General features: G+C 39.2%; 1 protein-coding gene across 5 annotated transcripts; it reads right to left on the minus strand.

Annotated features, from left to right (window-relative positions):
• Nucleotides 1-17,716: 17,716 nt before the first annotated feature.
• Nucleotides 17,717-100,590, minus strand: PIK3C3 (phosphatidylinositol 3-kinase catalytic subunit type 3). Of its 5 annotated transcripts, XM_014286412.3 has the most exons (26): nt 100,413-100,589; nt 98,439-98,627; nt 97,798-97,941; nt 95,478-95,610; nt 88,158-88,244; nt 85,968-86,063; nt 79,525-79,596; nt 79,009-79,098; nt 78,332-78,436; nt 77,925-78,017; nt 77,096-77,281; nt 75,610-75,764; nt 74,270-74,357; nt 72,988-73,055; nt 69,805-69,910; nt 68,860-68,976; nt 67,158-67,289; nt 65,406-65,534; nt 65,010-65,079; nt 64,274-64,338; nt 61,146-61,230; nt 59,975-60,049; nt 48,171-48,339; nt 42,500-42,590; nt 25,395-25,520; nt 17,717-18,490 (listed from the first exon to the last, which is right to left on the minus strand). In XM_014286412.3, the coding sequence occupies exons 1-26, from the start codon at nt 100,478-100,480 to the stop codon at nt 18,476-18,478; spliced, it is 2,754 nt and encodes a 917-aa protein (XP_014141887.1). In that variant the 5' UTR covers nt 100,481-100,589; the 3' UTR covers nt 17,717-18,475. The 5 variants fall into 5 exon arrangements, 4 of the variants coding, with proteins under 4 accessions (XP_014141887.1, XP_027672028.1, XP_014141888.1 ...); XM_027816227.2 differs by lacking the exon at nt 65,406-65,534 and having other exon boundaries at nt 100,413-100,590; XM_014286413.3 differs by lacking the exon at nt 79,009-79,098 and having other exon boundaries at nt 100,413-100,588.
• Nucleotides 100,591-144,179: the final 43,589 nt, after the last annotated feature.

Below are 144,179 nucleotides of genomic sequence, written 5' to 3' on the forward strand. Positions count from 1 at the left end.
CCTCAGTGAGTTGCCGCCCTTCCTGCATATCCTGGTGGGGTCTCCATCACCTCCTGCTGACAGCCCCGAAGCGCTGCACTGAGCCACGTGCTGTGCATTTTGTTCAGTGCTATTCCCCCTCCATGCTGCACCAAACTCCTTAATTTAATTATTCCTTTCTTTCATTTTTCTTCCTCCCAGGCCTCCTGCCTCCCCTGTCAAAGCCTCATCTCGCCTTCACTCCCTGATCTAATTAGCTCCCACAGAACACCTGGGTTCTGCGTGCCGGACTGACATATTCTGCGATCCACCAATCTTTTGCTCGATTGCCTCAATTATTTTCCATTGTACACCTGGGTACGGCATTAATGTGACATCTGTACAGTTCGGGAAATGTCTGCTCCATTATGGAGCTTTTCCATCACTTCTCAGAGAGAAAGAGATTATTGTGCCCTTAACTGTACCTGCCTCAGCCGGAGGGATCATTCTCTGCCTCCTCGTCTTGCCTACAATGCCTCAACCTCTCTGCAGATGACAGAACCATAGAATCTTTTAGGTTAGAAAAGACTTTTACAATCATCACATCCAACTGTTAAGCCAGCGTTGCCAAGCCCATCACTGAACCATGTCCCTAAGCGCCACATCCACATGCCTTTTATATCCCTTCAGAGATGGTGAAGCTTGGAAAAAATGGGTCCTCTGTGAGAGAAGTGAAATCACAAACCATCAAGGCTTTGGAAACAGTAATTTATCACAGAAGCAGGAAATCATTTCAGTTGGAAAAGACCTTTGAGATCATCAGATCCAATCGTTAACCCAGCACTGCCAAGCCCACCACCAAGCCGTGTCCCTAAGTCCAACGTCTACATGTATTTTAAATACCTCCAGGGATGGTGACTCAACCACCGTTATGGGCAGCCTGTTCCAGTGCTTGACCACCCTTTCGTTGAAGAATTTTTTCCTAATATCCAATCTAAATTACCTGTGGTGCAACTTGAAGCCATTTTGTCTTGTCCTATCCCTTGTCACTTGGGAGAAGAGACCGACCCCACCTGCCTACAAGCTCCTTTCAGGGAGCTGTAGAGAGCAATAAGGTTCCCTCGTGACCTTCTCCTCTCCAGACTAAACACCCCATGTTCCCTCAGCTGCTTCTTATAAGACTTGTTCTCTAGACCCTTCACCAGCTTCATTGCCCTGTTTATTGGAACAATTGGAGCCAGAATTGCAAAGCTGGGTGGAGGCTTTCTAACTGTTGCACCTTGATTGAACTCTGTGTAAACCCAGCAATGTGTAGCTCTTTGCCCTGTTTGGGCTGGTTATGTGTTTGAGGGGCTCCTTCAAGCTGCATAGCAGGATTTTTAAATCTTCATTACGCTCGACTGCTCAAGTTGTTTGCAATAAATTGCAGATAAGGATGTTCAGGGGATAGGTCAAGACTGTATCACAGATATTTTAAATTTGTATCCATGGAACCACTGCACAAATTTGCCCCATGGTCTTCAAAAGGACAGTGGAAAGGGCATCCTCAGAAGATGAAACTGCAGAAATTGTTGAGTGTTTTAAATTTAATATTAGCCATAAGAAAAGGTATAACAAAATAATTTGTTCAGTGCAGGTGAGAAGAAGTGAGGCTTAATGTTTCCTAGCAAAGATGAAGGCTGCCTCTCTGGATTCAAAATGATAAAATAGTATTTTTCAGCAACTCAACATGTTGGGTTCATAAATTCATTTTTTATAAAGTCCAACCCCCTAATAATCCTTATTTTGGGTATTGGTAGGGAAAAAAAATTAGTTGCTGTAATTCTGTTTGACAGACATGAAATCTAAGAACAACATTTTTAGTGATGTTATGGTGAAGCTGGAAAGTTTATGTTATCACTTTTCATCCATCTGTCCTTCCCTAGCAGTGTAACTGCTGAAGCTGTTCACCAGTTTCAGCTAAATCTGGTAGATCAGGGAGGTCTTAAAGACCTGTTTGGTGATTCCAAGCCTCTTCTTCCACAAAACAGAAACTGAGCTGTAGCGTAGCTGCCTACAAACAACAGGACTCCTGAGGCCAGAAGTTAACCCGAGACCTCTTTGGGGTCTTTCGGTTGCTCTTATCTTTTGTCTCCTTTTGTAACTGATTCTGGTGTATTTTGCTTAGCTTTCTTCACATGTGCATGTCTCCTGGAAAACAGCCTTAGTTCAACCCATTGAAACTCTAGAGCAGTCTCCCATAATTTTGCTGGCATGCCTGAGGCAAATAAGGAAGCCTAATGGCTTCTAACAGCTGTTAAACCCCTTGTTTTCAAGAAGTTTAACCCATCTCATTAAAGGACTCTATGCCTTTGAGTCATCCCACTGGATTATTTGATTGTTAAAATTAAATGCATCAAGATGAATGGGCGCAAATCTCTTAAACCATCTTCAGTCCACGATGAAATTTTTGCAAAGTATTTCAGCCACTGCCAGAAAGCCCTTAGAAGGTGGCAGGATGATGGAGAAAGGACTGGACTTGTTTGGAAAGGGACATCTCAGGCACTTCTAGAGGAGGGAAGCACGACATTGTTGCATTCAGTTTCACTTGCCCTAGCAGGGAGAACTCTAGCAGTGGTGCTCTTCGAGGACTGGGTGAGATGGACAGCAGATGCATGCAGGCTTCTGGATGGCAAGGTCAGGCATCCTTATTATCGCTGAGAAGTAATGTGTGATCAGGAACAGCTACACGTTTCCAAAGTGGAGAGACATTCTCCAAGGGCTGGGGAAGGAGAAGCTCTGGGGTCGCCCCGTCCTCCCATAGCACTGCTCCGTGGCTACCTGCATTCCTTGTCACACAGGGAGCCATCTCCACTCGTATGACAGCTTTTCTGGGGAGCCCTAAGCAGTGCACAGAAACTTGTTTATGTCCATTTAAGTGCTAACAATGCATATCTTCCTTTTGACTACTGGCACTTTAACTCCATTCCTCACGTCTCAGAGTTAAATTCTCTCAGAAGACTCCTGGATTTTTTACTGCATTTTGTGTTAATTCAGGTGATTTAATCACACACAAGCATACAATATCACACAGAGGCAAGCATGAGCCCTTGGGACAGTGGAAAGAAAAGGCGATCCTAAACTGCTTTGCTGCTAGAGAAAATCTCACATGGAAAGTCTTTCTGAGTAAGATCTGAAATAGTATTCTAAGCCACAGCACAGGTGTCCTCTTCTCATCCTTTCGGAAGAAACAGAATTAAATAAGTCCTTTTTCTTTGGCCCCTGTGCTGAACCAGTAAATCATTGCCCCTGGAAGCAGAGCACCATTTTTCAGGTCTCTCAGACCATGTGATCCACAGACAGTAATTTCCTTGTGATAGGGGTCTCTTTTACATGCTGAGAGACCACATCACATGGTTATACTGTGGAATCCTGGAATGAGCTCTACTGCCTTTGGGGGAAATCCGTTCCTCCCACAGCAGCCTCTCATGTACCACTGTGTCACTATGGGTATTTTTCCTGTAGCAAATATTATTTCCATACACTATAGTTAAGCTGCTGAACAGAACGGCTCCATCAGTCAAAAACATTGCACCAAAACCAAACTTGAACTAAATATACATGAAACAAATATAGCTACAGCTTTGACTCCTTTCAGGAAAAGGAGAAACCCCCAGCACCCTCCGTTCCATTTGTCAGCATGGCGAGGGTTTGCTTTCATAGCAAGTCCCTCCATGGAAGAATGATTAAAGAGAACAAAATCACTTTATGCTGAGTTTTAGAAAAGACTGTCCAAACTGTATGAGTGGCAATTGACTCACTGGAGTGTAGGCTTGACTTGACTGTTCGAGACTAAAAGTGTTTTTTCAAAGCTCTTTGTGTTCATAAATGCTATCTATAACATCTTTTATGGTGCCTTTTCTGCAACGTACGATAATGTGAGCTCACACACAGTGAATAATTAGCAGCCAATGGGCTAAGAATAATGGATATGGAAACAATTTCCAAGAGGGAATTTTCCCTCTTTTTCTTGCTTGACTTTTCAGGCGAGTATTTGAATAGTCAGAGACAGGAGGGATTATATCCTAAAGGTAATTAATATCAATCAGTCATCAAAACTCACTGCTTTTGTGAGTTCTAATTACCGAGGAGTCCAACAGCTTGGCGGATCATACCGCAGGGAGGGGTTCTGGCCACGTCCTTGCTGTAGCCCCGGGGCTAATGGTGGGTTTGCGCTTAGTCATCCAGTAGAGGGGCGTCCGAGGGAAATCGCAGGACAGCCTACAGAAACAAGCAGCGCTCACAAAGGGACATCAGCTCCTGGTGTGCAGCCTGGAGCCCAGAAAGGGAACACGTTTTGACCTTCCTTCCTCTGGAGAAGTTTTATCAGTAGCAGAGGACGGGTGTGATGGGGCTGGTGTGACTCTGTATGATGTCCAGTTTTCCTGAAGGCCATTTCTTTGTACTTCCTTGGAGCAAACCCATCCGATTAAGCCTGTCACAAACCGGGAGGGTCACCAGCTCTGAGAGTCCTGCTTTAGTTTTAGTGTTGTTTAAACCTAGCAATACAGGCATAATATTGTGCTCATCCTGAGGCACAAACTTCAAGGTCAAAGAGAGCAACTGAGAGATCTGTCAGAGTCCTGCCTGACTCAGTGGGTGGTGTCAGCACCACAGACACTCAAATTCTGCCTAAAAGCCATTTTAAGCAGACATGTTCCTCCTCTTCCTTTCCCTAAGTTCTCAATATTTAAATAAAAACAAATTTTATCCTGCTTCTAGCACTGCTTCATGTTTCCTTTGTGTCTGATGCTTTAAATGTTCTTTAATTGTCATTACACATGATGCAAGAATATTATCAAAGCAATCAAACTACAGACAAAGGGACTTAGAATATTTACAGCTGCGTTCTGCTCTCCAGATGAAGCTCATGACAGATTGAAGGCACAGTGTGTATCAGGCTCAGTTGCTGGCCACAGCAGGTCAGTACCCACCCAGGGCAGGTGGGGGTGGGGGCGGAAAGAGGGGAAAAAAAAAAAAAAAAAGCACTGAACTATGCTAAATGAACTTAGAGAAAGAAATAGATGTGATATTCCATGGGGCTTTTCCTGCTCAAACAAAACTAACAGCCTTTCCAGGTTAGTAACCTGGTGTTCCTCCCTTTTACCAGCTCATTCCAAGGGCTGGCGATGCAGGCAACAGCAGGAAAAAAGCAATCTTAAACCAATACTGACATATAATTGATCTGGATTCCTAATCACTGCTCCACAGGGACCGGCAGCACTTTAAAAACAAGATGTATTTAATCACAGGGTCCCACTGACATCAGTTCAAAGGCAGCTTCAGCTGCTCTCATCTTCAAGGGAGAACTTTCTTGCCCAGACTTCAATTAATCCCCATGCTGTCTAATTTTTCAACATTTTCAATCTCATAGAGATTCTTTGCACAAAATCCTGTCACTTCCGCTTGTTCTCTCTTCTCAGTTCGCACATACAGGTCTTCAGCCAAAAAGAAAATTAAAAAAACTTTATTTTCCAGACTTTTCCTTCCCTGTGCTGTTAATGAAGACTGTAGCTGCTTTTTGATTTGCTTTATTTGTCATAATCAAAACAAAAAAATAACCCCCATGGCTCAGTCTCCTCAATTTTAGCCTGTTACAGAGACTGCCAGTTTTCTGGCTTGTGCAAATCAAGTTCTTCACTATTTTGCCTAAGAATTAATTACGATGAAACATTTCTTCAGCATATGCTCCAGATTTCCCGAAAACTGTAAGATTTGCCTTCTAAAACAGGAAACTCTTCAGTTTCCTAATGTACAGCTATACTCCTGTGTTTTGCAAAAGGAACAGATTTCCTAATTCCCATTTGATTCTAAGTCATTTAAGTAATTTTATTTATACTTATAATCTTCAGAATTACAGCGAGCTTCTGAAAAAGCATATTAAACTTTCACTTGTGCTTGAATAGTTTTCAGTATGGAATTTCCTGTATTATATATTAAATCTTAATTTTTAAAAAAAGTCTTAAAATATAGGATTCATCAAGAGCAGGCATGAGAGTGGACTTTTCTTGCTCAACAAATCTGCCCTCTGCAAATAATTTCTTTCTGTGTTCAAGGAGTATTTTCTTCTTCTAAGATAAGACACCCATTTCTCCCTTATGCTTTTGTATGTGCAATGAAATGGATCACAAAGCACACATGCGTTATCCAGCTAAACATACGACCAGCTATGCAAGGTCAGCTGTATCATGTCATGTCTTCAACTGTGACCACTAACAACAGTCAAAAGAAGAGTGACGGGAAGGGTAAGAATATATTAATATTTCTCTGTTTTAGTATCTCAGCTTTCAATGACTTGTAGGTTCAGGAAATTCAGGTACTGTGGGTAATGTCAAGTTTAACTAACCTTGATGAATGTTTCTTCCATGCATTTATCTAATTGCTATTTAGCATCCATAAAACAGGATGATAAAGAGCTTCATAGTTTAATTACGCACTGTGTAAAAAAACACCTCCTTTTATTTGTCCAACCTTTCTCTTGCTAATTTCCTTTTGACACCATCTGTTCATTAAGAAAGAGAGAAAACAATCATTCTTGTTCACTTTTTCCCCATATTACTCAGGATTTTCACAGAACAGCTTAGGATAGAAGGAGGTTCTTGAGACCACCTAGCCCAACCATCCTGCTCAAGCATGGTCACCTGGAGCAGGTTGTCCAGTTGGGTTTTGTGCATCTCCCCTAACAGAGACTTCAAAGCTTCTCTGGGCAACCAAACCCAAATTTAACTACCTTACAGTAAAAAAAAAAAAAACCAAACCCAAAAAAACCCCAGCCCAACGACAAAACCAAAACCAAACAACCATGTTTTCCTGTGTTCACATTGATTTACCTGTTCTTTGAATTTGTAACCTTTGCCTCTTGTTCCATTACCAGGTGCTACTGAGAAGACCCTGACACCCTCCTCTTCATTCCCTCCCACCAGGTATTTATACATGTTGATAAGATCCCCCAGAGCCTTCTCTTCTGCAGGCTGAACAGCCCCAGCTCTCTCAGCCTGTCCTTACTGGAAAGAGGGGACCGCATCATTGTGACCCTTTGGTGGACTTGCTTCAGTAAGTCTGTATCTTTCCTGGACCAGGGAGCCCAGAACTGGACACAGGAACACAGATTTCAAAGAGCTCTGTCATATTGTTCCTCAGCCATCTCTTTTCCAGACTGAAGCTTCCTGGTTCACCTATTGCATCTGTGTTGGGAGTAATTTTCTTCCCTTGCTTAACATTTTTACTCATCCTTATGTTGTCTAGATCCAATATACCCACTCTGGGATGGGACCGTAGCTTTGCCTGCGTTGTGTGTGGATGCACATGCACACACACAATGGCATGAGGATGTTGTCTGTACCTTCTCGATTTCTTTTCTAACAAATCTAATATTCACTTTTCTTTGACTGCTACTGAGCATAAAAAGATGTTTTCCTAAAACTGTGTCAGAACTCTGCGATCTCTTTCCTGAATAAGCCTTTTAACAGATGGGGTTGTATAATGCAAGTTTTTCCTTATGGTATTATTATTATTATTAGAATCACTTTCAGATGCTCCCTCCTACTCTTCCTTCAGGTTTTGCTTTGCTTTTTTAAACAAAAACTGAAAAAGGAATTGATTTTGCATTAGCATTTTTGCCCCCTTTCGATTATTTTCCTATGGCAAAACAGAAAAGTGAATGTGGGGTGGGAAGAGAAGGAAAAAAATGGTAGAAACTATGGGTAAAGATGGAATATTGAAGTAAAGCATTGATCCTACAAGTGATTTTCTTTTAAAGATAGTTACAGCATAGCTTATGGGAATGCTTGCTACACTGACACGCTAGTCTATGCAATGACAGAAGAATTCAGACACATTATCAACATTGTGGGCACAAATTTTAGATATAAATAAAGCAAGTAGTCCAAGGGCTGACAACTTTTGGCTTGTAAAACAGAGAAGGGAGCTGAACAGCCCTGTCTTCCCTACCTGCTCTACCTACTTCTGCTATGTAACTTGCTTTTCAAAGCCAAGTTGGCTACTATGACCTCTGAACAGATGCCTGGAGGGGTCTGAAGTATGTTGGATCTCCTAGCACAAGACAGACATGCATAGAGACTGCTTTATTGTAACTCCCTGCAGTTTTCCTTCTTTTCACATTTCTACACAAGCCTTGTTTAAATCCTGACATGAAGATCAGTGGATACAAACCCCCTTGGGATTTGATCAGAAGTGGCTGTTTGTTAAGAGGCAGAGGAGGCGCGTCACGCTACGAATGAGGTAGGACTTGGAGTAGTTGAGGATTTCATTCCAAAAGGGCAAGAAGCACTCAAAATGCACTCAAGGCCAAGGGCCCAACTGTTTTGTGATCAGAGGCTGGAGCATCTCACCTATGAAGACAGGATGAGAGAGATGGGGTTGTTCAGCCTGGAGAAGAGAAGGCTCCAGGGAGACCTTACAGCAGCCTCCCAGCACCTAAAGGGGGCTTATAAGAAAGATGGGGACAAACTTTTTAATAAAGCCCTTAGCGACAGGACAAGGGGTGACGGTTTTAAACCAGAAGAGCGTAGATTTAGACTAGATATAAGGAAGACATTTTTATGATGAGGGTGGTGGAACACTGGCAGAGGTTGCCCAGATGGGTGGTCAATGGCCCATCCTGGTGATTCAAGGTCAGGCTGGACGGGGCTCTGAGCAACCTGATCCAGTTGAAGATGTCCCTGCTCATGGCAGGGGGGGTGGGCTAGGTGACTTTTGAAGGTCCCTTCCAACCCAAACCGTTCTGTGACTCTACGATTTTGTTACCGACAAAACTTGGCTATCCGTGAGTCAGAAGCTGACAGGGATGCGTTACTGCCGCCTTAACACTAACGTTTTTCTGACTGAAGTTTTAGACAGGACATTTCTGTCCAGCTCTACCCTACACAATGATAATGAATGCATTAACTGCTTTGGTCTCCACCAGAAGTTATCTGGCACAGCCTAGCAGGCTGACTTGAAGGATTTCACTGGGTGCTTATAGAGTTTGGTTTAACAAAAATAGTTGACAGTTGTTACCACTTGGATTTAGAAAACAAACCTCTCATTTCTTTTCTGATATTTTCAGGTTGACCAAAGTGAAAATGTGTGAGTTGAATTATTTCTAGTAGAAGATACAGGTTTTCTTCAGAGGGCTTCTCCTGCCTTCTGTGCAGCTGTCCAGTGTCCCTTCTCATTTTACAGGTAATTTAACTATAAAGATCCAGCTGTATTATTTACATGTGTCTTCTAATTTGGGCTTGGATTGCTGGTTTCTTCCGGAAGTATTTGCATTATAGGAATACTCAGAGATTCTAGACCTTTGCTGAAAATTACAAATATAATGGTATGATCCTTGCTCAGAAAAGCTTACAAGCTTAAAAGGTCAAGAGAAGCAAACACAGATGGATGCAACAGATGAAATAAGAACCATGTGAATCTCTGATGCTAGATATACAGGATTTAAAGGAGACTGGATAAACTTCATGCACACCAAATGGCAAACAGCTGGCATGATATCTGTGTAGCACTGGGATCAAGTCTGTCCTTTATTGTGCCAGCAGAAATTCACTGTAATGATTTCAAATTCACGTAAAGCCCAATTCTTAAATTATTTAGATTGAAAATAATAAATAAATAAATGCTTAAATAAATTAATGAAAGCCTCCTTCTCACCCTCAATCATGCTGGATTTTATGGAATTAAACAAAATAGAAGGGGAATAATCAATAAAATCCTCAAGAGGCACTCAAAAACTGCAGCATCAGTACAAAATCCAGTTCAACTTCAGATAATTCATGCAAATCTATACAATCTATACCTAACAAAAATTAACATATTTATGCCTCATTTGGCATCTTTCCACTACCAGGACCTGAATATGTTTGTTATTTTAAGCTTCTCAAACCACCTGAAAGCAGGTGAAGTAGGGACCAGAGCAAGCACAACTGAAGCCTAGCTACCATGGCAATTGGATGCTGCACGAAGATTTAGAGCCCGAAGCCGGCCATAACAGAGCAGCTAGCTGATTTCCTAGAGCAATGTAATTATCTACTCTGTGATTTAAGCTTGGTTGATGTGCCTAGTTTTGTAAAATGCGTTTGACTCTTCTCCAGCTTCTGAGAAGATGGCATTTCTAAAAGGTGGTACCCCCTGCTGCAACATCATCCACTTGTAAATTTAGGTACAAGCAGTCTGTCTTCTCGGGACAGTCCCGTCTCCTGCGGTGGTGGGGGGAGACCTCCCAGGCTAATTAAGTTCATAGGCATTTGAATGTGGGGAAAGGACCTCAGCGTTCAGTGATGGAGCTGTGCTCCTAACACTTCCCTATACGTGAAGCTCTGAACTCCTGCAGAGGTTGGACTTAGGGAAACCGTGATCTTTTCAAGGGAACCAGCTGGATGAAAATGTGACAGGTTAACCCTTCCTCTGAACATTCCTGTACCTATATGACTCCTCTCAAAAAACAACTCTGTGATCATGCAGTCAAATTAAAGCCTAAATGTGATTTGGAGACACACTTAACCCACATCTCACGGTGAATTCCACTGCTCAGGGAGTAACATAACATCTGCATGCCAATGACCGCGACCTCCTCTTAGATAAGGAAGCAGCCTAGTACCTTGAACTTCTCCCCCGAAGACTAGTAGGGCCTCAGACTCCCTTAAAATTATCCGAACTTCCCACAACTGGGAGATCCAGTCAGGGATGCCCTCTGTTTGGTCCTTGCAAAGGAACATGGCAGTGCTGGAAAACAGAACTGCCATGTGTATATTTCAGCTTCATATAAATACCTGCATCTGCAAAGTCCGTGGAAATCTACTCAGTACAGTCTGCTCATCCTAAACCTCATAAACCTTGATTCAGTTCGGCTAAAACTGAGCTCACAGTGCCATTTGAAACAGCCTGGGGTAGCTAGGACCTCTGTGGCAGACTGGCACATATAACATGGAAAATATGGGTAAACTATGCTCTTCTAGAGCAATCGCTAGAGTCCCAGAGGGATACTGGTTAGATCTGGGAACCACCTTAAATTTACTTTAGAAATCCTAATCTGTGATTCAAATATCACACTATAAAGCTAAGGGCTGATGATCCTTACCTGCTTGCTTGGCAAGACAAACGGGAAGGAATAGATTCATCAGTAGTTACCCAAGGGCAGCGAAGAACTGAACAGGATCCTGCAGATACTGCAATCTACAGGATCAGAACCTGCGTATACCTGGCAGCTTTAATCTAGTAGGATTAATTGCTCCAAAACATGTCACCGGTGCTTGCTTGCCTTTGCCCTAGTACCAACACCATGGCTGAAAAATGGCAAGCTACAATAGTAATGAACTAGAACTCAACATACAGAAAACTGAGTTACAAAAAGAACAATCTTTATGACTGAACAAAAGGCTCAACACTAAAATTGCTATTGAGAACCATTAGTAGGTACATGACCAGGAATATTAACATGGGCAATAAAATAATGAACTAGTGAAAAAACATATGCTAAGTAACCTTTTGTATACATACATAATGGAGATGTAAGACTGAACAGTGGGTGTCCCGATTTATGCTGATTTACAAGGCTTAAATGAGTTGGTTTTCTTGTTTATTATACAGCTCAAACTGTAAATGAGAAAACAATCCTTAGGACTCATAATTCTCGGTTGTTCCTGTACACACCCATTTACAATCCGTACGTTGTTAAACTAGAAAAAAAATGTACAGCTTTTAGCTATCCTCCTGGCTATCTCTCTTCATTGAATACAAGAATTTATGTGTTGCAGTGTGTTAAATCAGGATCAGGTACCCATTACGCTGGATGATGCAGATGCAGAAAACACGGACCCTGATAAAACGGGCCTGACAACGTGTCTTGAGGCTATGGCTTGCTTCGGTTGAAAAACCGATCATCTTATTTTGCTGTACTTCAGTTAAGCTTTCTTTTTGCATGTACCAAACTTCCTGATTAGTTAATGAAAGCAAAGAAACATTTTCCTTCTCCCTATTTTTATCCCAGCTTTCTAAGACAGAAGGATGGAAAGAACTGCCAGAACAGTGCTTGACAGGAACAGGAGTTCCAGCAAGTACATTTCTTCAGGCATCTTTCAGCTCTAAGGTATGGAACAAATACAAGGCAACAAACCAAGGCTGAATGCAAAATGCAATCAAAACACATTGCTCTTTGGCAGAATATAATGGCACTTTCCAGATCTATCTGAAATTAAAGCCCCAAGCTATGGTATTTCTTGTGTGAGACAAGTTACAAATGGGTCCTGCACCACTGAGTTTAGACAGGTGTGAGGGAAATAGAAGTTCAAAAAGAGAAACATTTTCAAGGCCAGTGGACAACAACAGCCCCAGCCAGGGCTGTAACACAGTCTCAGCTCTTGTTTCAACAGTAGCATCTGTCAAGTTAGCAGAATGGGAGCTAAGACTTGTCATCTCTTCATTTGCAGGGTAAGATGCCACTCAGCACCTCGTTACGGGCACATTGTTTGCAACTTGGGGAAGATAAATGCAATACGGCCCAATATCCTTGAAAAGATCCCACCTACAGGTTGTAGTAAATGGTGGGGACTAACCACACAAAACACCCCTCTGAACTATATAACCACATTTCTTCCCCCACGTAGGATTTAGTACAGTTCTTACGGCAGCCAGCTCTCTGCCACGTACCTCAATTTTAAGAAGAACTCATCATTATCTCAAGGTATTTTGCTGTGCTTTCCCTTGGAAAAGGAATTGAATTAGCTTACAGTATAACGCCTCCTTGGCAGCGTCTGGTCAGAGACCTCAGCCGAACCACTTCTTCAAAGCAAGAGCTTCCTGCCTGCAAGCTGCCGTCCTCGCTCCTGAGGCTGGTGAATGAATCAGGCAATCATTACAGCACCAGCCCTCTCCCCTTCACCTCTGCTGGGTCCCAGAACTTAGTATCCAAGTTAGTCACTGCACGATCAGACCTGAGCGTCAGAAGCCAGTTATCTTAATTATTATAATATCTTAATTATTATAATAAACAAGAATTGCTCCCAGCTGGGACGACTTAAGGGAAAAAAAAAATAATAATCCCAAGTTTAAGCTAAAAGGGAAGCTGCCTGCTTCAGGGAACAGACACTGCTACCAGACCAGTTGTGCTTTTGTCAGAAATTCTCCCTCGTATGCCAGCTGATGATGACCATAGAATAGAATCACAGAATCCTTTAGGTTGGAAAGACTTTTAAGATCATCAAGTCCAACAATTAACTCAGGACTGGCAAAGCATTAGAAAGGTGACAGATGACTGGCTGGAGTGTATGAGTACATTTGACATCACAAATATGGGGAAAAAGAACAATTCAGTGTTTACTGGAAGAGGAAAAAAAAGCTCTGTCCCTGTCCTGTTGCTACAGTGGCCCTGTCACAGGGTGCTGTGCCACCAGCCAGGCAAGATGAATAGGCACCTCTCCATACCGCTCCCAAGCAGCCATGCAGCTTGTTACTGCACCTGAAGGTCAAAGGGACGCAGTTTGTGAATGGTTTGTTAAAAGCAGAGATTTTCTCTCATTACATCCCATCTTCTCAGCTAGAAAACTGTTGATATACGACTCTGCCAGAAAAGAAAACTATTAAGAACAACAAAAAGCCCTCTTTATTTTGCAATATGGGTGATTCAGCCTCTAATCAGCGAGAGATGTTGCATTAAAGAGACATGGGAGAGAAAAGCCTTTGGTTACAATTAACTTCACAATCTGATTCCCAGTGAAAAAACCCCACACTAAAAAAAGGACTGTGCAAAAACTCTTCCCATTTTATAGATCAAGGACAGACGAACCAGTTTGTTTGATACTGTGGCATGTGTATCTGTATGATTTACCCATTACATATCCCAATTAACGCCCGAGCACCTAGCAAGGTGAGGCAAGTGCCATTATTTGTCACTATGAGGACTACAGGCTGGAGCAAACCGAACGGCTCACCTGTGGAAGAACCGATCCCAGAGCCCCCCAGTGTCCCCACATTGGCTCAGCCCTCCCTTCACATCGCTTTGTGGTTGCAGTTGATGAATTGAACACCTTCCCTTGAGTGAGTCTATGAGGCCACCTTCTGATCCCTCACCATTGATGAAGAGGGTGGGGTGGGGAAAAAATATCAGGACAAACATGTTTCTATTAGGGGAAGGAATTTTTCTATCAAGGGAAGGAATTCAAAGCGGCTCTGTTAAATTTTGCACAGCTTCTAATTGTGGAGAGGTTTTATTTGGAATTTAAGTACCTCCCTGCAGTACAGCTTAATCCACTTTGGAAAGGGCCGTGCCACACACAGCTTAACTGATTAACGCCGGGGTGTAGGTGAGCTACGAATTCCTCTCCAAGCAGTGCTCTTGCTGTCTCAGGTTTGAACCCATGCAGGCGACCCTTCACTGCTCAATACCCTATAAGCAACTGGGGTTACGTATTTTACCCTCCAAAGAGAATTTTTCCCCCCCCGGCAGAGTCTGATCTAAATCACGGATGCTTGGAGGGACAGGAGGACACCAGTATTGCACTTCAAGTAGCTTCAGTATTACAAGGCACCATCACATCAGCTGAAGAGGTTACAAAAATGTATTTTAACACAACCCACCTGCAATCTGTTTTCAATGACTCCCTTAAGACTCCTTAAACGTACGCCTTCAGATACTTCCTAACAACCACGGTACTTTACCATCCATTGATGATACTGGGTCTTGTGAGTAAAACCTCTGCTGACTACAAAAGGCAGGAGGCCATTTAGCCATACGACCTCTCTGCTGCTACCCCCACTCTGTGAGGTGGTGTTAAGATTCCCATGCTTTGTTCCTTCTTCCCTTTTCCTAAGCCATTAATCCTCCAAAGCCTTGCAAAAGTGCTTGTTATTTTAGATTGCACACAAGAACAACAAAGCCAGGAAACTGTTTATCAGAATGGGGACATTTCTTCCTGAAAGAATATATGACTTTTGCTTGAAAGCAAAGTGCTCAACCCCTCTCTTCCACCCCAAAACACATTGGCAATTACTGCTTCTTCCCCCTGAAAAAGAAAAAAAGACAACTATGCCACTTTCTGCTCCTGATGCACTGGCAGTCGAAAACAAGCAGTGACAGTGTATAGACAGACGAGGGGAAAACAAATAAAAAAACCCAATAAAAAAGGAACAACTTACTTTGCTTCCCTCACCCTCAGTCCCAACAGAAAGACCACCAGATTCCAGAAGAAAATAAAATCAGGATGAAACCAAGATGGATGCTGAAAGGCAAATAAAGCACCCACAAGCTGGCATTACCTCTAAAAGGTTTTTATGTTTTAATTTTTATCTCTAGTTATAAAAAAAATACAACTGCTGGGTAAAACAAGCCTACGGCAAAATTATTTTTTGACTGTTCCATTTCGTTTTCGCTGTAATGTTTCCTGGAGAGACTTAACAGGAGGAATTTTGACAAGTTATTCTGTGACACAACTGGTAAAGCCTGGTTTCCTACCAGCTACTGCATCATGCTCTGATGCACATGATGGAGCTCACAGCTTCAGACTCTATATGGAATTTTGTGTGCGCGCGCGCATCCCCTGCATATGCATATAAACAGATATATGTGCAGGGTGAAACTGTTGTCTGACATTGCCCTGGGGATCTGCGCCTGACTGGAGTTCTACCTTTGTGAAACATAGAAGGATTTCACCTTTAAGACTTGTAGTCCTCAAGACAAAACTGGTACTAGTTATTCAAGTGATTCAGCAGTTATTAGAGACAGGCACATAATACACTCACAGTACTAGATCACACAGAGACATCAAGCCACAACAACCTATCACTCATTCGTACTCCAGTAAGTCAAAGCTTTAGACTAACATATCAAAAACCCCTTCATTTAAAACAAAATAGCTTATTCTCCCAGTTTCGCTTTTTGCTGTTTTTCTTTGTTTTGTTCTATTTTAAATAGATGCTGTTGCATGAAGTGCTAAGAGCCATCAGATTTTACAAAATAAAGTCAGAACTTACTTTTTATATGAGGATTAAAAAAAATATCTATAGATGTGTTGCTTTCTAACAATTTTCAACAATATTTGGTATTTAGAAGCCTTAAAGTAATAAATTTACTTACATCTAGTATGTTGTAGCAGTCCCAGTTCTTCATGCTATGTAAGGGTTCATAAGAGCAGGGAACAGAATACGCAGATCAGCCCCCCAAAAGTCACCAGTTGGTTCAGAGACATCCAGTTTGGCAGTGCTCAGCTGGTACGTGTTCTACAACATTCTTTGGAAAACACACTGAAAATATATGCTGGGTCACTCAACAAGCAGAAACAACGATGAACACAGTGGCTGGACTATGTTCCACTGACTCAGGCAAGCTTCTCCATTTTTGTGTCTGATGTTCTCCATTTATAAAGTGCTCAGTGATTCACAGTGAAGTCAGGGTCTTCCTAAGCCTGACCTATCATACTGCGATTCCATTTGGATTCACATGTTAACATTTATAAATGACTTAGTGTAGAGTTTTAATAGGCTGTTGAATAGTCCAGCATATGAACAGGTTATTATACTAATTTTAAATCACAAGACATGGTGAACAACCATGTATTAATTCATAGCATGCTTACAAAACTTTTATTTAACACTTTACAAGCTCTCTGCAAGGTGGAATGTGCTGTAGGATCAGGCTGATGACACCTTTTGGGTTTTAACTGGGAGTCATCCTTGGCCTGTCTGGTCAACTGGTACGGAGTGGCTCATGCCCATATGCTTCCTAGTTAAGTCTTGGGCAGGGGGAAGTTTTCTTCAAAGTAAGTAAGAGGAAAAATCCTAGACTACATAGTAGAAATGTCTGGGGGTCAGGAGTCAAGAACTCCATCCAATAAAGGGGGGCTACACCGTACAAAACAAAGTTGTGTGAGCACATAGGATGCTCCTTCAAAACAAATTAAAGAAAAAAAGACCTTTTTTTTTTTTTTTTTTTGCAGAATTTTCTCTGAATGTCTGCAAAGTCCATGCTTTCAGAAATATCCTTGGAAGACACCACACAGTACTGTATGTAGAATGAGTTCATGAGAAATGCAGGCAATAGAAATATATATTTCTGCCAGATAAAGCAAGGCCCCAAAATACCCACAAGAAAATGATAACTGCCACTTCTCCAAAGAAGAGTCATCTAAACATAAGAGGTACTACTGTGGCTCCTCCGTGGCATCACCTTTTGCCAGCTAAAACAAGCACTAAGTAACGAGGGTAATACAGTTCCTGTAAGCCACGCATACAGGGGAAAAGAGGGGCTGAACCAGTCTTGTGCTTAACTGGCAAATCTGGGTAATACGCTGAAATAATGAAGGGCCCATCACAGCCCTACTGGATTTTCCTCCATCACAGCCCTTCCAGTGTTTGCTAGCAGAAGCAGCACAAAGCAAGGCCAACTCAAATACCAGGCAGATTCAGATTCAAACCAGTCCTTTTTATTTTTGTAATTGGGAGGGATTTCTTCCTGACTTAAATTGTTACTAAAAAAACATACAGGAGTATAAGAGCACTCTTTGAAGAGACCCACACATTTATGACGAGCTAATTACATTGTTGATCATTCAAAACAGACTCGTTATGAACTCAACATGTGGCATAAAGGTCATTTTATGAGTGGTCTTATTCCTCCAGCAAGCAAACCAAGAAATGAAAATCCTTGCGAAAAGCCAAGAGTTACGAACATAATCCTCTCATATGCCATGTCTCAGCAGGTAAGATTAAAAACACAAAACAGAACACCTCAAGACTGCAATAACAGTTTATTAGAGCCAAGAATATATAATCACTGTACAGAAAACATTAAGAGTTAAAGTGTGAAATACTGAACCTCTCACTTTGTATTCTTGTTGCTGAGCCTGTTAGTGATGATTTAATTGGCTGCCTACAGCTGGCTAACTTATCAGCACTTAAGAACATTTTTGTAAGCAGGGAAGAAATGATTGTCCTTTCTAAAGAGAACGTTGCCCAAGGTGGGAAATAAAGGATCATATGAATTACATTTAAAACTCACTCAAGGAACAAAGTTGATGTGAAGAGGAGAGGGGAGACTGCCATAGTTTTGTGGGTGTTTTGCACTGAGGAACTGTAGCCTCACTGCTGCAATTTTGTACGTACTCATGCTCAGCACAGCAATGATTTCCATTTTTAAATAAGAAAATATATTAACAGGTCCAAGAATTTACCATCAAATCCAGCCTCTTCCAGTTATCTTTGGCTTGAGAAGAAGTTGCTTACTTCAACTTTTGAGGCTCAAACATTTTCAGTGGAAAGAAATGCAACAGCATCTGATATAAACATCCATTTTCCATTACAAAATGGTTGGTTTTAAACCTTCAGTGAACAGAGACTCAAAAAGCTTCACCACCTCCTGAGCTCTCAATTCCCCATGCTACCCAACCTGCAGGTTTTGCCTTCCAAAACTGTTGAAGTCCAACAAAGGCTTGAGAAATAGTCTCTTTCTGTAGCATTTGCTTGTTTCCACCACAGGTAGGCAAAAGGCTTATTTTCTCCAATACTAAAAAAAAAAAAAAAAAAAATAAATCACATAGCACAGCATTTATTCAACTTGGTTTACTCCCGAACAACAAAAGTTATGCATAAATTGAACTGTGTGTTAGAAACATGGTGAAATGCCTGAAGGCAGGCAGTTTTCACAATCCTTCAGGAGAACAAACAGCATGGAAACCAACTCTATCTGCCCCTCGACAGTTTCATCCAAGCTACACAATCCTGCTGGTAGATATTCTGTGTTTTATTTTGGCATCCAGTAGAAGGAAAACAGAAGCCCTGTCATGAGGGAAAGGAACCACAGCTGCATTCTGGGATGCAGCAGCACTGGGAGCACAGCTTAAAGACATTCTAAAGCCACGTAACATTTACAGCATAGACGGAGTTTGCTCCTAAGCAGACAGCAGCCAGGCATTAGCAGAACCCCAAATTATATAGCTACATTTTGGGTGGGACACCCCTCATTCCCCAAGCTTTCACTTTTTAAATCATTGTTTAACATGAGCCCTGAATGCAACTGACTTGAGTTGTAAATTTACAAGGGAAATAAAATGTGAAATTAGACACTTCAATTGGAGATTGTTTCCTTCCTCTGCAGAAATAAATAATTCTGCTAAAATGAAAATGACTCTCCAGGGAGAAATGGCTATCCAGCCTTCATCAGTATCACCAAAATTAGTATGCAGTTTTTCTCCTCTTGAGCACTATTGTACAACACCATTAACTTATTCCAAATGTTAGATTTATTTACTTTTGAGACAACAGTTTTTTTGATAACCATTACGGAGACAAGTACTACATAAAAAGGTCTGTAAAATACCTGATAAGGTAATAGATTAGAGATGCATTAGAAACTAAACCAAAGGCTTCGTAACACAGCTTTGAACTGAACTCAATTTACAATACTGCTACAAAAGAACAATACACCAACCTGATGGCTAGATTGCTTTATCCAAGAGCTTTACTTACTAAAGACTGACATACAGAATACTGATACACAATGGTTGCTATAATAACCAACCTTATTAAAAAGCTCTTAACTGCTGCAGTAGACAGCCCAGATTCCTTGTAGGCCTATTTTGGAGGCAGTAAAGAGAATAAATATCTATTGATAAAACAAAAAAGCACATTGAAGGGCATTTCAAATGAAAAATTGTGTGACATTAGGCCCAAATCTGCTGTTTAAGCATGTGTCATAATACCTGTGTAGTGGTGTGGGTTTTTTTAGACAACTTATATTATTAAGGGCAAAGCCACTGGCAACTGAATGCAGCATTATACATGAACAAATTGAAAGCTTCAATTGGCCATTGTGTAAGATGACCCCTTTACAGCAAATTCAATGATGCATTAATTGTTCATTTGTTCAATGATTCACAGACTCTGTGAAGGCTCCAGCAGCAAATTCTTAAAGACTGCCTCAGACAAAAAGGAAAGATAATGATTTTGACTAATGAATTACTAAATATCACTAAAAATTATCCTTGTAGTATAAAGAAAATAGACATTAATGTAGTATAAAGAAAATAGACATTAATTACGTTTTATTTTGATGGATTTTTTGTAAGTTTTGTTAAAAAATATAGAGAGTGCATATTCTTCAGACTTGTCAACTGCTGATTAATTTGTAACTATTCTTTTTGTATCCTCCTCACATTTCTAAGCAATTCTTTCAGAGGGAAGCCTAGAAGTGTAACTGTTTGTAGAACAGGAACGAAGGCAATAATCTGAATTCTACACTAGCAGAAGAATCCTACATCACATGGAGCAAAGAGGTGCCTTCAGCACTTACAAAGCAACACGGTATTGTTTCCATTTTAGGCACCCGATCCCAAAAGTAGACAGGAAAGCTAAAAGCACATAGGTAGCAAACTCTGCAGCAGCACATGGGGAGAGTTCAGGGCCTCAGGAAAAACAGCCCCAAACGCTCCATGCTGGAACTCAGCAGCAGCAGCCAGCTGGAGAGGTAAAAACACAAAAATGAGACAAAGGGATCAGGCTTGCACTAGTGGCTGTCACATCTGCCTATGTGGTACCCAAAGTGCAAGACACACTGCAGGCTTGCTTTTTAACTCCCCAGAACAGGAATGGAAGGTGCAGTCGGTGCCTGCTGCTGTATATATCAGCCTGTTGCGTAGAACAGCATGCCTGGAAGCTAGAAGCCTGAGTTTCCAATTCCTGGGTACTTTTAAATACTCTGAACAAATCTGTCCTGTGATTTTAAATGCAGTTGTAAGTGCTGAAGAAAGGTCAAGCAAGAACAAGTCTGAACGGAAAAAAGAAAAGGTCACCTAAATCAAACCTGTAAACTCTGACTTACTAATACAGTTTCACAAATGCAGTAACAACTACCCGGGAGAGTCTGGCAGTCACCTAAAACCAGCGAAGTAAAAAGACGTATCTTAAAAAAAGTGACTGTCAGCATGTGTTTAAAAAAAAGGTCTATACACATATTGGAGGCACTTAAAATTTTCATCTTGAATCTTTGTAATTGCTTTTTTTATTATTTTTTTTAACCCCAAGGTAGATGCTAGGCATTCTTCACTGCCTTACAAAATTACCATCCTGCAGCCTATGACCAAAGTAATCCGTAATGAATGACAACAGATTTTGCAACATTTTCATATAATTACACTCCTTTTTTTCGTATCATGTAAAAGATCATGTTTATTAAATATATATGCAGATGGAATGACATTTTTGCTTCTTACCCTGCATTACAGTACATTTCTTCAAAATAAAAATTAAGTTTGCAGGAAACAACAGATTAGTTGGAAGACCTTTAGCAAAGCAAATAGCCCTAAAAACAGTTCTCCTGAGTTTGTATCAAAATCTGGTTAGTCTTCTGAAGAAAGAATCAATAAAAACCCTGGGATAATGACTGGCTTTTCAGATTGGTTTCATTTTACCTCTCAACTCATTTCATTGTTGTGAGTCTAATAATTAAGGTAAACAGTCTAAAACCTTAAATCCCTGACAAACATAAACTAAATGTCAGATGGTTTTAGGGAAAAAACCCATCATACATTCAAAGAAGAAATGCTTCTGTGAACATAGTTTTACTCAACATGAGAATTAAACATTTTATTGTCATACTGTGGGTTGTGGTAAGACAGTACACCTACATGTGGTTAAACGTTTCATTCTCCATTTTCCATGAATACTAAAAATAGGGGAGACAATAATTTACTGACACTGCAGACCACTGCCAAGAATCAGGTAAGGCATGAGGGTGCATGGGACCTCTGCAGATCATTTAGCACAAGCCTCCTGCTCAAGCAGGATGAAACACACAGCAGGTGGCTCAGGACATTGTGCTGTTGGATTTTAAGTATCTCCACAGCTGGAGACTGCCACCTCTCCGAGACACCTGTCCTAGTGTCCAATTACCCTCACAGTATATTTAGATGAATTTTCCTGTCCTTCAGTTTGCACCTACTGTCTCTTGTCCCATCACCAGGCACTACTGAAAAGAGGCCAACTTCATCTTTTTTTCTCCCTTCCACCAGGTATTTATACATATTGGTAAAATCCCCCTGAGCCTTCTCTTCTCCAGGCCAAACGATCTCAGCTTCTCCTTGTATGACAGACACTCCGACCGCTTGATCACTTCCATGGCCTTTTGCTGGACTTGCTCCAGCATGTTCACCTCTCTCCTGTACTGGGCAGCCTAAAAGGGGCACAGGACTCCAGATGCGTCTCACATAGCACTGGATACATGGGAAGAATCACCTCCCTCCACCGGCTAGAAACACTCCAGCCACTGTGGTCAAGGAAGCTGGTGGCTCTTCTTCACCATGAGATCATATTGCTGCACAGAATCATAAAATAGTTAGGGTTGGAAGGGAGCTTTTAAAGGCCACCTAGTCCAACGCCCTGCCATGAGCAGGGACATCTTCAACTACATCAGGTTGCTCAGAGCCCCGCCCAGCCTGACCTTGAATGTTTCCAAGGTTGGGGCATTGACCACCCATCTGGGCAACCTGTGCCAGTGTTTCACACCCTCATCATAAAAAAAGTCTTTCTTATATCTAGTGTACATCTACGCTCTTTTAGTTTTAAACATTCCCCCTTTTCCTATTGCTACAGGCCCTACTAAGTGTGTCCTGAATGTTTTTTTTCTGGGGACAGCCCGGGTGGATTTACCAAAGGTAAGCTGTTGCTGAACAAGGTGATGAGATGGCTGGCTCTGTGGACGAGGACAGAACAGAGGATGGTGTTTACCTTGCCTTAAATAAGGCTTTTGGTGTGATTTTTTCACATAATAGCCTTATGACCAAGCTAGTGAGATACAGACTGGGTAAGAAGGTGACAAAGTTGATGCTGAACTGACTGGACAGCCAGGCACCATGGTCTGAACAGCCATGCAGAGGTCCAGTGGCTCCTGCATGTCAGTGGTGGCCCTTGGATATTACTACTGAGGCTGATACTGAGCTGATCAGCTTCACCAGAAAGAACGTCAAGCATTGGGACAGGCTGCCCAGGGAAGTGGATGAGTCCTGAAGGTATTTAAAAGACATGCAGATGTGGCACTTAGAAACATGGTTTAGTGGTGGACTTAGCAGCGCTGGGTTAATGGTTGGACTTCATGGTCTTAAAGGCCTTTTCCAACCTAAACGATTCTATGATTCTTATAAGCCACCTTTTAGTACTTACAGGCTGCTATAAGGTCTCCCCAGAGCATTCTGTTCTCCAGGCTGAACGACTCCACCTCTCTCAGCCTGTCTTTATAAGAGAGGTGTTCCATCCCACTGATCATTTTTGTGGCCCTCCTCTGAACCCACTCCAACAGGTCCATGTCTTTCCTGAACTGAGGTCTCTAGAACCGGACACAGTACTGCAGCTAGGGTCTCACCAAAGCAGAGGGACAGAATCACCTCCCTCAACCTGCTGGCCATGCTTTTTATGTGGCCCAGGATACAGCGGGCTTTCTGGGCTGTGAGCACACATTGCTGGCTCATGCCCAGCTCTTCACCCACCAGTACTCCCAAGTCCTTCTCCGCAGGGCTGCTCTCCATCCCTTCATCCCCCAGCCTCTATTGATACCAGGGGTTGCCCTAACCCATGTGCCGGATCTTGCACTTGGCCTTGTTGAACCTCATGAGGCTCACGTGGGCCCACTTCTGGAGCTTGTCCAAGTCCCTCTGGATGGCACCCTGTCCCTCAGGCGTGTCAACTGCACCACTCAGCTTGGTGATGTCTGCACATTTGCTAAGCATGCACTCAATCCCACTGTCTATGTTACTGATGAAGATATTAAACAGTACTGGTCCCAGTACAGACCACTGAGGGACACCACTTGTCACTGACCTCCTTCCAGATATTGAGCCGTTGATCACTGCTACTGATCAGCATCATGTGCAACTTGTCAACCAGAACATTCAGGGCTTCCTCTGAAAAGCTGCTTCCCACATCATCACCCGTCCCACCTTGCCCATGCTTCTGCATGGGCTTGTTCTACAGTAGGTGCAGCACCTGGCACTTCCCTTTGGTGAACATAATAAGGTTCCTGTGTGGTCATTTCTTGAGCCTGTCAATGCCCCTCTGAATGTCAGCAAAATTCTCTGGTGTACCAGCTACTATTCACAGTTTTGCATTTTCTGCAAACCTGCTGAGGGTGCAGTTTGTCCCACTGCCCAGGTCATTAATGAAGACACTAAACAGTTTGACCTCAGTATGAAACCTTGGGAGTACATCCCTAGTGACTGGCCTTCAGATGGAGTTTGTGCCACTGATCACAACCTTCCAACCCCAGTACAACAGCCAGTTCCCAATCTACATCAGTATCCATTTCTCTAGTCCATATCGCACCAGTCTGTTTATGAGGATATTATGGATGACAGCATCAGAAGCTTGTGAAAGCCAAGACAGAGAATATCTACAGCTGTAACCCACTGAGCTAACCATTTTATCACAGAAGGCTGTCAGGTTGGTCAGCCATGATTTCCATTTTTTAAGTCCACGCTGACTACTCCCAGCCACCTTGAACCTATTCAGTAGATCTGCAGGTAAGAGCAGAAGCCATCCCTCCTAACACTAGAAGTCTCAAGGTTCCAGTTGTCACCATCCTGGAGTCTTCATATCCTAACCTGATGAGCACAATGTATTCTTGCTCTTCCCTCAGTGCAGCTGAAGGTTCAAGCTCTTCTATCTCCAAGGTCTTGGAGAAGATCTGGTCAATCTCCTTCTTGTCAGCCCTGATATTGTGCCATTTGCTGACCTCCTCCCACAGCTCTTTTACTTTGGGATGCAGACATTCCACCACTGCACACCTCCTGCAAGCAAGGAGCCCAATGCTCACTGCCCCAGCAAGAGGTCTCAGCCATGCCTGCAGCCCCATATCTGAAAAACTGCATTATTCCTTACGATCTCCACCAGTGCTGAAGGCTCTGACATAGGGGATAGCTGCTCCCATAGCCACTGGGGCCATGTTCTGGGGTACAGTGTCAACACTGCAGAAGATGTGGATGCTGTTATGAGCAGAGTTCCTGGCCCCTTCTGTGCAAGCTGCTATGTCTGTTAATGATCAAGCTAACTAGCTGGAGTGCACAATTAAGGAAGTCTAGCAAAGGTACAAAAAGAAAGGAAGTTTATCTTCACACGTTTACTTTGGGAATGAAAGCTAAGGAAGTTCTGGATCCTTCCCTCAGAACTCCAGCTCACTGATTCGCAGTTCTTACCTTCAGTAATACAACCAGTTACATCCCACTCAGCATGTTCGCTAAGGTGCTTTAAAAAAATCTTCTATCATCACTAAGAGCTTGCTCTCCAGTCCTGGCAGCAAGGAGACTCTTTCAACTTGTTGAAAAATGAACTAAAACATCATAAACAATGACGTCTTGAACCTACCACTCACAATCTCTCACTTTATTCAGCTTTCACAGAGACCACCAACTAAGAACGTATCTCACCTGTGCAAACTTGTGTATCTGTTCCACCACAGCTGCAAAGAGGGCATGGACACTTTCATCAATTAGACTCTGCATATAATGGACAGCTTCCTCATCAGACAGGTCCAAACGGAACTTGTCCTGCACCTGCAACGGAGGCAGAGATGACAAAAATAAATTAAACGGTTAAAACTAACATTAATCTATCTGAAGTATATAGCAGCAGACATAATTACTTCAGTTATGAAAGTGTAGTAGAGAATGTCTCTTTTACTTCTAAGTTACAGCAGATTATAGGAAATTTGCAATGTTACATAAAACACCTATTTTCAAAAAAATGAGTATTTAAATAAGCTAGAAACAGCCCCCCTTCGCCTCATCCCCCCCAAGTCAGTAATTTCAAAGCTCAAGGCCAGAAAGTCAAAAGAAGTATTTGGACACAAGAGTTTAAACAGAACTAAAATTCTATGAGAAAAAGAGAAAATACTCAACATTCACTAAACAAGAATGAAATGTCATTGGAGAAAAAACACACAACTTTGCATATTACATACAAAGTTGGAAGGGTCTGGATGATTCTAACCATTTTTGAAAGTTGAATTTGAAGTTGAGAATTTCATTAACTTTGATTATATCCACCATCCATAAACAGTTGGTTGGAGACACTGCTACCCCTTACGTTGCTTTTTCTTTTGACAGCAACATATTTTAACTATTGTAACAATAATGTATTTTGCCTAGTATTTGAAAATTCTATATAAATTAAAAAGCTGAATGCACTATAATCAAGAATACAGCAACATCTACGCTCTCCTATATCAGCCTCAGCAAAGCCTTGATCCATGAATATTTACGAAGGTTCAGTGGATACCTTCCTGTGAATTCCAACTAATTCCATGGCAATTGTTCAGAACTGCTCCAGATGGCAACATTTCACAAGCACCATTACCACAGACGTTCCTTTGCTCATACTCAAAAACCTCTGTACATAGAACTGGCAAAAGCTTAGAAAGATCTTTAGGGGGAAAAATACCCGAAACCAAAAAAAGAAAACTTACTTGGCTCCTGTAAAGCAAAGTTTTGCAGACATGCCTTATCCCTCACCACATTTGTAAGAAGGCAGATGCATAAATAAGCACTTTGGACAAGTACAATCTGATGCAAGGATCTGAGGAAGTGCTACAGGTATCAAAACATTTTTTTCTAAGTTTTCTAAGTGCCGGCTGTGCAGCAAGTGTGTATATAGGAATGGCAAGTGCTCAGATTCTTTCTGGACAAAAAGAAAATAAACCACCACAATGGTTCAAAACTGCACCAGGGGAGGTTATGACTGGTATTAGGAAGCATTTCTTTACCAACAGGGTGGCCAAACACTAGAAAATGCTTCTAAAGAGGTGGTCAATACCCCAAGCCTGTCAGTGTTTAAGAGACATCTGGACAATGTTCTTAACAACATGCTTTAACTTGGTCATCCCTGAATTCATCAGGCAGTTGGACTAGATGATCACTGTAGGTCCCTTCCAACTGAAACAGTCTGCTCTGCTCTATTCTATTTTTTGGACAACAATGCTAACTTTAGGCACTCAATTTCCAAAACCCATTTGTGCTGTTAAAGACCTCCTAGTGAGTCCGTAACTCTCAGAATGAACTAGTCTAAGACAGAATCATAGAATAAAGTCCAACTGTAAACCTAACGCTGGCAAGTCCATCCCTAAACCATGTCCCTAAGGGCCACATTTACACATATTTTAAACACCTCCAGGGATGGTGACTCAATCACTTCCCTGAGAAGACTGTTCCAATGCTTGGCCACCCTTTCAGTGAACAAATTTTCCCTAATATTCAATTAAAACCTCCCCGAGAGCAACTTCAGGCCATTCCCTTTTGTCCTATCACTTGTACTTGGGAGAACAGACTGACCTCCACCATACTACAACCTCCTTTTGGGTAGTTGTGAAGAGTGATGAGGTCTCCCCTGAGACTCCTCCTCTCCAGGCCAAACACCCCCAGTTCCCTCAGCCGCTCCTCATAAGACACGTGCTCCAGACCCTGCACCAGCCTCATTGCCCGTCTCTGGACACGCTCCAGCACCGCAAGGTCTGTCTTGGAGTGAGGGACCCAAAACTGAACACAGGATTTGAGGTGCAGCGCTCCAGTGGTGCAAATCATCTCACCATGTTTCCATGATGGCAACACAGTTTTCCTGCTGCACAATGGCTTCCAGCTCCTCCTGGGTAGATGCACTTCAGTTGGCCTATTGATCCCACCACTTTTTGGTGGGGAGAAGCCCTAATTCCCATGTGACCATTCTCAGACACTTCTGTGGTTTCTAACACATCAATAACCCTTTACATCTTTGGTGCCGCATGGATCTCCATCCCCTGCCTCCACTGAGACGGCAGACTGAACAATGGACCCTGCTAACACACTGTCCCTGAGACACTGGTGTGCTGCCCCCAGTCTCATCTCTGCGAGCCTGGGTTTATCCCTTTCTTCCTTTAAATCTAAAGCTCTTTCAATGAGCCTAGATCCTAGTGTTCTCTAATCAATCCTATCCCCAAAGTTTAAAACTACTAGTCACCTTCCAAAGTAGTGCTGATCACAATATGAAAATTGCCCAGCAAATTCACATTACTTGCAGAAAATTAATTGCTGCCATTTTATCATGTGCTTTATTATCATAAAGATAAATTTCAAATTATGTGAGCTCTTGTGGAGCCCATCATATTAATCTACTTCAGTCTCCTGCATAATGAACTAGGTAAAATGGTATCCAACAATTTTTGCATCAAGTATGTAACTTGAGGTTTATCTGTGAGAATCTTTTTTACGGAGTCTTTACACCTAGACAGAGTGTTTCACATCCTAGGTAAATTGTTGCAATGATTAATTGTCCTATTTAACAATCATGACTTATTACCTGTCTGAATTTGTCCAATTTCCACCTCAAACAGTTGAACTCATTAAAACTTTTTATATTAAAAGAACTGTCCATCAGAAATCTCTCTTATGTAGGTAAATATGAAATGATTTAAGTTGCTTCTTAACTTCCTCCTGGATATGATTAAACAGACTGTTACGACTGAATGAAGTCCTTCCTGAACATTTTCCATGCATTCACTTTTTTGTAAGCATTGAGAAAAATGTGAGCCAAAGTATTTCAACAATGTTGCTAATAAGGTCGTTATTTGTGAGAAGATTCTACCATTTCTTCACATTTTGTATTATTTCTACGCACCAAGGATACCACATATTCTTTCTGATAGCAAAATTTTCTGAGATTTCAGTTTAGTATTGCTCTGCATTCTTTTCAAAGGCAATGTATTCCAGAGTAGTGCCCTTCAGCACTGCAATAAAAAGCATAAGCTAGCTTGCCAAGTATGGGAAGATAACGTTGTTTCACTGAAAACACTGTTTGTAACTCTGTTGCTGGAATGTTTGAAGTACGCATAAATTGATTATTTCCTTAACTTCCCTGCAAAAGGATGCCTGACCAATATGAAAGCATAGATTAAGCTGAAAAAGTTCAAACTCTCAAGGAAGCAAGTACCAAAGAGAGATTTAGAAGATATTTTAGGCTAATATTATAGAACTTTTATCTGCATAACACAAATGATGAGAAGGAAGTTTATTATCTCTCCACAGACATATTAGAAGTTTGACAGCCAATGAAGCACACAGTCGATTCGAATCCAACTGAATTTAATGGACTATCCACATGCTTACAATTATGCACAAGCTTAAATACGTCCCCAAATTAGAGCACAGACTTCTATCAGATCTATTCTCTTGTTCGTAGAAAAGGTGACGTAATGAGAATTCAGGAAAACTGCTAACTGCAGGTTTTTGGGGGAGTGGGCAGTAAAGTGCTGTAACACTCGTACAACTCTAGTAATCAAGCATTTCAGCTATCTTCTAATTTGTTTATAAAAGAACTTCTCAGAAAGTGTTGCAGTTAATGATGTTCAGATGCAGTGTCATTCTACTGAAATAAAGACTACTTAAACCCACTTCCCACCTTCCCCAGGAACAAACTGGCACACTTGATACACAGGGAAAGAAATCTACCCACAGTTAGATCTTAAAATCAGTTTGCAATTAACAGGAAAATCAAATACTGCCGAGTACTAGATCTTTGCATGGAAGTTTTCCAGCAGTACAATTAAAACAGACTGCTGCAGCCTAGCTGAGAAGAAACACGGTGAGACGACAAATCACCTCTTGAGCTGCAACAGCAGCAACAAGATTAATATGCACTGACTTACAGTTCTTGTAACAAAACCAGTAGTAATTCTTAATTGAAATCTCTGAGTTTCAAAGTAAGCCATGTATTCTAAAAGCCAACAGTTTCTCACAGAGGAGGTGCAACTAGAAGGAGATTTTTGCATGGTGTGAAAAAAAACCCAAAACATGAATCTGGGGAGTCGAATTCTGATGAGTTACAGGATTATCTCATTCCACACACTTAAAAAGAATGGCTACCCTGAAGGCATCAAAAATGTCCCACTTGAATTATTTACTTAGAATGCTCACTTTGGCTTTCAAATTAAGTGAATTGTTTTAGTTCAGCCATCAGCATTTGTCAAAGAGAAAAGAAACATACTTGATGAATCCGCTTAAACCTCTGTTTTGTTTCCAGAAAGGAAAGTTTTAAACAGCACAATGTATACATACATTGATTTTAAACATCAGGTCTCAACGGCAGAATTTGAATGTTTAAGGATGAAAAAGCTGGATAAAGATCTAGAGAGTCCATGAAGATATTGACATCAACGTGAAGCTTTCAAGTTGTCCACCTCCTATCCCCCTGTACAATGCAGTTTCATAATAAAGCATAAGAGAACAGGATTGCACAGTTATATGAATCTGCATGATTGCATTTTTTTTATACTTCAGTAAAATTTGAAGCATCCTGTAAGAAAGCTACTGTCAATTATCATGACAGAGCTCTTTTTTTTTCAAAACACAAAGAAAATAAAAAATTAAAAGGGGAAGAGAGTACAAACCATGAGGGACATTTCAGAAGAAAATACCAGGAGGTAAGGGGAGAAGCATTTAAGTATAAATTACTTGGAGCCAAACTGATGATGAGGAAAGAAAGCAAAGTGATCATCACTTGCTGCAGAATCACAAAGAGAATAGGAACTTAGCAAAGTAACGAGTGAAAAAAAGGAAAAAAAATGTTTTACAGTAAACCCACAAGAAACACTACTTTGCATCATGACTATCCCACCTAAAATTACTGGTTTGTTTCAACTATAGTTGAAACAAGCTCAAAGCAAAAAGAACTACAAGAGAAGGAACTGGATACTAGGTAGCTCCCTCACCTTCCAGCACAGTGTACAAAACCAATACAATAACAGATACAGTGGGGTTTTGGTGGTGGGGTTTTTTGTTGGGATTTTTTTTTTTTTCATTGTTGGTTCCCCCTGCCCCCGCCCCCCTAACTGATACATATCAAAGCTCTTCACACATTCCACTACATACATTACTCCACACATTCCATGCAATTAATTTCTCAGTGCCTGCAGAGATTGCAGATTAAAGCATTAACTAAAGAGTCTCCTTCTTTTAATGCAAAAATGAATTTATACAGTGCTTATTTTTAATATGGTCTAAAGTTTCATTTACACTTCTTATTTATAATCAGGTCACAGTTTGCAGATACATTATTATGCTTTCCAGAACAGTTTAAACTAAGGATTAAGGTGCTAAGATACATGAGTGTGTGTGTTTGAAATAACAAAATAACAAAACCAGACAGTTTTGACCACACTTTTGCTGAAAACCAAGCAAGCAAAACCCACCCAACCAACAACAACAAAAAACCCCAAACCCAAACCACAAAAACCTGGGGTGAGATCCCAGCCAGCATTAGAACAAACTTCCTCTCTTCCTCTACCTACCAAAATCAAACAAAACACCTCAACACAAAATTATTGGGCTACTTCATCTATTGTAAGAAAAACCCAGGATCCTCTGATGACACAGCCTGCTCACAGCAAACACTAGCCAGAACCCCACATCTTGAATTCTGGGGTAGGTAAAGGAAGTTCCACACTACAAATACTGTGGTGGTGAAGCAGAACATCATGAGAGATAAGACTGCAGCAGTGTCACGGGGGAAGGCGGGGGGGGTGGGGGGGTGGGGGGGGGGTGGGCAGGGGGCAGTGGGGAAATCCTCCCAACCCCAGGTGTTTGATCTGTCAGCCCCCCAGGAAAGCTGAGACCCTTGTGCCCGACCAGTCTGGTAGCGCCCTGTTGCGGGGACCCTTCACTGAACAGTCAAGCTGGATCAGAGGGTGATTCGACTGCCTTGTTCTCAGCGGGTCTGCCCACTTCACCTGAATGTGTTACCTGCTGCCAGCAAATGAAAGTGTCCACAAATGACTCACACTAGCCATTTATGGAATAACACTCTTCATAATAAAACGGTAACAAGTTAAGATCTGTGATTGCCAATGATAGGGACTATCTGCAAAAACAAGCTTGAAATGATACACAACCAAATTATATACAACCAAATCCTTACTTACTAGTAACAGCTAGCGTGAGTTAGTTATTTAGCAAACATAAAACAAATTTCTTACCCAACAGGCGCCTCTATGGGGAAGAAGACAGGTTCAGCCCATCGACTCATCCCAGAAGTACGATGAAGTCTTCCCTAACTCCTCCCCTGATTCATTCACTTTTTACACTTTCTTTGCTCTCAGGTGGAGCCTGAATGACTCTAGCCATACATTCTTTCATTATTGATTGGTGTAAACTTCTCTCGTTTTTATTTAAAGACATAGTTGATAAGAAATAGTGCATGCTTGGTGAGGGGTGGTCGTGCACTGGAGGTGGGTAACTTTGGGATGGAGGTGTGTGTTAGTATTAATACTAACGAGTTCATAATGAGCAAGGTTCATTCTAAGGAGAACAGTTTCACCACAGCTGTTGGCCCAGCAACGGACATCTCATGTATTTTCCATTTGACAGCCGCTATGCAGCTTATCGGCTGTACGGTACCATCAAGTTCCCAATCCTGCAGGGAGCAGAGCAGAGCAGAGCCTGGCCTTGGGGTCTCCACTCCGCTCCACCCTCCACTGCTCCTCTAGGACAGCAGGTTGTGTTGCTTAGGGAAGCACGGCGGAGTAGATTCCATGCACACTAACCATCCTGAAAGTGGCAACTCTATTTTTCCCTAAACAGGGTTGTTATAATACTGCAATTTCTATTAGGTCTCTTATTTTTCTATAATTTCACCTCTCCAAGTGATTTTCCCACATGCAGAAATTAAACTATTTCATGCAAAACACTGATATTTCCCACAAAAAAAAAACCAAAACCAAAAAAACAAACAACAAAAACCACATAAAACAAAACAAACACCAATGCACCAAAAATATCTGTTTTATAAATATGAAATTTCAAAACCTGTAAACTTTACATCTATTTACAATTGGGATATTTCATTATAAAAATGGAAGTTGTGAAGTTAACTGAAAGGGAAAGAGCATAACATCTACCAGAATAACAGGCCATGTTAACTGCTGGTAAACTTCCACATTCTTTTTCCTTAAAGCATCTTCACGGAGAACTAAAGACTACTGTTTTGAAAATTGTATCAAACATGTTGTATGAGGCTGATTTCACAGAAAACTCCCAGTCAGGTCCAAGAGCTGTGTACCATACAAAAATCAAGACAGCAATAAAGAGGAGGTGCAATACTCAAGAAAACCCTAATCATCATATCAAAAACTGCAGCTAAAGGTCTGAGACAATGGCAGGCTTGCATCTTCATTCAGTTGAATGAATCTCCAAGTTTACCCTTCTCTTTTTTGGTATTTTGTATTTTTGGAAGTGTGACAAGCTTAGAAGAGATCATACACAAACTGAGCTGGATTAAGTGCTAGCGCAGCTAAGTGCACTTCATTCCAAAGCTCCAAGATTTTCACTTATGCTTTTTGCTCCTTAACCACACGACTGCCCTTTTCCCTATCACCAAGATTTCTTATTTTTTGGGATTTTTTTTGTCCTAAAGTTTGGCCTACTGAACAGTATAGGGCGTAGTTATCCTTGTATGAAACTCACGAATTTTTCTTTTTTACCAGCAAGCATCTTCTCACTGCTAAAATATTAGCCAATGTGGATTAGGTACTTCAGGCTCAAGGTTAAGACAAGCTTTTTAGAAAACCTTATGAAGCTTTTATGAACTGCAGGACAGTATTTAAATCCAAAGTTCATGAATGTTTGTAGCTATGTTTTTCGCAATTACTGAAGAAATCAGTAATGAATTTTGAGGTAACACTTCACGGTACATATGAGAAACATTTCTCAATCCTGTTTAGTTTTCAGGCAAATTGTGAGTCAGCCAATCTGAAGACTTGTGACTGTTCTAGTATTTATTCTCGCAGCAACATTAAGCAGTGCTACTTGTGTTTTCTATGACTACTAGCTACATAATTTTATCATTCTAATATGGGATTGCTCATTGCACAGCTGCTAGAATTTAAGAGAAATTTCAGTGTCCTTTTTCATTGGGTCACAATATGCGTTGGATACAAGCACCCTGATAACAACTAAAATCTCAGGCAAAAATCAATTGACAGTCAAAAAAGAAAACAACAATATTTAGTGGGGTTTTCGTGATTGTTTTTCCTGGTTTGTCTTATAACTTGCCAAGAATCAGCATCCAAAATTCATGTAACAGAAATGGGTATTAAATGCTTGGCTTAACCCCTATCACGTTTCAGCTTTTTCAGCAAAAGACTTTCTTGCTTTCCCTGCTGCTTGCAGTCCAAACAACTCACAGTACAAACTATTCAGATGCTCTATTTGCATGAATAATTTAATCTGAAAGACTGTTCCAACAATAGCTTTTGTTTTCAAGGTTTTGATTTGAATAAACTACAGTTTCTAAATAAGGCTATATAGGCTTCTCTAATTTTGTTTTTTGGGGTTTTTTGTTTCGTTTTGTTGGGGGGGTTGGGGTTTTTTTGTTGTTTTGGGGGGTTTTTTTGGTAAACAGAAGCCAGTAAAGATGTTAGTGAACATCTCTAAACTGAATTTCCTTGAAAATCAGGGATTCAGTTGCTGCAGTACGCAAAGATGATACTGTCCCAGTTCAGAATTTCATCACATTGGCCAAGACTTTATAATCAAATAGCATGAGATAAAGCAACAGGAATACAGGAGTGTTCTCACACTCGATTCATGGTGTGATGTTTATTCCATCTTTTATTATTTTATTTTCAAATTAATTAATTTAGTTGCAAGACCAACAGTCTAGTAACAGAAAAGCTGAGAGTGCAGCTGCATCATCATTACCCAAATGGACAGAAACATGAACATCTGCATAGACAAAATAAGCTCCATATCAATGTGACAGTTTTTAAAAGAATAAACCTCCCCAGAGCAACAAGCAAATATAAATACTGAAACAAACACTCTAACCAGGCAAAACTGAGTTTCCTTCTCCTATAAAAGTAAACTTTGTCTTAGCATTAATGTATCTCAGAAGCGTTTCTCAGCTACGCCTTTTAACAAATACTTGTATTTTCAGGCAGGTGAAAAGGGACAGATACTCACTGTCTAAAAAGGCACATGAAGCACCAAATTAAAGTCCTTTACATTTCACTAATTTACAAACTCAACTCTCAACTAGCCAATGGCTAACTCCTGGGGAGGATAGAGAAGGGGGAAGGAGTGCAGGGCGTTTTACTACAACAGGGATGAAGAAACTGGCAAAATTAGCTCAGGCTGATGTGAATAAGCTGTAAATAATATGGTCAAGTTTGTATTCATAAACCAATATTCATTTTAATGCATAAATAAGCTTGTAATTGTATAGCGACAAAGGGGTTAAAATGTCTGAAAGATCATATAGACTGTTCTGGCAAGAAAGTTGCAAATCTCTGAAAGGGGAGCTGTCCTCCTTATCTGCAAAGCAAGCTGCCCTACCAAGGAGATAATGGGACAGCAGGATGGCCTTGAGTAAAATTACAAGGGGTATTGTAAAAACCCTGGGAAAGATTTCTACAAGTCTGCCAACTCATCACTTTTGAGAACTAAGGTGAAAAGTACACCATGAGGAAGACCTACGGCCTTCCTCCCATAGACCACTGCCCACATTCTAAAGACCCCGGCCCACAATTTTTGGAAGAATCTGCGCAAGCGTGAAGGACTGATAAGCTAATTAGCATACGAAGCGAGGGTAGGCGGGTTCAGGTGATGAATATGTATAGGCGTTAATGGAATATTCATTGTTTCATTCTATAAATATAAGATAATCTGCCCCTCTGGGTGTGTACGATTGGTGGAAGGATCCCCCGTACACCCGGCGCCAACAATAAAGAATACTTAATCACTAAGAAATTCTGAAGACATTCTTTGAAACAGGGCTTAGAAAAAATGTAGCTCAGAAACTCTTTCTGTACCTCCAGTCACATCACCCCTGCTCTACCTTTTACACCTGTAGAACAAAAATAAATTTACTTCAATATGTTTAATGTAAAAGGAACAAAATATGTCTGCTCTCTCTTCTTCCTAGTTTCCAAACACTTATGTTACCCATTTTTTTATTGAGGGGCATGAGATCTGGTCAATGTTTGCATAGACTTAGAAACACGGAGGGTGCTCTCAGTGTTAAACTCCATAGGAAGAAAATTCTCTACTCTTCTGAATGGTTTGTGTTAAATACCCAAAGGCACTATCAAAAGTGAATGGGGCTACTTTCACAAACAGCAGATACCAAATGCTTGCTGGAAGCCAGGTATTTGTGCCATCTATGCTCACAATAACCTCCCCTGTAAATGAAACTGTTGCAGCATCTTTGCAGCACCTTCTTCGATCAATGAGCATCTGAAACACAGTTCAGTCAATTAGGACACTGTCCTTTAATGCCTGCCGAGTCCTTTTGTGCACCAATGAATCACTGGTCCCTAATGTTTTCTAATTTAAAGGTCAAATTTTTTGCTATGAAGGACAGATAGAAATCATCTGGCTTTCCCGTAGAAAAATCAAAAGCTTTTTTTTGTTAGAAGGTGACAATGCTGAATACATTAGCTACATCTAAAAAGTGACGGTCTACCTCTTCCTTACACAGAACTGGCTCTATAATTGACTCCAGATTTTAGTCATTACTACTTAATTTTATAGCACGGGCTAACTTAAAAAAGGCCAACAATTAGCTATTAGTGCTGCAGCTGTACTAGAAATTAAAAAGCAAGTAGAAAAAAGGTATGTGGGGAAATCTTCATTGTATTACCAGTTACATTGACAAGTCAACATAAAGAGGTTTCAGCCCAGCCTTTTTCCTGAAAACTGAGAAGTGGAAAAGCATAAGCAAAGAGTGGAAAATCTAAAGGCAATTACCTCAGAGGCCACAGAAAGGGAGAGGCAAACTGGGGAGAATCTTCCACTACTTGTCAATTTAATTCCATTTTGTGACATTTTTGAACCAAAGCAAGTTTTCAAACAGCCTAAATCAGAGAGTGCCAGTAGGAGATGGTACCGTGAACCACGAGGTGAAACACACTAGACTGACACTTTTCTTTATAAATAGTACGGAGAGGACAAAAAGAGATGAAAGGATCAAAAAGACAACTAATTTTAAGCTCTGCAGCTACCTTCTCTTGGTCAAAAATTGACAAATGCTTTACTATTAAACAAAACACCAAGAATTTGAAGAGTGTTCCCATGGTTTTGAGGATGGACGATTTTGTGCAGTTGGTAATCACTGTCTTCTGGGGTTTTCGGTGGGGAAGAGTAGTGATCAACACTGCATTGAGGGAAGTGAGTCACTAAAGTTTTTTTTTTTACAGTTGAAAGGTACTAGCCAATTTATGTAGTGGGTATACAAACTGAAGGTGGATAGCTGGCTGGAAAACATTTTTCCATACACGCTCAAAAAATAGTTGTGAAACTCCAAACAGAGCTTTTTAGTTTTCAGGCCAATGCTGACTAACTCATTTTGAGTCCAGTTTTAGATGTGAGAATACATCATTAAGGTCAGCACTCACTGATACAACTTCTGAAAACAAATGTAAGTAAAAATGTATTGTGAAATTTTGGTATGCTCTAAAGCCACATCTCCAGTTGAGGTCATTAGGAATTTCTGGCTGTTTTCACACTACCAGGAAGGAAGTATCCACATTGTCATCTTTCTCTGGTAAGTAAAATCAGTTTGTGTAGAGCTTGCTCTCTTTTGGACAAAAAGAATGTGAAAGTACCTTCAGATGACAGGAACAGAGCACCCAGCTCTGCTTAACACCATCCTGTGCCATAAACCATGTCAAACAGGTATAAGCTATACTTATTTCCCAGAAAGCTGTACATGACACAAGCTGCTGTTCCAATTCTGCCTTCAAACGTATTCGATACGTATTTCTCCCAAGATATTTCACAATGACTGGACAGAAATAACAAGTGGACAATATGCTTCCAGTCAGATTTTCAACTTGATTATACAACTAGATTCTGCCAGTTAGCTCCTTGAGAAGTAACATTGTTACTGGAAGGTAGATGACTGTTTTGGCAAAACCAGTCTCCAATTAAAAGATCCTACCTGCCCTTTCGTTCCATAGGTTAGTAATAATACTCATGAACGCTTTCAGCACTCAAATTTTTCTAGAAAAAGTCTCATTTAACACTGAAATTCTTAAAAAAAAAATTAAAAAATCACAATTCAAATCACCCAATGCCTCACTGAAGAGAACATGCTCCACATAATTTTCCTTCATGATCTTGTTTCCTTTTTCGCCTGAACATAAGAAAGCCCAAGGATTGCTGATTTTCAGCCTTCTTTTCTATTCTAACTAGCAAGCATCCTGTTATAATATATATATGTCACAGGAAGTAACAAGACAGTACAAGAAATCAAGCCATACAAAGTGCCGTTACTATTCATTATTTAAATTTGTTTTATTCTAGCCATCATTATCATGTGGTATATGCAACTTATTTTAAAATTTATAATATGTATATGATTACAAAAATTATACCCTTATTCTGGCTCTAAAACTCAGAATATTATTTTCTGAAAGTTCACACATGGGGAACACCAAAAATATTCCCAAAGGCAGCTTTATGTGGTAGCAACTTCTCACATCTGGGTGTATTTTTCGCAGGCAGGTATTTCCTGCAACAAAGTATTGTCCTGCCTATCAGAAATGAAGATGATGTTATGACACCTTGTGAAGCCAAGGATTAGACTGGAACTTGAGCTACCATCTAACATTGCAATGCTTCCACTCAGAGGAACGAAAACTCTGACCACTGAAGAAATATATTTCCTCAGAAATAATCTTTAAAATAATTAATGCCCACTTAGTAACAGCAGTATAGCTGCACCTACTGAAAAAAATCCAGTATCAAAGATCTCTATGACAAATTAATTGTTTGCCACAATAACTTAAGTATAATTAACTCCCTTCAGTAAGCACTCCTTTGTTTAAAAACAAGAATATTTTTTTCTACTATATAATCTTCCTTGTAGTTTAATCATACACTAGTATTCTGATTTATCACCAAATTTAGGTATAAAGGTAACTTATCTAGTTACCTCAGTGACTTGACTTTAGCTGCCTGTGAGACCAGAGCCTCACTGGCTCATCCGTCCACTAAACCAAAAATGAGGGTTTCACTAAACATGTATTACTACGGCACCAATAAGGAAAATGGTGCCTATGAACTTCCCTCTGTGTAATGAAGCAGGATACCTTCCTAGATACAGAAACATTTGTAAACCTCCACTTTTGTTTCCCATGAAAGTGTATCGTAGTTGAAATGGCTATTGACTCAACTCACACATCAAAGGTAATTTAATTTTGCAGATCAGTCCAAAATGGATCTTCAGCTAATTTGAGTCTGTTGAAATATATATGGATTTTTTGTTTAAAGCTTTAAGAAAGAAAAAAAATAAAATCAATTGAGATGCTGAAAGCATTTATTTAATTTTCCTACAACAAGGTACAGTATTATCTTGTCAAATGACTGAAGAAACTTACTGCTCAGCCCAAGAGATGCAAGGCACCTTGTTCCTTTTTTTTATTAGTACTAACAAAGCTCGTAACTGATTTAAGACGGGCAAATGGGTCTTTAATATCCAAAAGAAGTTTTCTAACACATTATTAACAACAACAAAAGAATTACATACATCATTGTATATTGGATTAAGATGACTCCGATCCTAGCCCATTTACAGGAGATTTGCCATCAGGCTCTTTTTAAAGCAAAAAAGTAAAACTAAAAATTGAGAACTAAAGAAAACAATTACTGTCCTAGAGGCTTTGCACATAGTTGTATGCATTCAGTAGATCACAATATCCAGAACTGCCTCAAAGGGTCCTCTGTTCACCTACTCTTTACGGATCCCATTATGATGCATTATTTTTGCACAATTTCTAGGAGTATATTCAAAGGATACTTTTGGAACCAAAAGGACCAAACCTGCACTGTTAACAGGAGTTATAAACAGCTGAGCTGTCAGAGAAAAAAAAAAAAAAAAGAAAAAAAAAGGAAGAGAGTTTATATAAAATAACAATACTTGGGGAGGGCTGAAAACTATGAATTACAAATAAAACATTTATGAATAATCTAAACAATTTGGTTATCTTTCTGGTAATATCTTACTGTGTGGGTTTGGTTTTGTTTTTTAAAGGAACAAGCAACTGTAAATGAACTTACAGAACTTGTAAAACCTTTTCCTCTCAATCCATTTGAAAATGTGAAAGTGATTTACATACCTTATCAGAAAGAACTCACCTTACTGGTTCAGTTCTAGCTCTTTTCAAATTTTAAAGCCTCTGTGAACAGACAGGCTTGAACCTACCATGAGGGTAAAAGTCACAGCTCACCAAACTGCAGCACTGTGGGAGCTCAGGATCCCAATAACCAACCACAGCATTCGATCTAATAGTGATTTCCCATGTAGCAACTAAGCTTGTTTTTTTTCATGTGAAGGTGGCACTATTATTTAGATTTTTTAAGGGAATTTACAAGTAATCACATTGATTTAATTCATAGCTCCTAGAACTTCCTCTTAAACTTTGCCAACATCCATGATCTCCAGTGGGGTATAATACAAATATGCTTTACACAATCTCGATTTTTAACTACTGTACAGTGAACTGTAACATACCAGCTGTAGAAAAGACTTGGCTTTAAATTCTGTTTCTTGATTTGTTATTTCAAGAAAATTATACCGGGAATTTATATAAAGACTTCTAGAAGCATCTGAAATACTCAAATGTTGCTACACTGAAACAATCCTTTATAAATATTTTACAGAATCTGACATCCTATTATTAATTACAAAAAACAAAATACCCATGGACAGCACTTCTACAGAGTCTACCACTAAAGAATAAAATGCCAATATACTACTAAGAAACAAGGACATTGCATATTAATTGGGAGTGAACACTGGGAGACTCCAACTGATAAAAGAAAAATGTCAGAGCTCATGAAGACAGAGCATTCCAGGCAAGAATGAACACTATCACGTCAAGCAACAGTGAACTCTGGACAAAGATGAGTAAGGTTAAAATGCGTGCCGAGTCTCAAAACTTATTGCTGCAAACATGAAAGAATCAGCACTCCTGGAATTCAATGAAACAGTCAGTTTGATCTCTTTATGACTACTTCAGTCAACAACAAACTTCCCAAAATTAGCCCCTGCCCTATGTACAGATACATACATCAATTTCTCCTAGGATTTATTTTGCACCTATTTGTAAACTTTGCAACCTAAAAGGTTTTCCCCTCCTTACTGTATCATGGAAGTAAACCAAAAAAATCCCACGTACTTTCCATTTTTCCCATAGGTTGCTAGTACTACACATCTCTCCTCTATAAAAATTTATAGATGTGTTGCAAGCATACCGTTAGGAATGTCCCTTCAAAAACAGGTGTGTCTACAAAAATGTAGTTACCCCCAGAGCTTAGGAGGTATTGAAACATTTTGGTCTTCTACTGTAAGCCTTTATCTCCCACATTCTATTTAAGTAACCTACTCAACCTTTGTAGGCATTTAGGGACAAAGTTGTGGCTCAAATATTGATATGGAAAAAGAACTAGCTGTTGGTTTCTCAGGAAAATAACCAGGTTCAGGGAGGGCTGTCATCTTTACCACAAAATACTTCTGGCTAGCTCAGCCTTCCTGAAAACAGAATTGAATAGCTACATGAACTCTGTATCAATTTGAAACCAAGAAACTCTGAAATCCTCAACTTTTTGCAGGCTAAAGGAAAAATAAGGTTGGAGTCATAGTTTAGTTTTCTTTAAGGAAATCATATTGGAACATGAAATATTAAAGATTCTGAATATCTGTTCTCATAACTTATTGAAAACACGCAAGAAAAGCCTATTTTAGAGAAAACCCGCTGCTTGAATAAAAATTACACTGAACTGATTTCCATTGGATATACAGGCTCCACAAAGTCTTTTGTAGAATTAAAACAGATAGCCCTTCACTGTAAATCAGGTTATAAAAAAACCCAACATTTGCCTAAATGTTAGTGTAATGCAATCTAGATGAACATTTATACAGTATCTTTGATGTCAATTGTTGTTGAAACATCAAATGGAGGAAAATGATACAGGCTGGTGCAAAGGGACAAAGCAAGAATTATGGGACATGAGTTTGTTTTCACAATAAACAACAATGTCTTTGTGATGAAGATATACAAGTCTACTGGCTTTAAATCTTCAGCAGACCAGTTTTATACCTACGAGTAGACTAGTCTTACAAAACCATCCATGACTTACAGGATTCTAGACTAGATGGAACAATCTTTCATGATACAGTCCATGTTGATTGCTTCACTGATCAAAAGTTTCATACAGTGGAATCACTGTTCTTAGCAGAATGCTAAAATACCACTTGGAATGGAGTGCTACAGCAGACTCCTCACTACAGCACAGACGATAAAAAGCACTTCCGCATTTATGGGCACATGTGCTAAGTGATCTCAAAAGTATATTCTCCTACCTTTAACTTTAATGTTCTAGAAATCGCTGAGAATTTCTAAGACAGGAGCAAGTACTTTCAGGTCAGTTACAAGTAAGTTACCACAAGTAACTGAAAACTTCATGCCATGATGACTTTGGTTACTGAAAGACAAGGAAAGGTTTCCAGTTACCTTTTTAACAGTCTTGTCAGGTTCAAGAGCAATATCTGGAATGTTGGCATCCACCATGAGGGAAAATAAGTTCAAGATCAAGTTGGAATACCTAAGCATAAGAAGAGCAAATTAGGTACAACACTTTGTAACCTATACAAAAGACATTTTGTAAACAACTTCATTTAAGAAATCATCATCTTAGTATGAATTGGTAATGCTTCAGGGGAGATGCATTAATAACACTGTAGTTCAATGTATTTATATTAAAAACATAGGATATCTGCTATTCGCAGTGTAAGTTTAAACCTCAAACTGTCTCAAACTGCCAAAACTGACGACTGCTTGGTTTTGTTACAATTTTCTAAAAATTGCCAGAACATTTATTCAGACACACATCGAATAAAAAAATGTGATTTCGTATATTGTAAGATTTAATACCATTTTCTACCTCTAGTAGTATAAACATATGCTGGAATATTGATGTAAAGGTTATTTTTTATATATTAAAAAAAAGATATCAGAGATACAGCGGTGTTACACAAATTAGCATTCAAAAAGTTGAAGTCTTCACAATTACAAGAAACAATTTTTCAAGTTGTTGCAAGGGCTTTTGCCATAACAAGTTGAATATAAGTGATTTAACCAGATCCAAGTCTGCAGTTGCTCACTTAAGCTGCAATAACAATGGCGTGCTACACTTATGAAGTACAAATACACCATTTATAACCATTAAAAAAGACAAGACAGTGCACAGTTTAAAGTTTTAGTATGGTGTTGAAGTCCTCACGAATCTTTTAAAGAACACCATTTTGCCCTCACAGGAGATTAACTGTAGAGATGTTTTTTGAAAGGATAATTTTCAAGCTGTTCAACATACACTGAACTTCCTCTGCAAGGAGATCTAGTCCCCTTTCACAGACAAAGTACATAACTGACTTCAAAATCTGAAATACTGCTTTGCTAAGAGCACTAGAAGCTTCACAGATAATATAAAATGAATTCTTAGCAGCAAAACTTCTTTATTAGCAAGCTGCTGAATATATGTAACCTGACAATTTCAAGTAGCACGAAGTATTTTAACTACACAAAACGACTGCTGCATAGCCATATTTTACAAAGTAAATACTACTCCAAAAAAATTAAATGTCTCTCTAAAAAAGCATAATTCTATCAAAAATTCTTGACACTTCATTATTATCTGGAACTAGCATTACCTAACACACTCTAATAAAAGTTTTAACTCTTTGTAACACAAATATTTAACATAAACTGTTTGGGCAGAGATCTTCATTGTCTTAAGTTACTTCAGCTACTCTTCTTCACCTTCCCAGGGGCAAGGGGCTGGAATCGGGAAAATAACTTTTATGAAAGACAGACAGACAGAGAAAAGTTACACTACCATTTTGTTTCAGATCTGGCTAAGGAATCTGGCAGTCAAGTTGCTTTGGTGCCAGGAACAGACACCACAGGTTTTAAAGAATTTTTTTTCTATTTGCCTGAAAAAAGTGTATCTCACTTTAAACATGTTTAAATCTTACAGCTACATTTTCTCAAGTCTCTTCTTAGGTTGTTGGTAGCTTCCGCTGGTAGTTCTCCCTTTGAACTGAGCTAGGAGTCCAGAGTCTCAGAGTCTCTTTTGCTCTTGAACCACACAGAGGATAAAAGCTTATGAGCACTAGAGGTTACTGAGGTTATTTAAGTGATGGAGGTTTGTAAGAGAGATTTCACAGGTCTAGGTAACATTGCTAGACGCCAGTTAAGAGCTGGTTCTGTTTCACAGAATTAAGTCTTTTTGTTCTTGGTGCTTAAAAGTAAAAGCACTAGAAGCATAAGATCATCTGAAGACCCTAATTTAAAAAAAGAAACAAAATCAAGGACAGGTAATTTTTTTGGGGGGGGAGTATGGAACGAGAAGATACAGAAATTAGGAAAGAGCTTCTCACTGTATCTTCAGGTCTCTCCTCTGCCCCTCACCCTGACATTTAACTCAGTTATCAACTAGATGGCAGTCCTAAGGATGAAAAAGAGCTTATTAAGTAAACTTGTTAGCTGCCTCTAGGATCCTTGTCACATTCCACACATTTTTAGAAAGCGTATTTAAAAACTGGAACTTGACAAGAGGTAAGAGATTCCTGCTTCAGACAGCTGGCTGTCATTCTTCCCTTGGGCAATATCCTTGACAAATACGCCAAGAGGTTCACAACTGGTCAACTGACAGCCAAAATTCATCCTAAGATTAGACATTTTGCTGAAACACCTGCATTAGGAATCTGACCTGTGAAAAACAAAATGCCTTCATCAGGCCAGTCATATCACTCTGACATCTATGTTACAAAGACCTCTGGAACGGCTGACCCCCATCCACAGCCAGAAAGAACAAGAAGCTGTTTTTCTAGGTTTAAGGAGCTTCAATTAAGTACCTAAATCTGACTCTAAATCCTTTTCATGTAAATACATTCTTTGTTTTCCTCAAAGCTCAGTACAAATTAATTTGCAAACTAAATGAGAACTCAACTACACTGGAGGTTGATTAAACTTCTAGTTTCCACATGAAGTGCTAAAAAAACCCAAGGTTTTGTAAAAATTTAAGAAATCCAACAAAATAACTCCTACACAGAAGAGGCCTCATACATACCAAGAAAGAAATGCACATTAGACAGAAGTTCCAATTCTCACTGCAATCTTTTCTGAGAAAAGCAACTTTTTTCTTTTTAAGTGCTTAATATATCATCAAATATATACATGCTTGATCCTAAGCACTCCTTTATGTATTTTTTTTTTTCAGCATTTACTGGCTTCTTTGCATACAGATGTCCTAAACCAACTGAGTATTTAGGCTGTTGACATTCCAATACTTCTATCAAATTCAAAGCCACAAACTTCCACTACAAAGACAGGACCGGACAGCACAGCATACAGTTTTCTGCAGTACCAAACTAAAGCCCCGTTTACCTCGTCTAACACAGAAATTCCTAAGTTTAAAATGTCATAACCTTTTCCGCAGTATAACTTGGGAACCCCCAGGACCCATCTCTTGTCAAGACTACATATAGTCCCCCAATCAGTATCATGACCCAGTTAGCTACAATAAACCATGGCATTTATTCCTCCAATAGTATTTCCTTGCAGCCCAGACTTGAGCAAAACTGACCTGATCCTTTCCAGTTTCACTTTTGGTTTTTCCTCTTCACAATGTAGCTCCAGCTTCTAGAAGACTATCCAGACCCTGCACTGCCTAGCTACAACCTTATCAAAGAATCAGCCCTTCCCAAGGGCCATCACAGCTTTCCACTTGTTGCCTACAGCACTTTTCATTTAGATCTATATGGCCACCTCTGTCCACTATACCACTGAGAACAGATTGGGGAAAAGTCTGAGCCAGCAGGATATCCCAACCATACAGAGCCAATCTCATCCCAAAGTACAGCTTCTCTCCCTAATTACTTCCTACTCCTTTGTCCTTATCTGTGCCCACTAACTCAAACTGAACATCAAAATTCCCACATGACTAACACAGGGGAACCCTTATTTGGGAAGGGACAGTACAGTCTCTAACCTCACTCTGGAAACAACTCTGAAGTGTGGCTGGATTCTTCTTGGCTGGATCCTGCTGAGAATGTGTAAACTGGGGATTCTCAAAGGATGGGAAGTGCTGACACATATCAGGACTTAATATTTTTAAATAGGCTCAACATGTATAACAAAGGTGTAAAAGGCTGCTACAGCCCAAGTGACAATGCAAGCTCTGTTGCCAGCCACAATTTGCTCTGTGACACATTGAAAAAGCAGAGGCTGTGCCTTTGATACAGCACTGCTGACAAACACACAGGACTGATGTTCAAAAAAGTGGACAGCACCGCCCACACCCTCCAGGAAAAAATACAAACAAACAAAACCAATAAAAACCTGCACATCAATGATCATATGCCAAACTACTTCAACCTAAACCAATGAACTATTTTTCCACTTGCAAGTTTTAAAATGTTTTAATTGGTTTCACTGTGCAACACCCATTCCACCAGGAATCCTGAAACACTTGAGAAACAGCACTTAGAAGACATACAGAACTGTCTGTACCCCAGGGAAATAAAGAAGAAAGAAGATGACAGAGATGTCAGAGTTTGCATTTTGTCTTAGCAATCAGAGGTTATAATTTCACACTACTTAGCCAGAAGAATTATCTGTGAATGGGTTTGTGTCAACATGCAGAACTGTTAGAACTAAGCCATTCCACCTCCAATACTTTTTCAACAAGTAATCTTAATAATTTTTAGTTCTAGTTGCTTAAAGTAATAGTTACACTAATACTAACATTATCCTATGCTACCTTTGTTGAAAACCTTTTAAGATATTTATCCAGCACCATCTAAAAATACTTTCCTATTTAACTGAATAAATATTGGAGAAACTACAATTGCAACTACAATCCCCGACATTAAAAATGAAACCACCTTAACCTACAGTTTAGTTTGATACCCAAACTACTGCTAGACTCCACAGTTAATTATGATCTTTGTAGCAAATCACTGCATAAATTCATGCCATGGATCATCTTTCACTGACACAACAGACCTTTCCATTGAAACATCTAAGTTTAAACAACAACAATTCCAGTACTTCACAATAAAAATATACAGTATTACAAAAGTTTTGAGCAACATTTAGAACATGGACTATACATAACCTTTCTGATTCTTCTCTGAAGTCATGAATGTTGTTTGCTAATAACATGCCATTGTTTTTTCATGCTGCTGAACTGCTTTTAATCCATTAACAAAGTCAGTTCATAAACCAACTACTTACTCTCTTTTTAAGAAAACTACAGCAAGATTAACAAAACCACATTTTTAATTGGTATCCCTGACTGCCTGCTTCTTACACTGTATGTACTTGTCACATAGGCTTTTCACATGACTGATTTTTTTCCACATATTTGGAGGTTTATGTTATGCAATCTTGGTAAGTGAAATTCTTTCATCTCCATTGAACACGTACTAAATCAAATCACTGGACAAACCAAGACTGCTTACCTGTGTTCTGTTCAAACAGAGCACAGCTGAGCTATCTGGCTCAGAAAGTTGATGGTAAGTAACATAGTCACTGTGAAAGAATGAAGCTGAATCCAAGTTAAAGTAAAGATCTGTTGGCCTGTAAGTAGATACAGTCTAAAGAGGTTTTTGCTGTCACAGTTTTTGGTATCTACAGAAACTGCTAACGTACCTGTCACTACAAGTAGCTAATCTTTGTCCCGCAGGCCCTGAACCCAGCTAAGCTTATGTATGTGTCATCTTCAAGCCAAAAAATTTGGTCATCACTGATCTAAACTGGAGAAAGATAAAGCAGGAAATGAATAGTGACTTAAAAAGACGGTTCCTTGATTATCAATAATGAGATAAAAAGTTGCTTAAGGGCAAAAACGTATCAAAAAAGCAAGATATAATTTACACCCTACAGGAGTTCTTAAAACCCCCACTACTGGGGGCCTTAACATGAAGGACATTTACACTCAAGCTCTGTTACACCAATGCCATCATGTTTTCATTCCATTGCTTCATACAAATTCTTGTGTCTACATTCAGACTTCAAACAAGTTTTGAATTTTCAACAAAAGTATTTTCTCTGATTCATTTACTCCTCTCCTGTATTAACGTGGCTCTAATAAATGTTAGTATAAACCTAGTATTGTTACCTGCGGAGATGGAGAAAGGCTGTGTAGCACTGCTTACGGAACTCCTGGTACTGTTCACTCTGCGTGCCTCCCATACCTTCCACCATCTCCTTATTGAGCTTCATTGGGGGAGGTAGAGGCTTAGGGTCCCGACCCAAAATATAACCAAAGTCAATGTGAAATAGTTTACCTGTAGAAGGAAAGGCAAACACTTCACATTGTATCAAATCTTGGTGCAAACATTTATCACCTTTATATGCAATCTCCAGAAGATGCTAAGCAGCTCAAAAAAACCCAAAAAAATTACAGTTCACTGTTTTCTCTAAGGCTTATAAGTATGTATTTTATATCTTCAGCTGCCAATTTGAAATTATGGGTTTAAAACAAGTAAAGCTGATTTGAAATTAATTAAAAGTACTAAAAATCTTTTTTTTTTTTTTAATTTAAAAAAACTAACAAGTTGAGATTTTCTGCCTTTTTTTTTTTTACATGGAATACATACACAAAGACTGAATATTGAAACTGGTCAGTAGATACTAAATGCACAGTTATATAATAGACACTACTAGTTCTTTGTGCTTTCTTTAGAATTTGTTGGCAAATTACAATATTAACACACAAACTGCATTAATTTTAGTATCCCATTTTGTTTCTGTGGCATGAAGTATCTTATTTTAGTTGTTTTAAATTTACTAAAAGGAAAACAAGACTCATGATCCTATGAGTGACCTTTTGAAGCTGCTAAATAACAAAGAAGATTTCAAAGCCATTTCAAAATTCTTCCTAGTTATTTGAGTAAGATTAACATTTATCAACAGTTTTCATACATATTGAAGAAACATCACTATGATTCTAAATTTGAAATTTTATTTCCCATGTGCCAAAGTCTGTCTTTTGTTTTTTCAGTACTAAAATGCAAGAGTTCTATGAGTTGATCATTACCTTTCCCTTCTCAGATCAACGACTACATATAAAATGTATCTGCAGCATTAACTTGACAAAAACTTATATATATCTTGCTTCAAATGCACAAAGCACTTCCCTTCTTATGAAGAGCTTGTGTGCTGCCATGCTGTTTACAATATTGCTCAGATATTTGTTGGTGAGTATTCACTGCATTGTCTTCCAATAGTACTAAACCATGTGAGAAGCAATAGGTGGTAAAAAGAATAACTGAAACACTAGCAAGTTTCCAAAAACCTTCCAGATAATCTGAAGATTAAATATTATATAAATACACAAACTAAAATGTTGTCAACAGAAAATAGGAAAATTCTGTTGTCAACAGAAAATGAAAATTCGTAACTCTTAGGAAGCAGTTTCTAGGAACATTCTTGGCTCAAGTAGAAAATACTGATCCCACAAAGCAAAAAGAAGTTTCTGAAAGTGTTCTGCAAACAAATTTTCAGTTTGAAATGCATCATTTAAACAATGAATTGGGCCATACCAGAGCTGCATTACAAAAAGATAGTAAGAATGCAGATATGCAAGAAATATTTATATTAAATACATTTTTTACAATATGCATATAAATGAAATCTGTTAAGCGATTTCCTTAGGACAGAGAGAAACCATCTTCCTGAGCTTTGCAGTAATGAGTAGTCAGGACGTAAATTAAGAGGCACAAAAAACTGATGTATATTTGAACCAAAAGGTTTTGCATCCAAAGCGAAGCTACCCAGTGACATTAATGAATTTAAATCTTATATGACTAATTATAGAGGAGGATGAAATGTAGATACAAGATGGAAGATCTCTTAAACAAGGAAGTAGAAAATTATTAGCATGATTGTTATCTGACAGTCACAGCACAGAACATACAGAGTCTTGCTTCAGAATTACGGAACCAAACAGTATTATGGACAGAGCACTGTTTGCCAAGCGGTATCTTAACCTGAAGCATCTGTATTCACTTTAACCATAAGCTTAGGTATTCAGCACTCTTGGGGGGGGGGGCAGAAAGAACAGTCAGTATTTTTCAATTAGTCACCCCTCTTTGACCATTTCATTGAATAATAATGTTCTATCAGAGAAGGCTGCTTGAGATCTCTCATAAGCACTCTTCTTCAACCCAAGAAACAAATTCCATCACAGTCAATTTTCTAAGGGAGATCACAAGGATGCTTAATAAGCAGGCAAAGTATATGCTAGTTGATAAATGCCACAACCATTACATTTTGCATACCTATTGTGCTAAAAAAAAAACAAAAAAACAAACCCTCCGTTCCTTCAATAGTTTTTCAAGCTGTTACAGGAGTTTCTTTTAGAGCACTAACTTCTTGAAGTAGGCGCTCTGATATATACAACCCCTCTCACCCTTAAGTTACAAGAAATGTTTAATTAAAAAGTTTGGGGGGTCTGTTTTCTGTTCAATTATTCAAACCTGTCACCTTGAAGAGTCAAGAGACAACATTTTGAATAAAACAGAAACTCTTGTGGTAGTAATTAAATCCTTTTTTTAGTTTGCTCTAGAGATAGGCAGTAAGAGGCAATGATTAATAATTTAAATTGGTAAAAAATGATGCACCTAAAACATTCAAAAGCGTTTTAAGAGCTGACTGATATAGGTTCATATAAATTAGATATCAAATACTGTACTTACGCATTTTTAGGAATCAAGTGTAAAAGAAAGTATAAGATGAGGCCATCCTGCATTAGCATTATAGCTTTCCTAGCTGTACTTCAAAATTTGGTAGACTTTTAGCTGACTCAAAATGTATGTCAAAAGCTTTCATTTAAATACATTAAATCATTTTTCAAATTTACGTATTAAATAGACAACTCATTTTCATTTGTGCAGCTTCTCCAGGTTCAATCAAACCAGTATACCGTATTACAGAAGGTTCCCCTAGGTGCTGGCCTGAGGATGCTACACAGTACAGACTACCAGGCAGCATGAGGGAGTACTGCAGTTCTAGAGCTTTCTATGGAAAAGCCTGACTTACATTCTCCTCAAGGACCTTATTACAGTGTGAACAACTGAACAGCAAGCCTGCTTTGGACAAATGAAATTGGTTGTATATGTAGTACTGAAAATTCAGTGAAGCTTATATTATTATTATTTATATTAGTATATATATAGGATGTATATAGTCTTTATACATATTTTATAATATTTACATTGTTATTTATAAATAATCATCAATTTAATAAACTTGACTATTGGAAAACGTATAATCTAAGATAAAAAGTTGCAAGTAGCTCAAGTGACAATCCCAAGTGAAATTTGTATCAAGGCATAACATTGAGCATCCCACTTTCACGATATTAATGAATGCAATAATTAGACTACCACTCAGTATAAGCTCTCTTATAAGAGCAAGACTGGAGAAAGTTTCTGGTACCTATTTGATAAGGTGTAGTGCCAGAAAATACTAGTAGTAGCAGAAAAAGCAGGATAAAAATAGTAATATCAACACTCGGACCACTGTTGCAGATTATATGAACATCAAACAAACAAACAAACAAACAAACATCACCCTGATCTAGAAATTACTGAAATTGTAATTTAAGAGGACAAAAATACATTTAGTAAGAATTTTTAGTCTGTAAGAGTTGACTTTCATTGTGAATAGCATATTGTCTCCGATGTTAGCAATCACTCCTGATACACATCTGTACAGAGGCAAAAACTGCCAGCAACAAATTTAAACATGTATTTTTCTTCAAGAGCACAGTTCCTCAAAACTGTACACATTTGAAATCTGTCAGCCTTAAGTATATGACAATACTTAAAAAATGACCTTGTCTAGTAATCACAGCTGAGAAACAGTCTACAGGAGAATCAGCATCTCATTTGGGCAGGTATTGAGTGAGGTTTTTTAGTTCCGGAGTGTCACACGATTTCTGTGGTTTGTATTTGAAAATTCCTGAAAGTTACGTAACTTGGCTGAGAAAAAGCATACCTTCTCAACTGAATTTAGAAGACGACTCTTTAAACCTTTATAAACAACGGTTGAACTTGGAAGGGACCTCTGAAGGACATCTGGTCCAACCTCCTGGTTGAACAGGGCCTGCTGGGCTGCCTTGCCCAGGACTATGTCTGGATGGTTTCTGAGTATCTCCGAGGATGGAGACTCTACAACCTCTTTGGGCAACCTGTTCCAGTGCCTCATCACCTTCACCGTGAGTAACAATTCATACTCAGTGTGGTATTTATATACACTTATCATCTATCCTCCTGGCAAATTAAGACTGCTTGTGAACTTTGTGTAACGCTATTTTTCTAAAGGCTTTGAACTTCTATGTTTTATAAAACTATTACATTTCCTTCCTTCAATATACACATAGTGCCGGTGCCATAACACATACCGTTCAGTCTCTCAGACCATCATGTGAGTCTCTCAGACCTCAGCTTCTAATCCATTTTCTTCAGATCTATTACATCTCAATTTAAAGGGCTCCTAATCAGTCATGCTGAAAGGCAAAACTGGACTTCTAGTTTTGGTTTATTAGTGTTCCTGAATGACAGCTAAGCCATATGGGTGATGGGTTTTTTTTGTTCAAGTCCACTTTTAAACTAAAAGAGCAGTTACTTTAGACAACAGGTGAAACAGATTTCATCCTCTGAGATTCTTACATTCTTGCAGAGCTAGATACAAAGGCCTTGGCTTTCTAACATTTAGACACTGAAACCTTTAGGCACCTATTTAAAAATCTGCATTCCCTATAAAAATGGGGATTTTAGGCATCTGAGAAAACAAAACATAACAATTCAGGAAATACCTTGAGACCACAGACAAATACGCAAGAACTTCCTGCCCTGTCTCAAGGCTAGGAGCTGGACTTCTGTGTAGGCATCCATACATGTAGGAGACCAACTGGAAAAACAATCTAACACCTAGGAAAGCTGGTAAGAGTGCAGTCAGCAGGTGATGAAACTCGTTAAGGGAACAGGGGGTAGAGATGCCCTGAGCCTGGCAAGGAAGGAATCAGATACTGCAGGAATGTCTCAAACACTGGGAAGATCAACAAAAGGTTACTTTGTATGAACTAAGTCTGCTAAGAGGGAACAGCCTGCTAAACCCTGAATGACGGCTCCAGAAGCAGCGAAGTCAGTGGGTTTCTGCAGTAGCTGGGGGAAAGGTAAACGCGGCAGGGGGAGAATGTGAACACTGACTGAATTCAAGACCAAAAAGACTTGCCCCTCCCCCCTCCCATGCCTGTAAGGAGCATGTGTGCTAATTTACAAGGCAAGTGAGGCTGATTTTAGTAAGGTAGTCCACATTGAACGATAGGAATAAAAGAGGAAGGCAAGTGATATTTTAGGAGGGGTAACACATAAAGGGACTTCTGGATGAGTGCTCCTACAAAAAACACCCCTCAGACAGGCCTGGCACTGGATCCAGAACTGGTGATCTCCCCCTCTCTTCCCCCCACACCCACTCCTTTTTTTCTCCTTTTCTACCTTTTTCTAGTAACGCAAGGCATGAAACTTTATATGCATGGCAAGCGATAAGAATTTCTGCTACCCAATTATCTACCAATGAGCCTAACTATGAAATAACAGTCTTTGTTCACCTATGGACCTCTGGTATTGTGTATACCCTATTCCGACCAACAGAACCAGCAAATCCGAGTCACTCCTCCCTCCTTGGTGGGACAGCACAAGAACATATAGTTCAAGATACACAGCTTCGGACAAACATTTCTGATGCTGAAAGTGGCTCACTCCTCAAAGTCCGCAAGATTACACTGGCACGCTTTCAGGAAGCAGGAGCAAAATCTCTGCTGGAAAGACTTTTAATGGAGTGTCTCTTCAAAAACAGTGCCCTAATAATCACTCTCCACTCCTCAATTAAGCTACTTCACTGTGGAAAAAGCAAGAATCGAGGCATTTACTGACTGGAAGAGGACAAGATGTTTCCAGGCACATGCAATAACACAGCATACACAGAGAAAGTAATTTGTTCAAAACCTAAAAGCTAATACTCTTTTATATGTTTAAGTGCCCCCCTCCCCAATGTTGACTACATTTTTCTACTGAACACCTGGTTTTCTAACATATGGAATATAGAGGACAGGCCCTTGGAGAGTTCCGAGGAAATGGCATCAAACATGAAAACTTTCCCTGAGTAGCAGTCAGGGCATGAGGGATTTGAAAGTCCATCTGAGTTCCTTTCAGCCTTAAGAGTGATCTTTGATTAAATGAAGCACATACCTGAGGAGACTAAAAATTGGTATCTGGTGCTTGCAATAGCCAGTAACATCTAACTCTAGCCCAACAGGCTGACTTGTCCATCACTTTTACTGCTAATGCCTAGATTTTAATACAAGAGAACGTTCCCATATAGCAGCACAGAAGTTGTTTTATTTCACCAGAGAACTGTTAGGGAAAACTACTGAAAACCTGCACAGAACTCTGAAATCCTTAAACAAAATGCAGAACATAAGGCAAATCAGATGCAAGTAGTAAACCAATTTTAAGTCTGGTGGCAACCGTCTTTTAACAGGTAAGAAACTTCTACAAATTATTTCAAATGGACCTTTTCCCATGTTTGGGAAGAGGGGAAGAAAACCCCCAACCCAAACACAAAAACCTGCAGCACTGAATTATAATGTACTTTCTGTAAACTACAACTGCCACTAATTTTAACCTGGCCTGTAGAGAAGTAGAATTTAGTGACCATTTTAACTGGATTCTTATTTTAAAATTGAAGCAATAGGATAAAAATTTCTCTGATGAAAATGAGTGGATGGATGGGGTGGTTTCCTAGCTTCACAACAAATTGTAATGTTACCAAAATTTCTCCTTTGCTAACAGAGCACTGCCATGTTAAAAAAATCAGAACGCCTAATTTATTGACACCACTTGTAATCAGCTACACATTGTAAATTTTCTAAGATTGCACAAAAACGGAAGAAAGTAGCATGAAACATTAGGGACTTGAAAGATACAGGTTTTAAACTCAGTATGCAGCAAGAGCTGGAGGTAAAGTTTATCATCATCATCCATATAACAGATAAGCGCCCAGCTTGTACTAAGAACTGTAATTTTTCCCCCTCACACCTCAAGCTGTTCATTCTCAAAATACACTCCATGAAGGCATATAAGAAAAAAAAAGGTGATGTCAGGTAAGTATTGTTAAATGAGAAATACTGTTCAAGATACCTATGTAAGAAAATGTTTTAGCTGACCAACAGCTAGAAGTTTATATTATTTTTGGCAGGCATCACACAAATTAGAGTTGCAGAGAGAAATCTAAAGGGTAACAGTATGTGCTAAGGGTTTTTTTATTTATCTTTTTTTTAAAAAAGATGTTCCTTTATCAAGACCAGTAACGTTTAAAAACATACTTAAAAATTCCACTGCATTTTACATACTAAAGTAGTTTGCAACATTAATAATATTTATAAATACACTCATCTAAGCACTGATATAGCAGAAGGGTTTGTATCCTATACTTTTTCACTTTTGTCATCTTTCAACCTGCTTTGGGAGAGATGGTTTTAACTGCAAAGCACTGCAAGTACAAATACATGGTGTCATCTCACATATGGAACTATTCAGATCTTTGCTGTCTTACCTGCCAACCCTTTCTGAGACTGAAGAATAAATCAGATGTCAACTGCTGCACTTCACATTGAAGACAGACCATAGCTCTACCTCTAAGCATTACATGAGAAGACAGCCCACTTCTTTCACCTATCTACACATGATGCTAAAAGCAAATGTGGTTTTCAAGCCCTCAGTCTTTGACCTGCCCTCAGATATTAATAACCTAATTTTATCCAAGTAGCATTTTTTTCTACTGCTACAGCAGTTTCAGGTGTAGAGTTCAGATCAAAGTGCCTGTATTTAGGGAAACTATAACGAGGACTTCAATTTACATGTAGGTCCCCAAAGGTTACTGAAAGATTCATCTGGCCAGTCACTAAGATGAGCATTAGTTGGTCACACACACACATGCAGTGCTGCTCAAGAATGCCTTTTCAACATCTAGGATATCCTAAAATATCTACACACAGCCTGCAAATATGACAGGACCTTTACGAAACCTCTGTCTGCTGATAAAGCAAGTTATTAAGATATCTCAAAATGGGACAGGAGACTTCACTTGTCTATCATAACTCAAACACTACCTAAGCTTGACTGTACTGATTGTCCTAAGACTTTAAAAGGCCTAGCAATCATGAAGACATCCATGCCAGGTGTAAGATAAGTAGCTAAATCACAACTCTACAGTCAAAACCAGTGGAACAAATGAGAGTAGTTTCAAAGGAAGACATGATGTTACTAACGTAACACATATTACACTAAAGTTAACTGGACATGTAAGTGGACATGCTGCAACTTGTGTATCACAATCCAGCTTCACAATGACCCAGCTCTTCCTTCCAAGGCAACAAAGGGCACATTAGCTGGTAAGTCAGATGCTGGTATTTATATACATATCGGTCTGTAATTCTACAGCAAGGCACTGATGTTACTTAAAGCTGAGTATTCAGCTGCCAGTGTCTTGTTATTTACAAGTCACAGTAATACCTGCTCTTAATAATTTGGAAACTAGAAATTAAAACTTAGCAATTGATAACATTTTTCATCTCCAAGAGAAGTAGGAAGTTGAAAGTTCTCAGAGAAAACAAATATTCCTGTCATGCAACAGCAACTATATAATGTGACCTTCAGGGTACAAGCTAATGCACATTTGTGAAACAGATGCAAGCGTACTTGTAAGTTTTAACAGCACTCACAGATTAGGGATGTTTTGACAGAAGGTTCCCTATATTCCTTTCCAAGCAAACTTCTGCAGCTGTCCTTTAAGTATAATGGGACAGCATTTAAAAATCTGAAAGCCTAGGTATCTTGTTTAAGATGACTTAAAGGCAGTCACCCTACTTCCAGAACTACAGGCATAAAACAGTCACGAAAGACAACAGAAATTACTTGACCCGACATGCTCATCCTATAGGGCAAAAAAATACATTTCTAACACTGAATGGGAAACAATTTGGTTTTAAGAACTTCAATATCTATTAATATTTAAATTACACCATATCTATTATAAACAGACATCTGTATATTAGAAGATAATGCAATAATTCTATAGGAAGAAGTCCAACATACATGTGGCTACATCCACCAAGCTAAAAAGTAGAGCCAAAAAAGGTAACCATATGTTATTGCCATATACATCCAAGAAAAGTATGTGAATCCACTGCTGGTACTCAGCATTCTTTACCCTGTTGGAAAGCTTCAATTCATTAAATAATTATCATCAAGAAAGGATGCATATACGGCCATGCAATTTTGAAGAAAGGTACATATAGCTTCCATTCTTCAACAGAAGAATTAAGTTAGCTTTTTCCAACTTTAAGTCTAAGGGATTCTTAGTAGCAAGAAACAAGCATTTTTAGTAAGCCTTTGTTGTACGTGGAACCTAAGAATTTCTCTTGGTAGCTCAAAAAGATCTCACTCTGTATGTGACAGAGCATAGGTAGCAGATGAAAACAGTTTCAGAAACTACCGTAGATCTGCACTGCCCTCTGCTGTACTGTTTAAATTCTTCCACCAAGCCAAACCACCACTGTGCTGTTACTTTTTAACAGAAAGGTAAGATGTATTTTATCCCACAAGAAAACACCAAAATACTACTACTCTAACCATGCAAGCAGTGCCTGCTAGTGAAAAATTTATACCTCTCACCTTAGACAAATGACAGACAAGGCAGACGAAAAATCAAGACAGATTTTTAAATGACCATTTATACACTTCCAACCAGGTAAGGAAAAATACGCTGGCTTTAGTTGCTCCCCCACGCACTTAGAGCGAGACCTTTTACTCTAACCAAGGCCCAATAGTTAAATTTTCTAGCCTTTCATACAGAGCATGCTGGTTCAAACTTATAAATGCTTCAGCCTTACCTGTAAACTTCCACATGGAAGCCTTGCACATGGATATTAAAAATTACTTTTTTATTTACATGTTTCCATTTAATTTACATGTATTCTGTTTACATGTTTCTATTTAATAAACATTTCACTATTATCAACACTTAGCCACAACTCCTAACTCTTCATCATTATGTAATGAAGATATTCAAGGAATCAAACTCCTGTGGGAAGCTGTAGCTCAAAAGCAACCAAGCAAATGAACCAAAACAACACACAAAACCACCAAAAGTTTTCTCCTCCACAAGGTATGTTTTTCTTTGTTGAAACTGTGAAGTTCATGCAGCTACATACAAATTAATTTTCAAGTAAAACACTTGAACTTCCCTCCACCCCAAGCCATTGATTTTAATAGTTGAAGTAGCTTAATTTTCAAATCCTTCACTTCCTCTGGTAGAGAAATCTTCTATTAATTTACCATTAGAGTTATTCACTCTACTTGGTCTATTACTGAATCTGTAAAGAGGGCAACAAAAAAATATTTAAAAAGTTAGAACAAGTTAAGGAGTGTCAGAATGCATATTGCTATTTTGAACTTTCAAGATACATGGGTTCTGCTGCAAATTAAAGGATGTACTTGATTAAACAGTAACTTCTACTTTCTCTCCTGCAGTTCTGAATTTGTATTGAGCAGGACACTAAAGAGCCTGTTTCCTTCTTTGTGTTTAAAAAGGCTTAAATATCTATCTATCTATCTAAAATCTCAATTGGAGCTAAACAGTCCAGCCAGCTCAGTTAGACTGATGATGAAACACTTGGATTTTTGTGTAAAGTGGTTTGTTTTCATCAAGAACACAAGATTCTTAGGGAATAGAAAATGCTTAAGTGAATCCTACTGACAGGCCTCACTTGACATTCCCACTTCTGGGACATAACACGTACATTTCTTAGAAAAACATACAGACCTGGACAACTCACAGAACGATTTTGATTAAAAGAAAGTCAAATTTCAGACAAGAATTCACATGGACAACCCAGTGAAGTCATCAAGATAATAGCTAATTCCATACGACTACTGATAATACTTGTCTAACCACCTACTGTATTTGGAATAGCATACATTAAAAAAGCAGAATTATTTGGCAACTATTAAAATATAACTGGCATCTAATTATTAGACCTTGAATTTGCTTTCTGATAGCATGTTAAAAAAAGCTACTGAACAGGAATGTAACAATTTAATGAAAATTAAATGGCCTGGTAAGAACAATTAGGATACCTGGGGTTGGGGTCATTTTACAAATACTTCTTAATGCATCCTTTTTTTAAAGCTTTGGACCAAGATTTCTGAAAAAAAAGTAACTATTATTTTATCCAAGTTTAAGATAACAATGAAATCTCTCTTGATCTTAGGTAAAGGCAGTCAAATTCTACCATATACTGGGCCCATAGTACTTTCAAAAGAGGTAGCATCACTCAAGAAAATTTTTGCGTTTAACAAAATAAAAACTTACACATCCAGTTTTCAAATGGAAAAAAATGTGACAGTAGAACACAGGCCTTTCAAATAAGCCAGCTGAAAACTATACAAAACCCCCAGTATTTATAAACATGTCTGTGTTGAGGTTAAGTTGAATTTATGCTACCTGCAGAAACATAAAAGTCTCTTAAACTGACACCAAAACTACATCAGATACACATTATATCTTGTATACTAATGTGTTTAGAGAGCAATTAGTCATTAGTCTACTTGTTCTTATTCTTTGACTGCAACCTCACCCTAATTTAAAACAGTTTAATAGCTTAAACCTAAACTTTGATTTACCGCATCAAATATTACCTTAGATGAAACAATGTAACTTTACATTTAAAAATATATTCTAATCTACAATACTCAAGTGGGTTATAGTCAAAAGGAAATGGAGCAAAACAGTACCGACACATTAGAAATTAATCAACTGCTGTTATAAAATTACACTACTAAAAAGAATTACCTGTTTTTGTTAGCAAAAGATTATCCAGATGTCTATCTCCAACTCCAAGGATGTAAGTAATTACACAATAACCAGCTGTAACAAGTAAATTATAAACATGAATATAAGCACCTTTCCTGGAGAGCAACAAGTTCCACACAATTAACAGCCGCCTTATCTTAGTTCTTGTTCACTAGTAATAAATATACCATGCAAACTGGGAGCAGAGGTGGTACTGATGAAGAATAATCCACATTATCAGTACTATGAAGAACATTTAAATGAACAAATTAAAACTCTGAAATTTATTCAGTACTACATAGATTTTAATTTCTTACCACACAATTACACGCCTAACACTAAAAGCCTAAATTCGTTCAATATTAGGATTAAGATACTTCAAAGGAAGATGAAGTGTTCTGAGTAAAATGAGCATAACCATTTTGCACTGAAGTATTTTAGACACCTGTAAAACAAGCATTAGACATTGATACAAATCTGAATGCATATTATCAGCAGTATTCACAAACTCAGCAGTAAGCCAGGCAGTATTGAACTTTTTAAATTGTCACTTTCACCCTCTAACCAGATAACCAGAACAGCGTGAATCAGTTCTAAAGTATGTGGCATCAGAAAGAGAAGGGGAAAAGAAAAGATACTGTGAAGCGAAAACCTTTTTTTTTTTTTAATTATTATTATTTTTTAGAATGGAAAAGTGGTATTTCAATACTGCTGTCATTTTACTGAACAAGAACTACACTACCACGTTTTCTTGTCATCCAAATGGAACACTGGGCTGCATGTAGCCTCATCCCCAGAGAACCCAATGTTTTAAAAAGAAATGGAAATTTTCTACCTTAAATACAGATGATTTATTATTATACAAATGCCTTACATCTCCCTGCATTATAAAGATCCTAACTCATGATGTGGAGGGGACAGAGGTAAGATTATTGCTAGAAAGCAAAAAGTATTTAACTTCCAGTCTCCTTTAAGGAGAACAAAAAGAGCACTGAGGAGATGAACTGTGTATGACATGCCAAGCTTAAAACTATTCACAGGGATTCTGACAGGAAGTACATGCATAGTGCCCTATCTGCAGTCATCTGAACTGAAAATGTCTTAATACCTCATCAGCCCTGTCCTATATACCTTCAGATAATAAGTTACCAGCTGTAAGCCTGTAACTTACCGCAGCTCTTAACGTATGTGTCCATCACCTCTGCACTTATTCCATGAGGGCCAGTCTCACTAGGTGCATGTTTTCTGAAGAAGTTCTGCAGGGGAAGTCATTAACATAGTTATTCCACATGACCTGAAACAAGATCTTTAGAACTGGTAGAAAAGAAGATTTATGTCAAGACCACAAATGGCCATTATTACAATCTGTTAAACTAGCAACTCCTCCCAAAAAACCCAGGAAAATATAATTTAATTTTATATTGCTTTTATCTATTTTACCTTAATCATCTCATTCTTATACGCAAAAGAAACAGATCTGAAGTTCAAACTGAAAAGCAGTTTATTTTATTAACAGTTTCAGAAAATTAATAATGCATTGAAAAGTTATTAATTAATGAGTACAAATAGTTCCACAGGAAACTGTTCAGTCCAGATCATGCAAAACTAAAACAGGCCTAACAGTCTAGATTAGTAACTAAATCTGGGACACGCATTCTTGTAAGGTTTATCATTGTTACAGGTCTCCCTATTCCACAATATAACTGAGTGCTACTGAGTTTAAAATGAAAATCTAAGTCATCAAATGGAACCTTCACATTTTCTATGTAATGTGGACAGGGCTAAAACAGTCCTTCCCACTACTCAGAAGGAAACTGTTTTTGTCTTGACTGAGACAAAAGATAGCTAAATTGAATCCAAGATAGCACAAGTTTCTTCCAGTAAGCAAACACAAATTTAAGCAAGCACTGTAAGAGGAGCTTTGTAGGCATCTGGATGACATATGACTAAAATCATGACAAAATGAAAGGAGTCTTAATAAAAGAGGAGTGGTACTGAAGGAAAGTATCTGCAGGCTGTTTAAGAAAGTTTTGCTAGAAAAGCAGTCCTGTTGTAATGTGTATCATAGTTTTAAGACCTAGAGGAAGCTTTAATTATCTCTGCTTACACAGAAACAAGCCCTTCTGAGATGTTAGAAAAAGCTGACAGGGTAGAAAGATTCCGTTAAATGAAATCCCTAAGCAAAACGTGGACGGGAATTTTTAACTGGTTAACAGGATACTAGAGAGGTGTATTTCAGTGCTCCAAAATTTTACATGGTGTATGTAAAAACAAACAACAAAACTGCACTCAAAACCAAAACCAACAGAAAAACACAGACTTCAGACCATCCAAACACTAAACTGCAGAGTGTGGAACAGAAACACCTCCAAAACATGAACTGTAATTTCAAGACTGTTGATAGCAGGTAACACTTTTTATTCCCTGCACATCTGTATTATCAGCCAGTACTAGATTATTTGCTTTAAATCTTTTCAGAAGTGAAACATTTTTTCATGTTTATATACAGTGTTCATCTTTATTACAACAGCTGCGACACCCAAGATGAACATTTACAAAAAGAATAAACCAAACTTTCACACACCTAAAAACATTCATTCAGTTTTGTCCTTGCTTCAACTAGGATAGCTCATTTTCTTACCAGTAGCAGATACACTACTGTGGTTTTGAATTTAGGATGAGAATAACGTTCATAACACTGATGTTTTAGTATAAATACTATACAGCAACGACTAAGTCAAGGACTTTTCAACTTCTCATGTCCTACCAAGAAAGTAGGCAGGGGGTGCACAAGAAGCTGGGAGGGGACACAGCTGGGACAGCTGACCCCAACTGACCACAGGGATATTCTGTACCATAAGATGTCACACTCAGCATATAAAGCTGGGGGAACGAGGAGGAAGGGGATAACGGCAACATTCAGAGTTAGGGAGTTTTGTCTTCCCAAGTAACCTACAATGCCTATCTATTTTATCATGCTTTGGTACAGGAAATCAGAGCTCTATAATGTATTTTGCTATTGATCTGTGAAGTAATGTCAGATCACATTCTTTGGCATCTTGTCTGTCTAGATTAGCATTTTTCACAGGAAGAATTGTTCCTTATGCCTGCACAGCGAGTAAAACAGCAGGCACCTATTTCAGCTTAGAATATGATATTATAAATAACTGCAAAATGACAATTTCACAAGCAACACTACATGTATTACTTTATAAAAACATGTAATGGACTAGAATATAAACAGTACATTTCCAAGTTTACAAAGGACTTCCAAGAAAACACTTTCTAAACTGTGATTACTGAATGTGTACATGTACCTTATCACTCCCTTTATGGAATGGGAAGCTCAAAAAAATCTTATGCAGCTTGATGCTGGTCATTGTCTGATAATGATAAGAAGATAAGCACTTGATATGCTTATTTGTTAAACAAATGATAATGTCAAATACTGAGTATTTTTTAATCTATGTATTTTTAATATATGTAGTTTATAGTAGCTGGGAGCTCTTTGCTTTGGCTCCCTGCTACTGAGCTATGAACAATGCAAGTGTGCAGTGTAAACCACAAAAAAAGGGAAAAAAGTACTGTGACAAATTGAATCCAACATAAACATGCTGTGTTTTCACTTAAAAACTTATTAGTTATATGTAGTTAGATAACAACATTCCAAGATGTATATCAACCAGCTGAGCTCTGCCTCACAGCTTGTGTGTTGTGCTTGAAACTAGCATGAATTTTATGTGCCACTACTCAATTACATGTCCCTACTCAATTCCATGACAGTTACAGAAAATTTGCTAAAGTAAAAAAACAAAACAAAACAAAACCCTACACAGTATCTATACATCCACCATGGCAGGGAAACAGACTTCAGAAAGTATATGAACAAACTATTAAGCTGTTCCATCAAAAAAATATCAGTAAGACATACTTGGACAAGGTATCTAGGCAAAACTACTGAATGAATGACAGAAACACTTTAAAACAAAACCCTACAGAAAAGTGTCATGCACCCTCCATTCATCGTTACAGCAAAGCCAGATGTTCAATAGCACAACTAAAATTACACTTTAATTATTTAAACAGTATTGGTTTTAGGACATGAAATACTTGTGGTGATTTAAGTGTATTTTTTTAAAGCAAAAAATCTGCTGTGAATGTTTCAAGACACAATTTGTCTTCTAACAGATACAAAATTCAGCTGAGAGACTAAAGACTTTTGTAGGAGATCTAAGCCTGCAAATTATACTGTTTTTTTATACTAATCACTAGAAGACTTAAAAATCCCCCATCACATACCTGTATACTTTCTTCTGTAGCAAGAACTTCTGCAACTGGTACTGACTGAATAAACTGCATGAAGCCTGTGACAGAAAACAACCAAAAATAGTCTCCAATGCATACAGCTTTCAAGGCACTCTGTAACACATGTTTATTAAAGGACAATGCTAATACACAGTTTCAATCAATTGCTTCTCAGCAAAGAAACACCAAACATGTTTTGCCCCAATTTTCTGCCTTCAGTAGTTTTAAACCAACTTGTCATTAACACCAAACTAGCTTGCAAAAGGTCTGTTGTTCCAAGTCTTCATGAGAAGAGAAAGAAAATCAGTGGCTTTCTAAATAGTTGTCCAGAATGTACCTAAAAGCAAAGACAAGTCTGATTTTGTTTTGTCTTGTTCTTTTCCCCCCCACTTCATACAAAGATCTATAAATAGGAGTGTTGTAAGCTATTTGTCCAAGATTACACCACAAGCTAGCAGCAAAGATAAGACTATGATTTTCACATAGTCCAAAATGCAGACCAGGATTCTTTTAATTAAGATAGTTGAGTCACCTGTGCAATACTGTAGTCACTCAGGTCACTCCATGACTTGTATTACAATATTTACTTACACATTTGAGCTCCTTTTTAGAATGCTATATGTAAGCAAAAAACCTCTGATGAAAACAGACTGTGTCACAACACAGTCTATGAAGAGAGGGGGAAGATTCCTCCCATTGCTGTAGTTTTAGGAAACAGAAGTATTCATACCATGTTTTGTACTAGTTGCCAGCACTTTATAGGGCGTCAGCTTCAAATCCAGATTCTCTTTTCTTAACAGCTGGGGGGAAAACAACAACACAAAAAGTAAAAATGAATGCAACAAAAAGGCAGCTTCTATTCCAAAAAGCAGTTTGTGTTGGATGTTGATCTCCACTGTTCTTCACTGAAATTAGTAATGAGTGAAAGCCTGTTTGTCAATTTATTTACATCTATGCAGGATCATTGCATGTCTATAAAGAAAAGAAAAAAAGCCAACTAAGATTTGAGAATTCTTAAATGTATTAGAAACATAGGATGCAGTAACAGTTTTTAACAGCCTTGCTCTAGACAAGGAAAAAAAATCAAGAACACAGAGGGACAAGGACATGAATTAACAATTCTCACCTTATCCATGAGTGAAATAATCTGAAGAATAAGTTGATCTTGACGCAAATCATCACCATGCTTAAAAATTACAGGATATTTGCCTCCATCTTCTGTCTTGAAGAATAACTGAGCGGGCATTAAGGCACTCTGGAAAAGGAAACTTACTCTACTAAACCGGTTCACAGTAACATTCGTATTAAGATGTTTCTACAGCAGAGTTCTAAAATACAAATCTTTGTTTACTGCACTGTAGATCAGAAGTGAATTAAGCAAGTATCAGGTCACAGGATACTTGTATCAAAGCCAGTTACAAAAAGATTTAGACTAGTCCCATCTGAATACCACCAGTGTCAGTGATCACCAGAACTCGTTTCCGTGTTCTTCAAGTTTGGTAGCAAAGAAGCAATTCTGAAGCTTATAAAAGAAGCTACTCAGTGTCTAGGACTGAACAGTTAGAACATACCACTTCCAGCTACCTAAATGTGATGTAGGCATACTTTTTAAAAAAATACCTTAGAGTCTTCCCTCTTTTTTCTTTTTTAGCAAGGAATGTGAAGGATACTTCCCCCACTCCCCACGCTCCCCCCATCCTCAGCAGCAGAAGAGGAAAGGATATAAATATTCAAGTTTTGTGTGTACGCATGTAATTCCAATCAACATAGAAGCACTATGCAAAAGGTCACAACAAAACAAATTTAAACTGACCAGATCAAAAAGAGACACAATTATAGAATAAACATCAAAGAAATGCTAGGGGCAAGACATCTTAAACAACTAATTGCTTCCTTAATCTATTTAGTAAAAGCAAAAATGCCTTTTTACATTGTTTGTTAAGAAAGCCAATTTAATTGCCTGCAATTTCTCTGCATAAAATGGGTTGAAGGAAATCAATTACCTGAATGAATGATTTCATCTACTGCAACTGACCAAGTCACTTCCCTCAAAACCAAATCAACAACAACAACAACAAAAAAGCAATGATACAGAGTTTGGTATTTGAGCAGTTACATTAGATTTTCACATGCAGTGAATGTTTCAAGTCAAGGTATTATTCTTGGTAGGAAATAGTTAGGTTTTGTTCCAGCAGTCTTTTTGTCAACATTCTTCCCCCAACCCTTAAATTACATTCCTGCTAAAAGCTGACTGACATTTGCAAAACCTTGTTTTCATGACAAGATCTTTCCAATGTTGCCTCCAACCTGAGGTGCAAGACCATGCAACTGAAAAAGTGTACTCTTCAAAGAGACTAACTGGTATATAAAGAAGCAAGCCAAAGCTGAAAAACCAAGAGATGTTATGATAGAAGACTACGCAAAAAAAGTTCATCTCTGATTTTAGGTAAATACAAATTATATCACAGTCAACAAGTAGCCTGTCACAGTTTGACCATACTGGGCATAATAAATTTATGACCTAGTAGAGGTGACGGATTAACACTGGTCATCACAGCAGCTTGCACATTTTTTAACTGGCAGAGGATGCCTACTAGATACAGGCCTGACTTGTAAAGCACATTTTGGCCATCTTAAAATTACATCACAGTCACCTATGAGTTGAAAGTAAATTTATGAAGAGGTCCTACATCACTAGATACTGGCAATAACTTACATTCCAAGTAGAAAAGGAAGCAAAATAACCCCAGCCTTTTCAACAGTATGTTGACTGTTTATTAGCCTCAACTATATCAGCCCCTTTAAATCTTTCAGTTGATTATTTTAAGCTTAGCACTCATAAAATGTGTATTTCAGCTGTTCAGAAGATGTCATTTACCTTGAAGAGTGTGGCTTTTTCAGGGATTATCCCTTTAATTTTCACCTGTGGTTCCAGAGGAAGTGGAATAAGTTCCATATCTGCTAAATTCATCTTTTCATTATCTGCTAACAATGCCTGAAGCCTCTCATTCTGAAAGAATAAAAACTTATTTAAAACACCAAACAAACCACCTACTAGGCATATAGCAACAGTTGAAAAGTCTCTTAACAAAAGACGTATTAATAATAAGTATCCAATTTATTCAATTCTTTACTCTTCCAAAGAATCAAGGTTTTGCTCTTAGAATCCAGTGAAATCAAAATTTCTCTTTATGCAGTAACCTGAATAAGGAAGCACATATTCCACCTAGTATGAGTATATTCAAGCAATTTTATAAGTGCCAGGTGTAAGTCTTACAAAAATTTATTTCTAAATTGCCTGCACAAGTGGCAGAATTACGTTTTCCATACTAGTATCAAATGTTAGCTCTGTTTCAGAAACTTGATTCAAGTCTTTTATCTCTGATCCTTTATAATCCCTGAACTGAAGGAAATCCCCTACCACCAATGAACCAAATTGCCAACAGCTTGCACAGGTCTGATTTCAGGGCTTCCTCTACATTCCTACATCTGTAGTTACCAGAAACACAATACCAGTCAATTTTCTAGTACTTTACACTTGATATCCTACATAATAAATGTTGAACACATAAAAGTCTCTCGTCTTTTCTCCTACTGAATGTAAGAGGCATAAACTCACAGCAAGGTAGCCCACTACTGCTAGTAATAGTTCTAGCAGTCAATTGCTGCTAGCTAGATTTTAATCCCAAAATGAAAGCCATGCAGTCCTTAGTTTTACAGAAATATCATAGCAGATACAAAAATATGTATGACACAACGCTAACAATGTGTTGTGCAAGCAGGAAATATACTCTTGTGAATTGAAAAACCCTCCTCCCCTTTTAGTGATTGTACCTTTTTACTGATATATAGAACATTCACAAAATCTCATAAAAATTATGCAACACTGAAGCTTCATTTTCCTGCGCAAATATACCCCCCCCCTCCTCCGATTTAAAGAAAGAAGGTGACAAAAGCCATTACATTGAAAAATCCATGTTTGAAAATACTGATGTGTGTCAGAGGAAAATACATGAACAGAAATCCCCTTTGGCGTTCTTGCTTTCTCCGCATACCCATCTGTCAAGTTCACCTAAAATATCCTAAGGACAAAGCTTTTTAAAATGCACCCATGATGGAAATAATTTTCCTGAACATGCAACAGAAGGCAAAGTTCTGCTAAACACATACCTTATAAAAGAACAGTTTTGTTGTGCTTGCAAAAAATGAAATGTTGCTGCTAGTCAAACTTCATTATCTACCCTGGCTTAATTCTCACACCATAATGACCTCTGCTACCTTCCTATGTCGCCCACAACTTAGTCACTGTTACATCATCAACTATTCTTATATCTTCTTTTTGTGAAAATATTGCAAGATTTTTCTCAATGGTCTCTTCTGTTTATCATCTACAACCTTTCAGAACACCTTGGAACTTTGACCCATCTAAACTCTTCCGAAGTTTGTTTAGACTTGGCTAAAATTATTACAGAACAGATAGACATCTGTTATAAGTCTCAGTGCTAAGAACTTTTAGTGAAAAACTAACATTCCTATTGTCAAATTCTAGCTAGAGATAAGTTTCCCAATCCTTTAGTTACCTTTTTCTTACGGTTCCCACTTTCACGCTGCACTGCTTTCATTACGTGAACCAGCCGATCTACAAATGTCTGCTGGGCTGCCAACAATGAACGCATAACTCTGACAGACTTATCACCCTAAATGAATTAAAAGAAACAGAATTAGTTCTTTGTTCTGTAATTATTTTACCTAGAAATTATTCCTTTATGCTTAGACCTTTGGGCTTCTAAGAGGTAAGTGAATAATGATCAATTTCCTGTCAATTTGAAAGGTATTTTCTGTAAAATGCTATCAGAATCACTGTAGCTGGCAATCAATTATCTGACCTACCAGTACACTTCAATTTGCATCAACAATTTCAGTGAGGAACAGTCATGCATGACAAACCTATTCACACAGCCAAAATAAGTTAGTAAGGATAAGCACAAGAAATATTCTTATTAAGCATAAGAGTCATATTTGAATAACATACCTAAACTCAGAATTAATACAGTGTGAGATACACGAAAATCAGGAAAGACTGTACATCTGCTACAAGTTAGAGCTTGCAATACACGTTTTCTGGTGGTTTTTTTTTTCCTGCTGCTCTAGCACCCTCTGCTGCCGATAAACAGAACCGCACTTTTTGTGAACCCAGAAGATAGGTCTCGTCTCAATTTTTACCGTAAGGACAAGTACTTCCAATAAAGAAATAGTAAATAAAAAAGACTCCGTACACAAGGCAGATAATTTTAGGTCCTGCATGTTACAACCAGGAACAAGCAATAAAACAAGAGAAAAGTTCTCAATACTTGTTTTCTTTTTCAGTAATTTCTCTGGTTTACTACAAACTCAAATTCAAGCAGTAGAAGCTTTCAAATTTCAATACATAGGACAGAAAAAGCTGTCATCCTCCTACACACCTGTGCCTTTTTAAAGAATTACTATCCCAAACCACTATGTATTTCCTTGCATACAGGCATTACCTTCAGCAAAGCCTGACTAAATCTTCTCATCACATTTAAGTACATTTCGTGAGTCTTTGGGTCCCTCTGCTGAGTGTCTTGGTCTTCACACTCCACTATTACATACCTGCAGAATAAAAACAAACCAAGCTATGCTGTATCCCGGTGCTACACAGTTTGAGTGAGATACATTAGCCCTGTATTAAAGGCCTGGAACTAAAAGTCCCTCTTTGAATAGATCTGTATCTCAACCAACAGGTGAACTCTCAAAAATTGCAGTCACCAATTCCCACCTGGATCAGGAGAGCCTATCAAAGTTTCTGAGGTCTTTCACTTACAGTGAAGTGGCATCCCTCAAACAGGACAAGTCAGAAGTCTAAATCACAAGAACAAACTCCAACCCAGCAGTACACGTGGGAGGAGCAGGCATTCCACTGTGCTACTACCTCCTACATAATGCAGTGGCTGCAAACTTGCTATTCAAGAATACTTGTAAAAACAAGAAGAGTCTCTTCCCACCTGCTCCCTGTTTTACCATTAGCAATGGTGGAAGAGACAATATTGGTCCTGAAGTAGTTCTGCAAAGTCTACATCCCAAAATAATTTTTCATTTCTAAAATTATGATTTGGGCATGACATTTAAACAGTACAATTCGGGACAGTTATACTGAAAATTTATTTTGATATGATAAGCAGTTGTTTGGAATGCTTTTGTGCTTATTTCTACACACAGTCAAATAAAAAGCAGCTATCCACAGAGGGCTGTCTTTCTGTTGATCAATGTATCTCCTATTACTACCCAGAAAAAAACAAATAAACCCACTATATAAAAAAAAAAGTAAGAAATTAGCAAGTCAAGTTGATTCTCAAACACTGTATTTAGATTCAGAAGTGACTACATATTCAAACACACAGACTTGGACTTTATGCTGACAGCTAGAATTACCCCTTCTCTTCTGTAGAATCTCTTCACAACTAAATGATTATGGGACAAGACTAGAGGTCTATCATTTGCAGCTGATCAAATTTGACTAGCCTTATTTATAAATAACTTTAAGTTATAAATATATATAAATGGTCTTGTTTATAAGTAACATACTATAAATTAAAATAAGGCACATGTAACATGCCATGACACTTATATCAATGATTCTATAACTAAAGATTACTTCTAGGACTTTGTTAATATATTGTTCTACACTGTTCCCTCACTAAAATGACAAAATTAGATTGCAGTAATGTGTGTATAAAAATAAGTCCATATTTACAAAATTTGTGCACCAAAACTTCAAGGAAAACAGGAAGTAATGAATGGAAACATGCCATTTTCATCTTCATTTGTTAAAAAGCCCTAGATAAGTTTCTCCGAGCTATCTTGCAACAAAGGAGTAAGAGTAATGCCTCATACTTGGGATACGTGTCTCATACATGCAAAGAGACAGAAAAAGCAGCAGCACTGACTTCTGTAGCCACTGTTACAGTATAAGGATAGGAGAGCTTTACAGTGACATGGGACTGAGCAGAAGGTTTGATTTTCAAGGGTTATTGGACTTTTTCCATTGATTATTTTAGGTGCATGCTGTGTCCGGATAGTTGAAACAAGCAATCGATCAGCAGTCAAGAGGATTTATGGGTACGTCAGCTCAAACAGTGGCTGCAACATTTGTATTTTGTCACTGAGAAATTGAGATGTCTGTAAAGAAAAAGAATAAATTGACTGGGGGTTTTCGTTTGGTGGGGTTTTTGTTATTTATTTTTGGTTGCTTTGTCTGTGGTGTTTTTTAAGGTATAAGACAAAAACTTCTGGATGTTTGAACTTTCTATAGACTGAATGCCTGAGATGTTGCCGAAATAGAAGTGCACAGTTTCTATCAATGTGATAGAAATAAGCTAACCTACTAACACTTGTCTTAATAGAGAATATTTGATTAGGTCAAGCATTTGGCTTCTACCCATATCGATTCAGCCCACAATTACTTTATTAATTTAAATTTAATAGTACTTTTTCCTGAAGCCAAACATTATCGTTGACTACTGTGACAGAAGTTATGTACACTCATGAGCTGTAGTTCTCATGCACTTTAAACATCTTAAATTCAAGCTAATGAAAAAGCAATGAAACTTTGAGACATTTACAAATAGAATCATTCTCAGGATAGGTTTAAGATTCTTTTCAGAATTTTATAGGAACAGTTTGGCGGATTTACATCACATAGAACGTTCCATTCCAAATTCATGACTTATCAGTGGTTAATATTCATAGCATATTAACATAGGATCATGTTTACTAGTTATTTTAAATGAGATGCATCTACAAAGGATGCAAATAAGAACTGATTTAAGTTTAGCCACGTAAAAGGCACCTAATCTCTCCATTTTAGAATATGTGTATACGTAAGTAAACAGCTGTATGTGTTGTGTATATGCATATATATGTACATTAATATATACACATAAACACACTTTCACAAAGTACAGCTCTATTCATCTCAGCTTTCTTCAAATGAAGTAATTCCTATATGCAACTGCTTACTCAGAAGGCATGCAGATGACTAATTTAGACATCTAATTTAATTTTTAAACCACTTAACTAAGTAATCTTACCTCTCCACTATCTAGAAAAATTAAAGAGTTCACACACAACTAAAGTTCCCCCTAATAAAGCACACATCTGCAATGATGTTGTGTTTGTGATCGTAAGATAACCAGAAACGGAATCAGGAAAAATAATTAGGTTAGCACAAAAAAATTAGTGCTTTATGAACTTTCATAAAGTACACTATTGATTAATAAAGTGCATAACTTAAATATTCTAGCCAACACTGTCAAAAATTATAAACACAAACCAAACAGAAAAGCAGAGCAGAAGATGAACTTTATCTCCTCCCCACCACCATAAACAATTTGAATGGCAACCTATAAATTATAATTGGGCTTTTTTTTTTTTTTTTTGTAACACTGTACTGAATGTCCTACAAATCTACTTCCTTTCTCTAATGGTAAAACACTAAAAACCAGCACCCTCCTTTTACTAATTATTCTGTTCAAGCACATACTGTTTTAAATCTACTACTCCATCCTGTAAGAAAACTAAATTCTGAAGTTCTAAAGACAGGTCATCTTTTGCTGTGCATCCTTCTGGGCATTATAGCTTTGATTTCAATTACACATTGATATAGTATGAATAAACAGTTTCTAACATACCAATACAAGTAGTTTGCCAACATGGAATTTTTGCATGCTCGTGATATCAAGAAAGTGCAAAGATCTTGCTGGAAGGGATTTAAGAAGAACAAAATTAAATTATAAAGGAGTCTATAAACAGTTGAGAGACACACAAATTTAAGGAAACAGCCCACATAAATGCAAGAAATTTTGAGAGATATATTCTCCTCTAAAATGTGACTCAAATCCAACCTAATATTTAATCATAATAGTTTTCTTATTTCTCCAAATCCAGCAACAACACTACATATAAAAAAAGGCATGCTATTACAGTATTACATTTACCAACATGTCAAAAGTACATGATGTTTTCCAACAACAGACCTTTAATATAGTTTATATTTACAGTATCTTACACTCTCCTCCTATGCAATTTTCTCCCGCTGCGTGTCAACCCTGAAAGGGATTTGCTACCCTGTTTTGCATCCAGAAGATCTGAACCTCTTTAAATTCTACATTAAAAAAAAAAAAAAAATCTGTAGAAGATACACACCATGTAGCTGCTTTTTCAAGGTTTAGTATTTTCCCTAACAAGAAATCTGTGTACCTTCACTGACATGCTCAATTTGAGGCTTATTTTCTATGCAGTACTGAGACTCAAAAAGATTAATAACAGGGAATTGATCTTCAGTACAAAGAACAATTAACCGCACATCAGATTAAAATCCGATTCCCTCAAACTGTCTACCTTCTATCTTTCCTTGCCTGCAGTCCCATTCTTATTACTACTCTTCTACTTGTGGTATAAATTGAACATAATCCTTGGCAGATGCAAACCAACATAGCTTAGGTTCAAAGAAGATGACACCAACACCAAAGAATGGCTACAGGAAGAACAGTCTGCAGAGACTAAAACATTTGGGTAACTTTTCCATCAAAAAACCTGCTTTAAAATACCTCAAACACATGCAACTCTCAATATCTAATGACTATGTGGATAGCCTTTGCAGTAGTTTTCTCCTTTAAAGGAGAGTACTGTAATTTTATGAACAATTCAATGCCCAGTCACCCAGTTTTGGAGAGTCTGACCGTCTACATAAATTATCTGTAAGAATCTGTAAAATATCTGAAAAAAATCTGTAAACAAAAATGCAGATAAGCTATTGTTATTTTCTTAATGTTTAGTTTACATTTATATTCTTCATTCAGCAAGATACAGTACAAAGATTTAAAATAGTCACAAACAAAAACTGAAACCAGTACCAGGTCACTAAAAAAAAAAAAAATGTATGAAAAACAGAAGGTAAAGCATTTGACTTACATCAAGGTTTTCATTGTCTGCAAGCTCCTTTGTCTTAGAAGTAAGAGGCAGTGAGGAAACAGGTGGAATAGGACTCATGATCTGGGAACTACATAAAGGAAAACATGTAACTGGCATGATTCAAAGCTCTTGCTTGAGGGGAAAGGGGCATGCATGAAAATAGCAATGCATTTTCATTTCTACAACATAATAAATTCAGAAAACTAGAAGTATCTTTGAAGACAGTATCTCAATTCTGTTTCAGAACAAACTGCATGAACAGCAATTTTGACAGCTGTAGTTCCTAAAAATGGCAAAAATCTGTGCCTTGATAGCCACATAGTTTACGGCTGTGAAGGACATTCACTTACACCAAACTCAGCATTTTGTTTATCTTCCACAAAAAACAAGCAGACATAGATGGGAACTTAGCAAATATGCATTTTCAGGATAAGCTTTTTTAAATGTTGTTAAGATGAATTTGCTACTACACAACACCTGCAAGCACTCATCTCTGTAATGCAATTACACATAACAGTAGACAAACCCAATGCTTGCAAGAAGAAATTATCAGACAGTAAATTTACCTGAAAGGAAGTAATCAGACAGCTCTACTAATGTCTAAGTGTTGCTGCAGCCTCAAATACACCATACATGCCAGGACACCCACTCTACAGCTTAGTAGCAAGATCAATAGAAGCAATACACTTGTAATACTAAAATAAACCCTAATGATACAAGTGATTAAACACTGAAGCTTAAAACTAAAAATCCTGGAAATTTGTATTGAATATTCACAGGAGACTTCAGTTAACCAGGTTTGTTTACACTTTGCTCAATACTGTATTAATTAGATATTTCAGTCTTTCTTTTGGATTCCTGCAAGAATAAAAATTGTGCTCCGTCAGCTCTTTTACATGCACAGAACTCTCTCTACACCTTCTTTTACAGGAGCAGGAAGAAATCTATTTCCATTTCAGACTGACTGGACTTTTAGATCCATATTATTTGATGAATTTGGAAGTGGAGCCTCATACAATTTCAGTGAAGACATCCTAACTTTTGCAAGGACAGAAAGAAGCAATGCCAGTGTTTTTCCTGTGCTCTCCAGAAGTTGTCTTCCTTTCATGCAGTAAGGTCAAGGCCACAACTTCAAGATTAAGAATGTTTGCTCTAAACTATCTGTAGTCAGGAAACACATTCCATGAAACCTCAGAGGTTAATTTTTTTAATTTTATGTCACCACTTGGGATTATAAAATAGGATGCTGCATATGCAACGGTTACTAAAAAGGAGAAAGAATCTGAGGGCTTAAGATGTTACATGTTTCTGCCTTTCTACTGGAAATCTAAGCTTCTTACCTGTCTATTTCAGCACCATTAGTTCCAGATGTTGTCATGCTTTCTGACATCGAACCTTGACAGTCCCTCTTGCTAGGTTCCAGTCCATTCTTTATGTCATCAAAGTTTTCATATTTGAGTGCCTGGACTAACTGTAGCAGATACATCAGCAAATCCTCATAAAGGAAAAAAGAAAAAAGCAAACAAAATAAACAAAGCAAAAACCAACACAAAATTAGTTAAGGGGGTCAGTTAAAGCTGGCTAGGACCATATGAAAACCATGTTTTGAAAATTCTAATTGATAGAAAAACTTAGGGTTTAGTGACCTACAATACAGTGACCTAGAGATCAGGAATTGGGGTCTCTCTAGCAAGCAATATACAGTAGAAAAATTCATGTAGGATGGATTTTGACTCCCAAAAAATACTGAATTACTACACTACTACTTTTTTGTTACTCAAAGGTAGTAAGTGCTAATTAAGTAAAAATTCAAATGCAATTCTGAAAGTTCTCTTCAGTTAAGCTGCCCTACTTGCTTCCAGCGTCCACAACATAAACCCTTAAGTTTGTCGCTCCAAGAAGAAAATTCAAGCATAAAATCTAGACCATGGTACCAGTAATTCATATTCTCATCTCTCTTATGAAGTTTTGGGGTTTTTTTAATACCTTGTGTAGCTGGGGATCCTTGAAACCCACATCTGATCTATTTTAGATCGAAGAACATAATTTTATTCACTTGCTGTTTATAATGAAGTTGTTCCCTCGACTATTCATTTTGTTCTGTTTAGTTCCCTTCAAATGTTTTATAAAAGGTACATTTTTAAAGTCAAAGTAGTATGACCTTGTCTGTTGAGGTAGGCTTGCAAAAATTTGATATATTTATGCTCCCTATTTTAAACTCTATTGATTGCCAAGGATTCAAGAGTTACGGAAATGAATTCAAAGTTGGTTTTTTTTTTTACTGTCAAAAGAAAATAAATAATTAAAATTTAACAGATTAGCATCTAATAAGTGGGTTCCACTCATAAATCACAGCTCATCATATTCTAATCAGTATACAATTAGAAACACCTTATTTCCACAGATGCTCTTCTACTCACTTTCTTTAGCAAAAGAGTATGATGATATACTGCTTCAATTTACCAGGCGGATTTGTTGAAAATCTTTTAGAAGACTATTTAAGTTCAGAGCACTTTTATGGAGGTTACCATTCCAAATTTATCACTGGCTTCTGGGAAGAATATAGGGTTGGTTTACTTTGTTTGTCAAAACCAGCTATCACTGGCTGGTCACACTAAAGCAATTATCAATGAGGGCCATTTAATAACATGAAGACTTTGCTCCATAAAGAACTTCTAGTACATAGCATCATAGTGATAATTTTTTATTCCATCAATGTTATTCACTTAAATGTCTTAAAAAATAGCAAACATTTCAAAAGTACTCAATGAGACTAAAAATTGTGACACCAGCTAACTTCACATGTACCCACAGACCAATGAATACCTCATCATCAGCCTGCTGAAGCCTGGCAACGGCATAGCACCGAACTGTTGGGTTGGTGAAGTGAGACGACAGAAGTTCTAGAGAGTCTTCCACATCCATGGGCTTCCATTTGCCCAACAGCTCCAGTGCTTGCTTTGCCTCTTGTGGTAGGTCCCAGTTGACACATTTTAAGAATTTTGTCAAGGCCTAAACAGAAAGAGATTGGACAATTCATCAGTGAAAATCCAAGCTGAAAAAATGATTTCAGAAATTGTGTTTCACTTTACTTAGAACTAGATTCAGACTATACATACATAAACACAGACCTGGGAGGCCTTATTGATTTAAGTGGCAATACAATACTGGATTGTTTTAACATGTCCCAGAAAACCTGCAGCGAAGTTGTCTTAAGTAAAATGTAAAGCCAGCGGTTACTGCTCTACCACAATTACCACTACATAAAAAATGCCTGTTGCTGGGGAATTATTTATTCAATTTACTTGGGCTTTTGGTGTGGTGCTACTTATCCTGGTAATGCTATCCTTCGTCTAAAACGGGTGAAGAAGCTTCTCTCATAATTTTTCTTTGCTGAAGACAACATTGGCCATACTGGTATTTTAAGCTGACAGCCAGTATTTGTAGAAAGACTGCTGTAGTAACAGCCAGTTCACATGATTTAAGAGGAAAAAACAGTCACTAATTTTTAGAACAGTAACATAAGTTTAAAATAATCTTGACTAGCTTCTAAGACACTGAAGCTCTGTATCTCTGCAAGGACAGGATGTTGTAGAACAAGTGCCTGATGAAGCACCTCTTGCAAAAATAAGTCCACTCAAATCATTCAACTTACCTTCTCCTGATTAGTAAGGTAATATCTGAATTTCCAGACTAGATCTTGTTCCTCGTATGTTAGCTGCTTTGTTGGTGGGTAACTCACTATGATCTATTAGATACATAGTCAGAAAGTAAGTTGAAAAGCATGAACAGGCATAATCAACACGTTAACAGACTACACTGTGACAAAGCACAACACTAACAACACACAAAAATAGCTAGGGGAAAAAAAATCTTTCCAACTGTGCAAAGTTCTCATGCTATCATGGAGATGCGTAACAATGGTTACGTGGTTGATTACAACATTTCTTCATTAATAACTTTCTATAAACTGAAACGAACTGTATTTTCCTTAAATTTTCACCATATATTAAGACAACCTACCTAATAAAATTTAATTTAGCCTTCATATGACTGACTTACATTAAGCTGATCTCGCGTAGCTGCATTAGGCTTCAGATCATGGTCAGAAGGTCCACTCCTTAAACTTCGAGCAAGCTTGTGATGTTTGCTTTCTACTAAGTTCTCCTAAATGCAGAGGGCAAGTTAGCACTTACAAATGCTCAAACTCCAAAGAAAATTACTACTGAAATGAAACCATCTAGCAAAGACTTATCAGTATCTTGAAAAATGCATGGCAATTAAAATCACATCTAAAACTACAGTGTCTTCTGGATTGCTTTTTTTGTGGTTATTTTAGAAAAATCTTCAATAATATGAGGAGGGTTTTTCGGAATTTTGAGGTTTTGGTTTGTTTTTTTACTTCACAAAATTTACAAACCCTGCTTTGCCTTTTGGTGAATTGCTGCAAAATGTAAGCGTTTCAGTCAACACATCCATGATTTCTCAGTACTTACGTGCTAGCCACTTTATAAACATTACTTAAGATTATGTTTGCAGTATAAAGCTTTGTATGCAAGAAAAACATCTCAAAAAGTTTTCCCACTGTTAATATTATGTTAGCAACAGTAGGAGCCACAATAGGAGCCACAGTGTCAACAAGATTTCAGCAGCCAAGGCAGTTTTCAGCAGTCAGACTTGCTCTTGCAGTGTTAGATTACACAGTGCTCAAACAGTGTCGCCAGTAGAAGCCCACTTACATTAAGGTTCCCAAAGCTGCCAATACCAGTCCCACTGAATTGGCATCCACAATAATGGAAATCTTTTCTAGAACTGTACTTAGGCACTGTCTACATGGAAAACAACATACAAGAGAGTGTAGGGAGAAAATATTTTAACAAAGTGACCAAGAGTTACTGCACCATCCTCTAAATCTCTCTTTTTCAACTCCCTCTTACCTTCATTCCCACCCTCTGACCTCTTTTGCCAACAGTTCCCCCTCCTGGCTTCCCTACATCTCAGAAGCAAGCACATTAGATATGGAAAGGAAGAGATGAATGTAAACATGAAATCAATTCTTATATTTTAATCTAGCAACTTCAGAAAAACAACTTTAAAATTCAAACCCACTGACATTTCTCAAGTGGTCAAATACATCTTTCCACTGGAATTTTAAAATACTGAAGACAGCGATATAGGCAAGCTTTCATCTGCATTTAGGGAAACTTCAACAAAAAACACTATAATACAAATTGCATTACATGGAGCATGCTTACCATAGACATCTGGGGATCTGGAATCTTAACAATTTCAGAACTTGTTAAAATTGGAGATGACTCATCACCGTCCTGAATGACAAAAAGTTAGAAGTCTATTAAACATCTAAAGTTTTAGGAAAAAAAATAACATGTCATATTAACGCATTGTGAATTATGCAACTACACCTTGCTCACTTTTTAAGTTATAAAGGGGAAAACAGAAAATAAGAAATGGATTCTTTGTCTTGTTAGTTTTTGCCAGATGACAAACAAGGTGGGAAGACAAATGAAAGTTCATCTAAGGAGATGCAGCTTGGCAACCCACTACCATGCTGGCACACAGGTGTGTGGAGAAATTTGCCTTAATTATTACATGCATCCTCTGGCAGCACAAAAAGAAACCAAATCAGAGCCCATATTTCCACTGGAAATAAACCACTTCCTAGAAATAACAGCCATGATGCAGAAAATATCTCCTAATAGTTTAAGAGAGATTAATTTATGAAGATATACGTGTGTCTGTATACAGGTTCCACATGGAATGTGACAGTCTCTTCTAAAAGTTTGTGCTGTCATGCTCCGGAGCAGTATGACAGGAGCCTGCTAATTTTCCTTAGGGGAGTCTAACCTGCTGCTGCATACATAAGGAAAAGGAGAAGCTAAAAGCCTGTTTGAGCCAGGCACAAAGAAAAAAATACAAAGCCTGTCACAACAGGCCAAGAACAGCAACACTGTTTCCATCTTCCAGTCATACCCAGCAGTTCAGGTTTTGTCTGGTTGGGATTTTTTACCTTAGAAGTGTAATTAAACATTAATTGACATTATATACAGAAGAACATTTCATTTAAAAGATAGTATAAAACAGTAAAACAGAAAAACCATGACAACAGCAGCATAATATGTGCTATGCCGTATTTATACTTAGTTTGTTCTCATTTATTCTGGAGTAAATTACAGCTCAGAAAAAAAGCCTTTTTGACGTATCAACAGATTCCTCAATAACATAAGTTTTGAAATAACTTGTTGGGGTTTTGCTTCTGCCCTCACCCTCTTTTTTCTCTTCCCCTCCTACTTTTCCAACCAAATATGCCTATTGGGATGGTTTTGCTTTGAAAGTTATCTCCGAAAATCATAAAAGACTGAGGGGCTTGTATCAAAAGGAGTAACAAAATTATTCATCACCAACAAGACACAGGAGTGAACATTGCCATTAACCTTTCAGAAGAAACTTTTTTTTTTTTCCTAGCTACATAAATTTAGTGTTGCTGACTACAGTAAAAGGTTTCTTCTTATTAAAATCCACATTCAGGAAGACACTTCCACTGCATTTCTTAGTGTGCTATGCCTTTCTGAAGTAACAATTATACAGCCAAAATAATGACAATAACTACACACACATCACTCCAAGTTAAAGGAAATCTACCTACAATCTGGCTGTGGCTGATGATCCCTGCAGAATGTGAGGAGGATTGCTTTTCCCATTAGTCTTTAAGTATGCATGCAAACACTGATAAGGAGAAAGAGGACATTTGCTTACAGTTTCCCTGTTTTAAAAGCATACTGCCTCAATACTGAACTTAGCTTTAATCCAATAGTACTCCCAAAGTATTTCAATTATAATAAAATACTAATGTATCACTGTAAAAGTAGCCTGAACTAAGTTGAAGCCACAGTGACAGATTCATTGTACTAAAACCTTTGCCACCTCAGACAGAACCTCCAGATCACATTATACTAGTTTTACAAAGTCAAACTGCATTAAAAAAATAAATCTGTGTGTGTAATCCTTCTGAAAATAAAACACATCTGATGACAAGAGATGCCAGACCAATTTCTATCTACTAATTGGTTATTGTCCTAATGAAAAACATAATAAGGCTGCAATTTGATTTAACCTCTATAAAACAACAAATTACCAATACCCCAGTGACAAACAAGTTTCCACTGTTTAGACCCTTCGCATAACAACACTGTAGGAAAAAACTTGACACAGGAGTAGATTCATTAGCAACCAATAAATGTTCTAATGTCTACCAAACTGTTTCTAACATCTATATCCCTATATACACTTTCTCACAGTGAAAAGATTCAGACAAAATAGCTGTAAAAGAGGAGTCTGATAAATCTTTTAGGCTGCTAAACATGGGACACCTACCCCACGATCAAAAGCCTATGACACCTATTACCAACTCAGACCTTACAAGGATCAGAATGACAAAAGTACAGTTGCCAAAAATTTGCTTACTTACAAAACTAAAAAAATGCAGTCTTCCAGTGCCTCATGTCAAAATGTTTATAATACCCTCTAAACCAAAGACTGGGGAATTTTTACAAAACTAGTGACAGAAGAATGACTTCTGAACTCATCGCTGCCATCTTCTTTTTAACCTTTCAAATGAAATATTATAATGACTGTTCTTTAAACTCCTCAAACATAGATTATGCTGACAAGCCAAGCTCAAAAGCTCTAGTTACTCAGCTTAAGAAGTAGGAAAACTTCCCTCCATTTTATTACATTCTAGAACAAAGCTGCAAGCTTGAAGCAAAACTTGCTATGAAACCAAATTTTGCCAAGCATTGGTGGGACAAGTTACAGTATCAAGGATTAACAACATTTTCAGAACAGTTTAACGAAATCATCAAGAAAGGACAATGCCATTAGTTTACCTGTGAAAGATGTCAATTGTTTAACTTGCCCTCAGATTACATTAACACGCAGCTCTAATTCTCCTCATACCTGGACTGTAACCCTGGCCACACAAACTTACTACACCACAACTGAGGGTCAATACTAAATTAGCATTAGAATTTGGTCAGGTGGGTGCTTTTGAAGTGTCCTGATCATCCTCATCCAGTGAGCTTTAGTTCACATCTGGGAACTTTTAGCAATACCTAGTAACTTCCCACTGTCAACAGTCATTCAAGCTCATGGGACTTGATTAAATCTAGTCCCAAGCATAAAATACACTGCAGACACTGAGCCTTCAGCAACCCCTTCACTCTGTAAATCTGCTCCTCTTGGCTGCACTACTTGCTAGCAGAGCCAGAACCTGAGATAACCAGCTATTTTGCCACTGGGAAACAAAAGCAGCATCAATACTACAAAGTATTAACTTGCTTAATACTACTACCTTACAGAGCTTTAGAGGTATTTTACTACATTAAGGTTAGTATGTATGTAGAGTCCGTTTTAAAAAGTCTATAAAATTTGAAGACTACTCTGAATCAGCAAGGTTGTTCTGACTCTCCTGAAAATCTGTTTCACAACATCAATAAAGAAGGAGGTTCTATTTATCTTATTCTTTACTCAAAACATCATTTCAAGTAATGCCAATGGGATCCAACTTCTCCCACACAAAAAAACCCCACCAAAACCAGACCTCCAATGCTATAGACACTATTTTTTCTTTCTTTTAAGCCGTCAAAAAGGCTCTGATAATCAGACTTTCTTTTAAAAAAAAAAACAACAAAAAACTAGATGGAGCAGTGCAATCAGTTTATTCATTTGAACAACGGTTCCACTTGAAATCTGCACAAGAAAACATTAATGATAAATGCTGGTGTTATTTTCACTTGGAAAATCACACTGAATTTTTGCCTAAATGTAGAACCAGAAGCGATGCTCTCGTTAATAGCAGACCGCTATCCTTCACATCTTGAATGCTGTATTAAAATTAAGTTCACAGAGAACACGGAAAAAGCCACTGCCACTTCATTGTAATTGAACGCTGAGTGAAAGAATCTCAAATTCTATCCGCCACTGTTTAACAGGCTAGTTCTTCGTAAACACTTGAAAACAAATTTATCAAGAAAACTGTGACAAGTAATCTCCACTTCGACTATCGGTCACAGGCAGGTGACAACAGAACCTGCTTTCATTAGACTCAACGTACTGGATTGGTGATGCCAGATACGTATACTGTACGCTGTAATTGGAAGCATGACAAAACTGAGAAGATGGGCATTAATTTAAGTAGTTTCCTACTGCTGCCAGACAAGGATCAAGAACTTCTTGAAAAGCTACTTTGTAACAACAAATCCCTCAAACCGCAGTTAGGTATAGCTTTAATATGTACTATTACACATTCAATTACTTCATTTCCACAAGAGCAACCAATTCACAGTTATTTTGTTCCATGCACTTTTAACATGCTTCAGAAACATCTGTTAAAAGAGAGATGCATGCTTGAAGTCTGGACCTTCTTTCCCACACCTTGCCCATCTGAAAAAACATAATGATGACAAAAAAGTATTATGTGTAAATCAGGAATAATTAATCTATAATGGGAGGTTTCTGGAGGTAAGCTAAGGGAAAGAAATCATTTTTAGGAATGTCACATTCAGCTATAAAAATTAAAACGATCATCAGGACACAAAGCCACATAGTAGTCATGTTCATCAGTTTGAACCTGTGAAAAGTACAGGTCATTCTAATGTAAAAATGGTTAGTAAAATGTTTCAGTATTTTGATCATATTCCATTATGCTCCCCAGAAAAATATTTCCTTGATTTCCACTAAAGTAAGTAACTTTATTTTGTTTCACGGAGGAATCTGACACATTATAGGTTTCATTCTGTTTTGTAACACAAGGGAGTTTTGTAATCCGAAGGTCCTCTGCAATAGCTGGTTCTAAGAATAAGTGTATACAAGTGCTATGAAACTAGCCCTTCTAAAGGCAAAAAGACTTGGAAGGGTGGGGAGAGTCCCATTGTCAACTCCAGTCAGCTAAAAGAAATGCTAAAAAACTAACCTACACATCTGCCTAAGGCACAGTTTCGTCAAAATTACCAAAATCCACCACAAAACTAAAAAATAGGAAAAAAACCCCACAAAAACCAAACCACCAGCCTCCCCCACAACACCCTCACGCCCAAAAAAAGAAAAAGCAAACAAAAACCACAACAAAAACAAATAAGAAAGTAAAAAAAAAATCCACAACAAAACTTCATCCCCCTAAACACACCCCACATTTGCCTCAGACTGTGGGAGGAGACACTGAGTCCCAAGTAGATCTGCTGCTTCCTCCAGAAGCATTACAAAGGCAGCTACCACCACTACATGAGATACCTGGACAGCGCATGGACATCCCCATGTACTATTTATATACCTTGTCTGCAAGCCCTTACAAGGGCTTAAAAAACTTCTCAAACAGCCACTCATTTTTGTTATGACCACAGCAATTTGAAAAACAACCGTAACTTCTCATGCAGTGACATCTCTGTTAAATTCTAAGACTACTGTTTGTAATAGTTCCAGATACCAGTAACACCTTAATTCAAAAGGGCTAGAATAATAGCATTTAAGCAGTTTTTCTAAAGATTCATAAGCTTTAACTTGCAGTAGATCATACAGTTGAGGTAGATTCTGATTTGTGTCTCCTCAGAGTACTTTTGGTGGAATCCTGCTTTTTGCAATTTATTACTGTATTTTTCACTACCTTCTTCAAGAATCTTAGATTAGATCCCAGTTCTTCTGTCCAGATCAACCGGTAATGTTGTCACATACACAGAAATGTTTGCAATCCATTTTATTAACAAACTGCATTCTGAATCACAGATTTTTTTTAATTCTCAGAAGAGATGCTGCTTACAGTTAGTGCCTCTGATCTCAACAGGGCTCCAGTCTCTCTACCTTCTTTCTCTTTCCCATAAATCTGCATTATTCAGTAATTTTCTGACTTCCTATGAATCTAAACAGGTTGAAAATTTTAAAAGGCAATTAGTAACAATGTTGTTTTTTTTTAAAAAAAGCAACAGATTATACATATACTGCTTCTTCTATTTTAATGGGTCTTTCCACACTACACACTTTCTATATTATCTTATTATCTAAGTACTGATAATGCCTGGCAATGCCACACTGATGTCTTAAGCACACTATTAATCCTTCGTTTCATTAAATTTGAACTCATAAAAAAAACACTAAAGGCACCGATTTGGAGACCTGTTTTGTAAACAGGAAGAAAAGATGCAAGACATTCAATCCAGAAGTCTTACTTAATTGACTTCCAAAGCATTTGCAGCATGAAAAACTAAACTTTTTGTATTTGTTCATTTTAGAGAAAACGTTTACCAGCAGAGCTCCTGGGCAAAGTTTTGATAACTTACCTTTTCTAAAGTTACCAATAAATAATGGTACATTTCTTCCTGATACAAGACGTAATTTTACATACAGCTACTCTGAAAGTACTGCTGGATGACTGAAGAAACCATAAATCAAAAAGTTTTTAATCACTCACACTTACTAAATTCTGTAATCTTGAACTGTATTACATGAATGATTGACTTCTGCAATCCTGTTGCATCTACAGTATTTGATTTTTATGTACATAAACAGTTGCCACTGACAGCTGTCTGCCGCTATCCTGCAGCAGAATATTTCACCTCAGCAGAAAAACCCATCCATTTTAGGTGCATAAGCTGATTTTTAAAGAAGACCATAAAGCCTGCTAGGCACATACCTTTTCGTAGTAAACTATTCCATATTCTTTATCATCACACTTGACGCAACGGAATTCAATCATCAGGTACATAAAATTAGAACTTCGTTTTTCCCTCTGAGGAGAGATCCACCACAGATGTGTATCATATATTAAAGTGCATCAATTTTCAGCATTCTCAATACAACAATTACCCTACTTCCTTTATGCTGTAACTGATTAATTAGATTATCAGTTGTTGTATCAATTATTCAGTTAATCATTTCATAGTACTACTCAAGACCATATAATCTTCTTCCTGACATTCTTACTTCCTCACATTCCCAGTGAATGATAAACATCCACACATAACAGATAAAATTATTTTTATCAATGGCTTGTGATGGTGGGCTAAAGGTCTGAATAAAGGCAATGAAGAATAACCAGATGACAGCTGGGATTTTTGTTTTTAATCATTACACACAATTATGCATGTCACTGAAAAAACAGAAGACAAAAAAAAAGAACAACTTTTTTTTATAAAACCATGAAAGAGACAAATTACACTTGGACTAAACGATTAAATTTGCAGCTCATTCACTTTCAGATGAAGATTTGCTTATGTATGCGTTTTTTAAATGCTTTACCTTGAAAAAAGTGCTTAGAATTTTAAAGTCTAGGTGGGAAACAAGAAGTTATATATAAACACCACCAGGAACACACATTTAATAAAAAAAATAAGCATCCCCATTAATAATGAGCAACTCAAGTTTGTTTCATGTGTTAATAATGGATTGACTTCCCAGCACAGGCAGAGTTGCTCTGCATTTAAGGCACAGCTCTGGCAAACGGTAATTTTTAGATTTGCACATTTTTACAGAAACTAAGAGAAGGAGACAAAAAAACCTGGATAGGCTGAACTCTAAAGAAATACTCATAATTCATTTAAGTTCAAAAATAATCAGATTCCCAGAGGTGTAGTTATAAGTAAGACAACAATATTCTCAGCACACAAAGCAGAAAACAACATAAGAGCTGTAGTGCAAGATCCAGTAAGTTAACAGTTGGGGGTGATTTTTCTCAATGACGGTTAACATCTCATTCAGGTATTTAACTACCGGATTTTATTTTTTTTAACTATTCATTCAAATCTTATAAGTGTTTCTCCTCAGCACCCAAAAATCAAAACCAATAAAGCTGAACAGGTCTAAAACCAAGGAACAGACTATATGTCCAAAAAGCTTCACATCAGAATCTAAATCCTAGAGTTAAGCTCATCATACCTAACAGCACTTGTTCCAAGCTATTCCAAGTTGTTAAATTCTGTTTTCTGTGATCAAGTTCACTTGAAGTTGAAAACATGTAAGATAGCTGTCTATTCTAGTGGATAAACCACTGGATATGAGCATGCAATGTGTGCTCGAAGCCCAGAAAGCCAACCACATCCTGGGATGCATCAAAAGAAGCGTGACCAGCAGGGCGAGGGAGGGGATTCTCCTCCTCTGCTCTCGTGAGACCCCACCTGCAGTACTGCATTCAGCTCTGAGGTCCCCAACATAAGAAGGACATGGATCTGTTGAAGCAAGTTCAGAGGAGGCCAGGAAAATGATCAGAGGCTGGAGCACCTCTCCTACAAAGTCAGGCTGAGAGAGCTGGGGTTGTTGAGCCTGGAGAAGAGAAGGCTCCAGAGAGACCATGTAGCACCTCCCAGTGCCTAAAAAGGGGGCTTATCGTAAAGATGGGAACAGACTTCTTAGTAGGGCCTGTAGCGATAGGGCAAGGGGGAATGGTTTTAAACTGAAAGATGGTAGATTTAGACTAGATATAAGAGTTGTACTCATTTACTCTCATTGAGTGCTGAAAATCTGAAACGGGTTGCCCAGAGAGGTGGTAGAAGACGCACCCTTGGAAATATTCAAGGTCAGGCTGGATGGGGCTCCGAGCAACCCGATCTAGTTGAAGATGGCCATGCTCACTGCAGGGGGATTGGACTAAGTGAGCTTTAAAGATCCCTTCTAACCCAAACCATTCTACAATTCTCATTATTGCCAAAGTAAATTCAACTTTGGAAGCTTAAAGAATTATTTTTCCTTTTCCTTTTATCATATACACTGGTGGTACAAGAAAAATTGGAGAAATACTTAAGAGTTAGTCTCCTAAGAAAGCAAAGGTTCCATATTAGCAAGATTCAGGAAAAAAAAAGAATTAAAAGTCTGATGTATGATGACATACCTCATTGATCATTTCTATTTCTCTAAAGGTCAGTCTGTCCAGCCAGTCCACTTTCACCATGTGACCTTGTCGATGAGACTTTGTGAGCTGCATGAAAAAACATGACAACATTCACATTGCTCAGAACAAGAAAAAGATTATAAAAATTTAACACAGACACTAACATGAAAGGGGGGGGGGGGCGGGACAGAGAATAAAAGAACTGGAAAAAATACTTGTACAGTACACGCACAGTAGATCCTTGTAAACAGGTAAGCCATGCCATAAAAATATAATCCTACTACTTAAAATACCAGTAACAGCAAAGACCAAAACCACATCCAAAGCACATCACCTTTGCCTTTTCAAGACATTAAAAACAGGAACCTATTATTTTTAAGCAAAGTCACACAGTGAAGATATTTCCTTTTTTGCATTACTAAGTTTCATAAAAATTTACCAAGTCAAACAAAAAGATATTTCAAAAACTATCCAAATTGAGTAATTCTGCCCTTGTTCGCCTTACCTAAACAAGTTTTCAGACTGGACTTAAACATTGCAAAATGTCAGTTAATACTTACAGCAAGTCACAAGTTCTCCCTCTCCTCTTAGTCATCTGAAAAGTAGCTCAAGTTTTACTCCTACGTCTACATATTGGTCTAGTAATAGCAAGGAAAGAGTTGTTTAAAGGACTGCCTATCAGTACAAGAGAGGAAAAGAAGATACGAGCTATACTACTTGTAGTTTCAGATGCACTGACACACAACAGTTTATGAAAAATTCAGCAGAAGACCACACAAATAGGAGTTGGAATAATCTTTTCAGCTCCTAAGAAATCACAAGTGCTCCACACAAAAAAATATCAGTAAGTCCTGCAATACACAAGAGACGCAAAGGGACTAGAAAACATTCTTTCATATTTCAAAGAAATCAGTTACCTGTCTAGAAAATAGCTAGTGAAGACATCCTCAAAATTATTCCTATTAAGAAAAGGGTTACAACTAATACTTCATCAGCTTTGTTCTGTGGGCGACCTGCCCACCCATAAGCATTTAAATCTGAACATGCCATACAGTCACAACAACTGCCATTTCTTGCCCAGTTGACAGCTAGAGGACAGGCAATATACAAAGAGACCTAGGAGAGCATATGAATGGAAGGTATTGTATGCAGGAGAACACAACAGCCTACTCCTCCCATATAGAACTGGAAAAGAGGTTTACACAAAAAAAAAAAAAAAAAAAGACACAGAAGACTTAAGGGAGTTGTCTAGGTAGCACAGTTTGTCAGATCACTGTGAAGCAAAAAAGGTCAAGAGTTCACACCTTCACCAGTAGTACTGTTTCATTATCCTCAGTCAAATTCCTAGTAAATGGATATCTTAGCAGTACAAGGCTAAATACAAACCCCATCACGATGTACTCTGAGAAAAGCATCAACTTCATGTCCAGGTACAGATCCTGACTCATATGGAGAACACACACATGACAAACTCACACGAAGTTGAGCTTCAGAAATTATGCAGAATCAAATAGCTTTTTACATTTTAGAAGCAATACTGGCAAAACAAGCAAATAATTGTCTAGTCTCCAAAAGACTGTAAACAGCCATTAAAATCATTAGTGAAATGAAATTTCAGTGTTCTGCAGTCTCCCTCTATCAGTGTTCTTGTGTCAGTGGAATTATCTATCAGAGATCAGCTGGTAAACGTTTATCCTTGTCTTTTAAAACTCTGATCAACTGCCCCTTCATATCCAACAACAGATCATCTTGCTTGCTCACTTTCCACAAAAGTTGCTGTTTAAGACAAGTTCATTGCTCTGTGGTTTGGGTGGGTGTTTTTTTCCTCCTTATTCACCTCCCTAGAGGTTAGTTTGGTGTTATGGTCTAACAAGACTTTGGATACTGGTTCTTGCCTCTAAGTAGGAAAAAAAAAATAATTCCTATTTAGTTTTCTTGGAAACAGTTTGTTAGAAAGAGCGAGAATACAGTACAGCCCACACCATGGCCTCTGCGCCCTTCTCAAAACCTGAATTAAAATTTAAGGCAGATTACTTACAAAAGCAAGCATGACATTTAGCTCTGAATGCCAATACTTGCTCACTTCACAAATACATACCCTAAATCAGCTTTTCTGATTGTTGGTTCTGATATGGAGAAATAGTGTGAAATGGGGACAATGGACATCGACTGTGATTGTATATGTCTGCTCAAGGAATGTGGGTATGGTGACTGGTCATGGGTGAGGTGTCTGGTCACATAGGCACACAGCCTTGAGGAGACACCTGCCCTTCTTCCTCTAACAAAGGGGCTATTTATAAAAAGGATGAAAAAAGGATGAGAGACATTCCAATGTTACCTAGAGGGAGGGAGTGCTAAGTCTTCTTGCTGAAGAAGATCAGATGGTCACAAGGACATGAATCACCTACAAACCTGCAAGACCATCACATTCCAGGCAAAGGACTGATAAGCTAATTAACATACAAAGCGAGAGTAAGCGGGTTTAGGTAATGAATATGTATAGGCATTAATTGAATATTCATTTGTTTTATTGTATAAATGTGAGATGGATTGTCACTTCGGGTATGCACGTTAGGCGGAAGGATCCCCCGTGCATCCAGCGCTGTCAATAAAGGATACTTAGTCACTAAGAAATTTTGACTTCGTTCTTTAAATCAGTTCCTACTAAGTCTAGCAGAGATGAGGTTTAAAATTTTCCTATATAATAACTATAGTTACTGCCTCTACAAAGTAAAGAACTAATCAAAAGCAGTTACAATTTAAAAAGCAGTCAAAAAGCTACTCAGCTGAGAGGAAAATCCTGCCCTTTTTCTTTTAAACTTATTTCCAGATCTGCTAAGAACATTTTAATAAGCCATGAGTATCGGATGACCTTGTTCTGAACTTGTTCCATGAAACACAAAAAATAATCCCATAACAACTCTGAGACTGTTTGCTTAAAGCAGCTGATTCACCTCACATTACTTTAAGCTCTAGACCACAGAATAGCTTGACAGATGTAATAATATTTTGCTGCAAACCTTGGAAGATCACTGTAACTTCTAGGAATTAACTCCATTCAGTACACAATAGGGGCTTTTTTTCATTTGTGTTGTCTCCAATAAACTCTGGGACAAATAATCTTCAGATTAACTTCAATATACTTCAGAAACTTAACAGCAAAAAAGGAAAAGGAAAGGCAGGGAGGGTGACAAAGTATAATACTCAATTATGTTTCAGGATATGGGATGTAACCAAAGCACAGAAACTCAGTGTCTGGGTTCTTTTAACTTATCAGCAAGACTGTAACAGGAGCACAGTTACGGTTCTGTAGCCAGTTAATCACACTCTATCTCAGCAATATTAGAGACAGGATGTGCTAGGATTGTACTAACAGGATAACACAAGACTCAGCCTTTGCCTTATATGTGACTATGACGTGCGGAATTAGACTCTATAACTCGAAAGTTATAAAGTAGGTATGTTTATTGCACGCAGATGCACAGGGGATTGCTCCTCCACAAGCGCGCATGCCCAAAGTGACGAACCATCTCACATTTATACAGTAAAACAAATGAATATTCAATTAACGCCTATACATATTCATTACCTAAACCCCGCTTTGTATGTTAATTAGCTTATCAGTCCTTTGCCTGGAATGTGGTGGTCTTGCAGGTTTGTAGGTGATTCATGTCCTTGTGACCATCTGATCTTCTTCAGCAAGGAGACTTAGCACTCCCTCCCTCTAGATAGCATTGGAATATCTCTCATACTTTTCTCATTCTTTTTTAAAATAGCCCCTTTGTTAGAGGAAGAAGGGCAGGCGTCTCCTCAAACTCTAGGCGTCTCCTCAAGGCTGTGTGCCTATGTGACCAGACACCTCACCCATGACCAGTCACCATACCCACATTCCTTGAGCAGACATATACAATCACAGTCGATGTCCATTGTCCCCATTTCACACTATTTCTCCATATCAACTATATAATATATTTCAAAGGTAGAGAACAGCAGCATGCAGACCAGTTATAACCCAAAATGCTGTTTCAGGCAGGCAGGACATCATCACTTTCACAAATGTCCTACCTAGTTCACAGAAAAGGTCTTCTCATTCTCAGCAATGAAGAAATTTCTTACCTTTACATGTCCACCATTTTAGCCACTTCTAAATTACTCCTTATGTTGTTTTTTTTATCTAATGAAAATATTTTTTCTTACTCAAGGTAGCCCTCATCTTCACTACCTTAAACCAATACATCAAAATTCTCAAAATACCACATATTCACATGCAGCACCGATACACAGATTTAGGATAGCACTTATCAAAGGCTTGGCAAACATAATGTTAGATACCTTGGTCTAACAAATTCTAAGTTTGTTTTCTTATTCACTACACTAGAGAACAAAGAAAAATCTCATTATGTATGTTTAAGAGGAAAATTATTAACCTCTTAGAGCTGCAAACCTCCCCGGTAGACAAGAAAATCTGTAACACAGCAGCTAGATAGGACTGCATACAAGACCCAGAAGATCTGTAAACATACATACACACACACAGACACAAAGAGCCGTTCTCTTCCATTAATACATAAAGCTTAACAGAGAAAATACTGCATGCCCTTCAGGGAAAGAAGCACTCATCTGCTACTAAATAAGAGCCATCCCTTTAGATACTATCTCACCATTGTTATTATCCATTTTCCTTCAGCCAGTAGAAGGTGTGAAGGAAATAAATTGATCAAAAAGAACTTAAAAGAGTAATTTTTGTTTAAGTAGAATAAATTAACACACCACTCATGGGAGAAACATCTTTATGTCATTTACATTTGAATGTGCTAAGGTATTCCACAAAAGTGGAATAGCCATTAATATTCCCTAAGTATGCAGGAGCGGGCTGGAAATTAGGACCATGTGTGGCAATCAGCTGAGGGGAATGTGCTCAAGGTTGTATAGACACAACAATTAACATGATGAGTCATGCTGAGAGAGCATAGGGGAGTGGGGGACAGATGGCACCAAGGATGGCACCAAGGAGAGGTAACACCTTGCTGTTAATGGATGGTAGTTTACCACCAATCAGGGATTGCCTAGTATGCAATGCTTAGCTTCAAGAACCAATCTGTTTAAAACACGCAGCTTCTGAAAGTGTATATAAACTCGTGCTTCTGTACAATAAATCGACATTTGCTTGCATCAAGCTGCGTCCTGTCTCTCCACCACAGCATAAGTACAGGAAAAAGACACATTCATGATGACCTCCAGGATGCAAACTCATGCCTTTTTCATCCATAGCAATTTTACAAGCAATAGTCAAATGTTTTGTAAGAGCACAACTATATGGCATCTCAACATGAAATGAAAGGCTTGCTATAGCATCAATTTAAGGTAAAAGGATAGCAGTAAGTCATTGATTTTACAAAAATTCTCTATAAGTACCACACACATACACACACACAAACTCAAAAGCCTGTCAAGAATATAGTATATTTATATATAAAGAATATTTTAGATGGTAAAAGGTCCTTTAGCAAGCTCTTAGAAGTTACTCATTATCTGGAGGACATTAACCTGGCCTCTAGTACCAGACATCATTCAATACCATAACACAAATTATATGCCTGCTCAACAAACAGAAAAAACTAAACCAAAACTAACAGAATCCACAGGGATTCATCTTGTATTTAATTAGTCCTACTCCTCTTACCTATATTTCAATATACCTTCACACAGAGTAGCATCAGGCAGCATTCAGCAATTGATGAGTAAGTCATTAAAAAACTGAAGCTGATTGTGCTCGAACAATGGCTATTTAGGAATGATACATCACAAGAACCTCATCTGCTATGCAAACAGCTGTGCAAGTCAAAGCTCTCACAGACCACTACCCAGAAATCCCATTCACTTCACTGGTATCTGGTGGTAAAATGCTTTTGTAAATGAACACAACAACATACCAGTGAAAAAACTCTCTCAGGAATTACTATCTCCCAACACAGCTTTCAGAAGAGAAGAATGGGGGCACTTACGTTATCAGCTTTTTATCAGCTATTAACTATAACGTTTAATCAAGATGTGAAAGGAGAATTCCTGTCCCTTCCTCAGAGGCTTTGAGCCCTCATCTCCCACATACCAGAAGAACAGGCTAGAACAGACCCAGGTACTTTAAGACAGAAATAAATTACATTATTTGTATTTCTTGAGCTACGGAGCAAAAAGAAGGGAAGGGAAGAGTAAAAGACACTATGGTATGGTCATGTTTGCACATCAGAACTAACACGAGAAGGCCTACACTTCAAAACCCTTTCTGAGAGACACACTGTGTACCTCATGCAACCATTCAATGAACTATAAACAAGCCTTGATATTTAGTGTCTGTCTACAGAGCTTCCTTAGGCCAGAGGGGATTTATTCTACCATCATCAAGAAATGGGGCACCACCACTGACAGAAAGCTTTAATGATTTTCTATTATAAATTCAAGGTGAACTACACTAATAAAAGAGAGACCCTAAATGAAAGTTGGTTTACTGCTGTGATAAATCTCTAGATGAGGAAATGGACATATTTATGGCACTGGACTTATCTTCCACTAGGAGCTGCACAAAGTTGAGGATGAAAACTAGGAGACCAAGATTAAGAAGAAAGGACGCTCAGTGGGTTGAGCAATTTGGCAAGCTTGGGGTAAGCTTACCTGAAGAATGAGAGATCAGCTGATAAAGCTGATCAAAAAAATCAAATAAAAAAAATAATCAAGAACTAACACTACTGTTACATTCCAGAAGTAGCTTTGATAGCAAAAATACACTCTGCCATCATGCTGGGAGAATAAAATACTAATACACACATGTATTCGTGAGCTTTAATGATTGAAACTTCGGTTAATTTTTGCAGTTCTATTCAAACTCTTTCTTATGTAGAGGTATTGTCATACACATCTGAACACTACACCAGACAGCCTTAAACCTGAAGGATGGCTACTGAAAAAAGCAGTCTGTCCTCATAAATTAGTTAGAAGCTGCTCTTACTGAACCTGATGGAATTTTGGCTTCAAGTATCAAGGCATGTTGACATTTTCATTCTTTACAAAGAATTAGGATGTTAAGTTGTCACAAGGGAATGCTATGTGTATTAAAAGGTATTTATATGTCCCCTTTTAAAAAAATACTTCAGAAGTAAATGAGTATGACCTAGTTTACTCATTTGAATAAATGCTGTCAAATAGCTAAACAATCAAAAGAAGATAGCTTTCACATGAGAAAACAAGATGACAAGCCTGTCTTCATTCCAGTGAAAGTGCAAGCTTTTCACATACATCTTAAAAGGTTACTTGCTATTTCATTACCTTTGCCAAGCGGCTCATTTGATCTTCAGAGACTGTGCTGCTGCTGGTTCTCCCAGGAGTTTTGGTGGGCTCTGAGCCATCAGCTTCTACGTTGGGCCAGACTTTCAAATCATGCATTCCTTGACGAAACATACTGCAGGGAAAAATGCAGAACTGCTTCAGTAAATTCAAAATAATACAGCTGTCATGAATCGAAGTACAGCAGCAGCAAGAAAATGAAGTAGTTTCCTTTGCCAAATCTACAAACATGCACTGCCATGCATAATTTAACTGAACTGCAAAAGCGCCTCACACCTTATGCCCTCTGCAGCCTTCATTTTTATTGGCCCAGGATGTTCAAAAGAAAATTAGTAAGTCTGAGATAACTTATTTGGCAAGTGGAAGAAAAATGGGTAATTCCCAAAGTCAGTGGGGTGGTACAACATACAAACTAAGGACAGAGCCTGACCTTCATAGTTTTATTATTTGTAATGAAGCAGAAAGTATTCCTCTTGACTTGCAAATTATAATACTGACTTTAGGTCTGCCAGTCTGAAAAAAATTCAAGTAAAAAACTACCTAAGTTTCATTTGAAGGTCAACTGATACAAAGCAGCCTTCCAAGCTGCCAAAAAAAAAAATATCCCACAACCCTCAACACACCATTTTCTCCATCTATGCTTGAAATTGAATTGGTAATTGAAACTGTGCAGTGAACAGAACTTTGCAGGGTAACTGACCACATCTTTCCTCTGTGAAACTGTGCTTCCTTTGCATATTTGTGCTGATCCACCTATAAAAGATGCTCCAAGAAATCAAGTGCATTGCTTTTGCCAGTAAGAACTGATCGCTTCACTCTAACAACTTCAGGTAAATACAACTGGAAGCAACACTAAAGAGTCAACCATTAAAAATGAGAAATGCCAACTAGAAGGACCTCTTGACATTGAATTTATGCATCACTTTGTGGAATAGTACTACAAGGGTTTCCATTTACAAGCAAATACAAAATTCCAAAATTATTTGTTGCTTTCTCCCCATTTACTTCCCCCAGGCCCCACATGCTGGAAATAAAAAGTAAATTTCATTTATAAACCGTATCTTTTTCCAGGAACTATGCTCCAATGCCTTAAAAACTACCAGCAGTTCTTGGAGCACAGTCTAATTGATCCAGTTCAATTTCCTGCCCTAAGACAACATCAATCTTTTTGTCTTCAACAAGAGAGATGCAACCTCTCTCTACCGTCATTTTCTGCATTCAGGCATCATTAGAACAGCTTTCCTAATGTAACCTAAACTCTTCCTGTACTTCAGTTCAGCTTATTACTTCTTACCATCTGACAAGATAAAAAAGGCTACTTACACCCATTTTCCAACATAATCTACACACTATAAAAGTGTTCCTAGAGTCTTTTCAGCCTCACTACACTTTACTCTTCCTCCACCACACCCATCTGCTAGATGTTCAATGATACTGATTCCCTTAGACTCCCAGAAGTCAGCAACTTGCTTAAAGTCAATTATATAGAACTGAATGTATCCCAGCCAAGTGGATCAGTATGGAGAAGGATACAACATTGTCCCTGACGTGCATACTTGTAACCTGTTCATATATCCAATACTCTTTGCACATTTCACAAGAGCATCGCAATGCTGGATCATGCAAAACTTAAGATTTGCTCTAAAGCACAAATCTTTTCCTCTGTTTTCCTGGGCAGCTGCTCCCCATTCTGTATTTGACTACAATCAACTGCAAAAAGTACCAGTGTCTCATGCTTTTTTTAAAAGTGCATCCTTTTTTTTTTCAGTTCCTTTAGTCAAGATCCTTTTGATGCATCGTTCACCTTCCAGCCCACTTGTAATCATTCCCATATCAGCATTATCATCTACAAATTTACTAAATCCACCCTCTAGTGGATCACAGATGATTAATTTTGAAAATTCCTATTTACTGAGTTACATTTTATTCCTTATAAATAAGACTGCATTAACAACTCAATTGCAAGCCAATTAAATCAATTATGTTAAGTAATCAGTACTGGCTCCCATGCATTACTGAAGTATAAATACAAAGCGGTTTCAGGATTTTCTATTCTAAAATCCAAGCTTACAGATCTTAAAAACCAAAAAGACTAAATTTTGGTGTTATACAAGAGAAGACTTTTTTTACAACACTGCAGCATGTATGAAGCTGCACTCTGGAAGAAACAGAACAGATCATCTACGCATCTGATTTTTCAGACACAGAACAGTTAAACTCGTTTACAAAAATACAAACAAAAAACACCTCTCATAAGTACTGCTAGCTTCAAATCTGTACCACAGAAGAAAAAGCAGTATACCCGTATTTCCCAAAGAGTGAGACTGTTGTTCCTCCCACAGGAACTGCTTTACCAGGTCCATACACATCCCAGATGGTCAGAGCCACTTGTGCATTGCGAGGCAAGTCTGGATACTTCACAGGCAGTTTCAGCCACTCATTCCAGCTGCAAAGAAACACTTCTTGTTAGTCATAAAGCCTTAGAATTCACATTACTTTATATAACTCAGATTTTCCTTAGAATATAAATTTCTAAGGGCAGTTGGACTACTTTCCTGTAGGTTTTAAACACGCAAATACTCATCTTGAGCATGATTAAAAGGCCTGAGACCTAAGGAAAAATACTCTGGTTTGATAACTAAGTATCAAAGATTAGTCTGTCCAGTAAACAGTATGAAAACATGCTAGTCCAGGCCCCAGAAATTAAGTAGTAAGCCATGCCAAACACACAAGTAACAATTTTATCACTTTCCCCATTACACAAAAACGCTGATTTTGTGATGTCAGGGTAATACTTAATAACCACACAGAGACTTCAAGAAACATAAGTCATTTGTTTCTTGAAATCAAATCTTTCCAACAAATAAAACCCATGCATATTTATTTATATAACTTGATGCCCCAGTGACTAAGAGCAATATGAAATAAAAGGCAGTCACTTACTTCCATCTAGTGCTAAAAGCCTTGTAGGAAGTTCTAACTGGAAGAGCAAGAGGCTTCCCTTCTGCAAACACCTGACAAGTTACATACAAGTCAGAGCAAGTTTCTTGATACAGTCCTGAGAACTTCAGCATTGGATCTTCTAAGAGAGCTTTGTAACTCTTCTGTTCTCTTTTGCCTTCCAGACTTCCTCTGCGGGGAGATAAATAACCCAAAATGTATTTTATCCACAGTAAAAAATCCTATTAGATTTCTATAGCTTATATTTTGATTGCCCAATACTGAGGCTATCCTCACTCTGCATTACTAGGTGGTAGTGAAATCCAAACATCAGAGAGAAATTCAGGCCATGAAATGATGAACAAATACAGAATTTATTTCTCTACTGACTTGTGGGAAGGGGCATGTGAGTGCGCGGAAAGAGCAGGGGAGGAAAGAACTACTACTTCTTGTACAACCTGTATATTCTCAAACAGCATCAAATGAGGTACAATAAGCAGGGCAACAATGAAACTATGTACAGTGCTATTACTAAAAAACCAAACGAAACATCAGATTACATGTGCTCCAAATACTGTTTGGAAAAAAAACCAAACCAAAACCACATTATAAAAGAAGCCTTATTTTTAAGCCGAATGAAATGTGAAACGTAAGACTGGCTTTAGATAACAGCCATTTCTCAAATCAACAACAAACCAAAGTTCAACTAAGAAGACTATTCAAATTGAACTTGAATAAAGCCTTGCAACAATTTGCAGAATGCTAAAGTAAAAAGATGACATTTCTCAGGCCTCAGCTATACCACAATGAAAACTATCATGCAGTTTAAATATCTGTCTCTGGATGCACATGTGAAAACAAAAAAGGAATTATGGTGGTGATGGGAAAACACGCAGGATCAGTCTTCCAGCAAACAAAAATCAGTAGCACAAAACCACTTCAGTTGATGGAACAAGTTTCCACAGCACATTGCAACACATCATATACTCCAATGCACGCACACACACACACAAACAAAACAAACAAAAAAACCACCAAACAAAACAAAAACTGGTTATATTTTTGGGTTTTGTTTGGCAGAATACATTAGCAAAAATGACACATCCATCTGACTTCTGATATCATCTTCCATCCAGAAGTTAAAGAACCCCAAATAAGCTTCCCCAAGTTAGTTTTCCAAAAAAACTGCAATATACCTCAATGTACCAACATTAGATATACTACGTTTTAAAGCCAGCCACGTCACTCCTACACAAGTGTAAACATCTCACTGCTGTGAGGCAGAAAAATTCCAAACTTAAAAATTAAAACATGAACCAGAAAATGTGATAATGCCAGCTCCAACAGGAGTGCTTCCCATATACCCAGTTAGGCACGTACATACGCTGCAACACCTCGACTTGCCTACAACAAAGAACCTGATTAAAAGTAACCAGCTTTCAAAGGAGCACGTAAACAAGCAGGAGAAAGATTATGTCCGTCCCCTAACACTGAGGGGTGAGCTGTGACAGCAGCAGGGGAAAAGTTTACCAGAGACAGGTGCGCTGAACTGACATATCAATTTTTGCCGTAACGCACCGCCCTGCACGCCAGGAACCAAGGCCGTGCACGTTTACAACTCGCTCTGAGCAGAGCTTACACCCCCGGCCCTCCCGCCGCCATCCCTACCCGGCCCACGGGCCGCTCGGCCGCGGGGGACGCTGACAGGGACGTGGCAGCGCTACCTCCGCCCGGCAGCCCTGAGGGAACAGGCGGCAGCCAGGAGCTCCCGGTGCTGCTGAGGGGAGGCAGAGCCAGCTCCCTAACCGCACTGCTGTGGGAAAGCCAGGCTCCGGGACCCTGCGCTGGCCCGGCGAACAGGCGGGTGGCCCAGCCCCCCCCCCCCCAAGCCGGCAGCGACCGGGCCGCTTCCCACACAGCCCTGGCCGCCCGTTGCGGAGCAGGGGGACGCTGCAAGCCCCGGTCCCCCTCACTTACATCTTCAGCTGCACGTTAATGTCCAGGTCGCAGCTATAAACATAATAAAGCTTCTCGGTCTCGCCCATGGCTGCTGTCGCCAGTCCCCGACCGCCGCTCAGCGGCGCTGAGGCCTCCACAACCGCCCGCGGCAATCACCGCCCCCTCGCTCTGAGCATGCGCCGCCGCCATCTTGCTTCAGGGAAGCAAGGCCACCGCCTCACGCTGTAATGGACCTGTATCAAGATGGCCGCCATTACGTCTACCGAGTGGGCGGCCACAAGATGGCTGCGCCCACTCTCTCTCACTGCCATGGCTGCCGCCGGCTGTACGGCACGCAAGATGGCGGCCACCCTGAGAGGCATGGCAAGATGGCCGCTACCTCAGCTATGTGCGAGATGGCGGGCTCTCCCACCCGAAGGCAGAGAGGGGTGGGCTGCGCGGGAGCAGCCTCCATCGTGATGTGTCTGAAGGTGTCAGGGCTGTGACCCCTGCTCAGTGCCCAACACTTCACCTACATTTCACACTATCTCCTCAGACTGCGATTCTCCACACTGCAGACAAGTCCCCGGTGTCCAAAACCCTTCTGTGCCTCAGAAGGCAGGTGCTACTTCTGTGAGGCTAAGGGGCTGTATGACTTATGGTTTTTTCCAGGGCAATTCAGACCCAGGGTAATTTTAGAGTGAACGATTTTTCCTTTACATTACTGACACTCCTGGAGGAGGCTGAGGAGAAATGGCAATTGCCCCGACGCTGTGCAGATGTGCTGCACAGGATGAGGACAGTACAGGTTGATCGCTGAATTCATCGTGGCGATTTTATCATGAGTCTTGCCACACTTACTTTGGGAGTATTTTTTGCTCATTTGTTTCATTTTTCCTGAAACCTTAGCTGTCCGCAGCAGTAGGTGATCAGTGATTATCACATTGCAGGAAAAAATTAATTGTAAAATATAAATTCAGAGTGGCTCTGCATCTGACACAGGCAACTGAAAATCACCCACAACTTACATATTGTAAATAATTTTATTATTTTAAACAAAACTTAGTGTTTCGAGAGTTAATAAGGATTGCAGGCACTTTAAGTGTCAAAAACTGTACACGCCATTACTATCCTACGCTTATTCTATGTAGGCAAAGCAGCCAAGGCTCACGAAAGGTAAGGTTTGTGTTTTATGATTCATCACAACTGCTGAACTTCTCAGCGCTGCTGAAAAAAAGTATAAAAAGTGCTGTTTTGGTGTAGCTCAGTATACATAGAGCAGCGCTAGTCCTGAGGTAGCACCAAGACAGAGGTGCTCTCTCCCAGCATATACAGCTCATATTAATTAAAAAAAAAAATAATAATTGTTTGGAACCAGCACATTTTCCTCCCTTTTCACAGTAAGAACCATTAACAGGTGGATCTGGAAAGGTATGTCATCACTAATACTCTTCTCTTACAAGTCAGCAGCAATGCAGGAAGAGGCCAAAGCAAAGGAGGAACACTTCTTTAAGGAAAAAAGTACAGTTTTGCCTCAGCACTATTTTTTTTTCCCCTCAGGTGCTATGACCAGGAATTCTTTTCTTTTTTTTCCCTTTCCTACAAAACAGCTAGGAAATTAGAGGAGGCTGTGACCCACAGCTATATATACTAAAATGAAGCCTTTGCTTTCCAGCAGTGCCAAGCTGGCATGTGTCATCAGTGCAAAAAATGAACATAAATAAATTACCAAATTCCTTGGCACAGATGATGTTAAAAAAACTTTTTAAAAAATTTTAAAATATAATCTTTTATCCAGCTTTTTGTATCTCGTTTTATTACTTCTTGATCACATTTACAGTTTCTATAGTTCTGGCATCTGCTATTCATTTATTGTCTGTGTTGTAATTTTTGATGGCTTCTGTTTGTTAGTTTGGTTCCAGCCCAGTTTTTTACATAAAATCTCTGCTTTCCATAACAAAGATAAACACATATTGCTCTTCTTGGCTGTGAAGAAGAAATAAAACATAAAACTGTAAAAATTTAAAAGACAAATACATCTCACATTTTTAAAGCTAAGCAATGTATATCTTTGTGTGTACACAAATAGTGAGCCTATTCATATGTGTGTACCTGTTTTAGTATATAGCTCAAGAAAAAGTTGGATCATTTTTCAGTTAATGGAATTACCAGTATCAGTTAAATAATCTCATCATCAATTTCACCATTACAGAGACATTTTTAGGTCATCATTCAAGGTGTGTTTGCTTCTCAAAAAAATAACTGAGAGAAAAAATTACAGAGAACCTCTGAAGTTGGCAATAAAAAAAGTTTTTAAAGTGGTATATTTCCCAACTTTCTCAGATTCCAGTGTGTCCAGCTAAATAAGTAAATTAGCTCTGTGGGAGGCAAAAGAGAAGAAAAGATGTTTAGGAAAGACATTTTTGACAACAAAATTGTAGAAAGATGCAATTTCAATCCAAAATGTCACTTCATACTACTTTCTCATATTAATCACCTTACATTTGTAAGTTCTCAAACACTGCCATAGGGGCAGATAGGAAGAGTATTTTTCACCTTGAAGGATGAACATACCATCCGTATCTGGGAATCATTGCCTACACTGCTGACACGTATCTTTCCAGAGGTGACAGATGTCTAAGCGGGTGCAGTGTCTGCAGGACATGCCACACAGCTACAACTGAGGTAGTACACTAAAGCTGAACAGGGACATTTGGTATGGAGCAGATGCAGAGCTAGATAAGGGTATTATCCCATTTACTCTCTGCTGCCACTTCTGTGGATCCTTCAGGGCACTCTGCGTTCATGGCAACATCTATACTGTTGAAAAGAATCACCGTAGGCGGTTACCCCTGAAGTAAGCAGTACGTGTGATTCATATCTACCCTGTCTTGATTTGGCCCCTGCAGACTGGTCCATCTGTAGCCCAGCTGCAATAATATTTGATCCGTCTCTTCTCTAAGCTTCAGCGACCACTCTTGTGGCCAAAAGACACAATTATTTATGTGTGCCTTTTCCAGCTCAAAGTGCCTGATGTAATGCAAGGGTTGTTTTGCAGCCTGCAGGAAGGTTTTTGTAGTGTGTCATCTAGGGCATGGCATGAAGGCACATTGTGGTTGTTGAGTGTTTCTGGTCTAGTGAAATAGGGCAGGATTATTCCAAGTCCTGGGTGTCAAACAAGGCACATCTGTTCTCCTATTACTGATCTGCAGCACATCCATAAGCAAACTCTCCTGACAACTCTAACTGGGTTTCTCCTTTAAGGAGACTTATAAGTATATACCAGAAGGCAGTCCAGGAGTGAATTAGCACATACACTGCACAGGCAACTGCACATACATGATAGCAGAAACAAGTTCTGGAAGAGAACCAGAGTGTCAAGATTGCTGATGCTCCAAGTATGTTGTAAAGCAAACTCAGACCTTCATCGTGCCAACAGAAAAAGAGGATCTGTCCCTTCCAGACAGTGTGAAACTGAGAGGGACCTGCAGGACTAATAGGCCTTAATGGTCACCAATCTCCCCTGCTCATGGCCCAGGACCCCATTTCAGATTGTTCCATGTCCCAGCTACATCATAGATACCAATGTCATGCTCCACCACAGCCCTGCCTGGCCCAGCCATGGGCTCCACTGAGCCAGCTCCTGCTTTTGGGTTAATGTCCCATCCCCACGCAGGTGCCTGATGTCCAGGGCTGGAGCTGCTGTGGCTACCACCCAGTCTGCCCTGCTGTCTGGCTGGGGCAGTGGGACAGGTCCTGGCTTTCTGCCACAGCATAGCCCAACCACATGTTCCTATGCCCTAACATTTACCTGAGTGTTTGATCTTGAAACACCAATTTAACTCAAGATATGTGAGTGTTTATGAAGTTTTTGAAGAAATATACACGAAAAGAAATCTATTTTTTTTTTCTCATGAAGGTGTAAGTAACTGGCTAGCTACACCTAGATTTAGTTACTTACTGATATTATGCCATTCTTGTCGTTGGAAAACCTCTAGCAAGCATGAGATTGACACTCTTCATTGCTTTGCTTATGCATTAAAATCTCCACCATTTCTTTTCTTTTTTCAGTCTGATAGTTTGTCAGGTCCTGGAAGCCTGATGAGGTGCAGCATCAAGAAAACAGTGGGAGCAATAGAGAGCTCTGCTGCTGACACAATTCTCTTTGGAGGGAATGGAGCTATTTTTCTTGTTTTGAAGTGAAAGTATCACTCACAGTTCATGTTCAATTGATAACCACAGAGAAATATGTAACTTCACAATCCTAGTAAGAAATATATATCATCTTCCAGAGGACGGCATTGCCTCCTCTTATACTATCTATTTTCTGCGGGTGAGACTACCACGATAAGCAAGAGGACTGATCAGTTCAGATGTTCAGCTAGATCCTATGTTCTTGGTAAAGACCTTCAGCAAAGCTGCTGAAAGTAGCTGCATTGTCAGACTTGCTTTGTTTCATATTTACTGGATGTGGTCATCTGTTCACTAGAAACCGGACTGAGACAGCTAAGAACTATACATAACCTTAGTACATCTGTTGGATGGTAGGGACTTCCGGTCATTAATGAACTGGAATAAAACCAAGTTGGAAACTGCCTTTTTCCCCTCTAGTATTGTCCCGAGAAATACTTTACATACTGGATGTATAGCAGAGAGAGTTTCTGCTGTTCAGATACCAGAATAACAGGCGTGTTTTCGGGACCATGATGGAGAGGCGGTTAACGTTATCATATTTCCTTTAAAAATGGATAAGAATGGGGTGTAAGAAGAGAACACACCTGTTCTTTCCTCAAATGTACGTTTTACATTTATTTATAGGTACATTAAAAGGTCATTGATTCATATACTGTAGATACTGAATTATTTTAAGTACCCATGCAGAACAACAGTTAGCTGTTAAAAAAAAAGAAAACCAACATTACATTAATTTGGAGTTAAGTTCAGATTTAGTAATATCACTTGGGTCCATAAGCTGATCCTTCTCACAATTCTAGCCTTGGAATAAAGCTGCCCCTGTAACGTGCTCAGAAAACATTCAGATCTAGACCATCTGAGGCAGGGAGCAAATGTCCAAAGTCAAACAGTGTTTGGACAGCAGCATATACCCCTGCAGAGAGCTGAGGCTCTCACAAGGGTGGCCCTGTGGATTCTCATCTACATAAAATGAAGCCATGCATAAAGCTCTATTCAAAAACTCGGAGCACCAATAACTGAGGTTTCTGGAATGATGTTTTCACCTAACAAGGTTCACTTTCCAGCTGATTTTAGATTTTTCCATAACTAACAACTGTTACATTTAGATTAGAGTTCTTGGAGGAAGAAGTCATCTACCCTCCTGCATATCTACTGTGCTTTGATATTGCAGGACTTAGCTCCTAAATACTACAGCAAGAAGTACAGTATTTTCAGTCTTGTGTGTGCCAGGCCTTTTCTCGTTAAGTGATACTACCGCTGAATAAACTTCCCAGGTTCTTGTTTCACCAGACTTCTGTCTAAGAACAACAGAAAGAAACCCAGGACTTGCAGGCATCTCTCCACACATTCAGTCTTGTCTTTTATGATTACCAGCACTAACTGTCTCAGTAAGTTCCACTTACAAGTAAAAAGGATTTCAGCTACATGAAAACCATAAGAAGCTTGTCCTAAACCACACTTGGTTAGGAACAACATTCTTTTTTCTGTCTCATCCATAAAAGTCCATTTATTCTGAGTCTGATCCAGATTGGTGCTGCATTTCTGCTATTTTAGTGAGCCAGATCCTCACAGTCTCACTTTGCTCTTGGGGCAGATGTCATACCAATTGATAAGCCCTTCCCTCAGTTGCCATTGATAGAGATAGAGTGGAGAAGATGTCCATTCGGGTTGGCCATACAACTCAGAGTGCCCCAGGGAACAGGTGGACATGGACAGGAGCATTATTAAATGCACTCATGATAATATTAAAGGATTTGTTCTAATCCACTAAAACAAGGGACGATTTTACCTTTTGTGCTCAGTATCCTCAGGTTTCATCACATCAGCTGAAGACAAAAGCACTGTGCTTCTTGCAACATTTAATTTCCATTGAAATGACAACAAAGCTGTGGACTTCACTTTTATTATAGAATCAGCCTTTGCAATAACCCTCTTTGGAGAAGTCCCTGAACTCATTCATCACTGTATAACTTGAACTCAATAAAGTTACACTAGGGAAGAGTCTGGCCCATTAACTTTAGTTTTCTAATGCTGTTTAGTCAATAAGGCATATAATTCCCAAACAAAGAAAGGGAAGGAATAGTAATAATAATAGGAAACATGAAATGTCAACAGCCTGTTCAGAAGCAGGGGGTGGGGGTGGGGGTGTGCAAGGAAGCTAAAGAAAAACAAAAATACTGAGTCAGGTCATCAGCTAGAGAAAAACAGTGTAAGTCCAGTGAAATTAATTAAATGGTAATGGATTACATGAGATGAAGATCTGGTATGTAATTTTCAGGTTTTTCCAATTCTTCCTCCCCCTCTCCCATCATAAAATTTATTTTAAAAAAATCCACTCCGCCAGATTTTGCAAATTCAGTAGTCTGTTAAGTGAGTAAGTAAAGATATAATGAAAGCAGTAAGTGCTGAAACATCACACATGCAGTACATATCTCCAGCCAGTCCAATTTTATGCCTAAGGAGACTGGCAGAGTTCCTGCTGCGATTCAAATCTTATGTCAAATTTATAAACTTGTTTTCTCCGTTCTCCTCTCCTATATCCATGCCCCATCAATCAGAGCTTATACCTGCACAAAAGGCTGATCTGTCGTTAAGGAGGCAGGTTGCAGCCAAATGTAAATTTGCACTTAAAAAAAAAAAAAAGGAATAATACTTATGCTGCAGGGCAGGGTCACCCTCTGACCCTAGGCAATCTGCCTCTCAATCTGCAGAACACAGGCTAAAATAATATGTCCGCCGAACAAGCAGTAAACTTTTCTGCTTCTGCCTTTTTGAAGATTCTTGGAGTTGCTGTGTCTGCCGGCTGACACTCTGTCTGTCTTTTAAAATATGAAAATCTCCTCCATATGCATTGAGCTCAGTTTTCTACTTAGCATTTCAAGAGCCCTAAGGACCTTCAGGGGAAAAAAAAAAAAAAAAAACCCACCATATTCTGAATTTTCAATTTTGATGACAATTTACTTTCCCTACAGGATGTGCAGAAACACCTTGAAAAACTTGTCAGCTGCACTAAAGGTAATGTTCCTTGCCATGGGAATGAGGGCACATCACTTTCAACTAACTTAGGGGAAACAAGTTTGACTCTTTTATAAGAGTGGGTCATATTTTCACCTGCACCCCGTGCTTCCCCAAAGTAGCTGAACATCTCTTTTAAGTTGTTCCAAATAAGAAGCAACAATAGCAACTTTCTATTTTTTAAAAAAAAGTACCCAACACAAACAGGTTTTGACCATGCATGTAAAGACAAAATTAGAGTCAAGGGAAGAGGACAGTAACATTTATGAGCAATATAATCACACCTTCAATTGTGTGAGGGGGCATGTGCCACTGTTCGCAATCTTGTTTGTCTGAAAAAATTGTGAAGGGAACCTAGATGACCTACTTGTATAAAACACTGCTTTTATAAACCAATATTAAATGACCTGAATCTCTCACCCTTAAGCTGAGGTTTATGTATTTTCTCTGTAACTACCACATCACTAAAGAGCACACTGCAAGTGTTGGTTCTCTAAGCACCAGGCACCTCCCAGTTGTTCAGGGTGCAGTGGATTTTGTTGCTTCCATGTCGCAGATGGGAGGTGCTGAGATACAGGGAATATAAAGTTCAATGCTTTCTTCTGCAGCTGAAGCTGATGACAAAACCATAATTGACCCTACAGGGCTCAGGAACAAGTTGTACGGGCAGACTGCTCAGAAAACCCAAAGTCACAGAATTCTGGATGAAATCACTGGATTTCAGTATTCTGGATACTCGGTATTCAGCCTTCATTAGCTCCTGACAGATGAACCACGAGCTGAGTTAGGAACAGGGGAGATAAGCCTTGATTTCTGGGCTTGTTTTCCAGCCATTAGACAGCACTTATCTTTAATGTGAAACTCCTGGTTTTAGAGATTGGACTGATGACAACTGTTTGTTTTGGTTTGGGTTTTTCTGATGTTACCAGTATCTCTGTGTTCTACATGGGCTAGACAGGACTGCATGAATTCTAACATCATTTAGTGTTTCTGCTGCTAATCCTGGTTTAGCCTTGACACAGACAAATCTGGTATTAAGCAAAGGAAGATGTTGCATAAACACGGTAAATACTGCCTCTCTTCCTTTCAGTGGAATCAGAAATTCACACGAGAGCAGTCAGTTAGAATATGCAATTTATACTACAGACTATTTAAATGTTTTAAAATGGAAGTGTTCATTATAAATGCCTTTGCTAACCTTTTATCCAGGGTGAGATGCAAATACAGCAGTGACTGATAAAGACAGACATGTAAATGAATATGGATGTTTGCATAAACTGTATTTCTTTGCTGTTGTGGAACAAATTCTGCTCCTAGTTCCATTTAAGCATCTGCTATTGATTTCAGTGTAGTTATGAGTATGCAGCTGAGAACAGGATAAATCCATCCATCCACCTATTGACTGATCAAACCACATTTTTTATTATGGATAACATTTCCATATAGAAGCGAAGCAGGGCTTGATCTCAAGGGCAGGCTGTGCAGCATCTTCGCTGCAGCCCCATGGCACAGTATGGGTATATACCTGAACCCAGTGGGTGCTCATGTTGGGTACAAGGGGACCAAATTCCCCTATGCCTCTCAGAAAATACTGAGGGCCAGATAGACACCAGTAATTAGAAGTTTGTTATTTTCTTTAAAAAGTTATTTCATAAATAGTCTAAGTTCAAAAAGCAAGTTGAAAACTCATAATCAATTTTTTCATTCTTGCTTTTCTTTCTTACTTGTAGGAAAAAATTACTCAGTCTTCTCCCACCCTCTGATAAGACTAGGCTTTTGCACTCTATTAACCCCAGGGGCTAAAAGATAGACTGTTTTCTAACAGGTGGGTTAGTGCTAGATAGCATTACCACAAATGCCAAGTCATTAAACATATAATTGGATTTTTATTTTTTTTCCCTATCTTAACTTTTCTACATTATAAAGGATCTTTACAAATTAATGACAGAATATGAAGCTGCCCTGAGAGCTATTTGCCCATAAAAAATAGGCATGAAAAACTCCCATCCCCATCACATGAAGAACTATCCCACCAATTTCCAATTACTTCTGCCACTGACAGTTCACTGGACTGTTAAGTTATATTCTGCACCATGCTGCTTAATGTGGTTAAGTCAGTCAGGTATTTGCTACTCTTCTTTTTTTCTTTCTTCTTATTTCTGATTTTTTTTCCCCTGATTGTGAAGCAATTAAGCTATGTCACTAATGAAAAAGCAGAATTTTAGTACTATAAAGGCACAGCTAATTTAAAGATGAATCCCTAGCAATAACACAATAAATCCTTATAGCACCCTGGTCCAGAAATGTTTCTTGAAGTTTATTCAGGACCTCCAGTAAAAGTCTTTCCTATGGCACTCACAGATATTCTGAGACAAGAAGTCTTAGTAAAAAGAGCTAAAGATCTTACACTTGTGTTGGGTAATGACAATGATAATATTAGTGATAATAGTAGTAAGAAGGAAAAGGATTCACTGTGGAATTTTGTTTCTTCCGTTGGATGAAAACCTTCAATTGAAAATGCAAGAAAAGATTGGCAAATACAATCACTTTTGTCAAGAAGCGAGAAATAAAAAAATCTAAAGCTTTAGAAGAATAAGCAAAATACCACTGATTTAGAGTGCTTTGAAGCTTGGTGAGGGAAAATCTAAGTGGCAGTGTGTACTAGCTTCATTATTAGGTGATGGCGCCTTTAAACAGAGATGTTAATGATATCACTGGGAATTGAATAAGGCAATGAAGCATCCTAAGTTCATGGATGCCTCTGAGTTAGAGCTACTGGGGCAGTTGTGTTGTGTATGTCTTGTGTGGTTTTACTTCTCACATACAACCTTCTTGAGGTGCTGGTGACATATCTAACAAGGAATCTGCTCTCTGTAGATTGGTGATTAAGTGACACAATTCAGCGATTGTTATATTCAACCTCTGATTCAAGTGGGAATATTTATTAAATAAAAAGTAATCAATCTCAGTATGGACAAAGGTAAGATAACCAAAACATAAATGAAATTGATTAAAACATTGTGTTAGATGCAGATCTTTCCTTCAGGTTGCTGATAGGATCCTTTTGACCAGTTCTGTGATATCATTCATATGTTTTGGAGGAATTTTAACCTAGCTATTTCTGATTTAAATAGAGAGATCATCAGTTATCACTGAGAAAGGGGAAAGACCTGGGCTTTCTAGAAGTTTTATGACGGCTATGAATCATTAAAGTGATGCAACTGAAAGAAAGGTGAATACAAAAAAATTCTAACAGGAACTTGGAGGCACTAATGGCCACAAGAAGACAAATCCAAACCACAGCGGGTACAGAGAAGGACTATTAAAATTCACAGGGGAATATAAAACTTTGGGGCTTTTAAACCAAAAGGGGAGGGAGCAAAGTAGGGAAGTAATATTATTGCAGTATAATTATCTTTCCTCATGGGCACAAATCCCTGGAAAGAGGAAAAGATATTCAAGTTAAAGAAAAACAATGAAAAATGCAGGTAAGTGAAGATAAATTGCATAGCTGGGTGCAGCTGTTCTCTGGAGGGGGACTGCTGGAAGCATCCACATGCCACTTTGAAGCACTGTCTTTGAACATCACTGTATATTCTGGAGTATCTCCTTATCACATACACTCCACATATAGACTTCAGTGCATCCTAATAAGTGTCTTCTTTAGAAGCCCAGACTCCAGTAAGTCTCTCAAGCAGATTAATACTGGGATATTGCTGGATAAGATGATGCTTGTACTGGAAACAACAGCTCGTTCCACCCTGGACAAAAAGCATATTGACAGGCCTGATGCGTTCCATGCAACTGTTAATTCTGCAGCCTGTTTAATTTGCTAGACTTTTCCTTTCTCTATTGTCAACTGTCTCACTGAAGTCTAGTTTGATATTTTCAAAATTTACTTGGTCTCTCTGATTCTGAGGATTTAGTTTGGCTTACTCAAGTAAACAGAAAAAAACCCCAACCATGGTAAAATGCATTTTCTCCCCTTCTTGCTTTTCCTTTCTTTACATGTCATTCTGACACCTTTGGCTTTTAAGATCTGAAGAAAGAAGTTTGCATTCAGATATTCCTTCATTTTCTAACCTTGCGTTTATTTACACTGGTGTGATTACAAAGTGGAATATATTGCTAAACCAAGGGGACATAATTTAACACCCTTTTCCAGTGTTCGGAATGATTTACCAAGGCTAATCATTTCAGAGATGAAATGAAGAATTACTGTTTTAAATGCCTGTGTTAGGTTCAAGCACCCCATCGCTGCTCTACAGAGCTGTATACAAATACTATAATTTAATAATGAGCAGAAAACCTCGTGCTTCAACCTGTAAATTAATAGTTGAAATTTACTCTTGTGCAGAGAGCTGGTGTCTGGGCCAGTTCACACCCGGCATCACATCAGAGCTTGTGTGAAATTCAGGCGGGCCACAGGCTTTGTGCTGGCTTTTTGAGCAAGGCTATTTTCACTCTGCAATGAGCAAGTGCAGTCATATGTTTCAATAAGGGACTTATCTGTTAGCATGTGAAAATGTTACTGCTAATTTTACACCTTGAAAACAAATCAGGGTTTCACAGTTCGAAAGCAGAAACCAACCAGCTATAAACCGTCAGATTGACTGTGATCTCAGAATTGAATAGGTCTATTTGTTCTAACAAACAGTTAGGCCATTAAATTGCAAAGCCTTCCAGTGTTTGTCCAGGTAAATAAGGACACATCCAAATTGATTATCTGTTGTTCGGAGGTAATGATACGTAATAAACTATTCGCTCTGGGTAACATAACAGAAATGTGCTTTAGCGTGCAGATGTGCCATATCTTCCCGTGTTAAGAGCATGATCTCCCCACCGGTTTAGCTTCAGTCCAGGACTCCATCACACTCTCCTGTCCCCGACCTCTGAGGGAAAAATGCATTTGCCTAATAAACATGTACAATTTTCTTGCTCAATAACCTTATGTGCTGTTGCTGCTGCTGCTGCTGATGGGGATTCCTCAAAAATCTGCAGGTGAGTATATCTGCAACGCACAGAAAAAACTTCAGGGACGTTAAGGTTGATCCTATTCTTTTCAGTGTCATTATACTCATTTGAAAAAAGAGTATCTGTCATCACAGACGTCAGATCCACTAGCTGCCCAGCAATAAATCTTGTGCTCATGTCAAAATGTCTCCCACCGAATTTCTAAAATGAAACTTCACAGCTCAACATTAGGCTGCAATTTATGATATATGATATAAGAAGCATGAGCAGTATTCTAACAGGAAAAGGAGTAATCTCTAAATTTTGTCAAATGGGAAGTATTTAAATGATTCTTGCTTTTCTTGGTTAGGAACTTAACTGACTTTTTTTTAAACTGTCATGTAACAATTCCTCCCTTGCACATATCCTTGGTATCTCCAGAGTTAAGACTATGGCTACATGCAGACGTGGCTGGAAATCTCCAGTGTGGGGGGGGAGGAAATAAGCAGCTGGGACCAAGAACCAGGGACAGAAACATTTTCCAGCAGCAGCAGGACCTTCTTTATGGGATCCTGCTCCATCACTTGTGACAAACACCAAATTGAATGTTTGTGGGGACAAACTCTGAGAGGGTAATAACCCGTGCTGAGGCAGTGTGAGGATGATAAATGTTTTATTGTCTTTATTTTTCTCACATCACTTGCCAGTTAGACTTACAAGGTGAAATTAGTAACCTTCCGTGATGGAATTTGTCTTGCCAAATTTTAGCTGACTAAAGTATTGAGTGGGATAGTGTGCATAAGTAAGACACTTGAATTTAGACACCTGGGAACGTTTATGCCCATGTCCGTGTTTAAACTGTCCTTACAGCCACAAGGAGCCAGTCAGTGCTGGCAGTGCCTCCTAGGGAGCTATTGGAGCAGTCCTCGTGCCTGCTCGTGGGTGAGCAGCATCGTTCCCTGGTTCCGCGGGCTGCATTGGCAGCTCTACCCTGCATGTAAGACGAGCCTAGGTGTGCAAGGACTCAACTCACACTACCTGATTTCAGGTCCTTTGAGCTGCTGTTGGTACCCTGCAGCCCAGAGGGAAGGTCTCCTGAAGGCTCGCTCATGCCTGGGGGAGCTTGCCTGATGCCGGAGGCTGATGGCGAGGAGCTGAATAGTGGTCCAGGGGCCTCATCTGACCTGCTTCGATGAGCTCCCTCTGTAATCAGGGAAGAAGGCAGGTGCCTTAAGCAACATTCTCATTTAATCTATTGTAAATGCCCATTTTAGGATGATACAAAATCTAATTTCTCACAAACGATTATTTATAGGTGACTGGCTATGACTTACATAACTAACATTTGGAGCCTTATGCTAGAAAAGGATCACATGGGTTTGGTGGAAAGGAGAGGTCACCTCTACCTGTTTATGGTGTAACTTTGCTGATAGGAGGGGAGCAGCACCGTGGGTACATTTAACCAATGTCCGTTGAAACAGAAAGCAAGATAACAATCACACAAGTGAACCAGGCATTATCTCTCAGTGATCATATAACAGATGGCAGACAATATGGAAAGGGGAACACACAAAGAGAGATATTAATTTAAGACAGACAGATAGATGGAGCAATACTTTCAAAAAGTAATAAATGGCTCAAATTGAAGGCCAATTCTCAAATGTGTATTCAGAGACATATGGGTTGAGCTCTTAATGAAAATTTTTTTTTTTTTTTTAAATATAAGGAAACGAAGGATCACGAATTGACATTTATTTTCTATCTGTAAAAGAAAAAAAGACACAGCTACATTTCTCTTGAGCACTTTTTTCTCTGAAGTTGCTAAAAATCACAGTGCTCCCGGTGGAACTGAGACAAGGTGGGTAAAAAGACATGAAGATTATGTTTTATTTTTTTTTAAAAAAAGGCAAGAAGAATAATAAATGGAAGAGCGTTTCTTTTTATTTCAGAAAACGATGAGACTAGTTCGTCTCCAAAAGATACAAAAATTGGAATCCGAAGATCCTCCAACGGAATTGCAAATATGTTTCTAACCACTAGATGGTACTTAAAGCACAGGGTTGAAATGAACTGCTGGTCCACTGTGAGATGTATAGCCAGGGTACCCGTGTCAGAGGCTTAGTGAAGCCGAGGTTGGTTTTATTTTCCTCATATCCAGGAGGGAAAGAGAGAGAAGGCGGGGGGGGGGGGGGGGGGGGGGGGGGGGGGGCGGGGGGAAGAAACAAAAAAAAAAAAAGGAAAAAGGCTAAATCTCTTCTGTGCCTTTTTTGACTTAAAAAGAAAAATGGACATGGCAAAAGTGTTCCTGATTAGATTGGTACAAAAAGATGATACATTCTTTCTGGATGAATCAGGAGATATGAGGTTCTGTCACTCTTTAGATATAGACCTGGAATACTAAGCTTAAATTTATAGCCTCTTGAATGAGCCACAGGACTCTGTTTACTCATAGAGTAGAATTGGGTGCAGTTCCAGCAGTTCTTCTGTGTGATCAGTTACTTTATCACCTTGATCAGTTCAGAAGATACAATAACTCTTTTTTAATACATCCTACTACAGTAGATCCTTTATCAACCTGCTTTGGATTTAATCACACTTCTGGGGCAGGAATCTTCTCCCCATCTCTCTCTTTCACATGCACGCAAACACATGCCTGCACACCCATAAATGCCTGTGTGTTACCTTTTGACTTTTTTGTAATTTTTATATTTTCTGAGGGAAAGGCTGGAAGAGATAGGGAGCAGGATCTAGAGAAAAGATAGCTCAATTGCAGATGCTTCTTTTTTCCAGCTCTAGTTTTCAGAAAGGACAATCTATTTCGAATAGTGACTAGGGGAGAAATTTCCATCTGTAGGAATGATATAACAGTGGATACCTGGAAATTTGAAAATGTACCTTGGCTGCAGAATTTGGCCTTTCAGTACAACTTCATAGCATGAAGACTCAAAACTGTTGTTCACTCTGTGCTGGCTAACCTCTCCTGTTCCATCCCAGGCTCAATAGTTTAATTTGGTGCTTTGGTTTGGATTAATTTCCCACATACCTTTTTACAGCAGGGAGGAGCACTGGAGAAGCCATGAGATTGTCCAGGAAATTGTGAATTACAAATATCTCCCATCAAACACCCTGCTGTGCAACTGGGAGCATTTCTTCCTGACCTATTCTGCCTATAAACTCTCCCTAGAGGTACGCAGATCAATACTGTTGCTTAATGTACATGAAAAGGTTAGGCTGATTCTTATTCTTTAAACCAAAAATGCTGCTAGATCTTTCCTAAAAGTATCTCAGATGATTTATTGCTGAGGTATTCTGTGCCATTGAGCTCTTAAACCTGCAAATATTTGTTTGGTATGTCTGATTATCCAACAGCATTAACAAAAAAATAAATGAAAAATCAACCACCAACCAATACTGCTATATCTTTATACAAACAACTGTGAATGACATTAAGGTTGGAAAGGTGCATCTAAAAATGTTATTGAGTGTTATATCACCTGGAGTGTTAGTGGGGAATGACTTTGTTGCCGAGGCCTAACTTTTCCTTAGGAAAAGTCTCTGTCTGATTATTCGTATTTCTTTGCTTGTCCGTGGCAAGCCTCACCACAGAACAACAGCTGTGGGCCTGATCTAAAGCTTCTTGAGCACAGGACAAATTCTCCCTGTGGACCAGGTCCACCCGTTCGTTTCATGGCAGCCCCTTGAGCAGGAACTTTTGTCACAAAAACAAAGTTTCCGGAATAGCTCTAGCATTGAGCTAATCACTGAGATTTACTCTTGCTTTGCACCAAAGGACTTGGCTTTGGTAATCAGCCCATCTGCAAAACCTTTGAATGTGAGTTTACCCTGTAGTCCTGAGTCTGACCAGCTGCTGGCTGTGAGTTACTTGTTTTCTGGAATCAGGGTTGTTCAGAAGTTCACTTCTGGGCAGTTTTTGTTTTGTTCTGTTGTGTTTAATAAAGATGCACTACAGCATCTTCAGAAGTCACACACTGGCTGTATTTATTGGCCAGGTGTGACCTATAACATCGAGGGGGTTAAGGTGTAGGACCTGATGTAAGCATGCTTGAAAACACTTTGCTTTTTCTTCTAGCTGGTAATTTCTGTTTCATTAGTTGCAACTTGCCTTCAAGTCCTTGAAATTCCATCCATTTTTTTTTTTCCAGAACTGCATTGCTCCTAGCCATGAAAGTATTCACCATTTCTTCTCAGAGCAAATCCTATCTGTTCCTATCTATCTGTTGTTCCATCTGTCTGTCCGATCTGCTGCTTCACAGTCTGGAAGGGAACACCTTTTGGGTTCTTTCATATATATCTTGTGACCACTGCAGAACTTCGCTTGAAGGGGCCAAACTCATCCATGATGGTGAAACTTCACTGACTTCAAGGTGGTTGTACAAGTGATGAATTAACTCTTCCCTTAGGACCAGTCTGGATACAAACTGTGTATCCGTGCATATGAACCGTCGGTGGTAGGGAAGGGAATCAAAGGTAAGGTTTTGCAGCGAATGTTCCAGGGCAATAGTAAATCATACACTCATTGCTGCACTGCAAAGAATACACTAAAAGAGAGCAAGAAAAATGAAGGAACATGCAATTCTGCCCACTTCAGCAGTTAGGCTTTTGTTAGAATACTCTTAAGCAATTACAAAGCTGCCAGGACTGTATTTAATTAAATATATAAATATCTGTACAAAAATAAAAGCCAGGCAACACTTACATCATGCCTACAAGGTGTTATTCTGTTTATTTTTTGCAGATGGACATTTTGTCAGGGAGAAACTTGCCAAGTGCTGCGAGAGGGAGAGGGAGAGAGAGAGAAGGAGGTAGAGTGATGTAGTAAAAAGAAATGTTGATGCTACAGGAAAAATGGCAGCTCTTATATTTCAGCGAGGCAAACACACTACAGTGCAGATGTGATAAGGGAGTGTGACTTGAGTTCCCTACTTAAGGCTTCACTGAAATTGCCCAGTACTTATGGGAAAACAGATGACAGAGTACTTAGAGATGGTGCATATAATTTATAATCTGTAGTCTTGAACTTCCTGTAGCTGATTTGAATGATCAGATGATTTTTACTAGTAGACTAAATACTTGAGGGGCACTAGTGCAAGGAACTGAGCTGAGTACAAAGAATAACTCTTATTTGCCTAGAAACCTGAATCTTTACCTCTCAAAAGACAAAAAGTATGCCTGCAGATGTTTAGGTGAGGGGAAACACAGCCAGCCTGCACCCATGGCTCTGCTGCAATTTCTGAGACAGGTTTTGTGCACCAAGAAGCACTTCAGTGCAAAAGCACGCCCAGGGAAGCATGGGGCTGCTTCTGCTCCTCATGGAAGAAGAGTTTGGCAATCTACAATTTTCTGAGCATCCTAAGGCTTTGCCTACAGGCCAGGCACATTCCTGAAGGCTGTGTCCTCATGGTGTCTTCCAGGCTGCTTGAATCCTGCTCAGTGGAAAAGCTGGCACAAAGTTTGATCCTGGGCTTTTTTTGGCATTAGTGAGACTAGTTAAAAACTTGTGGATAGCCAGTATTTTAAACTGCAACTAGTGTGGGGCAGAATATCTCAAGGCCAAAGTGATACAGTATATAGTGTGCATCCTTTTGGTTAAGTTATCTCAAATATATGAACGTGTTCACACTGAGTGATGTTTTCTGAAATGTTAGTGTGCTACACTGAGGCAGCCAAGGCATGTTTCCTTCTCAGCTACCAGTGATGTAAAATAACATACGTGTCCGCTCAGCAAAACAATTTTTAATGGCCCTCAAATCCATCAGGTACCATCTGGAAATCGCATATACTGCCTCAGCATTTGCTCAACTGTTCCAGTGTTGTGGTGATTTTCTTCTCTCCTAGGAGGGGGACCAAGTCTGTTACTGCAACTCAGTATTCACGGCCTCAAGAGATGCACCTGCAGGGGCCATGAGTCTGTGATGACTCCCAGGCACAAGACTTTGACCTTAGCTTCAGCAAGACGTATTTTGGTCTAAATGCTGGAGTCTTGGCCTGGGTGCTGTTACAAAGGGAGACGATCACCTGAAACTGATATGGCCTGTATGTGAAACTTTCCCATCATTTAATGTGTGCTTCATATTCCCTCATGACCTACAAGAGTGTGAACCTAAAATGGAAGGGTGTGGGGGTTTTTTAGAGCAGGAGGAAACCCCCACATTTTTACCTGGGGATGTGCCTTTCCGAGTCCCCAGAAGTGGGAGGGAAAGAGTCGTTAAGATGAAATAACAACTGGATTTTTCTTTCACTCCCAAAAAGCCGTGGCTATAGTTTTCAGAAAGGCTAAAGGAATTAAGTAACCATTTCTTTTTCAAGTGAAAAGCCCAAATCTCTGACCTAAGCCTCAAAGGTAAATGTTTTGCTTGCTGTATTTTAGCCTCAGAACTGATAATGTGCTGGATTTATCCATGCTCCTTTATTACCTGGACTATCCCGTAGTATTCGTTATCCTAGTAACAGACTCTTCTGTTAATTTACAAAGAGAAAAACTCAGGGACATCCATAAGCTGCCACACAGAAGCACTGGTGAGGAAACAACTTGGCATTGAGTGCACTTTCTGTATTTTCCTCAGACTATCTCAGGTGGTGCCTGCAAAATGAAAATGCTCCACCGATAAACATAGTGAATGGTAGGTGAAAGAAGCTCTCATTTCAGGTGCAAATCCGATAGCTTCCTCTGCAGTTTGAGGGAGAGGATTAGTTCCCTTTGCCACGCGCTTCTCATACTTCCACCCCCCCCACCCCCCCCCCCCCATCTTCAGGATCTATATCCGAGCCCTCCATCTGAACCAAAAAGCTATATCTGTCCCTTAGTAAAACATCTTTTATTTGCCAACTTGTTTTTCCCACAGACTCCCGCTCCCTTTTGTGTTTGCGCTAATGTTCCGAATGTCTACACCGCGTAGCCGATGATTATTTGTGAGACAGAGTGAGTTAATGCAGATTTGCAAGCTGTTCCCATTTGTTAAATGTCAGAAAAACACATGCAAGTCACTGGCTTTAGCACTTAGCTGCCAGCTGGCTCTTCTGAAAGGAGGGGACAAATGACAGTCTATCAAACAGCATGCTTTCAAAGAAAGAGGAGACCTGTTCCAGAACTGCAGCTTCAGAGGCTCTTTTAACAACATAAGCAAAACCGGGAGCCAACCTCATTTTTTCCCCCTGGCTGTAATGAACACATAGCTTAGCTACAGCATTCCCCCACCCCCAGTAAAAACGAATTGGAATTGCAAAGCTTATAAAGAAAACAAGTGTCTTCCCCGCCCCCCCTTCCCTCTCTTTTTCCCCTTCCTTTTTTTTCTTTTTCTTTTTTTTATTTAAAATATTTTATTATTTATTTATTTTTGGCTCAAAAGTAAGACCAAAAATGTCAAAAGGGAAAGGAGTGGGGTTCTGAGATCAGTCTCAAATCTCAGAAGAAGATTGCAGAAAATAGTGCCAAATGGAAGTGTTTATCCATGGGTAAGTGCCCAGTGTAGATTAACATATTTTAATTATGGTCTCTGGGTTTGCTGCACTCCCCAAAGAATACACGGTTTAGGCCTCACTGGTGAGCCAAAGTTGTCGGGGGGGGGTTTATTTAACATTGTGCATGCTGATGGGGAGCTCTGTCCTCACTGTGCCCAGAGAGCTGAGACGTGCCTTTCTCCTCGAGCAGATGCTGCAGGAGTTGCAGTGGTGCCGCTTTCTTTATGCCACCCGACATGCTTCGACCCTGACCTGGAGGCCACCGGTCCTCTGCTGCGGCTGCCAGCGTGGAGGCACAAGCGTGACGCTGCTTTCCCAGGTGATGTCCACCAGGACCTCCAACATCACCCGCTCATTAGGATGTCTCTGAACAGCTGTCATGTGGTGCTGACTTTTTGTCACGGTTGACAGCGGTGAGATTAAAGCAGGTAGCCAGAGGCTGGAAAACTCTGTGTTTTGTTACGAAGCCCTGAGTCATCTAGTCCCCTGTTATAAATATTAGGTGTCAGATTTGGATTCACACTGAGTCACTTGTAGCCTTGGGTAGATCCCATTGCACAAATGGTCCAATTTATTGCAGCAGGACTATTTGTATACAAGATTGCCATCATTGTCAAGATGTCAAAATCTGGCCTCATATGTTTAATACTTCATAATTAACAAGCTGTATTGTACCAGTCAGCATCTTCCAATTATACAACAAGATTTCAAAATGAGGGGTCAGTTCCCAAAGTTTACTCTGGTTTAAACTCAGAGCCAGTTAGGACAAGGCTTTGGGAAGAAAGAGCATTGTGTGCAGCAAGATTCATCTTTTCTGCCTTCCCTTTTCTTAATTTAAGCTTAAAATCCATGTTCCTTCTTATAGGGGAAAGAGAGAGAAAAAACTATGAAGAGGGTAATTCATTGCTTACAGAAGGAGGAGTCCCTTCTGCTTACCTTTTGTCACTGGGGGGAGCCCAGGTGACTCCAGGTAACTCCAGGTTCAGTGGTACCCAATGAAATGGGAAAAACTAGGTGAGATGAAACCTTTCCTAACTGCAAACACTGCCTGCAAAGCTCATTGCTCTGTTGCTCACAAATGCATCTCAGGAGCACTCCCAAAGAAGGACTTCGGTGCCAAACGTAGTCTCAAATTGTCATCCAAACCACACCTCATTTCAACTATTTAATCCATGGGAATCATAAACTCTCTGGGTGCTCATACTTTTACCCTGAAAACATACCCTGGGCACACCTAAAACTGAACAGTGGGTTGGCTATCACCTCCCTAAACCCCAGCGAGATCCAGGAATTAGGCAAAGTTAAGCCTCTGAATCTGATCGGTACAACCTGAACCATCCCTGATCAAGTTCAGCACAAGGCCTTACTTCAGTCAAGACCCCTTTCATAGATGAAACACGTCTAGCTATTTAACCAAAAAGTGAGCCATCCCAGGTTCCAGGCTGTCCTCATTCAGATGAATTTGAAATGAGAGATTTCAGTTACTCTGAACTTCTCATTATAGCCTAAAACTCTAGACTTTGAGGCTGTCTGGGGAAAAGGGTTGTAAAAGTTATTGTTCTGCAGCTGGAGGAATCTAACCCCATTTTGAATTTTGAGTGCTCAGGGTATTCAGAGCTATGTCCACAGAGATATTCAGAGGTATTTAGGCACCCAACTGCTATTTGTCTCAGTGCCTTCATCAAGAGAGATCACAGTCAGCTTGGATGTAAAGAGCATCAGAAAATGAAAGCACCAAGCAATATCAGCCTGTGGGGAGAGAGAGAAGACAGTTGTTATCTGAAAATTTCATCCACATTAGATACTTATTATCTTTCCTTTTGCACCATAGACTGTTCCCTGCAATTGTGCTTGGGATCATTCAACTGAAAAGAAAGGCTCCCCTGTCCATCTGTCTGGCAGACCTGTCCAAAGGTACCTCGTTTTCTTGTTCTGTTCCTCAGACCTGGCTGGTAAAGCTAATCAAACAGAGCATTACGATCTAGTAGCCTCTCCAAACCTCCAAAGTCTCACTCAGACTACTGAGATCACTGAATTTCTTGCAGGTTAGCATATGGCACTCCTGCATTTTTTAGTGGCATGAGAATATTGTTAGGGAGAGAGTGAATTCAGCAGCCTGACAGAACTGAGGCTGCCGCAGATCCACGTCCCAGGTCTGAGCAGTAGAGAGATGTATGTATTCCCAGTAGGCACACAGACACGCATTTACAACATACATATTTATATATAGATGCATTTGGATCCATAAAGATCACAGACACACAGAGCACTCACACAAACACAATCAGCACCAACAGTTTCACCATGTCCCCTCTCCAGCTGATCAGGGTGAAAGTCTGTCAGTGCAAAATATATGTATAAAATACGGATCCCCTGGTAGCTAGGCTCAGACACGCACGCACACACACACACACACACACACACACACACACGCACGCGCGCACACACACACACACACACAGAGTGGATCTTGAGAACAGTCCTGTTTATGCACAGCTGACCATTTTAACCCCTTTCCCCTCAGTTTTCCCATGTTGGACTCTCCCAAACCACTTCAAATCCTCCCTTTCCCAGCTTTTTTTTTTTTCCCTCCCATAATAACTCCCATTCAATCCCCAAACGCTCTTCCCGTGCTCCACATAATATGTTCCTGTGCAGTGACCCCTGAGATGCTCTGGAGAGCAGCTCCCGTGACTCACCATGGTGGGGTGATGCTCTCCCAGTGCAGCCCTGGGAGGGCCCATGACAGGGGCACATTGCTGCCCTGAAATTATAGGGGTACCCCCCTCCCGGTTGTTATGCTTTGTGCTCCTCTGTGTGTGTGGAGATGAGCCTTTTATCTCACAACCTGACAAATACCTGCTTTCTGTGAGATTTTTTGTTGCCTGGGTAGATCCTTCTCTCTCTCCGAGGCGTATAAGCTCTGTCATACTCGTTACATGAAGAGCATTGGGGTGAGTAAGCCCTTTCCCTTCATTTTCTTGAAGAATGTCAGGCTCAGACTTAAGCAGTAAATGCCGCTAACAGCAAAGATGTGGTTCTTGCGGGAAGGTGGTGAGATGAGACCAGTCTAGTAAATAGAGTAGGGTGTATCTGGAGAGGCTCTGGGAGTCTGGTCATCAGCTCATGGTTTTTTAACCACGTAGAAGTCAGCATCCCCACTTGGCAAAGGGGGTTATTAGCACTGGCTTTCTCTTGGGGCATCACTGGCTGCAAGGAATGCTGGAAAATACTTTGCCAGTTAAGGTGTCAGACACGCACAATGGGATCTCATTTTCAAGTGCACACAAGACTCAGATTTTCAAGGATGCTTAGATTAAAAATCAGCATATGCAAAGGAAGATTTTCAGCAGGTTTTAGGTATTTCATTCCCATTAACTTCAGCAGAAGAGAAACATCTTTTCCTAGCTTCAGTCACCATGTACTAGTATTTTTAATTATCTAGATGTCTTTAAAAACTTCTCTGAGAACTTCTAGATAGAAAGTTCTTAATTTCAAAAATGAGCACTAAAAAGCAATGCTACCAGGGCGTTTAGGAGTTACACTGTTGGTATCATAAAGCAATGCTTTCCCTTTTTCTAGGGAATGGTTATCAATTACTGGGTAAACTGGATTTTTAGACATGATGAAGGGCACACTAAGCAATGCAAAAGACATGAGAAGAGACAAAAGCAAAAGCTGTATCTTCTGGATTTATCCATCCTGAACCCTGTTTTATCACCATGGCAGATGTACTTTAAGACTAAACAGTGGCAAAGCAGAGTTTATGAACAGAAGCATTATTTTCTCATTTTACTTCTTCCTGGGTGAATTGAGGAAGGTTACCCTGGGCATTTGTGGTCATGTTTGGTTGATACACCCTGGAGCGCTGTACATTGAGCCAGCTCTGAACAAGGAGGCTGCAGGACCTCAGTTTACCAGCACCAAGCTGGGATGGCCAGTCTGCTCTCACAGCTGGAACTAGCATCTCTTCAGGTGGCGATGCTGCAGTGCAGACACTCAGCTATTTTGGAGCCAATTTAAATCTCAATCTCACAGCGATGTCTTATGCAGAGCAGGTTTATGCTTAGAGCCTGATCCAGAGCCCACAGAAATGGACAGGATGCTTTTGACTGTGCTTCAGCGAGCTCCATCTCAATCATGAAATTCTCCCCACCTCACTTCCCTTCCTTGAAACAGGGATAACAACCTTTTCTTAACACAGTCTTGCTCAACACAATAGATCCCTTATCATGCAGGGAAGAAGCGAGCAGAGGGGAGGGAAGGGCAGATGGTATCATCCTAATGCAAATAATAATCAGATTAATCCCTGAATCATGACAAGAGTTTCATTAGGTGCAGAACTAGGGAAAAACACTGCTGTATTCCGCAGGAGCAAGTCAGAGGGGGACATAATATAAAGTGCTCCCAAGGTTTTTTTTTTAGCTTCCCCTCCCACCCCTCCCTCATTTTTATTTGTGTTATACTGAGGGTAGAGCAATGTGGGAGGGCAAAGGCAGAAAATTATAGTGCTGGAAATGAGCTTCTGCGTTTCAAAGATTTTTGTCAGCATCTCATGAGCCGGGTGACCAAATGCTCACATTGTAGGGGTCTTGTTTTCGTGATTTCCATCCATATGTCACACACTTAATCAGAGAGACACCATCGTGGTCTAAACTAGGCAGAGCTGAAATGTCAGTGCTCAGGTAGGAAGAAAGCCCTCTTTCCCCTGACTTCTTTAGCTGAAATGTTGAGCACTTTGCACTGCTATTGCTACTTCTTGGTTGGGCTGTTTCTATTTCCGCAGTGTCCTCATGCCTGTCATTGCCTGGACCTGGTTCAATAAACACATTAGCCACATCTGAGAGTACAAATATTTCTTCAGAGGCTTAAATGTCTGTTTGAACATGTGATTGCAGTAACTACACGTGCAGTCAGAGTCAGCACTGTATACAGCATCGGTAGTGCCATGTCCAAAGTTAGGAAGATTGCACATAAGAGGAGGAACTTTGCTGGTGTCAAATGATAGGGAATACAGGCTGGCTGCACTGACAGGTCTGCCAGAGTCCTGTAAGTAACATCAGAGGTTGGGTGGCATTGCCAATCCCTTGAAAACCCTCCCTGCAGAGGATGCACGTCACTACCCAGCATGTGGTTGTGCTTCTCTGAGCATGGCTGTCCTGCTTGTTTCCAACCACAGGCTGGGGGTGCCCCTTTGATGTAGCAGTGGCACCAGGATGCTGTGCAGTGAAAGGCCCATGGTGGTGGCATTTGTTGACATATTGCAATCTAAAAAGGCAGTGCGGAGAAGATTCCCCATTAGCAAACACAGATATGAATGGAAACTCAGCTGCACTCCTGAAGGAATCTTCCAAACAACACTCCCTTCCTTTGCACTCCTGGAAAAGGGGGTTCCTTCTACTGCAACTGCTGCTAGCTAATACACACTTTCACAAACAACATGAACTGAGCAATGTGAGATTTTAATATGTGAGGAATGATTTATAATGTGCTTTACAGAAAAGTTTTCAGCAAGTCTGAATTCTCTATTAAAAGCTGCTTGCTTCATTACAGAGTTAGCAAAATAGGCAAAGAAAATATTCCTTGCTTATCCCAAGACTCCTTAACTCCTGACAATTTTAATAAATCAAGGAACATTTGTAAGTACTAAATGTTAAATGTGTATTCACAGTTAATTTTTAATCAACTAACAACGGTGATGTGTTAATTGAATGCCATTAAGAAACCATAACTTGATGCATTAGCTGTTTTCCTATGCAGAGGAACTTTTCCCAAGGCTTTCAGTTGTTGCCCAGGCTGCTTTTGAAAAAAAAGTATTTAAAATGTGTTTAGACCTGGACTGTTCAAACCCTAAAACTGAGCCAAGTTCACAGGGTTCACTGAGGTTTGTGGTTTTATGAACCTGAGATGAATTTTAAACAAGACTGGGCTAAGTTTCAAGTTACCTTGAAGACTTACAACCTACGAAGTGATCGTGTAGGCTCAACATGTAGACTCCTGGCTTTGATATGAATTGCTTAATTTTTGCGATGTCAACCAAAAGATCAAAGAGAAACTCTGAGGGGTGACATTCACCCTTCTCTGAGACTTGTGAAACTTGCTATTTTTGCATCCACTTTTATCAGCTGGCTTCTCATCAGCGTGAAGTCAACAGAGTTATGCAACTTTTATTCCAAGTGAGGACTTGCACTAAGGCCTTGATCATGCATCTCCGTGGCTGCAAGGCAACTAGCCAAAGAATGTGCTGCTCCCTGTCCTACCCCATCTATTCACTTCTGCTCTTGCTGGCCTGACAGATGGACTATTTGTTTTGTCTGCCTGACTCACTCTTTAGTGAAAATGAACTGGGTTAGCTTGACCAGTCTAATTAGGAATTCTTTGCTAACCCAACCAAATCTGAATGACGATAGGCAGTTCACATAAGCAGCTAAAAGAGCAAGTTTCATGGGACAACAACCCCTGGCAGAGCAACCAGGGATGGACAGAGGCTACTCCTTTGGCCAGCTACAGTACAGATGGAAAAGAAGATGGTGAAGCTCCCAGATTCCCCTGCATACACAGTCCTTGCATGGGTGCTTTACATATTTCACCAGGGTCTGAAATAAGTCTGATCAGAAATGCAAGGAAGAAAGGGGGAGGAGAGATGTGAGACAAAAACAGCCAAGTTATAAATATCTCTATTTTTAGATACTCAGATGAAATTTGCTATGGGGGTTTTTAGTGATGGTAATCAGGAGAAGAATGAAGGGCATCAGTAAAGCTGATTGAAACCTATCCAACAAAAATAATCTACTGCAGTTGGCTCATTTTCTTTCTGATGTTGTGCTCAATGAAATGAATTTAAACTGTTTATTTTACAATTAACATGCAATGTGCATTTCTGAAGTAATTTATGAGAAACAATTTTGTTTTTATGTGGGGTTGCAGCAGACAGAGAGCAAAGCTTCAGTTCACAATGGCAAGGTAAAGTTCCAGGGAGGGGGAAGGTGCTTTCTCGTACACAAAATTTGCCACTTTACATCAAAATTTTGTGCTTTTTCATGGGTCTTTGCTGCAATAACCTCAGGGTGCCAGCAGTGGAAGCTGGAGGAGGAGGAATGTTGGGTTCATGAGCACCTGGGGCTTGCAATGCGGCAGATAGTATCATCTGGTCCATGAAAGTCAGAGGACAATCAAGGCAGACATTTGCTATTACATTAGCAACAGGTTGAAGCAGATTTGTGGGGAACAGTCTGCCTCATGAGAGGCCAGAGTCATACATTGCTGAGTTCCTGAGCAGTTTGTGTCCTGTATAACCAGCTCTCTCCTGTTGTGCCCCAGCTGCCATGTACTGGTCTGCATGTGACTGGAAGAGGCAGATGTAACACTGTTCTTTCTCACAGTCTCACCTGTAAACCCCTTTCTGCATGCTGCATTAATAACCGATATCCATCCCCACTCTCCAAAGTGCTGTCAATGGCATGGATGAGCTGATGATCTGGACATTATCCTGAGAATTCAGAGCGTTAAGGTTTGGTTCCTTGCTCTGTTATATATTTCCTTTGTGACCATGTGCAAGTTGCCTCCTAAGGAAAATATGCTGGGCTGTAAAAGGATCTTGAATCTTGAAGATAAAGTCTTAACAAGAATCAGTGGCTGGAAGTTGGGCAAATTCAAATGGGGAAAAAGTGCACTTTTATAGTGGAGGAGGGAATTAACTCTCTGAACAAACTACAGAGATAAGCGGAATTCTCTTGCTTTTGATATCTTCAGTTCAAGACTGAAAAGTGAATGTAGCCAAATACAGATTATGTTTAAGAAAAACCAAGTGACATACAGTTATAACTGTATGGCAGTAAATAGCTGATTATATTCAAGTGGTTAGACTAGGTGAGCTAATACTTTTTTTCTCAGTCTTTACATTCCCTGAGCATCTAACATGGCAAAATTGTTGAAGGACTGTGGCTAGTTCCCAATTCAACAGTTAAATTAAGCAAATATGCCTACCATAGGAAATGCCTGCTACGGAATTAATCTCATTGATAACAATAAGGCATCTAGTAATCAATTACCAAGTTTTTTGCTAAAGTTGACGGCAAATGCTGGCACATACCATGGGTGTTTCAGCCTGCCGATAGTGGGTACCAGGTAGCTAGACCCTCTGGTTTTGCTGTCTCTCTCCATCAACTAGAAGGGAGCCTAGATGAGTAATTTGGACCTGGTGATGAACTTTTAAGCAGATGAAGTTGGATGAGATGAATTCTAGACTGTATGCTCCTAGCTCAGGTGTTTAGCAGCTGTACTGTTACCGACACTCTTCTTGTCTCGGAACACCTCTCCTTATATTTATCACTGTTGCAGGACAGTCCTACATCCCATATGCAATCCAAAATGACTTTCACTTTACCAAAAGCATGACTGAGCTTGCAGATTAATTGCCCTTTGAAGATGTTTACCTCTTTCTATTATCTATGATGGAGCCTAGGCGTCTAGCTCAGACTTAAATAATTTTCTGTCCTGAATAGTAGGTACAGTGGTGTTAGCAGTTGATAAAAACCTCCTGTTTCATCCTAGTGGTGCTTGAATTTTAAGAGATGATTTTGCAAGGAAATCTGAGATTCACCCAGATGAGTGGAAAGATGCTTATAGGAGGAAGGAGAGGAGCACCTCACGTAACTTCAGGTGTCAAAAAGTTGTGACATGAACGTCTGAGGCTAGTCATGTTAGGCTGACACCTCTGAAATTGATGTCACCAGTCTCAGGTTCCTGTACCAAGATGAGGTCAACTACTGTGCAAATCAGGCTAAATTCACTGGATTCAAACACCTTTCTACTCACCTGCACCAGATAAGGAGAAGCATTGTTTTCTTTGCTGATCAAGGAATTTGGAACTAGGGACCAAATCCATTTTAACTAGCCTGTTAGCCAGCATGCTAAATAGGAAGCAATCCTATACTGGCTGCTTAGGCAGGGCATAAAATAAGCACCTCCAGAGGGTGATTCAACCCCAAAAAGATCAGAGTCACCTTCTCAAAGAATATCTTCCTCTTTCTCTCTCTCAATTAAAGAGAAATTCAAGGGTGACCAAATCCTAACTTACAGCTATTTACTAAATATATAAAACCGGATGGATCTGTGCTGACAAATCTTAAAACTGAAATTTTGTTCTGTATCCTAGTTATAATTTTGTTGACATTGCTGGAACCAAGATGTATTTTAATGCTTATTCAAATCTCTCTATGTAAATATAGTTATATATTCATCTGTAGATATTTATATGTTTATTTATATGAATATTTATATACTTATATAGATAGTCATATAGATCTCTCTACCACGCAATTCTCTAATTAGGTGCTGTCAAAGAAGAGCAGTATTTCAAAAAGAATAATTTGGGATTTGGGGAAAGTTTGCAGGAGGTAGCAGTTTAGGTCCCAATCCTGCAAACATTTTCTGTATATTAATAGCATTACAGTGCAATTCATGGTAGCAACTACGTAATTAACTTTGTCTATATAACACAAGACCCTATCATGCTAGCTAAGGTACATATATATCATATTCAGCTATAAGTCAACTATAAATCATATTGAGGAAAATCATGAAAAGATACCACCAGATGGACTCCTCTCGTGGTGTGGAAATTTCCAGTAGCATTCTTTTGTGATTGGGCATGATACTTTTGTTGTATTTATTGGCTGGTCATCCTTTTGCTATCTGAGGTAGCAAATGATAATCCAGTATATCTGCTGACAGAGACGTTTAAACATTGTCTGTTTATGAGCCTCCGTGATGTTTTCCATTTCAGAATTTTAATTGATGTTCTCTCCTCCAGGCAATTATCTCTGCAAAACTTCTTGCAGCTTCAGCCTTAAATTCACAAGCTGCCCCTAGGACTGAATGTGTTTCTCCACCTGGGTGACCTCTGCAAGAAATAACAAAGCAGATTCCCAAACCAATTCCCTCATCTCATCTGCCACCTCACTTTGCCTCCTCTATGGCCTACAAAGGAAGGGCAAAACTCCTTCTTCCAGCCCCTGAGATGCAGTTTCTTTTCCTCCAGTATTTTTGTGCTCCTCGGGATCAGATCTTTTCTCATTGTACAGCATGCTTTCAAGGCAGCCACATATACCTAGAGCTCATGCAGCTCCTTGAACAGAGTGGTGTGCTTTGAATTCCTCACTCAGGAAGGAGAGACATGTGGTTCTACAATGGGGTGGGGGGGGGGGGTGGGGGTGGGGAGTGGGGCGGGAAAAGTCAAGCAACTACTCTTTGGAACAAGGAAGGAGGTGATTTCAGCAACTTGCATCTCATCCCCAAACTAGCTATTTTGGCCCCGGGTGTAACCTTCACTGATACTATCGTGCTTCTGTTGATGTAAACCTAAACCACAATGCATTTGGAAAGGAGGGTGTTTTCCACCCCCAAAACGAACCGTGGAAGTGGGGCTTGCTGGATGGCAAAAGAGAGGTAGGAGCACTTGAGCCCAAGATTCAGGATCAGAGAGTACCTGGCTTTAGGTAGTGGGTAGGATATAATTTGAATTGTGCGATCGATTGACTGCAACATAGCACGGATTGCAATTTTTCCAGCTACAAAAGCAAGATTTGATACTGCTAGGTCTCTGTACGCCTGAGCATTTCAAAACACACGTTCAAGGTCCATAAGAGTTAAGCAGCTGCCCACCTAACAGTATGGGTATTTTCCACAAAGCTCAAGGTCTTTCATTTGTGCAATAGTACAGGTATGCTGATGGCAAACTTTGATTATACCTAATCCTCTTTTGTCTGCAGGGGAATAAATCAGGAGAAGCATGAAGCAAACAGCAAGGAATATCTTCTTTCTTTGTTTTTTTTTTTTTTTTTTTTTTCTTCTGAGGAACATTGTGCTGTATATTCCTTACCTTAGCAAAGTCGGGGATAAGCAGATTTTACCTTGGTTTGCATCTTCACCTGGAAAGCTGTGGATAAACTGCCAGTTCTCACTGCCCCTGATGGGAAGAAGGAAAAATGTCTCTTCCTTGTATTAGATTTTCTAATATTGCTTGTCTGACAAAAGTTATTTTGTCTTGGCTTCATTCCAGTGAGATGAAGCTTGAGTTCATTATAAACGCTTTTCCTGTGTCCCTTATTCTTTGGCAGTGATATTAACAGATACAAAATACTGTGGTTTGGATTTAAAAATAACCTTCTGTTTTCATCCACCTTTCATGCTTGAAAGGAAATTTGTAAATTGTCAAGTTGACTTAATTTTTCCTCTGGACTTGCACCTATTTGCTGTAATAAGAATTTCCCCCTTGGGTTTCACTCATCTCTAGTGTGTGGCAGGAAAAAGGGATTAGGATTGTATTTGTCTTCTTTCTGAAGCCAATACCCTTTCAGCAAGTCTGCTATCAGTTCTGGCTGCCAAAACAGCATCTTAATGCCTTACCTGAGGGTCAAGTATTTTATATTAAGTTAACTTTTGCCTCTGCTGACTTTCAGTATTCTATTTACTTTGGAATCCTCACTCCTCATGGAGCTTACTATTGTTTTATGCGCACTCAAACCCGTATTATGCTCTTTGGTTCCTCCCGCTAGCCTGGCAAAGAAATGGGGAAGGAGTCTTGGGGCTGCTTCTTCCTCCAGTAATGGCCCATTTTAATGAGTTTATCCTCTGATTTGGAGAGACTCTTAACCCTTTGGCACCAAGAGATGGGATTTCTTGACACTAAATGCTCTGCAAATGCATTTTTGTCAGAGCTACGGACCATTGGTACCTGGGGGGATTTACACAGTACTTAGCAGACCCATTTATTTGCAATACAAAATAATGTTTTGTTTACAGCATCCTCCTCACAGGGCATTAATCATAAGGCACCTCATTCCAGCAGCAAATTGTCAATAATCCAGGGGTTTTTTGCTCATTTTTTTTTTGTCACAGTATGGAAGACCTCTTATGTCTTGTGTTAAGAAGAAGGATGTGCCTGTGTGAAGTTCTATGTGGAGTTTTTTCCAAGGTGACTTGGAGTTTTGGGAGGTCTAGCTCACAGACAGCTCAGTGTATATAAACTGGACAGGCGCTGTTGCCCATCTCCAACCATATAGTACTGTCACAGGTTGTCAGTGAAATGTCTGTCATAGTAATTCAGAACTTGAAAATCAAAAGGGCAAAAATTTCAATCAGCAAACTACTGACAGATATTGTTTCACCTGAAAAATAACTATAAATTTACCTACTATGGCAATTACCTGTTTTGCTAAACGACATGCAACAAAGCCCTAATTTCTTCCAGGGGAAGGACGAGTTTTACATTCCTTCCAGCCAGTCAACTGGAATATCTTCTTGCTATATAGCATCACTTTGTCTACTGCTTACATTAGATACATTAGATAATACATTAGATAGATAGGTCAATGTATTTTAATGTTTTGTGTCTATAATTTTGTCAATGGATTAAACAGAATTTTCCAAGTGATGCACAAGAGATGCTAGTTCTCTTTTTTGAAGGTGAATGAACAGACACAAGGAAAATGATGTGATTTTACCTAAGGGGATACAGTCTGAGTAGTATCCAATAGGGCCATTCAGGTACAATGTAGGTATCAATTTATACTGTCTTTGGCACTGAAACGACCACATATGTGACACTACCAGACTCAACCAGGCACCTGGACCACTCACTGGGAGCCCTCACCTATTGCATTTTCACCTCAGCAGTGCCTGTACTGTGGACTTATCTATACTTAGATCCTTACTTGGCTTTTCCTCCCAACACATAATCAAGTTGGCATGTGGGCATGTAGGAAAACAAGCTTTAAAAAACTGCCAACAACCAGCCAAAACTATCCATCTTCCTTTCTTTTAGGACAAGAAAATAAATGAACTTGTTACTGGATATGAGAGTTTTCCAGTAAATCTACTAAAGAAAGAAAATGTTTGCTTCTCATTAAAATTTTTAACTTTCCAAATCAGATTATTTTTTGCTGATTTCAGATTTTTGTTGTGGAAGTTTTATTAAAAGTTTTCATCTGTAATTGCATTTTCTTAATTTTATTTCCCCTATGGAAATACGGGTCAGTGGAATATAGAAAGAAAGGGATATAAAAAATGGTGAATGGAGGAAATGTCCGCTTTAAAAAGGGAAAATTTTGAGGAGAACCAAATCATTATGGGGTAAAATAGTTTTCTCCAAAGCCATTCCCTAGCTTTGAAAAGGAGGCAGTTTAATTTAAAACATCTTTTGTTTGGGAAGTTGTGTCTTGTTCTGCTTTTCTTTCGCTGTTGATTTCATCTGCATCTCAAAACGCTCCCCTGGCCTTACCTGCTGATGCAGTCCTGCTGCACTGTTGAAGCAAGCTGGGCTGGCATAGACACTGACTACTCTTGTTCATCATATCTTGTCTTCCATGTTTTTATTGAGTTGGTCCTTGCACAGCCCCAAGTCTTGCAGACTGCTCTTTCCTGCAGGAGCATCTGTGAATTGGGCTAATAGTGTAACAAAGTGTCTAAATTGTAGCATGCTGTAATGAAAAATAACAAAAAATAGTGATTACCATTGCCCAAACCAGTAGTGCTTTTAAGTGACAGGCTGAGATATCTAACTTTGGAGAACTTTTTTTGCCTGGGTTTAGCAGCTACTCCTTATGGGTTTGGAAAATCCAATAGCTTCCATTTTGGGGGCTTGCTGCTTTATGCAGTATCCCCAGGCAGGATCAATCCCTGCGTGTCAGCGTTTCTACAACCTGTCAGTAATCAATGTACATTTTAATTGCATCAGATAGTCTTCTTTTTTTTTTCAATTTATGAGTGACATTTTCTCTTTCTACCAGATCGAGTTTTACATTCACCTGTTTGAGAAGCATGAGATCTGCTACCTGGCATGTCATACAGCATCAGGATTGTCTACTGTCTTGCATGAGGTTATTATGACAGGTTCCTGTGGTTTTGTGGCCTGGCTCCATGAAGCATGTCACATTTGATGAATGTCTGACAAATGTGAGTTGCTATTTGTAGGCTTGATTTAGATGGGAAGGAAGTTTAGCTGGGAGAACTGTTCCCCCTGGATGTGATCTGATTCCAACCCTTTCAGTTCAGGACAGTCAGTCTGCAACCATGACTGAATGACAGGTCGATATCCAATAAGTCATGATCAAAAGCTGAAGTCATCTTAGTCAGCAGAGCTTGGGTTTCCTTCAGGGGATGAGAACACTGTGCAACCACTCTGACAGAGACGCTATTTCCATTTTCCTTTAATGTAAGGACACTAGAGGCAAAGCTAACTTGGCATGAAACATTCCTTACATTAATTACCACAGCAAGATAAAAAATAATAGAATATATATTTTAGTGCCCAGCCAGTTAAGATCAAACTAATTTGTTTTAAGGCATAGCTGTGCCGTTAAGGTTGGGTTTTCTTTAGGATGTGTGTTTTCCATTTAATTGAGCTATATTATCTGCAAGTTAACTTTTTTCCCTCCAACTATGTGCAGGAATATTAACAAGACATCACAGAGGTTTTATTTTTTCAGGACTAGATTGCTAGGTGTCACGTTCCTTTAACACAGTGACTCAGGGAGAAATGACAAATGGATCTAATCTATCGCCATTCACCATGGTATCCAGGTACAGAGCATGAAAATTTATGATGGTCAAAAGATTTCACCATAAAAAACCCTGCTGTCTGCTGCCTAGTTGAGCCAGCATTGGAAATTTCTCTGTCTTCCCTCTTGGTATGAGTCAGGTGTCAGACCTGACTTCAGCTTTGCTTTAAGGACAGGATCTTTCAAAGGTGTATGACACACAGGGTATCTTCACATTTGGCTAACATCTTACTGAACTGTTCAGGCCATATTAGTCTTAAATTGCAGATTTGCCTTCTTCTTTCACGCTTTATTTATTTTACAGAAGGCATCTTCTATTGTTTAATGATCAAGTGACTTTTCAGGCATAGCATTTGTAGTATTCATCATTATTTATAGACATTTGTCATTTCTGTGATACTGCTTTGTTAAACTTGTCTTGGAGAATTAGTTTGTGTGTCTGCCCATTGAGGACAGGAGAAAAGAACTTTGCAGAACTTTTGTCCTTCTGAGTCCTGGGCCCTAAAAGGGAAGAAAGCACCATGCAGAACTTGCATGTGGCAACATGGTGATGAAGCAAAGAACCTTGAGGGTCTGAAAGCAAAAGGCAGACAGCACTAGCCAGAGCTAAACACAATGTGGGGAGAATTTTTAATGCTAACTCTGAGGAAAGTGCAAAATCACCTCCTGAGTGCACCAAACATTGAGCCTACAATTTAAATGTCACCATTGACCAAAGCCATTCCCTCTTTTTAGCAGATGGAAAGGGACTCCATCAACGGTAAAACTTCTGATCACCACATTTCCAGGGTACTTTTGGGATAAAGGTAGTTCTCCCACGAGAAGGAGAGCTCATTCTGTTGTATGTACCTCTAAACAGACCATGGTCTGACATTGCCGAACAGCTAATGTCGAAAGCCATCCAGCTTTGCACCTCATCTTTACATTTTTTCCTGGTTTTAACTGTTACTCATTTTTACTGCACCTCAGGTGTGTAAGGTTTTCCAAGCTATCATAAAAGCCAAGCGGTCCCAGTCCATTAGTGACGCGTAAAAGCTGTTTGCAGTTTTATGTCTGCTAGTTTAATCGACTTTTCTGCAGACTACCACATGGTGTTCCTTCCATTATATCACACTGAGGTATAGCAAGAGAGCATTCAGCATCAATAGTATCAAAGCACAATGAGCAAGAGCCATGTGAAAACTGAAGAGCTGCTATATGAAAAACATTTCCCTTTTAAGCTGGTTTTAAGAAGTTTAAGACCATCTCCTGCCTCTTGTTGTTAAAGGTGGATCTGAGTAGGACACTGCTGTCTTGCATAAAAATCAGAAAATCTCCCAAAGAACAACAGGTATCTTTCGTATTAGAAAGAAACCCGCAGTTTGCTCCATAGCTGTTCTAGCAGCAAAAAAAAAAAAATGGTACCGGATAACTAAAAGAATGTGTTATGTCTAAAGCCAATGATAGAAAATTGGGCCACTGACGACATCATCTCAAATCACAGAATCTCCCTGGCTGAGCAGAGTGGACTCAACAGACAATTCTCGAATGGGAAGAGGAGTTTGACATGCACTTAGGGACCGCAGCACAGGACTGTAGGTCCTCCAGTTGCCTTTTGCTTAAAGAAAACTGAACTCAAGCCTGCCAATAACAAGCATTAAATCATCAATCTTGGAGACTCTAATGTGTCTGAGAAGTCCCAGGGTTCTTATCTGGCTCTGAGATGGTATATGGTCCCCCTGTAATTAGAGCTACCTACAAATCAAAGAAAAAAAATATATTTTTATAGTAGTTATAAAGAACTTTAAGAAAATACTTAACAATCAGGAGGGCAGTCTTCAAATCATTTTAGAGCTCAGCTCAACATTCAGCAGTGATTGAAATGGTTAATAGCATGTTAGCAATGAATATGAAAGGAAATGGTAACTGAATGTTACTGTGCTTGCAGGATGTTAATAGATCTCACTGATAAGTTCTGGGCAGGAGGGGAAACTGTAGGCTACAAGTCTAAAATGCTGCATGCTGTTATGCTGTTTTACTTAATGCACTTAGCTGAGAGCACACTCTACCACTCTAATTCAGCAGCATAGTCTTGGGAGTAAAAATTTGCCTGATCAAACTCAGTTCCCTGACAGCCACAGACATAAAGATTGCCTACAAATATCAGCAAAGTAGTGTAAAAAAAAAAAATAATCAAAAGTGAGGAATCATTTGGATCAAGTCTTGCATAACCAAATTAGCAGAATGGGAGTCAGCTGTGGAAAATTTAAGATAGCTGTCTTTGCATTTCAGCGCTGCTAAAACAGGCAGAGTAGGCTTTCAAAAGAGAAATATCAAGAAGTATGTCTTGATACAGAGATGATAAAGATTTTTCCTATCGTGTAGGTAGATGGTAGGAACTCTGAGTCTGGTTCTCAGTCTGTTATGACAGTTTGCAACACTGTTGCAGCATTTACTCCAGATTTACACTTCAGTTAGCCTAGACAAGCATGAGGATTCCCAGGGTCCTAGCTGCCTTACTGAACGTTCTCAGCATTTCTGCACTCACCCATGTGTGTCTGGTGCATATCCTGTGGTTCTGTGGGCTGAGGTGCTTTATTGTTACTTCCCATCAAGCTGTTTCATTATTTATCTGTCACTGGAGGAGGATTTGTGGAAATACCATTGGAGAACTGTCAGCACTTACATGTTCCTGTTTGCATCCTCTTGGCAAAGTGAGTTCCAGATCAAGCAAAGCTCAGCTCAGACTTGAATTCATATCCCGGGTAAGCATATTTACAAAAAGCAAAGTCTACACACTTCAGGGTTTTACTTGCATTTGAGGAGTGGAAGGGAAAAAGCTGACTGTGTAGGCTGCAGGTTCATTCTTTGTTTAAGAGTACAGTGCAAATCCATGATGTAGCCTCCCCTGGGGAAATGAGCAGGTGATACATATGTTTCCTGTGAACATCTCCACAGTAAGGGTAAAGCAAATGGATTTTCCTTCCTGGTTCCTTCCCCCGCCCCGCTCCCCCCCTCCCCCCCCCCCCCCCCCTTTTTTTTTTTTTAATTCCCCCCAACTCAATCTGACTTCTGAAAGTCCAGAAGAAGCCCCAGGAACTGCTGTAACACTGTATAATTAGTCTGGGCAGAGGGTAAAAGAATCTCATCTAGTGATAGGTTTTGAAATAGAAAGGCTAGACGAGCAAGTCCTTTTCATATTTCACCTTGTGGCAAGAACACTTAATGCAAGCTGAGAGATTTGTGATCCATGTTTCGTTCTCCCCTTGACCTATCCTATAACTTTGGCCAGGTGCCTCTGTGGACATATCCTTTCTCACCTTTCGTCTCACTTGCCTGCTTAGTGCTTCAGGGATGCTCTGACTCACAGCACGTACAACCCTTACCGCAATAGCTACGCTGGAATTCGGGGAACCAGTCTCTCACATCCTTCAGCACCAAACTCCCTTAATATCCTCACCACATCGTTTATATTTCTTGAGCTGAAAACTGATGATGTTTTGCATATGCTTCAATTTTGACATTTATCCAAAAATTTACTCGGTAAGAAGAGTGAAAAAACACTGACCTTCATAACGGTGAGACTGAAAATTTCCTCCTGAGTACCGTCTGAACCTAAATATAACTTAACTCCAGGTATCTAGAAAATGGCTTATTAGTTTATGTATTTCTAGGGGAATATAGCATATCTGTAATCTCTTAAGGATTTGTAACCATCTACATGTAGTATTAAAAAAAAAAAAAAAGAAAGCAGAAAAGTCGAGAGATAAGCATGCTGCAATATGCCATGACCTCCCTGAGCCAGTGGCAGTATCCAAATTGAGCTGAGTGATTTTCAAGTGGAGATGACCAGCCTCTGGAGACAGCCAGAGAGACACTTCAGAGAAGACTTTCTCTGGAAAATAAGCTAACTGATGAAAAACGTGTCTTTCACATGTGGAAGTGGTGCCTGGTGATTTGGGGGTAGAAGATGCAGGAGATTTGGATTCTGTTTCTGTGCTGGTGACCCCAGGTAAGCAGCTGAGCCTCTCTAGGCCTGTTTGTCCAGGAAGCTTTGTAAAAAATACTGTTAATAAAGCAAAAGCAGGAGAGAAAATGTCACACAGACTACAAGGACACAGGGAAAGACTGAGATAGCAAACTTTGGCATCTCAGTATCTGAAAAGATAGCTGCCTGACAGCAGCAGTGCAATCCAAGGTGGCATGCAGGTCTAGACTCAGACCCCTGGATATAAATGTTTCCATATATACGGTGTGTATATGTCTGCTGCAGTCAGTACAGCACAGCCAATGGACTCTTAAGAGCCGTTCTTTGCACTGGTTGATACTGTTGGCGGTGAGCCACTGCTAGGCCAATGCCAGTATCCACTTTAGGGTGGGTTGACCAGTGCCACATACCCTACTGATGGAATCACTGATGAAAATAAGGAAAGCTGAGGCTGCTAAGCTCAGTGGTAAGCATTTCCAACTAGACACCATGCGTGAGAGCCTAAACCTGGCCTGACATGTATCCCATGTCATGGTAGCTGTTTGGTGACTAGAGGGAGATAGCTAGCTGTGATCGGTGATCCAGCAGCCGGCAAAGTGGCAATCGCCAAGAGCTAGCCAGAAGGAAAACAGAGGTGCAGTGTGTCTCTGAGGTTTCATCCTGCTGGCCCTGGGTTCGTGGGCTGTTCCTTTTCACTCGGGATGTCCCCCTTGGCAGAGAGTTGAAGGTGCCTTCCCACTTCCAATTTGTGACATGCTTTCCCAAAGGACACATGTACTCCTTTCTGGGCACTGGAAAACCCCCAAATCCATCAGTGAATCCGTGGCTTGAGAGAAGCTGGTGATACACGCTTTTGATTTCTGTGGGCCAGCCTCTCCACCCTGTGAATTAACTTAATGTCAATACTAACAGCAGTCAGTCGGTCGGTGTTAGGAGCCTTATCTATCCAGTATTGCTGCCAGCGTGTTATATATCATGTAATCTATCTTGGCGCAGAGCAATCAATACATTGCTCCCGAATTTGCTTAAAACTGTGGGAGCTGAACCAGTCATAGCAAGAGTAGAAAACATTTGCAAAACTTCCCCTTAAGGTATACAAACTTCACATACTTTCCCCCTTCCGCCTCTTCATGGAAAGCAATGAAGATAATGGCTAGATGCCTGTCTCACAGGTGTTTAATGGCGTTAATGGCCTCTTTATAACCAATTTGAGATCTTTGAATGGAAAATGTTACCGCAGACCTAGGCATTGCATTATTATTCTTTCTTTTCCTTTTTGAAAGGGGAACGTACCCTTCAGAGTGTTCTGTTTTGCAACTGCATTGTTATGGTTGTTGGTGTATAAAATTGGTGCTTGGTGTGTATAATTTATAGCCTCTAAAAATGATAAATAGGCTGAGAGAGGGATTTTTGTGTTCAAGTCCTAGGACTTTCAAGAGGAAAGAATTTGTTTGGGAAATTGTCTATAACTACCCACAAACTATTATTTCACCTGCTTCTCAGCAATAATGTTTCTACTTACACCGCTGGCATTTAATTTTGAAAGCATCCTAGCTCTGATCTGGCTGGTGGAGTCTGTCCAGGCCTGCTGCAGTCCTTAGGAATGGAAGAAGATCTTGAACAACTTCTAAAAGAAGTCTAAACCCCTATGGGTTCAGTTGTCATAGGCATTACTGGCATCACCAAGATCATTTTGATAGGGATAAACGAGAAATGAATATATTTAGCCTGGAAAAGGCAATAAGGATTGTATCTATTAGGGGAATATGGCTCTGGAGCTTAAACACTGTTTAAAGCCTTCTTGAGTCTATTTGTCTCCTGTTGAGTCAACTAGACTCAGCAAGGCTTTAAACATGTTCAGTACATTTATACGTGGGACTGAATTACAAGCTTTCCCGAGAAAAGAGGGAACTGGACTGGATTCTTTCCAGGTTAGATTTCTGATCTGATTCATCTACACTGGATACTGGCCCTTACATTCATCTTTAATGGGCTGGCTGTGTTATGTTGTACTTAATAAAAACCTAGAGATACCCCAGTAATTATTAGCATATAATATATTTACTGATTGTTGAGGAACAGTGTCAAAAATATATTAAGTCATGAATTCGATTAACTTTACTAGGTTTTCTAAGAGGATTTCCAGACTAAAAAGGAGGAAGGAAGGAAGGCAAGGCAAGGCAAGGCAATGATTTAATGAGAAAATATCATCAGTAACAAGTAAACATGCCATGGGTTTTGCTGCTTCTGTTTTGGAAATGTCCTCAAATTCCTGCACACTTTCATTGTTATTACTGTAACTAAAACATTATCTTAAGATTCTAGATGTCATTGATATGGATCTCATAAAATGCTGAGCATGTCTATAACGTTAATGGAAGCTGAGACTATTCAGCAGCCCAGAAGTTCAGGCCCAAAATGGTTGCATTTGGTTATATAAAATGCATCAACCTCCTAACCTCATTTTACAAAAGTTTCACATTGTTACAGAATCAGCTTAAATGATTCTGTCTTAATGGAGCTCTTGAGTAGTGGTTACCAGAAGCTCTTTCACAGGTCAGCAAAACACGATTATGTTGATGGCTCCTGCTGACAGAGACTAGCAAGAAACAAGTCTTCATGGAAGGTAAAATGCATATTTCATTGGAGGATGTAGAAATGTTATTCTGTGTTTCAGCTTGGTCAGACCTACATTACAACATTTAACCTCATGCTAACTGTTTTTCCCTCAGTAAAAGCATGAAGTATTCACACAAAAAAGCACTTGTTTTGTCATGAAAATGGGATGAATATATGAATCCAAAAGAAGTTTTCTAAACTTGCCAGCGTCATTATTTGCAGAACTCAGACAATTCTGACTATAAGAAGAAAGTGTAATGGCAGCTGCATCGGCTTGTCAGCTGCAGTTGCTATAAAAACAGCTTCCCACATTATCCTGTTAGACCTAGTATGTCCAAATCATGTATACAACTAACTACTGATGTCAAAGTCTGTTACGATGTTTTTGGTAAAAGGTTCTGCTTCATCTAAAGTAAGACTTTTGCAGGAAACTACCAGGTTTATGTGGCTGGTGGATCAAGAAGGGAGAATGAGCAGATGTCCCTAATCTGTGAGGTCCATGGGTTGAAGGGGATTGTGTGATGTACCTCATCTAGGAGACATACAAGTGCTGATGGACATGGGGGCATGCTACTCCACGAGACTTTACAGGCCCATAAAGTAACTACTTTCCATCTCACAGACACCTCAGAGCATAAAGAGCTTCCAGCACCCTTTCAAAATGTCCACCTGCATCTCAGCATCCAAAGACCACCAAATCCATTTTGTTATCTCAGCATGTGTATAGTGCCCAAAGAAAACTGAGTTTCTGTTAACAGTGGCATAAAGCAATTCAGCCTTGCATGCAGCAGGTTAAATAATCCAAACTCATACAATGCCAAATGAAAGCAAAAGTGGGTAATAGTTTGTCAAGATTTAGTCAGCTGATCAGGAGCAAAGCCATGCCCCCAGCTTGCAGAGCAATGCTGTGAACTCCAGACAGAGGTACCCCAGGGATAAGGATCCTACGGTCAGTTCCATAGAAGCATTTAGGTGCCAAATGTCATTTGAAGCCCACAGAAGTCAATAGTCAATGAGATGCTTGGCCCAGAGGCTGTGTCTGCATGTCTTGGAAGGTTTAGCTTGCCAGGTTCATTTCAGTTTTGTTCCCCTGGGTGCTCTGAACCATCTGAGACAATCTTGGGTGTTTAATTGATCTGCATCACAGTGTCAGAAGTGGCCCAGGATTTATGGGGACCTATATTTTCCGGAGATGGCAGTGAGAGGCCAGGGGCATGTCCTGGGGCATTTCAAATGGACTCAGATTTCTACACGTGAGCAAATGAGTTTAGCTGAGAAAGAGTGACCTTGCTTTGCTCTCTTCTTTAACTAATATAGTACAATGAGTTTGTTTTGTTGCTTTCAAAAGGACTGTATTTCAAGTATCACTCTCCCTCTACTTTTTTCCTTTATTTTTTTTTCTTTTTTCTTTTTTTTTCTTTTTCTTTTTCTTCTTTTTCTTCTTTTTCTTTTTTCTTTCTCTTTCCCTTTTTCTTCCCATCCCCTCCCCACCCCCCCACCCCCCCCCACCCCCCCCCACCCTGCCCCAATCTCGTGAGAGGTTTAAAAGGTAAATGGATCTCTCCCATTCAATTGCTTGGGTTCAGTATTTGCCTGCAAATACAGGTCATGGTTCTTTTCTCTCTGGCCACAGGCTCACTACTCTAACTTAGCTGTTCATATTGTTGCCTACATATATATATGCAAAAGGGGGGAAAAAAAAGCTGGCCTCCTGTTTCTGGCCTTGTTTCCATTCATTGCTTGCTTTCTTTTCCCTTAGCAGGAATTGCTAAACAATAGTAACTCCTTTGTTCTTAAACTTAGGTGACCATGAGCAGAGCAGTAAAAGGAAACTTTTATAAAATGACTGTATTTGGGAATCTGAAGGGGAGAGGGAATTAACACTCTTATGCCACTGACCCATTTATATTAATGGTTGTATGTAGGTAACATCAAAAAGTCAACAAAGGCTCAGAAAACAAAAAGAGGTAAAAAACCCAATTTGTTCCTCATTAAGGTGCTAGAAAAGTCCAAGATAAACCTGTTTAAAATTGATCTGATAAGCTGGGGAGCTCTGATTCACTGATGTGTTTTTCTCTGCTAATGGTCCTTTGCTAATATTTATCCATTGCTTTGAGTAACTATTAATCTCCTAAGTTGAGAAACTCTACAAATGTAATTTCTAGAGCATTTAACCTTTCATGTTTGCTGCCTCCAGAGTTTGGGTTGACTTGGATACCAAGCGCTACATTTTACTTAGTTTCTATGAGCTCTAAATTGCTAAAATAATGACACAAAGACTTTAAAACTAGCTTTTCATCTTTTTTTTTTGTCCTCCACAAAAATATGATATTTTTCCAAAGTGTAATGAAGTTGAATTCACTTTTGCTTTCCCACTTGTCTGTTTCTGTCCGCTACTGAAGCTCCTTGAATTGCCATGTGCTTGCAAGTGTCTTTTTTTTTCTCCATAATTTGACATCAGAAATGGTCACAGAGGTAACAGCTCAGCAGCATGAATGTCTTTCTAATGATCTCTTGGAGAAAAAAGGAAAAAAGAAGTATCTCACTACAAGCCTAATAATTCTAATATCTGGCAATAAATCTTGATTTAAAAAGATGAAAAATTTCCATAAACTTCCTCATATATGCAGCCACTCAAGTTTATCTTTTCACATCAGAGCTTTTGATCCTTCTCTTTTTCTCTCTTTCGCTTTTTTTTTTTTCCCCTCCTTTTTTTTTTTTATCCCCCCACCCGCCCCTATCCTCTTCTGGCCATGACAACTAAAGGCTTTTGATAAAATGGCAGGGGCTCTGAACAAAGCCTGTTGTTGCAGGTAATTGTTGAAATATCAAGGGTATTCCGTCCTCCATTACTTAAGCTTTCATTTGTGGCTTTCATGGTTTTGAGGAATGTTTATGGCTGACAATCCTTTCTTTACGGCTCTATCCTTCAAGCTCTGGCTGATACCGCTGAGAATGACCGCATGAGTGACTGATAAAATGTCAAGATGCCATTGTTTCCAGGAGAGTGTTTGGGAG

The sequence above is a fragment of the Falco cherrug genome, chromosome Z (assembly GCF_023634085.1).
Source record: "Falco cherrug isolate bFalChe1 chromosome Z, bFalChe1.pri, whole genome shotgun sequence".
Taxonomy (NCBI): Eukaryota; Metazoa; Chordata; class Aves; order Falconiformes; family Falconidae; genus Falco; species Falco cherrug.

Bases quoted from the DNA above. Each gene is read 5' to 3' on its own strand.
- PIK3C3 (XM_014286412.3), bottom strand. From the start codon at position 100,480: ATGGGCGAGACCGAGAAGCTTTATTATGTTTATAGCTGCGACCTGGAC. The intron at 79,597-85,967 runs GTATGTGCCTAG...TTTGTCATTCAG, and splicing joins GAATAGTTTACTACGAAAAG to GACGGTGATGAGTCATCTCC. The intron at 61,231-64,273 runs GTATGTGATGGG...CTTCCCCTGCAG, and splicing joins CTACAGAAGAAAGTATACAG to AACTTCTTCAGAAAACATGC.